General features: G+C 32.4%; 7 protein-coding genes, 1 long non-coding RNA gene and 1 pseudogene across 8 annotated transcripts; 6 read left to right on the forward strand and 3 right to left on the reverse strand.

Annotated features, from left to right (window-relative positions):
* The first annotated feature begins 570 nt into the window (after window positions 1-570).
* Window positions 571-12,567, forward strand: LOC145969878 (uncharacterized). The gene is made up of 5 exons (XM_083096176.1): window positions 571-717; window positions 1,422-1,587; window positions 3,747-3,939; window positions 4,837-5,025; window positions 12,311-12,567. Exons 1-5 carry the CDS (start codon window positions 584-586, stop codon window positions 12,565-12,567), a joined length of 939 nt encoding a protein of 312 aa, XP_082952302.1. The 5' UTR covers window positions 571-583.
* An 814-nt stretch (window positions 12,568-13,381) lies between these two features.
* LOC145969879 (uncharacterized) lies at window positions 13,382-15,754 on the forward strand. Its single transcript, XM_083096177.1, has 5 exons — window positions 13,382-13,511; window positions 14,219-14,613; window positions 14,897-14,933; window positions 15,017-15,658; window positions 15,738-15,754. The coding sequence occupies exons 1-5, from the start codon at window positions 13,382-13,384 to the stop codon at window positions 15,752-15,754; spliced, it is 1,221 nt and encodes a 406-aa protein (XP_082952303.1).
* A 640-nt stretch (window positions 15,755-16,394) lies between these two features.
* On the forward strand, window positions 16,395-17,348 carry LOC145970190 (uncharacterized). The gene is made up of 3 exons (XR_014438351.1): window positions 16,395-16,501; window positions 16,761-16,796; window positions 17,102-17,348. It is a non-coding gene; the product is annotated as an uncharacterized LOC145970190 (long non-coding RNA).
* A 629-nt stretch (window positions 17,349-17,977) lies between these two features.
* LOC145970121 (SNAPIN protein homolog) lies at window positions 17,978-19,713 on the reverse strand. Its single transcript, XM_083096603.1, has 3 exons — window positions 19,337-19,713; window positions 19,028-19,261; window positions 17,978-18,626 (listed from the first exon to the last, which is right to left on the reverse strand). Exons 2-3 carry the CDS (start codon window positions 19,177-19,179, stop codon window positions 18,584-18,586), a joined length of 195 nt encoding a protein of 64 aa, XP_082952729.1. The 5' UTR covers window positions 19,180-19,261; window positions 19,337-19,713; the 3' UTR covers window positions 17,978-18,583.
* Window positions 19,714-20,274: 561 nt separating this feature from the next.
* On the reverse strand, window positions 20,275-32,229 carry LOC145969881 (uncharacterized). Its single transcript, XM_083096179.1, has 5 exons — window positions 32,096-32,229; window positions 31,226-31,391; window positions 28,874-29,066; window positions 27,873-27,976; window positions 20,275-20,343 (listed from the first exon to the last, which is right to left on the reverse strand). Exons 1-5 carry the CDS (start codon window positions 32,227-32,229, stop codon window positions 20,275-20,277), a joined length of 666 nt encoding a protein of 221 aa, XP_082952305.1.
* Window positions 32,230-42,390: 10,161 nt separating this feature from the next.
* On the reverse strand, window positions 42,391-44,831 carry LOC145969882 (uncharacterized). Its single transcript, XM_083096180.1, has 3 exons — window positions 43,482-44,831; window positions 43,120-43,406; window positions 42,391-42,560 (listed from the first exon to the last, which is right to left on the reverse strand). Exons 1-3 carry the CDS (start codon window positions 43,544-43,546, stop codon window positions 42,391-42,393), a joined length of 522 nt encoding a protein of 173 aa, XP_082952306.1. The 5' UTR covers window positions 43,547-44,831.
* A 626-nt stretch (window positions 44,832-45,457) lies between these two features.
* LOC145969884 (uncharacterized) lies at window positions 45,458-47,868 on the forward strand. Its single transcript, XM_083096181.1, has 3 exons — window positions 45,458-45,620; window positions 45,693-46,650; window positions 47,839-47,868. Exons 1-3 carry the CDS (start codon window positions 45,466-45,468, stop codon window positions 47,866-47,868), a joined length of 1,143 nt encoding a protein of 380 aa, XP_082952307.1. The 5' UTR covers window positions 45,458-45,465.
* Window positions 47,869-110,287: 62,419 nt separating this feature from the next.
* On the forward strand, window positions 110,288-110,891 carry LOC145969890 (uncharacterized; annotated as a pseudogene).
* A 6,957-nt stretch (window positions 110,892-117,848) lies between these two features.
* On the forward strand, window positions 117,849-125,064 carry LOC145970848 (uncharacterized). Its single transcript, XM_083097853.1, has 9 exons — window positions 117,849-118,141; window positions 119,916-120,174; window positions 120,274-120,336; window positions 120,820-121,023; window positions 121,124-121,445; window positions 121,523-121,667; window positions 122,236-122,330; window positions 122,838-123,038; window positions 124,901-125,064. The coding sequence occupies exons 1-9, from the start codon at window positions 117,849-117,851 to the stop codon at window positions 125,062-125,064; spliced, it is 1,746 nt and encodes a 581-aa protein (XP_082953979.1).
* Window positions 125,065-144,179: the final 19,115 nt, after the last annotated feature.

Genomic DNA, 144,179 nt, shown 5'->3' on the forward strand with positions numbered 1-144,179 from the left:
GTATAGCGACCAGCTGATCGCAGCAGGCGCCCCGCGTAAGCACCCGCGTCTGACGGTGAATCGCGCCACCCTTGCCTGCCTCTTGTATTCGACCCGTCATACGTTAACTACTTTCTTTAATAATTCAAAGACTAAGCTTCGGACGAAATTTTGCCAAAGTAAAAATCGTCTTAGAATTCGGTCAAGATTATGTTTTTGCAAAAACATAAAGTTATTTAGAATCACCCTGTATATATATATATATATATATATATATATATATAGAAATAAGCAACTTATAAGAAATCTATTCAACTTGTATTCCTTTTTTATCTAAAATATGAGAATTACATTTGTTATGTGTGAATTTTAATGATATTGTTATAAATTTTTTTATTATAATTTTTATTTAAATTACATATTATTTATTCTTCATTAAATTGCATGCTATATATTATTTTTTTTCGTAATTATCATTTGTAACTTTTTCTCTTTCTGTTTTTTTTATTTTCATTAATTTGAGGTACAATATTTTTTAATGTTAATGTTTTCGAAATTTTATGAGTAGTATAATTTAGAAAAAGAAATCATTAGTAGAAGCGATATGTCGAATCAAAAGGAATCTGAAAGAATGGATGAAGAAGTAGATAGATTATCTGAATTTGAACAATTGGATGGAATGGAAGTTTTGTCTTCTAATGAAATGTTAGATGATATTCAAATTAATGATTCGACCGTGTAAGTACTTGAATTTTATATCGATTTTCCTAATTAAAATTTAAATTGTTACAAATTTTTTCCATTATTGATTTTATATTTCATTTTTATTATTAGTTCAACATATTTTATATTGTAAACTGTTCTATAATTAGGTGTAAAAAAAATCAATTTTTTCATAATTGTTATATTCTTCGTTTCTATGTTTTGTTATTTACTTTTTATTTATTTTATAAACGTTTATAAACTTTTTTAATTACTTTTTTAATAATAATTTGAAATAAAATTTAATTATATACGCTAAGTTGAAATATAATAACAAATGAATTATTAAAATAGAATTTATACACACAAACATGTGATTTTGTATTTTTTCTAATTGTATGTTTCTAATTTTTTTCATTTTTTATATACTATATTTATATACTATATTATAAAAATTTCTTTGTTGTATGAATTATTTTTGAAGTAATGAATTTTAAAAAATAATTTTATCTAATAGATTAATGTTAATTTTTGAATCGACGAATTGATTCATTGAAAAAATATTCATGTTTTTGAGATGTATTTTTTCTTATTTTTTTGCTAAAGTTTAGTATACACACACACACATATATATATACATTTTTATTTTTATTTATATGCAATTGTTGGAACATATGTAACTTGAAAATTATTTATAATTATGCATACAGCATTTTTTAATTTGCATATTATTGTTATAGCGAAATAATAGGATTTGTAGGTGGAATAGACACTCCACGAGATGTTGGCGATAAGCAATATAGAATATTCAAGTTTTATATAAATAATGGTCATGGAAAACGTGTACAAATTATCGTCTGGAATGACGATATTGATTATATATTACCTTATATAAAATTGAATTATGTAAGTTATTTTTTATTTTTATTTTCTTTTCACATAAGAAAAGTTGAATGCAACTGTACAGGAATGATTGAACATGTGAATTTATGTACATATTGGAATATATAAGCATTTTCCACATATTTATAGAAAATGTATGTGTGTGTGTGTGTGTGTATGTTTCTGCATAAATTCGGATGTTAAGATATTTTTCTCGTGTGTACATCATGCTTCTAAAATAACAGATAATTACATATATAATTAAATAGAATTTAAAAAAATTACAAAATTTAATCATTTGATAAAATATATTTGCAGTGTTTTATGTTTGAATTATAAGTGTGATTAAATTTTTTTAAATTAAATTTTTCAAAGTACGTTTATCAAACAAAAAAAGTTTAATAAATAGAAATTTTATAATTATAAATGAGACATGAAATGAGTAAAATAAAATTTTTCTAAGTTAAAGATATTTCGGAGATTTGAAAATTAACTCAAATTTACTTAAAAAATGTTTTTAAATGAAACTATTGTAACTGTTTTATATAAGTTTTTGTAATTCTGTATGAAAAGTTATGATAGGAAAGTTAAAAATTGAATAATTTATGAGATATTTTATTTCTTTAATCCAATATATTTTTATATAAAATTAAAAATATTTCTTAAAATATTTAATTTTTGTTAATCTTATAATAATACTTTTATAATAATGGTTTTGTGTTTAATGAGATGAATTAACTTGGTGCAAAGAAAATTTTACAGTTATTTTAAGGAAAAGTATATAATTTGCAATGTACTTTTTCAATGTAATTTATAATATACATTCTCAATTTGATTTACTTCATTGTTTTATACACAAGAATATTACTTTAATATTTCGGAAAACTAAATATTTAGTAAAATATTTAATTAAAATATTAAGATGTTAAATATCTCGTAAATTATTCAAATTATTAAATTATTTAATTTTTCATTATTTTGCTTCTATCATTTTTTTGTAGAATATTATAAAAAATTTATTTAGATAAAACAGTTGATATTTCTATTAAAAAAAATTCGAATTAATTTCCAAATCTTCGAAATGCTTTTTTTGTATTTATGAAAATCTATTTTGTTTCCACTGAAATTACGAAATATTTGTAAATAATGTTTTTTTATTACTTAAAGTAGCAAAGACATTTGAAGAGAAAATTAGTGAGATATTTGTGTATGTGAAATTTATTAAATAAATTTTTAATATTATACAGGGTGTCCCATTTTAATTGTTCCAGGCAAATATCTCGAAAAATATGGAAGACACGGAAAAATGTTTCAAACAAAAGTTGTTTGGCTCGAAGGGGGACAGATGATGAACATATGTACTTGACCTTGAGTGACCTATTGAAGGTCAGGTCAAGGTCATCGATGTTTTTTTAAATGGAACCTCCTATTTTTTATTGCATATTCTTACAGCTCATCTCGAGAGCTTTCCAAAACACTATAATAAAGTATTTTTTTCATTGAGTACTTTTCGAGTTATGAGGCTTAAAGTAATATTTTAATTTTACATAAACCATAAAATATTTAGTAAAATATTCATTTTTCGATCATCTTACCTTAATACTTTTCTGTACAAAATAATGAGAGGAATCAATTGGTGTTAAGAAAAAACATAGTTGTTTTTAAGAAAAAATATGTAATTGTTAATTGTAAATTACATATTTTTTCTTCGAAACAATTATGTGTTTTCTTTACACCAATTGATTCCTCTCATTATTTTGTACAGAAAAGTATTAAAGTAAGATAATCAAGAAATAAATATTTTACTAGATATTTTATGGTTTATGTAAAATTAAAATTATTTCAAGCCTCATAACTCGAAAAGTGCTCAATAAAGAAATACTTTATTATAGTGTTTTGGAAAGCTCTCGAGATAAACTGCAAGAACATGCAATAAAAAGTAGGGGGTTCCATTTAAGAAAACATCGATGACCTTGACCTGACCTTCAATAGGTCACTCAAGGTCAAGTACATATGTTCATCATCTGTCTCCCTTCGAGCCAAACAACTTTTGTTTGAAACATTTTTCCGTGTCTTCCATATTTTTCGAGATATTTGCCTGGAACAATTAAAATGGGACACCCTGTATATAAACTAATATGTGTATTTGTATATATTTCTAATTAAATTTTGTTATACGACAGATTATTCATTTAGACGGCGTGCAAGCTCGAATGCCTAAAATGGCTCGTTTTAACAATGGCAATGTGCCTTATGAATTACAAATACAATCTAATACTATTGTTTCAAATTTAGGTAAATATAATCCAATTTTATCTGACACGCAACTGGAATGTATTAAATTTTGTGATGCTATGAATACGTCGGAACGTGTCAGTAAGTTTTATGTTGTTTATATATACGTAGTTTCATATTATTTGTATATACGTATAACTATATAGGATGTCTCATTTTAATTTATCACTCTCAAAAACTTTTTTATTTGTGATTCTAGAAAATAATGTTTCAGATAAAAGTTGTTTGATTCGAAGGGGGATATAAGATGATGTCATTAGTTTGATCTTGGGTGGCATCTTCAGGACAAGGTTACCTTGAATTTTTTAAATGGAACACCGTATTTTTCATATTTTACATATCCTTATAGCTTATCTTGAGAGTTTTCCAAAATACTATAATAAAGTATTTTTTTATTAAGTACTTTCGTTATAAGACTTGAAATAATTTAATTTTGCATAAACTATAAAATATTTTGTAATTCATTTTTCGATTATCTTACCTCAATAGTTTTATGCTCAAAATAATGAGAGGAATTAATTGGTGTAAAAACAGTTGTTTTTTTTACACCGATTCCTTTTATTATTTTGATAAAAGTATTGAGGTAAGATAATCAAAAAATGAATATTTTACTAGATATTTTATAGTTTATGTAAAATTAGATCAGAAATTAGAGACAAGAAATTATATCAAGCTTCATAAAATTTGGAAAGTTCTTAATATAAAAATATTTTATTATAGTGTTTTGGAAAATTCTCGGGATAAGAATAAACAATGAAAAATATGGGGTTTCATTTAAAAAATTCAAGGTGACTTTGTCTTAACCTTGACGTCATCCAAGGTTAAATAAATGATATCATCTTATGTCCTCCCTTCGAATCAAACAACTTTTACTGAAACATTATTTTCTAGAATCAGAATTAAAAGTATTTCGAGGTGATAAATTAAAATGGGACATTCTGTGTATATATATATATATAATTTTTTTTTTTTTTATAGTATTAGAAGGCTATATAAAATCGAATTTTGAAGCAACATATAACTATAGCTTGAATAAAACAATTGGTTGTGGCTCATTGACCGATGGACGTTTTAAATTGGAAGTACATATAATAAATTTTGATGCAAATGAATATAATTTGATGAAAGGAAATAAAGTTAAAATAATTGGTGTAATGCAAAATACAGGTATATGTATATATTTATATTATTGAATTTCAACTTATTTTTAACATTGTTAACTAAATGTGATTTATACGTACACACACACACACACATATATAAATATATATACAAACACATATGTCACATGTACACATGTATGCATGCACGCATGCATGTATGCCCGTACATATTATTTACGTGCATGCATACACACACACACACACACACACACACACACACACACACACACATATATATATATAAATACAGCTTATTTGATTTAAATATTATTACGATTATTCTTTTAAATAAAGTAAGTTGAAGAAAAACTATTTGGATAAAAATTGTTTCACTTTAAAAGATATTTAATGATTTGATCCGACATTTTTTGAACTTTTGTCTCTGGAATATATTTAATATCAGTTTTATTTTGTTTGAGATAGTACACATCTATTTTAAAATGAATTTATAAAGAATTTTATGATAAATTCAATAATGTGCGATAAGACGATAGAATAATAATTATTCAGAGTAATCATTTATGAGTTATTGTAATTTTATATGTAATTTCTTTCTTAATCATAAATTTAATATTAATAAAGTAGTCCCAAAAAAAGTTTATATATAATTATATATATAAACAAATTACAATATATATTTATCTATTTTTTTCATTCACAATCTCATTCATAATCTCTTGTTTATATATATGAAAAAGAAAATAATAAAAAGGATGATTGAAAAATAATTAGAAGAATGATATTCATGTTGCTTTTTCTTATAAAAAGTTAGAAAAAAAATTGTTTATGTGTGATTAAGTAAAATGTATTAAATTATAAATTTAATTCATTATAAATTTAATTAATAAATACAAAGAGTAATTAATTATAATTTTGTTATTACTAAAAAAATGACAGCAAAAGACATTTTTTATTTTTTCATTATTCCTTTGTTTTTACTTAAAATGGAAGCATATAAGAAAGAAAGAACATTATATAAATATTTATATGTATTTATATACATGTATATATTTATATCTATTTACATGTTTATAATATTTTTTTCATGCTTACAATTAGATATACAGGGTGTTTCAGACCACCCGTCCACCACTTTTCTTTCAAAAACTAAGCATTTTTGAAAAAAACGTTTTAGACAAAAATTGTATGGTTTTGAGGGGAACATAAGATGGTGTCATTAGTTACACCCTCAATAGTCGTTTGAAGGTCCGTAAAAGTCACTTTCAATTTCTTAAATGGGACTCCTTACTTTTCATTACATATTCTTGTAGCTTATCTCAAGAGCTTTCCATATTTTGACGTCTTTTTCTTAGCATAATAATATATTTAATAGTGTTGTTGAATAAAGCACTCTCTAAAAGTGAATCAGTGTATTATCACTGAAAAACAGTAAATAGTCACAGATTACAGCAGTTATAAGTACAGCACTGTAAATCAGTAATATTTTATTGAAAGAATCAGTTAATAAATTTTGACTATTTCAATCAGTAATATCTCAGTAATATTTCTCAATATCAGTAATATTTCTTTCGTTATTGCCAGTAATATTAAACTACAATTCATCTCTCTATCTATTTCATAAATATAATATAAATATAATAAATATAAAAATAAATAAATATATATAAATATAAATAAATATATATATATAAAATTAAAAATTTTATTTATATTTACTAAATATTTATTATATTAAAAATTTTATTTTATTTATATTACATGTATATTGAACTTGTTATTTTAAATAGATAACGAACGAATAATTTTGATTAAGTAGTCAGACATTTATTTGTCCGACTTATAAGATCGATTTAATATCTGAAGCCTCTCTATTGAGATTGTATCAGAAATTAAATCGAAGTAATATTTCTAATTTTATCTGACACTCTTTGCAAACTTTATATAATTCTTATGACTAAAACTAAATATGAGAGAGACCGGGATCATACCGGTAAACGAACAAACTAGCGATTACTGGTTTTACAGTGAATTTTACTTTAACAATTGTTAAAGTCTGATCGCAAAAGTCATGTTATATAAAAAATTTAAAAAAATTTTTTTATGGGATCGATGTACTAACTAATGACATTAATAATAAAATAATCGTCACTTCATGACTAAAAAATGACGTCAAAATAACGTTATATCAAGACGTCAATATAAAGTCATGTAACAAATCAGTCATTTTGACGACATATGGCCAAAAATGACCAGTTTGGAACGCCAAATGACGTGTTTTTGCTACCTGGGAATCTCTCTTTATATATGTAACACATACATATATATATGTATATGTATATTCACTTATACATATACAAATTTGAAATGATTTATATTTAACTTAATTTTAGTACATCTATTCAAAGTTAAACCAACATCATCTCTAAATTTAATATTTTATATTTTAAAATTTTTATAGAGAACATTTTTTTAATATATTATTTTTCTTCTTTATATATTCAATCGATCTTTGTCTTTTTGTGTACCTACTAAATTAAAATAATTATGTACTATATCTTTAAAAATATATCAAAAAGAAAATTGTTTTAAATAAAAATTGTTTGTTTTATTTTTTTTTATAAATATGTTAATTGATCTCCTTCCTATTTAAATAAAACATTTTTATTACTTTATATGTATGATTCTATATATATACAAAGAATAAAAAAAGTTTAACATATTTTACATTAATACATATATTTACACACACAAACATATATTACATGAAAAATATACGTAAATGTAAATTATTGTATAATTAAATATTTCGGTTTTAAATTTTTAAATCCTCTTTAATAATAAAGTAAGATTTCAGTGATAAACGAGATTTTAAAGTAAAATGTTAATAATAAAATATTAATAATAAAATAAAAAAATAAATTAAAATATTTTAATTAAATTACAAAAGCAACTAATGAAAACTTTTTTGAGGAGGTTAGAAAATAGAATATTAAGATAAAAGTATTTCCAAAATATTTATTATGTAATTATTTAGAAATTATTTAGAAATATGTGTGTAAAAATCACTGATTGATTGAACCATTTTATATTTGTATATTGTTAGTTAAATTTGCGATAAGAATAATATATTTCTTATTAATTTTGTAATTTATTATTTTTATATTTTTATTATTTTAAATTATTATTTTAAATTAAATTTAGTTTCAATCTTTATAATTACGATGTTTAAAAATTTGAGTTTTTAATTATTTGTCAGTTTGTTTAAAGTATGAATTGTAATAAGCAATTAATCTGATATTCAATATTTAAAAAAAAATAAGATAACATATTTAATGTACCCAGCAAACATCAAATAACAGTTATATAACTGTTAGTTATAATTTCCCACTCAACAATATAACTGTTACATAACAGATATGTTGTGTAACTGTTATATTGTTGAATGGGAAATTACAACTAACAGTTATATAAATGTTACTTGGTGTTTGTTGGATAATTTGTTAAAGTATTTAAATTTATCAATTTATTATAAATTTAATTACTATAAATTTAATTATTATTTTAAAGAAATGGTTAAATTTTTTAATAAAGAAATATCTCAATGTTTAAAATAAGGTAAAAAAAAGGAACAACAGAATTGAGAAATTAATTAAATTATAAAATATTTTTAAAATATTTTTTGAAACAGGCATCTTAATTTATTTTATGGATAAGTTTAAAAATTAATTTATTAAATAGAGAATATCAATAAAATATTATAAAATATTATTAATAAATTTAAATTTTAATATTTTAAATAAAATTTTTAGTTACAAACAAAATACTTTTAAAAACACTTTATAATATCATAATTAAAATAGTTCAAAAGAAATACATTCTTATGGAACAATTATGTAATTTTATTTAAAGAAGGAAGAAAATTTTGCTGCATACTTTTAACGTGCAAAACAATAATAAAAATTTATCATAAAAATAAATGCGGAAATTGAAATATAGTTTTAAATAAAAAGTTAAAGTATTAAAATTGATTGAATTTTTAAATATGTATTTCTACCGCTTTAATGTATCGAATATGTATACATAGCGCTTTAATATTAATAATAATAAATATAATAATATACAGGGTGTCCCACAACTCGCAATTGAAATTTTAATAACATATTCCTGAGCAAAAACTGCAACAAAAATTCTAATAGAAAAATATTGAAGCTACAATAGTTTTTGAGTTATAAGCGATCAAAGTTTGACAATGATATCGTATAGAATTCGCGCATCCAGGTCCGTAATTACATTTACACGTGTACTGATATCATCTCTTATTGATTTTTTTCATGTCAGGTAATATTGATTTTTACTGCACATCTGATTTCATTTTTTTTATTTTGTTTTATAATGATAATAGATTAATTTCTACAAATATTTTTTTGATTAAAAAGAAATGTATCTTATTTTTCAAGTTGTTGAAACATTAAATTTTATAATTCTGTTTAAATGTAATAATTGAAGTATTATTTAAATTTTTATTTAAAAAAGAACGTTTTCTGTATATTATTTATAATTCGTTAATACTATATATAATACTAATTAATACTATATATAATACTAATTAATACTATATATAATACTAATTAATCACCATAATGTATAATGTACATAATAAACACATACATAAGAAACGATAAAATAAAATCAGCTATGCAATAGAAATCAATATAACCTGACATGAAAAAATAACAAATGACAGATCGGTATACGTGTAAATGTAGTTACGGACCTGAGCGCGCGAATTCTATGCGACATTATTGGCAAATTTTGACCGCTTATAACTCAAAAACTAATATTTCAACTATAGGTTCAACATTTTTATATTAGAATTTTCGTCTCAGTTTTTGCTGAAAAATATGTTATTCAAATTTCTTTAAATTTTGATGATAAATCTTCTTTGTAAAATACATCTTTAAGAAATTAATTTATGATAAATAATTATAACTAATTAAATTTTAAATATTCAATCTAAGAAATGAATATAATATTAATTGTTATACTGGATATTTTAAACTTTTTTTTTACTATCTTTAATTACTTGATTTTGTTAGATTTTTCTGTTTAATTTCAATAAGTAAATTGAAATCTTACATTAATACTAAAGAGGATTTAAATGGAATATTTTGTACACTCTAATAAAACCTTTATGATTTTAAAAACATTTAATATATACATGTACACATAAAAAAAATAATCGTCTATATATACATATAATATATATATATATATATATATATATATATATATATATACACATATATATTTGGTTTTTTTTTATTTTAATAATATATGCATTTATAATACATTATTCAAAAAAAAAAACGTTTTTTCGTACATTAAAAATTGAGTACTCAAACTAGGTGAAAAATCATTGTATAGAAAAATTTAAAGAAGTAAATTTTTTAAGCTTGAAATTTCTAATTCAATATACTATCAATTGTTTAAAAAATTTTTTTATTTTTAAGAAAAATAAAAAGAAAATGTAAATAAAATATTATAATTTATGGAACTTTACTTATGTTAGATTTTTCGGAAGAAATTTTTTATCGAATTACATAGTACTAAATACATATACTTTTAAAGAACAAAATAATGTTTTTTTTAAAGCATAGAATAAAGAAGATAAATAAATTTTCGAAAACTAGCGTGTTAAATTTGAGATTTTAAACTTCGAAATGTTTTTTTAATTCCTCATCTACAATGATTTTTTAGAGTTCCAGCGATTTAAAAATAACGCAAATTTTAGTGTATGAAAAAGGTTTTTTATTATTTTTTAATAGTATATAATAATAATTTTTATTAAATTAAAATATATTAACTTTTATAATTTTTTGTTTCAGGTACATGAAAAACAATTTTTAAAAAATAGAAGAACTTTGTGCATGTGTATATTTTTTAAGTTCTATATAAATTAAACATATTTTTAAGTTCTATAAAAATTAAGTTTAAGTGTATTCTTAACTTCTATATAAATTAAGTTTAAATTATATTGTATATGTTTATTTAATTTGATTTGTGTGTACATATATGTAAAAAATTAAATATGTAAGAAATATAATATATGTAAGAAATTATATTCAAATTATATAAAATTAAAATAAAGGATTAGATATTAACAGTATAATACTTATTATTAATAATATTAATAAAAATTATAATGATAATGATATGATGATGATGACAATTATAAGATTGATGATGATGATGATGATGATGATGATTATGATGATGATGATAACAATGATAATGATGATAATGATAACAATAATGATGATAATGATAATTATAATAATAATAAATGCTTATAATAGTAAAAATAACTATTAAAGATAATTATTAAATAATATTATTCAAAAAAATAAATTAATTTATAATAATTAATTTAAATAATTATTTTATAATTAATAATAAAAATTAATTTGATTAGTTTTATTAAATTATTAATTGTATTTAATTAAAATAATTATAATATATATAGTGCATATTTTTAAACATTTTAAAATTTACATATTTATATTTTAATAAAATGCCAAGGCGTAAAATAGAACGGAATTTAGAGGAAAAAGAAAAATTAAAACAACAACGTCGTGAAAAAAAAGCTGAAAATCAACGTCAACGTCGACAAGCTATGAGAATAACAAATGTTGATAATAGTTTACAAAACAAAATTAACCAAGGATATAATATTATTGATCTTGCAAGTGTTAGTGAAGTACATGATAATCACGTAACAACACATGTGACTTCATTACAAAAACGTGTAGAATATCAATCTCAATATCGATTACGGAAAAACAGACAACCTCAATTAAATATAAATAATATAACATCGATGGATAATATAGTAGAATATTATATTGGTCCTATGGATGTGAATTGTATTCATTGTAATGCAAAACATTTCGCTCCTGAAAAGACATCTAATAAAGGAAATTCATTTCATGATTGTTGTAATCATGGTTCAGTATATTTGCAACCAATGCCTGATTTTCCTGAATTTATTCGAACATTATTTGATGGCAGTCATATAAAATCAAACAATTTCTTTCAACATATTCGCAGTTATAATAGCTCATTTTCGTTTGCATCATTTAATGCTAACTTGATTAATTTTCAAAATTGGCGATCTGGTCCATATTGTTTTAAAATACAAGGACAGATTTATTATCAAATTAATACAGCATTGTATGCTACACAAAATGAGAGTCCAACTTATGGTCAGCTTTTTATTGTTGATTCAAATGAAGCAATAAATTATCGTCTTAATCAAAATTCAAATTTAGATTGTGAAATAGTTCAAAATCTTGAATATATAATGCGGGACTGTAATGTGTTTGCTCATTCTTATCAAATGATGGGTGAAGAATTAAAAAATCAACAATTAGAAATGGAATCTGGTGAAAAATTACCGGAATTACAATTATTATTTACTTTAAAACCAGGTATGGATCGACGTCGATATAATGCTCAAAGAACTAATGAAGTTGCTGCTGTTTTTATACGACTGCTGATGGAGAAATTCCAGATTCATATGTTATAATACGTAATAAAAATACTAAAACTTTGCAAAAAGTTAGTATTATGGATCCCAATGTTGAACCATGGATATATCCATTGTTTTATCCATTTGGTACTCAAGGATGGCATCGTCATTTAACAAAATTAAATAGTAATAGACGAATAACCAGGGGACAATATATTAAATATCGCATGGCCATTCGTGATGAATTTAATGTTTTTTTATTAGGTCGTCGTCTATTTCAACAGTGGCTCGTTGATAATTATGTAAAAATTGAAAAAGATAGAATTGATTATTGCAAAACTCATCAAAAAGAATTACGTGCTGAAACATATCAAGGTTTAAAAGATTACATACAAACTATGGCGAATAACTTAAGTGGACGTATTGGAAAAATGATTATACTTCCTTCTACGTTTATTGGGTCACCACGTAACATGTTACAACATTATCAAGATGCAATGGCAATTGTTAGTAAATTTGGTAAACCAGATCTTTTTATTACCATAACTTGTAATCCAAAATGGCGTGAAATTGAGGAAAATCTCTTGCCTGGTCAACAAGCTTGTGATAGGCCTGACATTTGTGCTCGTGTTTTTAACATTAAAAAAGATTATTTAATTGATTTGATTGTGAAACAAAAATTTTTTGGCGAAGTAGCAGCATTTGTATATGTTATTGAATTTCAAAAACGCGGATTACCACATATTCATATATTAATTACATTAAATATAATTTTAAAATAACAACACCACAAATTGTTGATAAATATATTTCTGCTGAAATTCCTGATCTCTATGAGAATCCAATTTTACATAATATATTCATGAGACATATGATTCATGGACCTTGTGGCGATTGGTGTTTGGTAGATGGGCAGTGTTCGAAACATTATCCAAAACCTTATCTCAAAGAAACTAGAATGGATGAAGATGCTTATCCTTATTATCGTCGACGAAATAATGGTAAATGTTTTGAACGTCCTGGTAAATATATAGTTGATAATCGTTATGTTGTTCCATATTGTCCTACTTTATCAGTTATATGTATTTAATTGTCATATTAATGTTGAAGTAGTTTCAAGTATTAAATCAGTTAAATATTTGTATAAATATATTTATAAAGGACATGATGCTGCTGCTATAACTATTGAACCAACAACACAAAACGTAATTATTGATCATGATGAGATACATAATTATATTGAAGCTCGTTATGTTGGACCTGTGGAAGCCACCTGGCGTATTTTTAGTAAAAAATTACAGGATAAAAGTCATGCTATAATACGTTTGCCAGTCCACCTTCCTAATGAACAAAATATTATAATTGAAAATGAATCTATTGAAGACGCAATGCTTACTGCTTTAAATCAAGTTACTATGTTAATAGACTATTTTTCATTGAACTCACGTGATGAAGAAGCAAGACAATATTTATATGTAGAAATTCCACGTTATTATACATTTAAAAAAGAAAAAATTAATGTTAAAAATGTATCATGTTGGGTCAAACGCAAAAGTCATTTTAATTGTGTAGGACGAATGTATTCTGTTAGTCCAACACAAACAGAATTATTTCATTTACGATTAATTATTATTACTTACAGTAAAGGGCGCTACAAGTTTTAATGATTTAAGAACTGTAAATGGACAATTTTATCAATCATTTTCAGAGACATGTTTAGCTTTAGGTCTAATTGAAGATGATGATGAATGGAAACAAGCTATGAATGAAGCTGTTGAATGGATGATGCCACGACAACTTCGTAGATTATTTGTTCGTATATTATTACACTGTCAGCCATTACAGCCAGAACAGTTATGGGAAAGTTTTAAAATAGCAATGTCAGAAGATTACATCCGACATTTTGGTATGTTACAAGGACAAAATAAAGCATATGAACAAATAAATAGTATACTTCGTGCTGAAGGTAAAAGTCTTGCCGATTTTCCACAAATGGAACAGTTAACAGAAAATAGTACAGAGGAAGATTACGTGACACTTGAAGAAGCTATGGAAATAGGTACCGAACAATACAAACAATTAAATGAGAAGCAAAAAGAAATAGTCGATCTTATATTAAATAGATTAGATAGTGATACTAATAATAATTATTGTTTTTATATCGATGGTCCGGGTGGACCAGGGAAAACATTTATATATACAACTATTTATTATTTAGCTAAAATTAAAAATAAACGCGTATGTACAATGGCTTTTACGGGCATTGCAGCGACGTTATTACCTGCTGGAAGAACGATTCATAAAACGTTTGGATTACCAGTTCCATTATTTGCTGATTCATCATCTGCTATTAAAATCCAATCAAAAGAAGCTCAATATTTAAAAGAAACGGATATTTATATTTGGGATGAAGCACCAATGGCCCCACGATATGCTTTAGAGATTATGGATCGTACCTTGCGTGATATTATGAATAATGATTTACTTTTTGATGGAAAAATTGTTATATTGGGTGGTGATTTTAGACAACTTCTCCCTATTAAAGTACGTGGCACTCGAAGTGAAATTGTGAATCTTTCTATCAAATTTAGTCCTATTTGGAAACATTTTGTAAATTATTCTTTGATACAAAATATGCGAGTTCTTCCAGAAGAAATTGAATTTGCAAAATTTTTATTAGATATGGGAGATGGTATATTAAATGATTCCAATGATAATATACAAATTCCTGAATGTTGCATAGCACCTATTAATGTTGATATTGTAGAAGATATATATGGTGATTTAATACGAAAAAAGGAATTTGATAAAATAACTAAATGTGCTATACTTTCTGCAAGAAATATTGATGTAGATGAAATCAATAAAAAAGTTGTAGAATTATTAGATATAACTGGTGAACGAATTTATACGAGTATAGATAGTACTGTAAATTGTGGTGACAATGGTGATATTGGAGAAGCTTTGTTACAAGAATATCTAAATAGTTTATCTCCATCATCTCTTCCTCCTCATGAATTACGATTAAGACCAAATTGTATTATTATGTTGATCAGAAATCTTAGTATTAATGAAGGTCTTTGTAATGGTACTAGATTAATGATTATGGAACTTACTGATCATTTATTGAAGTGTAAAATTTTAACAGGTGATAAAACAGGAGATATTGTTTTTCTAAATCGCCTAACATTATATTGTGAAAACGTTTATCCTTTTACTTTTTCAAGAAGACAATTTCCTGTAAAATTAGCTTTTGCTATGACAATTAATAAATCACAAGGACAGACGTTTGATAGAGTAGGTCTTGATCTTCGCAAAGATATTTTTAATCATGGGCAACTTTATGTTGCTTTCTCACGAGTTCGTTCTTGGCAAGCATTAAAAGTTTTTCTAGGTAATCAAAGAGATAATGCTTGTGTCAAAAATTATGTGTATAAAGAATTATATTTCTAAACTTTAAAATATTAATTTATATGTATAGACAATTTTAGATATTTTAGATATTTTCATTTTTTATTTGATTTGATGTTTTATAAAAATATGTAATAAAAATATTGAAATATATAATAGAAAGATGCAAAATTTCTCAATTTTAAATTAAATTAATAATAAAATTTCAAATAAAAAAAGATTCATAAAAGATATAAATTTATAAGCATTTTTTCTCATAAAAGTTTAAAGTTCTTAGTAACAATTTATAAATGTATGAAAAACGTAACTTTTTAAAAAGAATATTATTTTCAGTTAAATGATACAACGTAATTCTAATTGATATTTAACAAATAAAATTTTTATTATTTTAATTCGTTATTGTAATATGTATATGTTGTGCATGCAATACATATGTATTACAATAAAAGAATAAAATAAAGATAAATCAATACGTTTTCTATCATTTTTATACAAATATTTTATAACTTATATTATACATTTACAGTTCCAGAAACGAAAAAGAACCAGCAACAATTAATGATAATGAAACTCACAAAAGGTAAGCAATAATTATTAATAATATCTATAAAGATATTTTATAATATAATTTATTATTTTATATATTTTATTTCAATCTTTTATTATAATCTTCTATTATATATGTTTCACGCATGATACTGTTTAACTTTTATTTAAATGTCTTATTATAATTCATATATGTATTATACATACAAATACATATAATTACTCATCGCAATAACTTGTAATACAAAAATATTTTATATTGTACAATATATTTTATACATTTCTATTTTCAGATCTAACGAAAAGGAAAATGAAGAAAATCCTAAAAAGTAAGTGTAACACATTATATTATTATATTATTATATTATATTATATTATATTATATTATTAATACATATGCGTAAGAAATGATAGATAACAAGGGAATAAAAATTTATTTTACTATTTTTATTGTAATTCACTTATTGTAATTACTTATTTTTTATTGTAATTCATATTTGTGTTGCACACACAATACATATATGCATTACAATAAAAGATTAAAGTGAAGATTAATCATTTATTATCTATCATTTCTACTATCATTTCTAAACATATTTTATAATATATATTTTATATGTTTCCATTCTTTCAGAACCTACAATATGGAAGAAATGGAGCCAGAAATTGAATTGTCGTCCTTTTTACGCGTTGAGGCTGAAGCGGCTTTAAAAGAAAATATAATACTTAAAAAAAAATACAAAAATTAATGGAAACACAAAAATTAATGGAAACACAAAAAGAATCGCCGCCACCAACGATGGCATCACTACCACCGCCACTGCCGCCGTCAACGTCGTCACCGCTGCCACCGCCGCCGTCGTCACCGATAACGACAGCGGGGCAAGTAAGAGGTAAATAATTTTGAATTATATAATTGGCACGTTAATTATAAAGGAATCAGCTAAATGAATCAGCTATGTTAAAAGTTAATAAATCTATTACATTTTCAGATTTATGAATTTAACATTGCCCAAAGTATTTTTAGCCTTCTATAGAATTAAAATTTTTATTTTCATGAATTTTTGTGTCGTATAAATTATATTTTACAAAAGAAATTTTTAATTCACAAATAATTATTTTTATATTTTAAAAGGCTAAAAGTATTTTGCGTAATGTTAAATTCATGAATCTGAATGTACATATATTAAAATTAGATTTATTAACTTTCAATATAGTTAATCCGTGCAGTTCTTCTTTAAATATTATATTCAAATAAAATAACATTAAAATATTTCTTTTATTGTAGAACAACCGCGTGCACGATGGGCTAGAGCGGGACGATCGAGAGGACGAGCCCGAGGCCGAAGTTCCAATCCAAGAACCTCAGCCCGTTATAGAAATAAAATGTTTAATTTTTATTAATATTTAAATTTGTATGCGTGTGCGTGTGTGTGTGTGTATGCGTGTGCGTGTGTGCGTGTGCGCGTGTGCGTCTGTGCGTGTGTGTGTGTGTATCATTATAACATAGAATATTTTTTATAAATGTGTCTTTTTGTTTTTTCTTTCTATGCTTTGCATAAACTACTTTTTATTTTTCATTTCCTTTTGCAAAGCATAAGCTATTTTTAATTTTGAAAATTTAAATATTCTACGTTATGATGATATAAAAATATGTTTGTATATGTGTACATGCGTGTGCGTGTGTGTATGTAATATCATCATAGCATAGAGTATTTATTTTTTCTTTCTATGCTTTTGCATAAACTACTTTTCATTTTTAATTTTCTTTCGCAAAGCATAAATTATTTTTAATTTTGAAATTTTGAATTTCAATATTCTATGTTATAATGATTATATCAATTGCAATAAAATGAGCATTATATTTTTTCAATGCCATTGCTAGAGCTGTGATGACTATACCAGAACCACTACCTATTTCTAAACAAATCAAAGGTTTCATCGCATGCAGAATGTCTAAATCTTCTTCCAAAGCATCTACTAAAAGATACGAATCCTCAGAAGGATCATAAACTGTCTTGAGTTCTTCATCTGATAAATTAACTACTGGAGTTTCCATAATTTACAGTGAAAATTGTAAGAAATTTCTTTTATAAAACTTGCAAAGTAATCAATGTTAAGTAATAACAATCCGCTGCTTCAGCTCTATTTGACATATCCTATAACAAAGAGAATAGTTATGCATAAAAAATAATACTCTTCGCAACTTTTGTACGCAACTTGTAGTACATGATAGAAGCACAATTTTTTATAACATTCCAATAATTATATATGAAAATTTAAAATGATTTTCAAAATGCTCAAGAATTCTTGTAAAATAGGTAACAATAAGATATATATGTTGCTTGTGTAAGTAAATCGCAATTTTTTATCGTTACAATTCGATGAATAAACATATATTTTGCAATAAATAGTACGTACTGTGAAAGAAATATAAGAATAATAAATATACGTAAATTTGCAAGAAGAAACGCGAAAAATAAATGTTACTATTATTGCATGCGCGCTGAACAGAAAACTTGACGTCACCTTGTGGCGCGAATTCTCTCGTCCAGTTCACCTTGTGGCGCGAATTCTCTCGTCCAGTTGATCCACCGTAGGTTTCAAGAGACTCATAAGACCTTCCGTTAATGCATCCTGCGTCGGATTTTCGCAAAAGTCATCTATCTTGTCGTCGATAGATGTATTGTCACTCGCTGTGCCCACGTCCATGTTATAGCTGTAGTGAAGTAGACACTACCGTGTCTCTTGATATATATATATATATATATATATATATATATATATATATAATCTGAAATAATAATATAGATACAATCTAATCTAAATATATAAATGTTATATGTATATTATTATTTTATATAATTACCTGAAGTGACACACTTAACCTTTTACAACATATTTATAAGCACCGTTAACGCCACAGAGCGCTACTAATGCTGCGTCGCGTGAATCACTGCTAGCGCATTCTTGTGGCAGACGTTGGAAACGTATTTCTGTATTTTCTTTGTTACGTTAAGAGGAGTTGATGACGACCATGACGACGTTTCTTAATCGAAATTTTCACATTTCAGACTTTGCATCATGATATCTCCGTTTACAGAGCACGTAGCGCAAAAATAAAAACACTTTTATTATTTAATTTAAACCCAAGCTATCGATTAATTCTACTAAGAACTCGATCCGTTGAGCGGTTATATGAGAAATAAAAATATCGAGTTATACTCTCAATCCGACTCGCGTAATAATACACGGAGTGCATTTTTGCTTACGCTGGGACTTAGCAAAGACACTACCGTGTCTCTTGATCTGGTTTACCAAATTTACTAACAATTGCCATTGCATCTTGATAATGTTGCAACATGTTACGTGGTGACCCAATAAACGTAGAAGGAAGTATAATCATTTTTCCAACGTCCACTTAAGTTATTCGCCATAGTTTGTATGTAATCTTTTAAACCTTGATATGTTTCAGCACGTAATTCTTTTTGATGAGTTTTGCAATAATCAATTCTATCTTTTTCAATTTTTACATAATTATCAACGAGCCACTGTTGAAATAGACGACGACCTAATAAAAAAACATTAAATTCATCACGAATGGCCATGCGATATTTAATATATTGTCCCCTGGTTATTCGTCTATTACTATTTAATTTTGTTAAATGACGATGCCATCCTTGAGTACCAAATGGATAAAACAATGGATATATCCATGGTTCAACATTGGGATCCATAATACTAACTTTTTGCAAAGTTTTAGTATTTTTATTACGTATTATAACATATGAATCTGGAATTTCTCCATCAGCAGTCGTATAAAAACAGCAGCAACTTCATTAGTTCTTTGAGCATTATATCGACGTCGATCCATACCTGGTTTTAAAGTAAATAATAATTGTAATTCCGGTAATTTTTCACCAGATTCCATTTCTAATTGTTGATTTTTTAATTCTTCACCCATCATTTGATAAGAATGAGCAAACACATTACAGTCCCGCATTATATATTCAAGATTTTGAACTATTTCACAATCTAAATTTGAATTTTGATTAAGACGATAATTTATTGCTTCATTTGAATCAACAATAAAAAGCTGACCATAAGTTGGACTCTCATTTTGTGTAGCATACAATGCTGTATTAATTTGATAATAAATCTGTCCTTGTATTTTAAAACAATATGGACCAGATCGCCAATTTTGAAAATTAATCAAGTTAGCATTAAATGATGCAAACGAAAATGAGCTATTATAACTGCGAATATGTTGAAAGAAATTGTTTGATTTTATATGACTGCCATCAAATAATGTTCGAATAAATTCAGGAAAATCAGGCATTGGTTGCAAATATACTGAACCATGATTACAACAATCATGAAATGAATTTCCTTTATTAGATGTCTTTTCAGGAGCGAAATGTTTTGCATTACAATGAATACAATTCACATCCATAGGACCAATATAATATTCTACTATATTATCCATCGATGTTATATTATTTATATTTAATTGAGGTTGTCTGTTTTTCCGTAATCGATATTGAGATTGATATTCTACACGTTTTTGTAATGAAGTCACATGTGTTGTTACGTGATTATCATGTACTTCACTAACACTTGCAAGATCAATAATATTATATCCTTGGTTAATTTTGTTTTGTAAACTATTATCAACATTTGTTATTCTCATAGCTTGTCGACGTTGACGTTGATTTTCAGCTTTTTTTTCACGACGTTGTTGTTTTAATTTTTCTTTTTCCTCTAAATTCCGTTCTATTTTACGCCTTGGCATTTTATTAAAATATAAATATGTAAATTTTAAAATGTTTAAAAATATGCACTATATATATTATAATTATTTTAATTAAATACAATTAATAATTTAATAAAACTAATCAAATTAATTTTTATTATTAATTATAAAATAATTATTTAAATTAATTATTATAAATTAATTTATTTTTTTGAATAATATTATTTAATAATTATCTTTAATAGTTATTTTTACTATCATAAGCATTTATTATTATTATAATTATCATTATCATCATTATTGTTATCATTATCATCATTATCATTGTTATCATCATCATCATAATCATCATCATCATCATCATCATCATCAATCTTATAATTGTCATCATCATCATATCATTATCATTATAATTTTTATTAATATTATTAATAATAAGTATTATACTGTTAATATCTAATCCTTTATTTTAATTTTATATAATTTGAATATAATTTCTTACATATATTATATTTCTTACATATTTAATTTTTTACATATATGTACACACAAATCAAATTAAATAAACATATACAATATAATTTAAACTTAATTTATATAGAAGTTAAGAATACACTTAAACTTAATTTTTATAGAACTTAAAAATATGTTTAATTTATATAGAACTTAAAAAATATACACATGCACAAAGTTCTTCTATTTTTTAAAAATTGTTTTTCATGTACCTGAAACAAAAAATTATAAAAGTTAATATATTTTAATTTAATAAAAATTATTATTATATACTATTAAAAAATAATAAAAAACCTTTTTCATACACTAAAATTTGCGTTATTTTTAAATCGCTGGAACTCTAAAAAATCATTGTAGATGAGGAATTAAAAAAACATTTCGAAGTTTAAAATCTCAAATTTAACACGCTAGTTTTCGAAAATTTATTTATCTTCTTTATTCTATGCTTTAAAAAAAACATTATTTTGTTCTTTAAAAGTATATGTATTTAGTACTATGTAATTCGATAAAAAATTTCTTCCGAAAAATCTAACATAAGTAAAGTTCCATAAATTATAATATTTTATTTACATTTTCTTTTTATTTTTCTTAAAAATAAAAAAATTTTTTAAACAATTGATAGTATATTGAATTAGAAATTTCAAGCTTAAAAAATTTACTTCTTTAAATTTTTCTATACAATGATTTTTCACCTAGTTTGAGTACTCAATTTTTAATGTACGAAAAAACGTTTTTTTTTTTGAATAATGTATTATAAATGCATATATTATTAAAATAAAAAAAAACCAAATATATATGTGTATATATATATATATATATATATATATATATATATATATATATATTATATGTATATATAGACGATTATTTTTTTTATGTGTACATGTATATATTAAATGTTTTTAAAATCATAAAGGTTTTATTAGAGTGTACAAAATATTCCATTTAAATCCTCTTTAGTATTAATGTAAGATTTCAATTTACTTATTGAAATTAAACAGAAAAATCTAACAAAATCAAGTAATTAAAGATAGTAAAAAAAAAGTTTAAAATATCCAGTATAACAATTAATATTATATTCATTTCTTAGATTGAATATTTAAAATTTAATTAGTTATAATTATTTATCATAAATTAATTTCTTAAAGATGTATTTTACAAAGAAGATTTATCATCAAAATTTAAAGAAATTTGAATAACATATTTTTCAGCAAAAACTGAGACGAAAATTCTAATATAAAAATGTTGAACCTATAGTTGAAATATTAGTTTTTGAGTTATAAGCGGTCAAAATTTGCCAATAATGTCGCATAGAATTCGCGCGCTCAGGTCCGTAACTACATTTACACGTATACCGATCTGTCATTTGTTATTTTTTCATGTCAGGTTATATTGATTTCTATTGCATAGCTGATTTTATTTTATCGTTTCTTATGTATGTGTTTATTATGTACATTATACATTATGGTGATTAATTAGTATTATATATAGTATTAATTAGTATTATATATAGTATTAATTAGTATTATATATAGTATTAACGAATTATAAATAATATACAGAAAACGTTCTTTTTTAAATAAAAATTTAAATAATACTTCAATTATTACATTTAAACAGAATTATAAAATTTAATGTTTCAACAACTTGAAAAATAAGATACATTTCTTTTTAATCAAAAAAATATTTGTAGAAATTAATCTATTATCATTATAAAACAAAATAAAAAAAATGAAATCAGATGTGCAGTAAAAATCAATATTACCTGACATGAAAAAAATCAATAAGAGATGATATCAGTACACGTGTAAATGTAATTACGGACCTGGATGCGCGAATTCTATACGATATCATTGTCAAACTTTGATCGCTTATAACTCAAAAACTATTGTAGCTTCAATATTTTTCTATTAGAATTTTTGTTGCAGTTTTTGCTCAGGAATATGTTATTAAAATTTCAATTGCGAGTTGTGGGACACCCTGTATATTATTATATTTATTATTATTAATATTAAAGCGCTATGTATACATATTCGATACATTAAAGCGGTAGAAATACATATTTAAAAATTCAATCAATTTTAATACTTTAACTTTTTATTTAAAACTATATTTCAATTTCCGCATTTATTTTTATGATAAATTTTTATTATTGTTTTGCACGTTAAAAGTATGCAGCAAAATTTTCTTCCTTCTTTAAATAAAATTACATAATTGTTCCATAAGAATGTATTTCTTTTGAACTATTTTAATTATGATATTATAAAGTGTTTTTAAAAGTATTTTGTTTGTAACTAAAAATTTTATTTAAAATATTAAAATTTAAATTTATTAATAATATTTTATAATATTTTATTGATATTCTCTATTTAATAAATTAATTTTTAAACTTATCCATAAAATAAATTAAGATGCCTGTTTCAAAAAATATTTTAAAAATATTTTATAATTTAATTAATTTCTCAATTCTGTTGTTCCTTTTTTTTACCTTATTTTAAACATTGAGATATTTCTTTATTAAAAAATTTAACCATTTCTTTAAAATAATAATTAAATTTATAGTAATTAAATTTATAATAAATTGATAAATTTAAATACTTTAACAAATTATCCAACAAACACCAAGTAACATTTATATAACTGTTAGTTGTAATTTCCCATTCAACAATATAACAGTTACACAACATATCTGTTATGTAACAGTTATATTGTTGAGTGGGAAATTATAACTAACAGTTATATAACTGTTATTTGATGTTTGCTGGGTACATTAAATATGTTATCTTATTTTTTTTTAAATATTGAATATCAGATTAATTGCTTATTACAATTCATACTTTAAACAAACTGACAAATAATTAAAAACTCAAATTTTTAAACATCGTAATTATAAAGATTGAAACTAAATTTAATTTAAAATAATAATTTAAAATAATAAAAATATAAAAATAATAAATTACAAAATTAATAAGAAATATATTATTCTTATCGCAAATTTAACTAACAATATACAAATATAAAATGGTTCAATCAATCAGTGATTTTTACACACATATTTCTAAATAATTTCTAAATAATTACATAATAAATATTTTGGAAATACTTTTATCTTAATATTCTATTTTCTAACCTCCTCAAAAAAGTTTTCATTAGTTGCTTTTGTAATTTAATTAAAATATTTTAATTTATTTTTTTATTTTATTATTAATATTTTATTATTAACATTTTACTTTAAAATCTCGTTTATCACTGAAATCTTACTTTATTATTAAAGAGGATTTAAAAATTTAAAACCGAAATATTTAATTATACAATAATTTACATTTACGTATATTTTTCATGTAATATATGTTTGTGTGTGTAAATATATGTATTAATGTAAAATATGTTAAACTTTTTTTATTCTTTGTATATATATAGAATCATACATATAAAGTAATAAAAATGTTTTATTTAAATAGGAAGGAGATCAATTAACATATTTATAAAAAAAAATAAAACAAACAATTTTTATTTAAAACAATTTTCTTTTTGATATATTTTTAAAGATATAGTACATAATTATTTTAATTTAGTAGGTACACAAAAAGACAAAGATCGATTGAATATATAAAGAAGAAAAATAATATATTAAAAAAATGTTCTCTATAAAAATTTTAAAATATAAAATATTAAATTTAGAGATGATGTTGGTTTAACTTTGAATAGATGTACTAAAATTAAGTTAAATATAAATCATTTCAAATTTGTATATGTATAAGTGAATATACATATACATATATATATGTATGTGTTACATATATAAAGAGAGATTCCCAGGTAGCAAAAACACGTCATTTGGCGTTCCAAACTGGTCATTTTTGGCCATATGTCGTCAAAATGACTGATTTGTTACATGACTTTATATTGACGTCTTGATATAACGTTATTTTGACGTCATTTTTTAGTCATGAAGTGACGATTATTTTATTATTAATGTCATTAGTTAGTACATCGATCCCATAAAAAAATTTTTTTAAATTTTTTATATAACATGACTTTTGCGATCAGACTTTAACAATTGTTAAAGTAAAATTCACTGTAAAACCAGTAATCGCTAGTTTGTTCGTTTACCGGTATGATCCCGGTCTCTCTCATATTTAGTTTTAGTCATAAGAATTATATAAAGTTTGCAAAGAGTGTCAGATAAAATTAGAAATATTACTTCGATTTAATTTCTGATACAATCTCAATAGAGAGGCTTCAGATATTAAATCGATCTTATAAGTCGGACAAATAAATGTCTGACTACTTAATCAAAATTATTCGTTCGTTATCTATTTAAAATAACAAGTTCAATATACATGTAATATAAATAAAATAAAATTTTTAATATAATAAATATTTAGTAAATATAAATAAAATTTTTAATTTTATATATATATATTTATTTATATTTATATATATTTATTTATTTTTATATTTATTATATTTATATTATATTTATGAAATAGATAGAGAGATGAATTGTAGTTTAATATTACTGGCAATAACGAAAGAAATATTACTGATATTGAGAAATATTACTGAGATATTACTGATTGAAATAGTCAAAATTTATTAACTGATTCTTTCAATAAAATATTACTGATTTACAGTGCTGTACTTATAACTGCTGTAATCTGTGACTATTTACTGTTTTTCAGTGATAATACACTGATTCACTTTTAGAGAGTGCTTTATTCAACAACACTATTAAATATATTATTATGCTAAGAAAAAGACGTCAAAATATGGAAAGCTCTTGAGATAAGCTACAAGAATATGTAATGAAAAGTAAGGAGTCCCATTTAAGAAATTGAAAGTGACTTTTACGGACCTTCAAACGACTATTGAGGGTGTAACTAATGACACCATCTTATGTTCCCCTCAAAACCATACAATTTTTGTCTAAAACGTTTTTTTCAAAAATGCTTAGTTTTTGAAAGAAAAGTGGTGGACGGGTGGTCTGAAACACCCTGTATATCTAATTGTAAGCATGAAAAAAATATTATAAACATGTAAATAGATATAAATATATACATGTATATAAATACATATAAATATTTATATAATGTTCTTTCTTTCTTATATGCTTCCATTTTAAGTAAAAACAAAGGAATAATGAAAAAATAAAAAATGTCTTTTGCTGTCATTTTTTTAGTAATAACAAAATTATAATTAATTACTCTTTGTATTTATTAATTAAATTTATAATGAATTAAATTTATAATTTAATACATTTTACTTAATCACACATAAACAATTTTTTTTCTAACTTTTTATAAGAAAAAGCAACATGAATATCATTCTTCTAATTATTTTTCAATCATCCTTTTTATTATTTTCTTTTTCATATATATAAACAAGAGATTATGAATGAGATTGTGAATGAAAAAAATAGATAAATATATATTGTAATTTGTTTATATATATAATTATATATAAACTTTTTTTGGGACTACTTTATTAATATTAAATTTATGATTAAGAAAGAAATTACATATAAAATTACAATAACTCATAAATGATTACTCTGAATAATTATTATTCTATCGTCTTATCGCACATTATTGAATTTATCATAAAATTCTTTATAAATTCATTTTAAAATAGATGTGTACTATCTCAAACAAAATAAAACTGATATTAAATATATTCCAGAGACAAAAGTTCAAAAAATGTCGGATCAAATCATTAAATATCTTTTAAAGTGAAACAATTTTTATCCAAATAGTTTTTCTTCAACTTACTTTATTTAAAAGAATAATCGTAATAATATTTAAATCAAATAAGCTGTATTTATATATATATATGTGTGTGTGTGTGTGTGTGTGTGTGTGTGTGTGTGTATGCATGCACGTAAATAATATGTACGGGCATACATGCATGCGTGCATGCATACATGTGTACATGTGACATATGTGTTTGTATATATATTTATATATGTGTGTGTGTGTGTGTACGTATAAATCACATTTAGTTAACAATGTTAAAAATAAGTTGAAATTCAATAATATAAATATATACATATACCTGTATTTTGCATTACACCAATTATTTTAACTTTATTTCCTTTCATCAAATTATATTCATTTGCATCAAAATTTATTATATGTACTTCCAATTTAAAACGTCCATCGGTCAATGAGCCACAACCAATTGTTTTATTCAAGCTATAGTTATATGTTGCTTCAAAATTCGATTTTATATAGCCTTCTAATACTATAAAAAAAAAAAAAATTATATATATATATATACACAGAATGTCCCATTTTAATTTATCACCTCGAAATACTTTTAATTCTGATTCTAGAAAATAATGTTTCAGTAAAAGTTGTTTGATTCGAAGGGAGGACATAAGATGATATCATTTATTTAACCTTGGATGACGTCAAGGTTAAGACAAAGTCACCTTGAATTTTTTAAATGAAACCCCATATTTTTCATTGTTTATTCTTATCCCGAGAATTTTCCAAAACACTATAATAAAATATTTTTATATTAAGAACTTTCCAAATTTTATGAAGCTTGATATAATTTCTTGTCTCTAATTTCTGATCTAATTTTACATAAACTATAAAATATCTAGTAAAATATTCATTTTTTGATTATCTTACCTCAATACTTTTATCAAAATAATAAAAGGAATCGGTGTAAAAAAAACAACTGTTTTTACACCAATTAATTCCTCTCATTATTTTGAGCATAAAACTATTGAGGTAAGATAATCGAAAAATGAATTACAAAATATTTTATAGTTTATGCAAAATTAAATTATTTCAAGTCTTATAACGAAAGTACTTAATAAAAAAATACTTTATTATAGTATTTTGGAAAACTCTCAAGATAAGCTATAAGGATATGTAAAATATGAAAAATACGGTGTTCCATTTAAAAAATTCAAGGTAACCTTGTCCTGAAGATGCCACCCAAGATCAAACTAATGACATCATCTTATATCCCCCTTCGAATCAAACAACTTTTATCTGAAACATTATTTTCTAGAATCACAAATAAAAAAGTTTTTGAGAGTGATAAATTAAAATGAGACATCCTATATAGTTATACGTATATACAAATAATATGAAACTACGTATATATAAACAACATAAAACTTACTGACACGTTCCGACGTATTCATAGCATCACAAAATTTAATACATTCCAGTTGCGTGTCAGATAAAATTGGATTATATTTACCTAAATTTGAAACAATAGTATTAGATTGTATTTGTAATTCATAAGGCACATTGCCATTGTTAAAACGAGCCATTTTAGGCATTCGAGCTTGCACGCCGTCTAAATGAATAATCTGTCGTATAACAAAATTTAATTAGAAATATATACAAATACACATATTAGTTTATATACAGGGTGTCCCATTTTAATTGTTCCAGGCAAATATCTCGAAAAATATGGAAGACACGGAAAAATGTTTCAAACAAAAGTTGTTTGGCTCGAAGGGAGACAGATGATGAACATATGTACTTGACCTTGAGTGACCTATTGAAGGTCAGGTCAAGGTCATCGATGTTTTCTTAAATGGAACCCCCTACTTTTTATTGCATGTTCTTGCAGTTTATCTCGAGAGCTTTCCAAAACACTATAATAAAGTATTTCTTTATTGAGCACTTTTCGAGTTATGAGGCTTGAAATAATTTTAATTTTACATAAATCATAAAATATCTAGTAAAATATTTATTTCTTGATTATCTTACTTTAATACTTTTCTGTACAAAATAATGAGAGGAATCAATTGGTGTAAAGAAAACACATAATTGTTTCGAAGAAAAAATATGTAATTTACAATTAACAATTACATATTTTTTCTTAAAAACAACTATGTTTTTTCTTAACACCAATTGATTCCTCTCATTATTTTGTACAGAAAAGTATTAAGGTAAGATGATCGAAAAATGAATATTTTACTAAATATTTTATGGTTTATGTAAAATTAAAATATTACTTTAAGCCTCATAACTCGAAAAGTACTCAATGAAAAAAATACTTTATTATAGTGTTTTGGAAAGCTCTCGAGATGAGCTGTAAGAATATGCAATAAAAAATAGGAGGTTCCATTTAAAAAAACATCGATGACCTTGACCTGACCTTCAATAGGTCACTCAAGGTCAAGTACATATGTTCATCATCTGTCCCCCTTCGAGCCAAACAACTTTTGTTTGAAACATTTTTCCGTGTCTTCCATATTTTTCGAGATATTTGCCTGGAACAATTAAAATGGGACACCCTGTATAATATTAAAAATTTATTTAATAAATTTCACATACACAAATATCTCACTAATTTTCTCTTCAAATGTCTTTGCTACTTTAAGTAATAAAAAAACATTATTTACAAATATTTCGTAATTTCAGTGGAAACAAAATAGATTTTCATAAATACAAAAAAAGCATTTCGAAGATTTGGAAATTAATTCGAATTTTTTTTAATAGAAATATCAACTGTTTTATCTAAATAAATTTTTTATAATATTCTACAAAAAAATGATAGAAGCAAAATAATGAAAAATTAAATAATTTAATAATTTGAATAATTTACGAGATATTTAACATCTTAATATTTTAATTAAATATTTTACTAAATATTTAGTTTTCCGAAATATTAAAGTAATATTCTTGTGTATAAAACAATGAAGTAAATCAAATTGAGAATGTATATTATAAATTACATTGAAAAAGTACATTGCAAATTATATACTTTTCCTTAAAATAACTGTAAAATTTTCTTTGCACCAAGTTAATTCATCTCATTAAACACAAAACCATTATTATAAAAGTATTATTATAAGATTAACAAAAATTAAATATTTTAAGAAATATTTTTAATTTTATATAAAAATATATTGGATTAAAGAAATAAAATATCTCATAAATTATTCAATTTTTAACTTTCCTATCATAACTTTTCATACAGAATTACAAAAACTTATATAAAACAGTTACAATAGTTTCATTTAAAAACATTTTTTAAGTAAATTTGAGTTAATTTTCAAATCTCCGAAATATCTTTAACTTAGAAAAATTTTATTTTACTCATTTCATGTCTCATTTATAATTATAAAATTTCTATTTATTAAACTTTTTTTGTTTGATAAACGTACTTTGAAAAATTTAATTTAAAAAAATTTAATCACACTTATAATTCAAACATAAAACACTGCAAATATATTTTATCAAATGATTAAATTTTGTAATTTTTTTAAATTCTATTTAATTATATATGTAATTATCTGTTATTTTAGAAGCATGATGTACACACGAGAAAAATATCTTAACATCCGAATTTATGCAGAAACATACACACACACACACACACATACATTTTCTATAAATATGTGGAAAATGCTTATATATTCCAATATGTACATAAATTCACATGTTCAATCATTCCTGTACAGTTGCATTCAACTTTTCTTATGTGAAAAGAAAATAAAAATAAAAAATAACTTACATAATTCAATTTTATATAAGGTAATATATAATCAATATCGTCATTCCAGACGATAATTTGTACACGTTTTCCATGACCATTATTTATATAAAACTTGAATATTCTATATTGCTTATCGCCAACATCTCGTGGAGTGTCTATTCCACCTACAAATCCTATTATTTCGCTATAACAATAATATGCAAATTAAAAAATGCTGTATGCATAATTATAAATAATTTTCAAGTTACATATGTTCCAACAATTGCATATAAATAAAAATAAAAATGTATATATATATGTGTGTGTGTGTATACTAAACTTTAGCAAAAAAATAAGAAAAAATACATCTCAAAAACATGAATATTTTTTCAATGAATCAATTCGTCGATTCAAAAATTAACATTAATCTATTAGATAAAATTATTTTTTAAAATTCATTACTTCAAAAATAATTCATACAACAAAGAAATTTTTATAATATAGTATATAAATATAGTATATAAAAAATGAAAAAAATTAGAAACATACAATTAGAAAAAATACAAAATCACATGTTTGTGTGTATAAATTCTATTTTAATAATTCATTTGTTATTATATTTCAACTTAGCGTATATAATTAAATTTTATTTCAAATTATTATTAAAAAAGTAATTAAAAAAGTTTATAAACGTTTATAAAATAAATAAAAAGTAAATAACAAAACATAGAAACGAAGAATATAACAATTATGAAAAAATTGATTTTTTTTACACCTAATTATAGAACAGTTTACAATATAAAATATGTTGAACTAATAATAAAAATGAAATATAAAATCAATAATGGAAAAAATTTGTAACAATTTAAATTTTAATTAGGAAAATCGATATAAAATTCAAGTACTTACACGGTCGAATCATTAATTTGAATATCATCTAACATTTCATTAGAAGACAAAACTTCCATTCCATCCAATTGTTCAAATTCAGATAATCTATCTACTTCTTCATCCATTCTTTCAGATTCCTTTTGATTCGACATATCGCTTCTACTAATGATTTCTTTTTCTAAATTATACTACTCATAAAATTTCGAAAACATTAACATTAAAAAATATTGTACCTCAAATTAATGAAAATAAAAAAAACAGAAAGAGAAAAAGTTACAAATGATAATTACGAAAAAAAATAATATATAGCATGCAATTTAATGAAGAATAAATAATATGTAATTTAAATAAAAATTATAATAAAAAAATTTATAACAATATCATTAAAATTCACACATAACAAATGTAATTCTCATATTTTAGATAAAAAAGGAATACAAGTTGAATAGATTTCTTATAAGTTGCTTATTTCTATATATATATATATATATATATATATATATATATATATATATATACAGGGTGATTCTAAATAACTTTATGTTTTTGCAAAAACATAATCTTGACCGAATTCTAAGACGATTTTTACTTTGGCAAAATTTCGTCCGAAGCTTAGTCTTTGAATTATTAAAGAAAGTAGTTAACGTATGACGGGTCGAATACAAGAGGCAGGCAAGGGTGGCGCGATTCACCGTCAGACGCGGGTGCTTACGCGGGGCGCCTGCTGCGATCAGCTGGTCGCTATACACATACGGACACACATGCGAACACATACATTCTCTCTCTGTCTGTCTGTCTGTCTGTCTCTCTCTCTCTCTCTCATTCGCTCACTCACCTGTAATTTTTTTTTCTTTTTTACGAGAGGGGAAAATGCATTTTATGCATACCCACCGGTCGATCCAGTGAGTTATGTGGGACTCGAATACCAAGTCGAATTACCAACTCGGTACTCCCTATCCACTAAAAACCCCTCTCTTTTCACGAATTTCCTTTGACACACTGTCCCTCTGACTTCCCGAGATCTGTTTTCACATAACGTCAAAAAATAGTTATTATTACCTTGTTCGATGACTTTTGATGTATTGCTGTAATTGCTTGAAGGAGAAATGAATTTTCCGAAAGATCGTACGTTCTCAAATTTAACGTAGATATCACGTTGCAAAAGACAAGAAATCTACACTAAATTATTAACTGAAAGTTTTTCTTCTTTCATGAACTGTATTCTTTTATAAACTTTAACGTAATCACATTTATTTACTCACTCGATGAGACGAGAAACTTACTAATGACTCTATCACTAATCACTATTAATCACTGTCGAATAATAACTGTTGGCGATTAAAAATCACTCGATGAAAGAAACACGCGCGGACACGTTACTACACGACGCGACGACGCGACAATGCGACGATAATTACTCGGCAACTGCAAGCAGTTTTTTGTCATGGTAGGTTGCGGTAGGTTAAGGTACTACTGGCGTTATCGAACGCGATCATGTGTTCGATTGAAGAATGCGGTAAACATAATAAACATTTAACATATTAATATTATTATTATCATGAATGTGTGTGATATCCATACATCGTATGATATCTATTTAAAAATTAATTAGATTAAATAAGTGTTTCTAAAATATTTATTACTTTTACTATTATCATATAAAATATTAATATTAAATATTTATTTAAGATAATAGTAAAAGTAATAAATATTTTAAAAACACTTATTTAATCTGATTAATTTTTAAGTAGATATCATACGATGTATGGATATCACACACATTCATGATAATAATAATATTAATATGTTAAATGTTTATTATGTTTACCGCATTCTTCAATCGAACACATGATCGCGTTCGATAGCGCCAGTAGTACATTAACCTACCGCAACCTACCATGACAAAAAACTACTTGCAGTCGCTGAGTAATTATCGTCGCATCATCGCGTCATCGCGTCGTGTAGTAACGTGTCCGCGCGTGTTTCTTTCATCGAGTGATTTTTAATCGCCAACAGTTATTATTCGACAGTGATTAATAGTGATTAGTGATAGAGTCATTAGTAAGTTTCTCGTCTCATCGAGTGAGTAAATAAATGTGATTACGTTAAAGTTTATAAAAGAATACAGTTCATGAAAGAAGAAAAACTTTCAGTTAATAATTTAGTGTAGATTTCTTGTCTTTTGCAACGTGATATCTACGTTAAATTTGAGAACGTACGATCTTTCGGAAAATTCATTTCTCCTTCAAGCAATTACAGCAATACATCAAAAGTCATCGAACAAGGTAATAATAACTATTTTTTGACGTTATGTGAAAACCGATCTCGGGAAGTCAGAGGGACAGTGGAAATTCGTGAAAAGAGAGGGGTTTTTAGTGGGTAGGGAGTACCGAGTTGGTAATTCGACTTGGTATTCGAGTCCCACATAACTCACTGGATCGACCGGTGGGTATGCATAAAATGCATTTTCCCCTCTCGTAAAAAAGAAAAAAAAATTACAGGTGAGTGAGCGAATGAGAGAGAGAGAGAGAGAGAGAGAGACAGACAGACAGACAGACAGAGAGAATGTATGTGTTCGCATGTGTGTCTGTATGTGTATAGCGACCAGCTGATCGCAGCAGGCGCCCCGCGTAAGCACCCGCGTCTGACGGTGAATCGCGCCACCCTTGCCTGCCTCTTGTATTCGACCCGTCATACGTTAACTACTTCCTTTATTAATTCAAAAACTAAGCTTCGGACGAAATTTTGCCAAAAGAAAAATCGTCTTAGAATTCGGTCAAGATTATGTTTTTGCAAAAACATAAAGTTATTTAGAATCACCCTGTATATATGGGTAATTCTTTTTTAAATCAGCCACCCCCCCTGCCCATTTCAATTTTGGGGAAAAAAATTTTTTTAGCACACGAAAAAATTTGTCAGGAAGTCTAGTTTTTGATGCCGTTATGTATTTAAAAAAAAAAAATTTTTCTAACCTCAAAAAAACTGTCTAAAGTGAGACATCTCGCAAAAAAATGCCATTTTTTAGTCAAAAATGATCGAAAAAATTATAATTCGTCAATAATTTTGACCAAATTACTCATTAAAAGTATTTTGGGGGTCGCTGAACAAGAATCCGATGTCAGATTTCAAATTCAAGATGGCGGATCCAAGATGGCGGACAGTATTTTTCTTACTGTTGACCGATTTCTACTAAATTCTGTATGTAGGGGTTTTTGGGATCGCTGATTACGATTCCGAATTCGAATTTCAAATTCAAGATGTCTGATCCAAGATGGCGGACCTTAATTTCAAATTCCAGATTGCGGATCCAAAATGGTGGACAGATATTTTCTTATTATTGGCTGATTTCTACAAAATTTCGTAAACGGAAGTTTTTGAGGTCTCTGATAACGAATTTGAGCTTAGGTTTCAAATTCAAGATGGCGGATCCAAGATGGCGAATGAAAATTTTGAAAGTCATCCGATTTTCATCAAATATGGTACGCGGGGGGTTTTGAGGTCACTGATTACGAAGGTCTGATTTACAAAATTCAAGATGGCGGACCCAAGATGGTGGACATAAATGTCTGTTTTTAAAAAAGTAATGTCCGCCGTCTTGGATCCGCCATCTTGAATTTGGAACCTGAGCTCAAATTCGTTATCAGAGACCACAAAAACTTCCGTTTACAAAATTTTGTAGAAATCAGCCAATAATAAGAAAATATCTGTCCACCATTTTGGATCCGCAATCTGGAATTTGAAATTAAGGTCCGCCATCTTGAATCAGACATCTTGAATTTGAAATTCGAATTCGGAATCGTAATCAGCGATCCCAAAAACTCCTACATACAGAATTTAGTAGAAATCGGTCAACAGTAAGAAAAATACTGTCCGCCATCTTGGATCCGCCATCTTGAATTTGAAATCTGACATCGGATTCTTGTTCAGCGACCCCCAAAATACTTTTAATGAGTAATTTGGTCAAAATTATTGACGAATTATAATTTTTTCGATCATTTTTGGCTAAAAAATGGCATTTTTTTGCGAGATGCCTCACTTTAGACAGTTTTTTTGAGGTTAGAAAATTTTTTTTTTTTTAAACACATAAGGGCATCAAAAACTAGACTTCTTGACAAATTTTTTCGTGTGCTAAAAAAATTTTTTTCCCCAAAATTGAAATGGGCAGGGGGGGTGGCTGATTTAAACAAGAATTCCCCATATATATATATATATATATATGGAGGTAATTGTTATTGCTAGACACTTGTATATATATTTTTAATAAAAATAAATTATGAAATACATCTATGTTTCTATAATTTATTCTTGCAGATCGAAAACTTGTCCACAATGTCGCAGAAGAACAACTACGCATCAAATACATAGAATATATTTTAATTTTTCGCGTAACAATAATATGGGAAATTCCTCGCTCTCACAGCAAACAAAGAAAAATACCATTTTCCAGATAACAATAAAGGATAATAAAAAAAGAGATGTTAGAACCGAAAAGATGTTAAAAAAACTAAAGAAACGTTAGAAAAACAGATATATGGTTTAAATCATAATTAGACATGAATTAAAAATAAAATAAACAATAAAAATTTATTATCTATCAATTATTGTTTATATATTACAAAATTTTTTGTTTTTTGAAACTTTTTAAATGACGCACACAATGCCAATAAAAATAAAATTTCATTGGATTTATTGAATACCGCTATTAGTTCAAGAGGCCGTAGAATTTTACCACCATTATGTTATTGGGCAGGTAAGAATAAATTAATAATAATAATTAAATACATTTTTACAAGAAGAAAAAAAATATATATTTATGTATTCTTTCATAGGTGAACGAATATCTTTGAAGGATAATAATCCAGTTTATAACTTTAGTAATTTGTAGGAATCATCAATTATTTTCACGGAGAGTTTAAAAATAAATCCCACACAGTATATAAATAAAAGTGATTAAAAGATTTCTTCATCAGAAGATTCTAATATTTCTACATTTTAAATATTTCCATGAGCTGTTTTGGTTACTGCACAGCGTTTTCTTTTCTGCCTCTATAGCGATGTAATACAATTCAGCACTATTAAATTTAGTTCAGTGTGGTTCCAGTGCAGCACTACTTTAGCTAAAAAGAACAAATGATACAAATAAAGGGTGCGTTCCGTTTCTCGCATTCAGCTCATTTTGAATGCGCAGGAATGACGTCATTGTACATCGCATTAAAGTTGTTCCGTTTTGCAATGCGCGATATTAGCATTGCATGTAAAATGCCAGCGCATTAACTCTGCATTGACTGCTTCTACTCTGAGGTAGAGGCACACGATGTGAAGTTAATGCGGAAAAAATATGGCGAACTATGACGTCATATCACTTTTTGATGCGCGCATGGAAACCGTATTGAAGGAAACGGAACGTTAGTTAATGCGATAATGTGTTCAATGCGTGAAACGGAACGCACCCAAAATGAACTGTATTGTCATTTGTTACCTATCAAATTGTCAAATTTTATATTTTACAAGTGTACAACATTTTATTATATGTATTATTTTATATAATAATATATTTTATATGATATATACAATATAAAATGAATAAATTCTGGACATTACAAGATAATTTTAAAATTTGAATGATTATCTAGTATTAACAATACCAATTAACCAATGCCGAGATACAGAGCATATTCACCTAACCAAAAAAAAGAAAATATTTTCAGACGTGATAAGAAAACAATACCATTTAAGCAAAGAAAAAAAACGATGCGTGGAAAGTCGAACAAGATCTTTAGAAAATCAATTTCTAATAATAATAGGTAAAATGTATTAAAATAATATTATGTATATATTTTCATATTTTCATATTAATTATTAATTTTGGATATGTTCTTTATCATATTCCGTTAAATTCTATAAATATATAAAATTATATTATAAAATATGTTAGAAAGGTTTTTATTTTTAGCTATAGTTTAAAATAATAAATCCATACAGCATACAAAAATTGCTGAATAATTTTATTAAAAGATTGCAATATTGCCAATCTATTGTAAAACACTGCATCATTATGTAAAATTACAGAAACATTAAAATCTTCACATTCAATAATATTTACAATAATACAGTAGAAAAGCAAATGTCTTCTATTTAAACATTTATTATGATTCAATGTTTTGAATATTGAATTATTTTTAAAAACAGATATATCTTAATGTTGCTGCAATTTATACAATGATTCAGTAATGTTTCTACTAAAGTTACATTTGAAATCTTAAATATTAATATATTTAATATTGTTTAATATATAATATATATATTTATTTCTTTGTTTATTTATTTATTGAATAATATATATACATAATATTATATATATATATATATATATATATATATATATATATACAGGGTGACCCATTTTAACTTAGGCAGCCAAATAACTCGAGAAATAAGCAAGATAGAGAAAAATGTTTTAGACAAAAGTTGTATGGTTTCGAGGGGGCCATAAGATGATATCATTGGTTTGACCTTGAAGAGTCATTTGAAGGTCACGTGAAGGTCACTTCAATTTTTTTAAGTGGAATACCCTATATATTTTTGTACATTCTTGTAGCTTATTTCGAGAGCTTTCCAAAACACTATAATTAAGTACCTTTCCGTTAAGTACTTTTTGAGTTATGATGCTTGAAATAATTTCTTAATTTTACATAAACCGTAAAATATCTTGTAAAATATTCATTTTTCGATTATCTTACCTTAATACTTTTATGTACAAAATAATGAGAGGAATCAATTGGTGTAAAGAAAACACATAGTTGTTTTTAAGAAAAAATATGGAATTGTTAATTGCAAATTACATATTTTTTCTTCGAAACAACTATGTGTTTTCTTTACACCAATTGATTCCTCTCATTATTTTGTACATAAAACTATTAAGGTAAGGTAATCGAAAAATGAATATTTTACAAGATATTTTACGGTTTATGTAAAATTAAGAAATTATTTCAAGCCTCATAACTCAAAAAGTACTTAACGAAAATGTACTTAATTATAGTGTTTTGGAAAGCTCTCGAGATGAGCTACAAGAATGTACAAAAATATATAGGATGTTCCATTTAAAAAAATTGAAGTGACCTTCACGTGACCTTCAAATGACTCTTCAAGGTCAAACCAATGATACCATCTTATGGCCCCCTCGAAACCATACAACTTTTGTCTAAAACATTTTTCTCTATCTTGCTTATTTTTCGAGTTATTTGGCTGCCTAAGTTAAAATGGGTCACCCTGTATATATATGTATATATATATATATATATATATGTATATTTTATATATTATTTAATATTATTATATATTTTCATATTATTTTTATATTTAGCGGCGTTAGCGATTTTCTCTAAATAAGCACTTTTTAAACATTTCTGTGAAAATCTAGTTTAGAATCAATGATGTCAATGGAATCAATGATGTCATGTATTGTCAAATTGTGCCAAATATAGTCGAACGTTGACGGAATTAACCGAAGTTCATGCACTCCCCCCTTACTGCATTTATCAGTTACCCCTTTTAAAAGCTCCGTCTATCTATTCAGATGTCAATGATCAGGACCTATTATGTTTAGCACAAGATATTCAGAAAATCAAGGCATTCCGGAAAAAGTTAAGAACCTTGCAAAATTATTGAACGCTTCTGTGATTCAAACTTTTCCGCTAACTGAAGGCGTGGTCGATTGCATAGTGATGCCACATAGGCTGCATGGAAAGATGGAAGCTACTATATCAATATTCCTCAATCGCCCACGATCTCGCATTCAAAAAAAGTATACATAATTGCTACAATAGAAGCCAAATTGCGAATTGCAATTCAAGAATTGGAGGAGAACCTACAAAATCGTACTGCTGTTTCCATAGACTATATATCGACATATTTAATACAATGTTTAGAAAAAATGTAAGTTGAAATATACTTAAAATCAATAAACTAGATTTGGCTTCCGGGTTAGAGCTTATAGAGCGTATAATTAAATATAATATTATAATATACAGGGTGTATCTGAAATGATGCATTAAACTTTAGGAGCGTATTCTAGAGGTCAAAATGAAACTTTTTTTCCTATGAACGTGGGTCCGCAAATGAACCTCCCTCCGAGCTAAAGGCCCCTAAAGTTTTGGCGAACAAAAATTGAAAATTGGCTGTATTTCAGAAAAAAAATGGCAGAAGGTTGAAATTTGGTAAAGCACAGTAAATTATGAAGTAAAGTAAGCCACTAAAATGAAAAAATAAAAATGTATATCATGAAAACATTAATTTACCAAGCACACATTTTCGAATTTTAGCTCGGAAAGGGGTTCCTTTGCGGACCCATGTCTATAAGAATGTTCATAAGAAAAAAATGTCTTATTTTGGCCTCTAGAATACGCTCCTATAGTTTAGTGCATCAATTCATATACACCCTGTATAATATTATAATATTCTTTATGATTATAATATTTCGTGAACATTATTCACTTTATTTCGTCAGGAAGGAACAATTTATGTTAAATTATTTTTTGACATTATTTCTTTATGATTGAACAAGTAAGAAGAAAAGTGAAAAAAAATATGTATATCAAAGAACATTTCAGTATCAGATTGAGTCATTCTAGATAAAATAAATTGAAATATTTAATCAACCAAAATTGGAAATTATACTACATATAATTATATATATTCATATACATATATATCGCGAAGTTTCAGATAGTGAAAATAAAATGTTTATTGAACTTTAAATAAATTATTGCGATAATCGAGATAAATAAATTATTTTTTTTAAATGAAGAAAAATTGAAAAATTTTGATAAATATGATAGTAGTAAGACTATGAGGTTTCTAACGCAGGGGCTCCGAGGGGGGGTGAGGGGCGAGGGGGAACTGCGGGGGGTGACGTCACGGGGGGGGTGTGATGACGTCACGCGGGGGGTGACGTCACGGGGGGTGATGACGTCACGGGGGGGGGTGTGACGTCACGTGCGGGGGATGATGACGTCACGCGGGGATGATGACGTCACGTGCGGGGGATGATGACGTCACGCGGAGATGATGACGTCACGCGGGGATGATGACGTCACGCGATGGATGAGGGGGTCCGTGCGGGTAGGGGGGATCCGCGGCGCGAGCGATGGACGAGGGGGTCCGCGCGGGTAGGGGGGATCCGCGGAAAGAAGACGGTGGTGTGAGAAAAATAGCGCTACGTGTGGGAAAAGGATAGCGTAAAGTGTGTGAAGAGGACAGTGCGACAAGGATGACACGTGACATCATCAACGTGTGACAAGGATGGCGTCAACGTGGGACAAGGATGATGCATTATAAGATGCCACATAGGTGGGAGCAGGACGACGCAAAGGTAAGTGAGTGATAGGGACGAGCTTGTGAATGAGAGAGAACGATAATAGCGCGAAGAGAACGCATACGAAACAGAACTATAATATCGCGAGAACAACGTGTGCGAGAGAGAACGATAATAGCTAAGATAACGCGTGCGAGCGAGAACGAAGATATCGCGAGACTTACAACTAATGCGAGACTTATTGTTAGAACGATAGCGCGTACGAAAGAGAGAGAGAGAGAACGATATCGCTATACTTACAACTAGCGCAAGAGAGACGCAAAGGATGGGAACGCAAGGAGAGGCGCGTAAATAAATACATTTCTTTTCAATACTAAATATAACATTTATTTTAAAATGTGTGCGTGTATTATACAATTTGTGTGTGTGTGTGTGTGTGTGTGTGTGTCTAATAAAATAATAATAATATAAAATTTAAAAATTTAAAAAAAAAAATAATAATAATATAATAATAAAATAATAAGAATAATATATTTGGGGGGAGTGTGCCGGGCTAAGGAGGAGGCCGCTCCTAGAATGCTAAGGGGTCGATGTGCCGGGCTGAGTGGAGCCGCTCCTGGAACAGTAAAAGACATTTGAATAGTTTTTAATAATTTATTTTAGAACTTTTGATGTAACATAAATTGAAAGTTACTTACAATATTATCCATTTATTTTAATTTGTGCAAATGGGACACATATTGCATGATATTATTTGATGCAAATTTTTCCTGCACTCTTTGCAATAACTGCCTAATAATAGAGCACAATAATCCGTTTTGTGTTTCCTGACGGAGTATACGTTTCGAAACGATGATGCCAATCTCAGAAAACAGTCTGAACAATACTTAGTTCCTTCTTCCACATCATAATAATAATATTTGATGCGACACATTTTTATGGTAATATCCAAATTATTTATTTCCATCGCGTTTAAATGTTTATACTTTTTCAGTCTTAATTATTCATCATTATCACTGGCATAATCTGAATCCACTAAAGGTGGTATTTCTTCCTCGGATTCTTCCTCAGAGCCATCCTCGTCTGATTCGTCTAGATTATCAACATCCATTTGGTTGCCATCTTCAACGATAACAACCTCTTCAATATCCTCGTCGATGATAATAACATCTTCGTCATCGATGATAATAATCTCTTCTTCAGCCATTGCACTAACGTAACACAAGACTAACGAAACGCAAAGAACAACGAAAGAAATAATATTCTAATGTCGCAGGCTCCTCTTCATTATATATCTTTTAATATCTTTTGTCTCATTCCAACTAGAGCATCACGTCTCATCTACCTCAGCATTTCTCTACATCTTTAGCGGAGCGTGTTGAGAAAAGTATAACTATTCTTATTCGTATGGAAGGAAAGAATTAAAATCATAGATGGAATAAAAATAATTATTTATTGCACGCATCGTAAAGAATATCATTTACAGCACATGTTAATAATTCGCAATCGATTAATGATTCGCTGTTAAAGACGTCACTATCACGTATCGTTTTTACAGCATCGCATACAGTAGTAATATTGTTACGTCGTAAAACTGTTTCAAATTGTTTAAATTTTTCATTTACGAGATACGTATTCTCGCATAACCAATTATGCATATGATCGATACAATTTTCAAAATTAAATAAATGTAATAATGTCGGTGGTTTCATGTACAAAGAATTATCACATAATGTGAGTTTTACAATTTTCGATTGATACATTTCGATCGATAAATCTCCAATCCTTAATGCGAGAGCAGTCGATTGTAGAAATTGTTCAATGTCTGCTTGCTTCTGCATCAACAAATTCCACGTTGAAAAAGGTAACACTATTTGATTGCCTCGATTATCACCGAGAATCAGTTCCACATACGACACAGCTCCAACGCTTATTCCAATGTCCAAATACTTGTACGACGTTGGGGTTAGAGCGTATCTTCTTCCAAGTATGCGAGTCGCACGACGAGGCTGAATGCTATAAAAATATATAAATTAGATCAATATTTAAAAAAAAAATTAAATAATTAAATATTTAAAGATCGAAACTTACGTGTCACATTTTTGCTTCTTACACGGTGGAGTTTCACCGTTTCGAATCGGAACGTAAAAATTCATGTTGATTTCTTCAGTGAACCTTTCACACGCGCGATTGATGCAATACTGATCGTATTAGAATTAATATCAATTCAAATAGTATCGCAAATTGCGATGTAGAGGGGATTATTGCTGACACGACATTTTAATTTCCTCTAAAATTTTGTCGCGCCGATATACGGCGGCGATGACATCATCATCCCTAGAACAAAGATTTAGCTGAATTCGCTAAAATCGAGCGCCGGTGTACGGCTGCTCCCGACGCAACCACGTTAGATTTTTCAAATGTATGTGACAAAACGCGAAATTATCAAGGTTAAATTGCAAACGTTACTCCGGGAATTTTTTTAAGATGAAATCATTCTAGAATGTTCGATGATATGCATGAGACAGTATATAAATCATGCCGTTAAGGTTAAAACACACATCACCCCTAGACAAAGATTTAGCTGAATGTGCTAAAATCATGCGCCGATGTACGGCTGCTCCCGACGCAACCACGTCAGATTTTTTCAAATGTACGTGACAAAACGTAAAATTTTCAAGGTTAAATTGCGCATCAGAACAAAGATTTAGCTGAATGCGCTAAAATCGAGCGTCGATGTACGGCTGCTCCTGATGCAATCACGTCAGATTTTTCAAATGTACGTGACAAAACGCGAAATTTTCAAGGTTAAGATGTGCATCGGAACAAAGATTAACCGCCAAGGTTAAAACGCACATCACCCCTAGACAAAGATTTAGCTAAATGTGTTAAAATCAAGCGCCGTTTTACGGCTGCTCCCGATGCAACCACATCAGATTTTTCAAATGTACGTGACAAAACGCGAAATTATCAAGGTTAAATTGCAGACGCTACTCCGGGGAATTTTTTAAGATGAAATCATTCTAGAATGTTCGATGATATGCACGAGACAGTATATAAATCATGATCAAGAGGCACACCCCGCCAGTAATTTTGCTAAAGTACATCCGGAACTATCATTGGGAAGCGCATTTCGCAAGTGTGTTACAATATGGAGGAACAAAATTTGCGAGAGCAATCCACATTGATTGATTCGCTGGAAGATTACATTGTGTGGGAACAACGATGCGACCAATACATCGAGTCGTTGGAAGAGCAAAGTCGCATCAAGCGACCGCGATTATCGATCGGAAATCGACAATCGCTGATTGCTCGGATCGCGCGCCTCGAAGGGTTGAAAAATTCGGTACGTGGACGTTTCGTACACGCGGGTGCCGGATGTAGCGCGCGTCAAAATAGACTTGTGTGGCGCGAGATTGATACGGCGTTCGAGAGTCGCGTATCGACTGATGCGGTGATAAACTATAATCACATTGAACCTCGTCAATTTCTCGATGACGCCAAAGACATAGTGATAGAACATGTGCAGGACGTTATGAAAAAACACTGTAATGTGAAAGTGAACACTATATTTAACGGTGAATTCGTGGCTGGGGATAAACACGCCAACAAAAGTATCAATACGCGAAACTATGAACTCTTTCGCACATCCGATTTACGCGAGTGGTACGAACGACGTGTTATCGAACCCACCCTAGCGTCTCTGGAAGAGTTTCAGGAACGCGACAGCGGGTGGGCTTTGTCGCGAATACTAAATTTAACTGTAAATATAAATAAGTATAATCCTATGCGTGCGGGGTGTCACATCAAATTACCGCGGGAGATTATGTTGAAAAGAGCGGTGATTAATGTACAATCTAAAGACAATGCGTGTTTCGCGTGGGCAGTGGTCGCCGCCCTATACCCCGCCGAAAGAGACACGAATCGGGAATCATCGTACCCGCATTACACGACAGTGCTGAATCTCCAGAACATTGAGTTTCCAGTGACTGTGAACCAAATAAAAAATTTTGAACTTGCCAATAACATTTCTATAAATGTGTACAACATTGAAGACAAGAACAGCATTGTCCCGATGCGTCTTTCGCAGCAGAAGCAGGACAAGCATATCAACTTGCTTTACATTGAAGACGACAACAGCGTCGGACATTTTGCATGGATTAAGAATTTATCCCGGCTCGTGAGCTCACAATTGAGCAAACACAAGAATCCAAAATATATCTGCGATCGGTAAGTTTAATTTGAATAATTATAAGTTATGTAGCAAATTGTATATAAATCTAAAAAATTTTTCTTTTACAGATGCCTGCATTATTTTAATTCGGACACCAAGTTGCAGTCGCATACGGTCGACTGTGGAAAGATGAATGATTGTGCTGTCCGATTGCCGAGCGATAAGGACAAGTGGTTATCGTTCAACAACTTTAATCGGAAGGAGCGGCTTCCATTTGTGGTCTACGCCGACCTGGAATGCGTTCTGGCCAAGACGGAAGAAGAGAAAAACGCATATCAACATCACCAAGTATTTAGTTTAGCTTATTATGTACATTGTTCATACGACGAATCTTTATCGGCATATCATTCGCGTCGTAGCGCCGATTGTATAGCATGGTTCGCCGCAGACCTCAAAAATTTAGCGTTACGTGTAAAAAATATTTTAAAAACAAATGTCCCCATGGTAAATTTGACGTCCGAAGAGTGGGAGAAATTCCATAGCGCCACTCAATGTCATATATGCGAAAAACCGTTCGTGCAAGACGATACACGCGTTCGCGATCATTGCCATCTGACCGGGCGGTACAGAGGTCCAGCACACTCAAATTGCAATTTAAATTATAAAGAATCTTTTTGTATTCCCATAGTTTTTCACAATTTATCCGGTTATGATTCACATTTCATTATCGAGGAAATAGCCACATCGTTCGAAGGGAAAATCGAGTTACTTCCGATAACAAAAGAGAAATATATTTCGTTTACAAAAGATGTTTGTATGGATGAAGAATCAAAAAATCATGTAAAATTACGTTTCATCGATTCATTCAAATTTCTCGCATCGAGTCTCGACAAATTGGCATCGTTTTTGGACAAAGATAAACTCAAAATTTTAAAATCAGAATTTCAAAATTTATCAACAGAAAATTTCAATTTGTTAACGCGAAAAGGTGTATTTCCGTACGAATACATCGACTCTGTAGAGAGGTTGCAAGATACATGTTTACCACCGCGCGAATCGTTTTACAGTTCCTTGACCGGTGATACTGTATCCGAGAGCGATTACGCGCACGCCGAGAACATCTGGATGCGATTCTCCGTTCGAACGCTAGGCGAATATAGCGATTTATATCTTAAAATTGATGTCTTGTTATTAGCCGACATTTTCGAAAACTTTCGAGATAAATGTATCGAAAGTTACGGACTCGACCCCGCGTATTACTATACTCTCCCCGGATACACGTGGGACGCCATGTTGAAACATACCAAGATCACGTTCGAGCTGCTTACTGACATCGACATGCTTATGTTCATCGAACGTGGTATACGCGGCGGTCTGAGTCAATGTTCGGGTAGATACGCTCGCGCTAATAACAAGTACATGGAGTCGTACGATCCATCGAAACCATCATCGTACTTGATGTACTTTGATATAAATAATTTGTACGGATGGGCAATGTGTCAACCGTTGCCTTACGCCAATTTTCAATGGGTCGACGATGTGACCAATTTTGATGTATCATCCATCACGCTAGATTCGCCTACAGGCTATGTCCTCGAAGTGGACCTCGAGTACCCGCAACATCTTCACGATGCGCACACTGACCTGCCGTTTTGCCCGACACGCGACAAACCACCTGGCAAGCGGGAATTTAAACTGCTTGCAACGCTATACGATAAGAAGCGTTACGTGATACACTATCGCAACCTGCAGCAGTGTACGCGTCACGGTCTTCGCGTAACAAAAATACATCGAATTTTACAGTTTTCACAATCTCCGTGGCTTCGAAATTATATAGAATTAAATACACATTTTAGAACATTGGCTAAAAATGATTTCGAAAAAAATTTATATAAATTAATGAACAATGCAGTGTTTGGTGAAACGATGGAAAATGTGCGCAATCGTGTCGATGTTAAATTGTTAACAAAGTGGGATGGTCGGTATGGCGCAGAGGCAATGATCGCGAAACCAAATTTCCACAGCAGAAGCGTTTTTTTCAGAAAACTTAATCGCTGTGGAATTGCGCAAACTCGAGGTGAAATTCTACAAACCGATTTACGTGGGTATGTGCATACTCGACATATCCAAGACATGTTTGTACGAGTTTCATCACGAGTATATGACGCCAATGTATCGCGACAAATGCCAGGTAATGTACACCGATACGGATAGTCTCATATATCACATTGAGTGCGCGGATGTGTATGAGAATATGAAGCGCGATATCATCAGATTCGACACGAGCGATTATGCAGTGGATAACGTGTACGGTATACCGCTTGTAAATAAAAAGGTACCGGGCCTGATGAAGGACGAAAACAACGGTACCATAATGACCGAATTCGTCGGGCTCAAAGCAAAGATGTACGCGTTACGAGTGAATGGAAAAAAGGACACGAAGAAAGTTAAAGGTGTCAAGAGTAACGTTGTCGCGAGAACGATAACGTTTGACGACTACATGCGGTGTTTGAAAGAAGAAATTGAAATGACGCGTCAGCAGTCGTGTATACGATCTAAACTGCACCAAGTATACACGATCTGCGAGACGAAAATTGCTCTGAGTCCGTACGACGATAAGCGGTATATCGTACCCGAAACCACCGATACGTTACCGTGGGGACATTATAGAATACCATTGTAAATAAATGTATATTTTATTTATTATTAATTGTATATTTTGTACATAACCATGTATATATTTTTATATTTAATACACTTTATATATTTTTATATTATTAAATATTTATATATTAAATTATTTATATAGTTTATATGTATATTATTTTAATAAATATTTATAATACACTATTTTTATGTATCCAAGAGTTGTATGATTTATCCATTCCCAACCATTTCACATATACGTCATCACCCTTTTCCCGCAAAATTTTTTCCACGAGATATACGTCGGGATTAGCGACGCGTTGTAATTCGTATTCGTAGAATCCTCCAGCGACGGGATCTCCACGCGAATCTTGGAGTATGAATGTCGCGGGATTAGTTTTCTGCACCTCGACAATCTTAAAAACTTCGGTCGTCCAATTAGGTGTGAAACCTTTTTCAAAGATGGTCTTGTATTTGCTTACGCGTACCGAATCGCCTACTTTAAATTTTGTCAGAGCCGCAATTTTTACGTTGCTATACACCGTATTTAAAAGTTTTTCGGCGATCGCTGGAGTGACGTCGGCAGGTCTCATACCGATGGTGCGATGTTTTCGCGTATTGTACTCTGCAACGAGTCGAGATAACTCGTCGATCCATTTATAATTTCCGTTGAGCATAAACATTTTCCACATATTGTTTTTCAAAGTACGGTTGAATCGTTCCACGACCGAGGCTTTCATAATGGAATACGTCGAGTAATGATTAATGTTGTGTTTCTTCATGAGTTTCTGCACACTCGCGTTGTAAAATTCTTTTCCTCTGTCGGTTTGAAAATTTTTCGGACACCTTTTATCGTCTCCAATAATCTTTGCGATCGTTTCGGACATTTCGTTTCCGCTCTTGCTCTTGAGCGGTACGGCCCACGCATACTTGCTCAACACATCGATAACTGTGAGTATGTATTTATGACCCTTGTTGAGTCGAGAATACGAACGCATGTCGACCACGTCCGCCTGCCACAGATCGTCGTATCCGCGTACAATGACGCGTCTTCGTGGAAAATTTCTTCTCGCCGGAGCATGTAGTTCCTCGACAAGTTGTCGCTTTTCGGAGGTGTTTATCTTCTTTCGCACGTTTGATCGAGGCATAATTAATATTGCGATATTAGTATGTCTCGTTTACTGTGTCGAGTCAGATGTTGCATATCTCAGCACATTCTTTATCTCGCCCATCATTATTCGTAGCGCCTGCACGTGTGTTTCAAGCGTGATAATTTTTTGCTCAATTTCTCCCTGTCGATCTCTCAAAAGTTTATCCACATATCGTTTGTTGACAGCGTCAGTATCAGTTTCCGGTTGCGCTACACGTTGAATCTTGCGCGACCTTGCGTCAAAGCCGGTAGTAGTCTGGCAGAGAGCGTTATCGCGAACGTAATTTCTCAATAATCCATTCCATTGATAGTACAAATTATTCGACGTTCCGAGCGATAATCCAAATTTATTAATCGACATTTCGGTACCGAGAACTTTGACGGAATGACATGTATCGTTGACGCATAGTTTAATTTATAATAATGCCAGCCTCGCGAAGTTCTTCGATAATTGACAAGATTTCATTGTCGTGAGCATTGTTGCCGGCTCGACGCGAGGCGTCCAGCAATCGCAAACGATCTACCAATTCGTTGGGATCGTTCCAATGCACGTAATCGATCATGTTGTCGCTTAGCGTCATGGTGTGCGGCGCGTCTATACCTCTTCCCACCTTTCTATCGGGGAATAATGGTGCAATTATATATTTGTACTTGTATCCTTTGTTACTTTTAATAGGATTATTAACTTTGTTGTCACGTTTATGCGCATTTGTTGCTTTTAATATACTTTGATATTTATACAAATCGTCTTGAGTGTATTTTTTATGATTGGGAAATTTTCTAAAAATCAAATCGTAGATACCTTCGGATCCCGTATATTTTATTCCATCGATAATTATATTATCTTCCATGTCCACATCGAAACGTTTATCACCGAGCATCATTCCTTCGCTGGTAAATTTAACACCGTAGACGTAATCCATACTCTTATTTTTATCAACACTCATGATAGCTCCTATATATTTTTGCGCTAGTGGACCAAAATGATCTCGGAACGTTTTCTGACCTTCGGACGTTTCTAATTCATGTCGGACCGATGTTACAAACGAATCGGGCGTGGTCTCATAAATTTCTTCGACGGACGGGGATGGTATTGTTTGACGCGGTTGTACTTTTATCGGAGTAGAAACAGTAGCCATATTAGAAAATTGTTTCCTTCGTTTCGATCGATTCGGTGTCGAATATATCGGCGAATCGTTTATCGGCATATTTATCCGTGCTCGCTTTATTCCTTGCTTCGACTCTTTTATTTTTTCCTCGTGCTTCTCTCCAAACGTTAAACTCAATGGTTCAATTTTCGGCGCATCAGAATTTTACTTATCCGATTTAACGATTCGTATTGTGGATCAAAGAGGTCGATTGCTCGATTTTCGAGGAGAGGAAATTACCGTAAGATTGCATATACGGCGGCGACAAACATAGTATGCTCGTGCTGAACGAAACGGAGCACGCGAGAGACAATACTTTTACGAGGGACAATACTATTGCGGTATCGGGTGACAATAATAAGATAGCCATTAAGAAGAAGCTGAGCACGTTGAATCGTGAATTTTTAAAATCATTGGGATTCATCGTACGAAAAGAATGATTGATATTTTGAATATCGGAGGTGAACCAGTCTTTGACGATCGCATCGTCAAGATTGAGACTCATACATACAATCCGTACGCCAATACGACGCTTGGATACAGCGACGAGATACGAATACCTATACAACATCAGGATTTGTACACGTTACCGTGTGAAAGCTTTCTTTACATCGAGGGAAGGTTTAATGTGCGTAAAGCGAATGACGAAATGAAGGTTGTATTGGGAAACAATTGCGTCGCATTCATGTTTGATGAGCTTCGATACGAACTCGACGGAGTAGAGATTGATCGCAACAGAAATGTTGGAATAACTTCGACGCTCAAAAATTATGTCTCTCTATCGCACCAGAAAAGTATAAACTTGAAGAACGCTGCGTGGGATTTGACGTACAATGGTGACAAAAATTATTTCAACTATTGCGTACCGCTCAACATTCTGCTAGGATTTTGTGAAGATTATAAACGCGTTGTGATTAACGCTCGTCACGAATTGATTTTGATACGTTCGCGCAACGATAATAATTGTCTATTCGGACACCCATCGTCGGAGGCAGAGATTGAATTACTCAAGATACAGTGGCGTATGCCTCATGTAATATTGAACGAGATTAATAAATTGTCGATGTTGCGAATGTTGGAAAGCGGACGATACTTGAATATGAGTTTCAGATCTTGGGATCTATACGAATTTCCTCTGCTGCATAGCACGACTAAGCATTCATGGACCGTGAAAGCCGCCTCCCAGCTAGAGAAACCACGATACGTGATCTTTGCATTGCAAACTGGTAAAAAGAATTCAGTGTCATAAGATGTTACATTATTCGATGATTGCAAATTAACCAACGTTAAACTCTATTTAAACTCGGAATTTTATCCCTATGATGATTTAAATTTAGATTTTGAAAAAAATAGATTCGCCGTTCTATTCAACATGTACTCTCGTTTTCGCAAATCTTATTATGGATGCGATGATAATGCAACGCTATTAACCATTTCAAAGTTTCTACATTGCGGTCCTCTCGCGGTCATTGATTGCTCGCGACAAAACGAGTCTGTCAAAACTGCTACCGTGGACGTGAGAATAGAGTTTGAATGCAGGGAAAATATACCGGCGAATACTACCGCCTACTGTCTCATCTTGCACGATCGGGTTGTCGAATATAATCCATTGACCAATGTAGTCCGCAAAATTACATAAGTCAGCAAATATCCCCTCCATTGCATATGAAAAAATATAAAAGATTGAGATGTTTGACGATCGACACCAGTCTGCGATCGGATCTTGTCATCATGGCTGTGCCAACGTTTGTGGATCTACAAGGATTTATCGTTGGGAAAAATTTTGTCGTGAAGGAAGCTGCTGTTCTGAGAAAGGGATCCGTACTTTCTCATTATATTTTTACATGTCCCGAACCATGGCACATGCTCACAAAATCTGAGAGATGTCAGGTTTTATGGTTGATGAAAAATCACCATGGATTATCGTGGAATGATGGACACGTTTCATATTGGAAATCGAAACGTTTAATTACGACAGCGGTGATGGGTGCAACGGGGGAGGATGATGATGCGTCACCTCTCGTGTACGTTAAAGGGCATGAAAAACGGCAATGGCTAGCCGGTATACTGGACAATGATGCAAGAAACGATGTGATTATCGAAACTTTGGATGCAGATTATGAGGATGTAGCTTCTTTAAATAAGTTAGATGTTAAGAATACTGTACGTTGTGAAAATCATGTAAAAAATTGCGCTTTAGAAAATGTATTTAAGATTTATAATTGGTGGTTGAAACATCATGATTCATCGAATCCATATTTATAATAAATTGATGATGCAATATATTTTTATCGTCTTTCTTATTCTCTCCTTTCTTTCCTCATCTCTATCTATGTACGTATGCAGTATCGTGTTTCCGTACGCGACACAGCTGCCACAGATATTGTATTTCGATACTACATTGTGGTACATGATAAAACATTTAAATATTTGATAATTGAATATAGTTTTACGTTCGATGACCGTTCGACGAGCGTTTGTTTCCGTTCGACGGGCGTTCGTTTCCGTTCGATTACCGTTCAATTACCGTTCGACGAGCGTTTGTTTCCGTTCGATTACCGTTCAATTACCGTTCGATGACCGTTCAACGAGCGTTCGTTTCCGTTCGATTACCGTTCAACGGGCATTCGTTTCCGTTCGACGGGCGTTCAATTACCGTTCAATTCCGTTCGATTACCGTTCGTTTCCGTTCGATTACCGTTCGACGGGCGTTCGTTTCCGGTCGACGGGTGTTCAATTACCGTTCAATTCCGTTCGATTACCGTTCAATTCCGTTCGATGATCGTTCAATTACCGTTCGACGACCGTTCAACGAGCGTTCGTTTCCGTTCGACGGGCGTTCGATGACCGTTCAATTCCGTTCGACGAGCGTTCGTTTGCGTTCGATGACCGTTCAATTACCGTTCGACGACCGTTCATTTCCGTTCGATGACCGTTCGTTTGCGTTCGACAGTCGTTCGTTTCCGTTCGATGACCGTTCGACGAGCGTTCGTTTGCGTTCGATGACCGTTCGAGCAGGGTTGACACATTATAATGTTATATTATATCATGCATACTTTTGTCTTACGACGCGTTTTTGGTAAAGCGATAATGATATGTCCCTATTCTAAAGTTTCGTGTCGAGACCTCGTTGTCTCCTCACAAAGTAGCGATATGATAATATTAATATTATATTATATACCACGCTGAGAGTTGCATGGGACCGCATATACTTTTGTCTTACGACGCGTTTTTGATATGGTGATAATGCCGCATCTCTGCTATAAAATCTCGTGCCGAGACCTCGTTCTCTCATCAGAAAGAGTTTAGAAGTGCGCGAGTAAGAAGTGTGTAAAAGTTTAAAAAACAATGGATCATCTTGCATCATTGTACAAGGACTGGAAGACGAAATTGATGGACATATTATGTATCGTAGCACTCAACATGACTTTCACGTGGAACGTAAGTAGTGTTTTGTGATTATTTTGTGAAAAAGTGTAAAAAATTTTGTATTTATATTAATTATACTTTTTATGTAGTTCCAGGATGAAGTCCGCATACCGGGCTTCATGAACATAGAGCACCGCCAGTGGGTGCGGGCGGTGCGCCGGGCCGAGAGGGAGAATTTTAGAGACGTGTGGGGCGACACCCCGGAGGGCCTAGATGGAGATATATTTGATCTGCGGCGGCTCTTCGGGGAAGAGCCCTACGAAGAAATAGAAGAAGAGATATGGGTCCAAGAAGAGGAAGATTGGGAAGAAGAGGAGGAGTGGGAGGACTTAGTAGCCCCAGGGGGCTAAGGTATATCTATTTTTTTATAATTTTTATTATTAATTATTAAAATAAAGCTAATGACATGTCTCTTTTTCTGTTGCAGGAGCGGCCTCCCCATGTATTTTATATTTTTATATTTTTATTTTATTATTATATTACTATTCTTATTATTATTATATTTTTTAAATTTTAAATTTTATATTATTATATTACTATTCTTATTATTATTATATTTTTTAAATTTTTAAATTTTATATTATTATTATTTTATTAGACACACACACACACACACACACACACACACACACACAAATTGTATAATACACGCACACATTTTAAAATAAATGTTATATTTAGTATTGAAAAGAAATGTATTTATTTACGCGCCTCTCCTTGCGTTCCCATCCTTTGCGTCTCTCTTGCGCTAGTTGTAAGTATAGCGATATCGTTCTCTCTCTCTCTTTCGTACGCGCTATCGTTCTAACAATAAGTCTCGCATTAGTTGTAAGTCTCGCGATATCTTCGTTCTCGCTCGCACGCGTTATCTTAGCTATTATCGTTCTCTCTCGCACACGTTGTTCTCGCGATATTATAGTTCTCTTTCGTATGCGTTCTCTTCGCGCTATTATCGTTCTCTCTCATTCACAAGCTCGTCGCTATCACTCACTTACCTTTGTGTCGTCCTGCTCCCACCTATGTGGCATCTTATAATGCATCATCCTTGTCCCACGTTGACGCCATCCTTGTCACACGTTGATGATGTCACGTGTCATCCTTGTCGCACTGTCCTCTTCACACACTTTACGCTATCCTTTTCCCACACGTAGCGCTATTCTTCTCACACCACCGTCTTCTTTCCGCGGATCCCCCCTACCCGCGCGGACCCCCTCGTCCATCGCTCGCGCCGCGGATCCCCCCTACCCGCGCGGACCCCCTCATCCATCGCGTGACGTCATCATCCCCGCGTGACGTCATCATCCCCCGCGTGACGTCATCATCCCCGCGTGACGTCATCATCCCCCGCGTGACGTCATCATCTCCGCGTGACGTCATCATCCCCCGCACGTGACGTCATCATCCCCGCGTGACGTCATCATCCCCCGCACGTGACGTCACCCCCCCCCCGTGACGTCATCCCCCCGCATGACGTCATCACCCCCTCCGTGACGTCACCCCCCCCCCGCAGTTCCCCCTCGCCCCTCACCCCCCCTCGGAGCCCCTGCGTTAGAAACCTCATAGTCTTACTACTTATGATTAATTTTATTTATTGCAGAATTCATCAAGCAATTCAGATGGAAAGCAAAAATCACAATTCCTTTTAAATATATAATATTTTGTCATCTAGAAGTTTACGCCCCGATAGGAATACATTTATAAAATTATATGACAAAATCTTGCATGAAATTTTTGACTTGCAATTATATGGATATATTACATTTATTTTAAAAAATACATATAAAATTTTGATCCTTCACAGAGGCGTGCATTTCTGATCACACCTGCAAAAATATCAAATTTTTATATTACCTGTTCATTTCTTATAGCATTTTCGAGTGTAGCAGGTTTGACCGATCCGAAAGAATAATTAATATCTTTGACTAAAATCATAGCATTCTATTCTTTAGAGGAACGGCTATGATTGTTCAATGAGAGGTCATTAAATCGCTCCCGGATCGGTCAAACCTGCTATTCGAAAAAATACCATTAGTTAATAAAAAATATATCTTTGTCATTAGAAGTTTGTAATATTTTGTGATTTAAATATATCACTATTACAATTACTATTACAATCAATTACTATTACAATCAATTTTTGTTTACATATTTCATAAAATTAATATCCCAGCAAACATGATGACGTCTAAAGATGTTTTAATGTATTAAGACGTTTTTAGTCGTCATCATGTTTGCCGGGATGGTACAAATATTTACAAATGTATCTTCTAAAATGGGAAAAAATTTTAGCATTTGTACAGTGCTGCAACTTCATTTGAGACTTATTTGTCTCATTAAATATAAACACAAATGTTTAACATCTTGCCCTGTTCGCGTTAATTGTTTGATCTAGAATTCATCATCTGAATCTTCTGTTAAATAATTGCAAAATCATCATTTAAATGCTACATACAAGAGAAGTTTTATTTTGGAAAATGCATTAATATAAATATAAATCTTTTTAGTAATTTTTAATGCTTTAATGATTTATGTAAAAATAAATTAAGATAATTAAAAACAATATGTAAAAACAATATGTCTTATAAGACAAATTTTACATATTTTATTACAATACAAAACATGTATTACAATATAAAAAATAATGAAAATTAGCAAAAGAGACAGTAATTATAAACGATCGTCCTATTTTAAACATAAACAATGAGCTCATCTAACTCCAAATTAATAACATTTTTTCGTTGCAAAATCGTTTATTAAGAGCCGTTGTTACATCCCGCGCCATGATTTTTTTTTTTTTTTTTTTTAGCACACACTAGTATATATTTTTAAATTAATACACAAAATGTAATATATTTAAACTAGCACTTAGATTCGAGAATGAATTTATAATGAACTTGGAATTTGAGTTAAGATTATGATATGGAATTAGAGTTAGAGTCCAGCTTAGGACTTGTCGGTTCGGTGTCGCGAGTTAGACTGCTTGAGTCTGGGCCCGCTCCGAGGTCCCTCGATTTCGGCGGCTCGACTGCTGCGGCGGTCGAAAGTGGGGAGCTTGGAGAGAGAGGGGCCCTAGCTGAGCGCCATCTCTGGGCGCTTGGCGGAGGCTTAAATCTAACGCAGTGCCGCGCTCGGCCGCTAGTCGGAGTTCGGTGTCATAGCGCGCCTTGGCGCGCTTTTCAAATGCGCTGAAAGAAACTTAGAAGATTTACATGAATGTTCGTGGAAAAAAATCAGGCGCGGGATGTAACACCGTACGATTTATGTACATGATATAATAAAGATAATTGGAGCATCGACATTATTGGCGGGAAAATCTATATCTTATATACATCAGTATAGAATTTATTGTTCTTTCTCTGGATATTATGAGTTCATATTTGTTCTATAAATTTCTACTTATATCATTGGAGCACAATATATCCGTGTTCAGCGAAAACATCGATTCTTATTAAGTCTTGTATCCAAGATGCTAGACAATCCGAGAGTGATCACTTTTATGATCGCAAAGTGTTTAATAATGGTTAAAATGATTAATCATGGCATGATTGATTTCTAAAGAATTTGCCAAATATTAGTCTTGCTTAATAAAAATCAATAATGTTATTTTTCTTTGTCGCAAGAACGCTTTACCAGATATAGTGCTGCAAATGTTTATATATCTTTTTAAATCATCATACATTTCCCAATTTCCTGTTTTTCGATGGCAATAAGCGACATAGTGCCCGATTTTATTACTGCTGTATTCATCGATATCATCACTAAATTTATCGACATATTCAATGCATGAAACTAATTTATAATTAGAATTTAAGAAAATGATATTCAATGGAATTTCTGAAAGAAGGATCGTTTTAGACCTAACAGGATAATTGTTTTTGTAAGCAAAATTAGACCATTGTAACATTTCAATATCTATAAAGAGATGGGCGCCTGTTCTAAAAGTTGTGCATACATTTTCGTTATTACATTGACTACATTTTTGTATTGCAGGTATGACTGCTTCAGTGACAGCCTTTTGTAAATTTACTATACCGTATTTGAATAACAATCTGATATTAATTTCAAGTACAACAATTTCTCTTTGATCTTTCCAATCGCAAATTGAGCATTGTTGCAATATCTTATATGACACTGCATTGGGCAATAATTGTTTAATTAGTTGAGTGATGTTAGTGACACAGTTTATTATTTGTTACGTCCCGGGATGTCGCGGCTCTAAAAGAGAATTCGGACGTCGCGGGGCTCGATCGCTTTTTCGGGTCAAGCGAACCTATGCGGCTCTTCCCGGGGATACGTGCGATCTGAAGCGCTCGGAATTATTGTTCGGGCTCGGAGTCAGTGGACTCTTCGTCGGGGTACACGATAGGGATGACTATATTACGGTCTTGCGTTACTGGATGATTGGCAGGGTGTAGCCAATAGTCTAGAAGTCGCTCAGGGCACTCGGGGCATTCGTCGCTAATTCTGATGCTGCTTAATCTACTTCCACAGGAGTAACACCCGAATCCGATGGGTTCGCCAATTATAAGTCTATGTTTCGTCACGTAATTATACCGTAGACGCTCTTCAGCGGACAGGGAATAATAACAGAATGCGCACAGAGCGGCTCTAGTTTGATTATTCGCGAAACCGCAAGCTTTCTGGCAAAAGCTCAGGGAGAGATCGGGGGTATTAAGGGGGGCCTGAGTGATCCGATCACGAAACACGCGGGATCGCATCGGGGAAGAGCGATTTTATCGGGTGAAATCCGATTTTCCAGGGATTTTCTTGAAAGTAGGTCTCGGTTGGGACTAAGTCCCTTTAACGCAGCGTCGGTTTAAAGGGATTCGGGAAAGTAGGTCACGGGGTAATTGGGTCAATTTATATAGGTCACTGGGTCATCGCATTAAATCCCAAAATAAAATTAGGTCACTGGGTCAGTGGGTCATCGCGTTAAATCCCAAAGTTGAAAATAGGTTAGTAGGTCGTTGCGTTAAATCCCAATTCATAATTTCGTTAATTACAGCTTAAGGAGAGGACCGCGGTCATTTATCACTATGAATTCGAATTGTTATTATTATTATTATTAATATTTGGCTATAATTCGCGGGGTAGAGCCGGTATTCGCGGTAATTCGCGGAGATAAGGCCGGGGATTTAATACAGAGAGACTCGATTGACCACTGGAATGTACCGCGGCGCCGAAGGGTCGGGGTAAGATCGTAAAAGTGAAACCTTATACAAAAACACGATGGGCCTGGCAAAAAGTCGTGACTTGCACAAACAGGAATTTCAACCGTCACTTACCTCCAAGATGGCTTCGCTTCATTTCCTTTCAAAGATTAATTTCCACGTGGCCTGGCCGCGTTGATTAATCAGGCTGCACTGGTAGGCGGGGATCGCGGCGCTCCACGCGGGTCTCCGGGATGAACGGAAGCGGGTTGATGCGGCTGGTTATCAACGTCAATGGGGATGAGTCGTTCTGGCCACTTTATTAAGCACGTGGTTTTATTTGCACTCGCGAATAATTGTTCGTATTCTTTATCGTAGTGGTTTGTTTCTACGATATCGATATAATTGGTGGACGCGGCGTAGTAATGTCTCGCTATCATCCGACGGAGTTGATTTTTCCTACCGGCACGGCGTGTTTTAGGCATTGTAGAAAATTAAAGTCATATTCGGATTTTCTGTAGGCGTCGAGCGGCTTGTCCTCTCTGAGCCGTCACTTCAAATCAGAAATGATTGATTGTGCTTCGGATTTTCTGTAGACGTCGAGCGGCTTGTCCTCTCTGAGTCGTCACTTTGAATCAGAAGTAATCAATTATGCTTCGTATTTTCTGTAGGCGACGAGCGGCTTGTCCTCTCTGTCGTCACTTCAAATACGAAAGCTCGATTTAATTGTTATAATTTAGTAGCACGTGCCTGGTTAAGAATATCTGTATATTAACGTCGCGTCGCGTGGGATGTGGATTTATTGAATTAGGATTCTTTTGACTGATCACGAAGTTTAGCACACACTAGTATATATTTCTAAATTAATACACAAAATGTAATATATTTAAACTAGCACTTAGATTCGAGAATGAATTTATAATGAACTTGGAATTTGAGTTAAGATTATGATATGGAATTAGAGTTAGAGTCCAGCTTAGGACTTGTCGGTTCGGTGTCGCGAGTTAGACTGCTTGAGTCTGGGCCCGCTCCGAGGTCCCTCGATTTCGGCGGCTCGACTGCTGCGGCGGTCGAAAGTGGGGAGCTTGGAGAGAGAGGGGCCCTAGCTGAGCGCCATCTCTGGGCGCTTGGCGGAGGCTTAAATCTAACGCAGTGCCGCGCTCGGCCGCTAGTCGGAGTTCGGTGTCATAGCGCGCCTTGGCGCGCTTTTCAAATGCGCTGAAAGAAACTTAGAAGATTTACATGAATGTTCGTGGAAAAAATCAGGCGCGGGATGTAACACCTCCCCCCTTAGATGAAAATGTTGGACGATGTTCCAACATTTTCCATGTATAATCTAAAGTAATGTAAATTATTTCGCACGCTCTTATATTCTATGTATAATATGCTTAGAACTATTTTGTAAGCACTACACGTTTTCGTTCAAAAGTTTTCGAAGTTCTCGGTAGTCACGCACTTCACTTATTGGGGGCTCTATGGGGGTTGGTCGAGTGTCTTCGGTTATTGGGAGGGCTTTAGGGGGCTGATTTTCTGGCGTCGAAAGGGGTTTGGAGGATCGCTGATTCTCGTCGTCCATTCGTCGTCTTGGTGATCCTGTGTACAGGAGCAGGTTCGTCATTGAAGTCCATACCGCTCCTAGTAGATGTAGGCTCCATCCGTATATCGAATGCAATGCGTATCCGTGGATGATGGTGTCCACGATTAGCTTTATTAATCGGATTATTATGAAAATTCCGATCACACCTGCGCTGGCCGATCCGAATGTGATAAATCCCGTCCACAATTTTTGCCCTGCGTTCTCCGCGATCTGGTCCAAGGATTTTTCGTCTAGCAGGTTTAGCATGGATATACTTCCTGCCGGTATTTCTCGTCCCATGGCCCCTCTTGCTATTGTATTCAGCATCGAAGGTTTTTCCATAGGGAACATTATGTGGTCGCGGAGTCTGTCTAGATCTTCGCTGGTATAGATGCCGCTGGTGGCGAGAGAGGAGGGGCTCACGTATTTCCAGGTGGGTTTCGTGAGCGGTTGGATGATCGAAGGTGCCGCCGCCTCTTGTGGTCGTGGCATCAGGCGGTACCAGCTGCCGTGTATGTTGTACATAACTGGCAGGAATTCGTTGCAGTCCCTCGGCGTTCCTTTTTTGGTGAGTATCCTTGTCCTCGGTAGCATGAATAATGACTGATTTTTGTACGTTACCGGGATTTCGTTATAGCAGACGTCCGTCGGTCGTACTCGGCATTCTACAGCTAGACATTTGACCAGGTGTAGGGCTTCTCCCGCCATGACTGCGGTGTATCCAGGTGCCTTTATTATTCGATGCGCCATTTCGTCAGGGGCGAAACTGGCGAGCGATAGCGCGTTTTGTAATATTTCTTTTTCGAGCGCGCATTTTTGTTTCATTATGTCGCGGTAGAGTCGCGTCAGTTGTGTTTTAATATGTTTTTCTACGTATATAAATTTAGAATTTACATACGAGAAAATGTCTAAGTTACTGACGGATATTCTTGTGCGGATTTTGAATGTTCTTCCCTTTTCTGTTTCTAGTACGAATAATTTTGGGTGTTCCGTCAGCATGAGTTTGTAGCCACACAGTGTCATCTCAGTGGTTTTGGTGAGGGCGAAGGTCGTTTCCTTCGTTGTCACTGTGTAAACGGTTGGCGTCTCGGTGTTTGTCTGTGCCGTGAGTTTATCGGCTGGGCCCTCGTATAGCACGTCGTATTGGTCGAAGTGGCAGCTGTCCCTTGGCGTGATAGTCCAGTAGGTCTCCGAGCCGTCGTGGTCCATGCATTCTCCCGTGAGTGCTTTGCAGTGCACCCCGGATGGTAGGATCAACTCGTTAGTGTTTCTATCGATGACCGCGTCGAAGTTCCGAAGAGTTACTTTTACGACGGCCTGGACGACAGCACTTTCCCATGTTCCATAGGCATCTCCGTATTGAGTTTCGGTGCAACTTCCGTCCATGCTGGTGGTGCCGGCGAGGGTGACGCTTCGCACGTCCGTGCTGTTCCTCTTGAATGACTGGAGGATGCTTCGTTGACCTGTTCCTATGTCGATGGTTCCCGTGTCTTGCAGCTTTTTGCAGATGGATTCGGTGAGTTCTATTGTGTATTGGCGACGTCCTCCTCGCACTATCGAGACGTGCGAGTGCATTCCACAATAGTATATCGTGCGGTCGACTTCGACTTTGCACTGCATCACGTGTGTGTGGTCATGGGTTGACATTTGTAACAGCTGTACGTAGGTGGCTTCCCTCTTGGGTTCTATGTTGTCGACGGCGCATTTACCGATGTCTAGGAGCGATAATGACGTGATATTTAATCCTTGTCCCCCGCAGTCGTATCCGATTAGACAGTATGATGCGGCAGGTAACAACAGGATTAGGGCAATGGCATGCGCTAAGATTTCCATGGTGACGGTGGCGATGTTCATGGTGCTGCGCTTGATTGAGTTGTGGTCGGTCCTCCGTCCGACTTCCTTTGATATAGCAGCTCTGGAGTGGGGGAGGCCTCCGTAGTGGGGGCGCGATGCGGTGAGTGTTTGAGCTTGTCTGCGTGTACTACACGGGTCCTGGTAGCGCTTATTGCTAATCTTACATTGTGGCTCTTGAGAACCTCTAGTATTTTGTAGGGGCCTACGTACTGGTTCCCTAGCTTCCCTTTCGAGGGTTCCTTAAGGAGGTATACGTTATCGCCTATCTTAAAATTACGCGTCCTTATTCTACGATCATAGTATCTTTTGGATTTTTCCTTGGCGCGCATTAGGTTTTCGCGTGCGATAGTTTGTGCGTCTTTGATGCTGTTGAAGAGTGTTGTAAGATATTCCGCGTAACTCTCGTTGGTCGTATCCGCAGTAACGGGATCGCTCGCAGGGGTCCGCGCGGTTTTACCGAACACGAGTTCATGCGGGGTGTACTGAGTGCCTTCGTGGACGCTAGTGTTGTAAGAGAGGGACGCTAACTTTAGGCACTTATCCCATTCGTTATTTTTATCCACGAACTGCTTCAGGTATTCCCACAAGACTTGGTGCGATCTTTCGACCGAGCCATTGGCTTGTGGTCTATACGCTGTGGTTCTATAATGCTTAATTCTAAACTAACGTGCTATGTTTCGCATAAGGCTATTTAAGAAATGCGATCCTTGGTCGGTTAGGATTGCTTTGGGAGCACCGAATGTGCATATAAACTCGTTGGTGAGCGCGTCGGCTACCTCTATGGCTCCGGCGTGTTGGAGCGGTATCGCGAGCGAGTACTTAGTTAGGAGGTCCTGTATAGTAAGTATGTAACAGTTTTTCGACTGTGTCGTTGGTAATGGGCCCATGATGTCCATGGAGATTTTGTCGAAGGCGGAGTCAGGGGTGTCTGTAAGCACCATGGGTTGCCGAGTTTTTGTTCTTACTAACTTTTTTAGTTGACAAGCACGGCAGTTTTTTATGAATGATTGGACGTCGGCTTTCATTCCCGACCAAAAATACTTTTTCTTTACTCGTCTATATGTTTTCGTGACGCCCTTGTGTCCGCCGACGGCAGAACAGTGATTTTCCGACAGGATCTGTTGCCTACTCTCTTCTGGGGGTATCGTAATTTCATTCTTACAAATAAATATTCTAATACTAGTTTCGCTTAGGGTTCGGGTGAGTTGCATATACACCGTTTCCCAAGGTACATTGTCAACGTTACCTCTGGCGATAGAGATAGATTGTAGGCCGTGTTCGGTGACGACGTCTAGCAAGGAATGCATCGTTTCTTTCACGATTTCTTTTTCCGTGATTCCTGATACTCTATCTTTAATGATTAGTGATATAATGCGTCGCGAGCCATTCCGGTCGACTCGGGCTCTGCCTAGCGTCGCATTTTTAATTAGAGGGAGCGACTTAGTGTCTGCAAGCATGCGAGCCCCTTGGTCGATCGGAATGCCTTGTTGCGTGGTGAAAATAACTAAGTTGTCGCGTCGTGTCGTGAAGTTATCAGGTATCGTTATTACGTTAGGTCCCACTGGGTTTCGTATGATAGCGGGTTCATTTGGATTTTCAAACGGTCGTTCGTCGTCATCGGACTCTGTGCTACTTTCGGATTCCGCGTCGCTTTCGGCGTTAGGCTCACTTTCGCTGTTCGCGTACTCCTCAGCTTCGTTTAGCTGGTTGTAAATCCCAAAATAAAATTAGGTCACTGGGTCAGTGGGTCATCGCGTTAAATCCCAAAATAAAAATTAGGTCACTGGGTCAGTGGGTCATCGCGTTAAATCCCAAAATAAAAATTAGGTCACTGGGTCAGTGGGTCATCGCGTTAAATCCCAAAATAAAAATTAGGTCACTGGGTCAGTGGGTCATCGCGTTAAATCCCAAAGTTGAAAATAGGTTAGTAGGTCGTTGCGTTAAATCCCTGGCGTCGGATTAAATCCCAATTCATAATTTCGTTAATTACAGCTTAAGGAGAGGACCGCGGTCATTTATCACTATGAATTCGAATTGTTATTATTATTATTATTAATATTTGGCTATAATTCGCGGGATAGAGCCGGTATTCGCGGTAATTCGCGGAGATAAGGCCGGGGATTTAATACAGAGAGACTCGATTGACCACTGGAATGTACCGCGGCGCCGAAGGGTCGGGGTAAGATCGTAAAAGTGAAACCTTATACAAAAACACGATGGGCCTGGCAAAAAGTCGTGACTTGCACAAACAGGAATTTTCAACCGTCACTTACCTCCAAGATGGCTTCGCTTCATTTCCTTTCAAAGATTAATTTCCACGTGGCCTGGCCGCGTTGATTAATCAGGCTGCACTGGTAGGCGGGGATCGCGGCGCTCCACGCGGGTCTCCGGGATGAACGGAAGCGGGTTGATGCGGCTGGTTATCAACGTCGATGGGGATGAGTCGTTCTGGCCACTTTATTAAGCACGTGGTTTTATTTGCACTCGCGAATAATTGTTCGTATTCTTTATCGTAGTGGTTTGTTTCTACGATATCGATATAATTGGTGGACGCGGCGTAGTAATGTCTCGCTATCATCCGACGGAGTTGATTTTTCCTACCGGCACGGCGTGTTTTAGGCATTGTAGAAAATTAAAGTCATATTCGGATTTTCTGTAGGCATCGAGCGGCTTGTCCTCTCTGAGCCGTCACTTCAAATCAGAAATGATTGATTGTGCTTCGGATTTTCTGTAGACGTCGAGCGGCTTGTCCTCTCTGAGTCGTCACTTTGAATCAGAAGTAATCAATTATGCTTCGTATTTTCTGTAGGCGACGAGCGGCTTGTCCTCTCTGTCGTCACTTCAAATACGAAAGCTCGATTTAATTGTTATAATTTAGTAGCACGTGCCTGGTTAAGAATATCTGTATATTAACGTCGCGTCGCGTGGGATGTGGATTTATTGAATTAGGATTCTTTTGAATGATCACGAAGTTTAGCACACACTAGTATATATTTCTAAATTAATACACAAAATGTAATATATTTAAACTAGCACTTAGATTCGAGAATGAATTTATAATGAACTTGGAATTTGAGTTAAGATTATGATATGGAATTAGAGTTAGAGTCCAGCTTAGGACTTATCGGTTCGGTGTCGCGAGTTAGACTGCTTGAGTCTGGGCCCGCTCCGAGGTCCCTCGATTTCGGCGGCTCGACTGCTGCGGCGGTCGAAAGTGGGGAGCTTGGAGAGAGGGGCCCTAGCTGAGCGCCATCTCTGGGCGCTTGGCGGAGGCTTAAATCTAACGCAGTGCCGCGCTCGGCCGCTAGTCGGAGTTCGGTGTCATAGCGCGCCTTGGCGCGCTTTTCAAATGCGCTGAAAGAAACTTAGAAGATTTACATGAATGTTCGTGGAAAAAAATCAGGCGCGGGATGTAAGAGCGGCCATTTCCTTTCGATCCATTTCTTCTTGCATTTTTATCAGATGTTCGTTTTTGGCTTGCAAGGCCTCAGCCTGTTCTTTTAACTGTTTCTCCTTTTCGTTTATCTTTTGCATGAGGATTTCGGTTTCCTCTGCTGTATATTGTTTTCTTATAGCCCCTGTGGCTACAGAGCTCGTCGAGCTTGATCGAGTCTGCATAATGGATTTAGATACTTTATAAAAATTTATTCGTCAAACACTTAATTTCCTCCCAGAAGCTTAGATCCTTTTTGGCAAATCCCACCGCTGCCACCAAAATTTATTGTTTGTTACGTCCTATTCGATCGTTTATTCAACGATTCTGCAGGGCGCACCGTGCAGGGACGAACAATGTTATATCTCTCTATTTCTTTTTCAGGGCAACCTGCTAAGCCGGCTATACCCTGGGACGCCGAGAGATTAGGATCTATAGGACGCTTCTTTTCGGAGGTATTTTAGGGTTGACAAATAAATATGCAGATTTATTATGTTATAAATTTCTATTTTTTCCTTTTATTTATTTTATCCTTCCTCGTTCTTTTACATTAGTTTATAAGGTAATTTTAGCGAAATTAAACTATGAATGATATATGTCATCTACCGTTCCCAAGAACTCCTCACTATCTAAGTAATCTAAAATTTGGTTAGTTTCAAAATCCGCGAAGCTCTCTTCGGCTGGAGAGATGTCTATCGGTTCTGGGTCTATCTCCCCAAGAGCGACCGGAGAGTAATTCGGGGTAGAATAACCTGAAAATGAATCAGGGGTTTGTGGAGGGCTTGGCGATGGCACAGTCTGGACTTGTTGGTCTCGAGTTCTTCTTATTTCTCCGTTTCTCTCGAAAGCTAGGAGAAGTGCTGGGGGAATTCTGACCGTTGGGTTATCCAAATCGTACACGACTGTTGGGCAATCGCTAAGGTGATCAGAGTCCTCGTCTGTCAACGGAAGGTCCTCTTCTTCACTCGATTCTTCGCCTGCTGGTATCGCTGGGGGGTCGCCGTTGTTGGTTTCGGGGTTTAATTCAGGAGGCAAGGGAGCGAAGGACAAATCAAAGAAAGTATCTTCGCGATCGTTGGCGGCGCGTAAAATACGAGAAGGGATGTTATCCCTATCTACAAATAATTGCCGTGCAATAGAGGGGCGATCTCGTAATAACCGCTGTCTGAATAGTTCTCTGCGAGTTACGCCTGCATTTTGCAGAGGGAATTCGCGGCGAGTTATTGGGTCTGGTCGTCGGGCGCTAACCATCTATTATTGAAATAATTTAAGTTTTAAAATTTGTTTTATTGAAAGGATAATTTGAAATTATTTCGCGGCATCTAATACTTACGATGGAAATTTGGAGGGGTCACCTGTCAAAAAGGAATGTACCGCGTAAATCTAAAGTTTCGAAACCGGTTTAGAGAAAGAGACAGGACAGATTCTGAAATCGCGACTCCTCATTTATTATAAGAGAAAATTATTAGTTAATTGCTTCTCATGCAGTGACGTGGTAAAGAAGGGTGTGTAGGGATATTTGAATATAAGATGGATACCGTGCCTGCTGGTTTAGTTTTATTATTATAAAATAATTCCTCTAATATATTATACTAAACCAGAGTTATCATACTATGTGTCAGTCGGTCCTTAAAGAGCGCGTCCCGTGCTCTACGACAAGTTTCGATGTGCAAGACGTCACGTCACAGCGGCACAGAGTCCGTAAAGAAATTTCCCTGGAGAAAATTCTTCGCGGAAACGGCAGAGGGGTAGAGTAGACTACCCAATGCACATCGATTGACAAGTCGAAGGCGACGATTCACTCTTATGGATAAAACCAAAGACAGACTGAGCGTTTAACGTCAAAGGTAATCAAAGTACTCGTGTTATCAGAAGGAAGAGACGTTGGAAATGTATAGAAATAAATTGTTGACTCTGTTATGCGTAATAAAATTCTTCAATATGTCGTGGAAAAATAATAATAATATTCGGTTTCTAGTTGCAGATCACGAGAGATGAAAAAGGAAAATATTGAATAATTAAAGCGAGTACTTACCCAAAAGTACTGCGGTTAGAAGTGCTCGTCGAACCTCCGCTGTGGACTGTCGACCTCAGTGATGCCTTGGCAGGAGAGTCGAAGGAGCCGGTAGTAAATAAATGGCAGAAGACCGCGATGATGTTTAAATAAAACACTTTTATTGTTCAAGTATACTACTGTCTTACAGCTCTCGCGACTAAGTTTTTAAGTCGAATAATGTTTTGAGACTAAGTCTTTATTTCGAATTTAAATGGTTCGTGACTGCTACTGTTCTTATTCTTCAGAGAGCTCCTGGTCAAATGCGCGGAAGACTGAGGTGCGCTCCCTGAGGTACCCTCTGGTCCCTACTCCGTGCCGGCTATCCGCAGTGGTAGGAGAATGTGGCGCTCCCGGGCGTAGGCGGCTCGACCGCCGCTTGCCGCTATAGCTGTCCTTCTTCGAGCGTGCTATGACGTGGTGGCCGCGCTCTTGCGTGGGGATAGTGGGAACGACGAAGCTGTCAGTATTGTCCATGCATCGAGCTCGTTAATTCATTTTACAAAAGGTAAGGCTTTTACAATAGGTTTTTAGTCACCAGAATTTTAATAATTTGCATGCATATATTTTTTAATGTAAAATCTCAACCTCTTTCAATAGAAGTGTGAATGATCGTTCTAGCATGTTCCGTTTAGAATTGATTTTTAACTTTCTTTATATTAATTATATAGTTTTAGTTAACAATGTTATAAACAAATTCTGGTGTTATAAACCATTATAATTACATTTGCTATATAATAATTATACGATATATGTATGTATGTGCATATGGGTGCATGGTCTAGATAGTTGTTAATAATAATTGTGTTACATTATAATATAAAAGTGTATTAATTATTCTTTTTATTATTCAGCTCTTGGAACAAAGGATGTGGCAAGCTGTTTTATCACCGGATGCAGGTGTTCGCCGTGCCAGGCAGTCGCGCCAGGCAGTCGCGCCAGGCCTTATCTTATCGCTGAGTGAGCTCATGTGCAGCTGCACCGGATGAAGCTCGGAGGGTCGCTTATCTTTTGGTGAGTGAATTTATAACGCTTTATAAATCGATTTAATAATTTCATTCGTTATAATTTATTCATATATTCCTTACTTGTTAATTGTATAGAATATATATATATATACTTATATATATTGTTTGTAAAAGTTAATAAATGTAGTTGTTAAAAATTTTAACTTCATTATTGAATTTATTTTGTGATTATTTATTAATTAAATATGTATTATACATATTGTTATTTCTCTTTTGAAGGCTTGAAAGTTTGCCAAAAAATTGCATTACTGTTGGATCTTTGTTAGTTAATGATATGGATTAATTTAACATATAATATATATATATTCTTTTATAATTTATAATTTCGTAATAACTTATTACTCTTGCAATAAGAAGGCGCTCCTTATAATATTCATACATTATATATTCGCGAGTCCCTTTCGCATTAAGACTCGGCGCGGACGTCGAAAACATTAGGGGAGATAACAAAGTAATAGGGGAGATAACGCGGTACGCTGGACTTAGCCTTGTGCTCTTATAAGGAGACTTATTATTCGTCTCAATAATAAAATCATGCATAATGAATTTTATAAGACCATACATTCATTATTATTATTAATATGTATATTTATTACCTTGTATTATTATTATTTAAACTTTATATTTCATGTGTGTTATATATGTGTAAAGTTTTGTTATAACAAAATTTATTTAGTAGTTATATAGATTTATAATTCTGCACACAGTAAAGAGTTATGAGCTTTATTTTGCATTATTGGTTTTATTAAATCAGAATCTTTATTATTTATAATTATTAATAATTTTAATAATTTTAATATATTTGTCTTATATAGTTATTATATTTTTCAGATATTTTGTAAATCGACATTCTATACAGAAGATATTCGAGGGTGCATATCATTTATAGCTTGGCTGTATTTTGATCGACAATATAGAACGTTTATTAGACTATTGTCGGAGCGGATCAAAATACTCACATATGATCATCTGGCCATGACTTATTAACTCTATGCACCTCTAATTGCGGATAAGTTTTGGATATTTTGAAATATTTTAATGTTATTTTGAATGTGCTTGACTTGACAACTTCCGGTCATTTATTAAATATATATATACATTAATTAATGTTGAGCTTTTCACATAATGAAAATGGTTTATTATTTGGTTATCATTGCTTACTTATTATATTTTAATTGTATATAAAATTTTGCAATTAAGTAATCAAAATGAAAAATATATGTATTATTTGGCAATAATGGGTGGATAAGAAATTAGATTTTATATAATTTATTATTATATAGTGAAGTTTTATTTGAATAACTACGTATATGAAAAGAGATTTTTATAACGTGTTAATTATTATGTTCTTATGCTTAGAGTTTAAACGTGTTATTATTTGAATTTTTCTTATTTGTCTAGGTTGCATTTACATATATAATATATATATATGTTGGAAGGGATATGGACCAATGGATTATTCACGGACAACAGACAGGCTTAAACCATATAAGAATATGCAGTATTGAAAGGATTTTGAGGAATCTGTGTGAATTATTTCGGAAGTTTATTTGGTGAGTTTATTAATTAAAAAATTTTATTTAATTGAATCATATATATGTATATATATATATATATATATATATATATATATATACATATATATGTATATGTATATGTAATATACATATTTATGTATTTTTATTATTTCAATGTATTGTCTTTTAAGTTTTTATTAATAACTATATATGTATTTATACTAATAACAAGAGTGAAAAATCTATTCCAGCTTGTTTCGCGATTTAATTCTTATTAATTTTTATATATGGTATTACGTATAGCGCTGTCTCTCTCACTCACGCGAGTCACCCGATAGTGCGGTCTCTCTCACTTTCACGTACTACTACCTATTGAGGTCTCGTGTATAAATTTCGATAGATGTAGTCTGTTGATTATATATTTGAGGAGGCATATTCGTGATTTGTTATTGAAATATATTTCTAAGGAATTTTATTAATAAATATATTTTTATTTTTCCGTATAGCGTTTTCGTTAGGTGATGAAAATATTGGGACACCCGGTGGACAACCAAGTGGAGGCTATGTTTATAGGGTGACTTATTATTCTGCATGCAGCAAAGAGTTACGTATAAAATATTATTCATAATAATTTCTTGACATTTCTTTATTATTTAGTTATTATTTAGTAGTTATTATTTAGTAGTTATTATTTAATTTAATATATTTATTGTTGAAATTTAATATATTAATATTTGATTTATTATACTTCTTTTACTATTTGATTTCTTTTACTCCTATATAATTATATACATTTATAAAATATTAAACCTTTTTAATATAGTAATTTTGATCAATCAAACTTTTATAATGATAATAGATTTTTGTATAGATTGATTTTTTTAGTATATTTTTGTTAAGTTAATTTTCATACGGCCAAATATTATTTGATTATTATTTTCAGTTGCTGGGACTTGGAATTCTTGCTACTTATTTATAACAAGCTGTCTTACGTTATTAGGAAGATGATAAATATTATATATATAGGATCATAAAAAATGGGCAAGTATGTATTATATTTTAAATGGTTTGTTTAATAATTTTTATAGTAGATTTTCTCATACATTTATTATATTTTTCAGGTATCAAGACTCTGAGGAAAATTACTTCCTGATAGTTAACATATATATATATTTACGGGAACTCAACGAGGACCAAAAATTAAAATAATCTAGGATTTTTAAAGGAAATTCTTGCTTGATTAATTATATTTTGTTTATTAATTATATTTTATTCATTAATTATGTTATATATATATTTTATTAATTATATTTTATTAAGAAATGTTTAAATCATTAATTTCTAAATGAGGCTCGTTACTTTATAAAAGATTATTATTTAGTTATTATTAGCCATTCACATTTTGTAATTAAATAGTCAAAGTTAAATGTTGTTCAATAATAATTAGAATTTTATACAGACATATTTGGCCAATGGTATTAAAGATTTATTATCACGCTTGGAAAAATAGTTAGTCAAGGAAAATTAATTTTGTTTCTTTTGAATATATATAAAATATATATTGTTAATTATTTTATTACTGATTATTATTACTGATTTTTAGAGCGTATTGTTTTAGTAACAATTATTATTCATGGGTATTAGTTTTTGATTGACTTGGTACATTTATTCATTGTTTCATATTCTTATATGTACATAGAATATTAACTTTATAACTTTCCTTTTGTTATTGATGATTCTTTGTAAATTTTCGTATTAATATTTTGTGTGGCTCATTTTCGGAGCATTTGTTAGCATTTTTACTGTAGGTTATTTATTACAAAATATTAATTAATTATTTGATTTTCAGGTTTCAAAATTTATAATCGCTGCATCTCTTTTATGACAACCGAACATACTATTTATTAAAAAGATACGCATGGGCTCAAAATCATTTATTAATAGAATTTAAGTGAGTATCGTTTAATAAAATATTTTGATTTATGCCTTTTCTTTTGTAGTAAGCGCATATACACGCATAGGGATATCCTTTTTTGGTTATATGTGATAACTGAATAATATGAATATTGAGTGAATATCTATATATATTGGTTACATATAATATAAAGTGGATTTATAGTGATTATATATAATTACAAGTAAAGATTATATAAGATACGAAATTCTTGATACTATTCTTCGAAACAAATTATATTTTATTCGTTAAGAATTATTTAAATCATTTTCTTTTTAAAAGAAGCTTGTTATTTTACAAAGGATTATTATTTAGTCATTACTGGTCATCTGTTTTTACATTTTAATTTTATAATTAAATAATCAAAGTAAATATATTTATTATTTGATAATAATTAAACTTTTATATATATACAGGGTGACCCATTTTAACTTAGGCAGCCAAATAACTCGAAAAATAAGCACACTACGAAAAAATGTTTAGAATCAAAATTTTGTCATTTCGAGGGGGACGTACAATGACGTTAAAATGAGCCCCCCCACCCCTCCCCCTGGGCGGTGAGGGGGGGCAAGTTTGAAATCTTAAATGGGAACCCCTATTTTTTATTGCATATTCGGAATCTTTGGCTAAAAACACATACAATTTGTCTGAAACATTTTTCTCGATTCATGATAGATGGCGCTGTAATCGACGAAATTCAATTTCTTCGATTTCTCTTACTGAGAACCCATGCTTACGATTCTGCAATAAATTAACAATAAAAATACCACGTTTTCATTGTTAGTACTCGAAATTAGTCTTAAAACAAACTTCTCATTATTTTTTATTACTCATTAATTACTTCTCAAGAAACTGCTTTTAGCGTAACCCAGGAACAACGTCGTGGACGTAGCAGTTTTCTGTTCCCTTCGGGGTGCTTGATTAACGTGAGTCCCCTCGCCTCTCACAATTCGGGGTGCTTGAACGTGTGGTAACCCAGCCAGTGAAGGCAAGGTCGTGTGGTGATCCAGCCAGTGAAGGCAAGGTCGTGTGGTGACCCAACCAGTTAAGGCAAGGTCAAGTAGTGACCCAGCCAGTGAAGGCAAGGTCGTGTGGTGACCCAACCAGTTAAGGTAAGGTCAAGTAGTGACCCAGCCAGTGAAGGCAAGGTCGTGTGGTGATCCAGCCAGTGAAGGCAAGGTCGTGTGGTGACCCAACCAGTTAAGGCAAGGTCAAGTAGTGACCCAGCCAGTGAAGGCAAGGTCGTGTGGTGACCCAACCAGTTAAGGCAAGGTCAAGTAGTGACCCAGCCAGTGAAGGCAAGGTCGTGTGGTGACCCAACCAGTTAAGTTATAATAAATAATTAATAAATAAATAATTAATTTTTTAAGTATGTCATTATACGTTTCATGTTTTCTACCGCATTCGCAATGCGAAGGTTTTAGCCGATCGTTCGTCTTATCTCGCGTCAATCACGCGCCACGCGCAAGTCGTTTGTTAGATGTCGCGTGTCGCGTTTCTGGCAACATAACTCTTGTGGTCGCGCAGTCTCCGCGGTCCGTCGCTTCGCGTCGAGTCATGTGCTGTTTGCATTCGCGTTTCTTTGAAAGTAATTTTTGGTATCGATAAATTAATAGTGAGTGAATAAACAGTAAACTCGTTATCGTGTAATCTGTATTGTGTCAATCGAGTGTGAGACTAATAATCGAAAAAATTTCGATGTGTCGCGCATCTCTAGCAATCATAACCGTGCAGCAGATAACAACAATACATAGCATGAAGATTCGCTACGCTGCTACAAGGTGAGTGAGCAAGTGAGTAAGCAGGTGAGTGAGTGAGTGAGTGAGTGAGTGACCGAGAGAGTGTGAGTGAGAGACTGAATGAGAGAGTGTATGAGTGTTGCGTAAAAGAGAGAAAGAAAGCGAAAAAAAAGTGCGTGCGTGTGTATGAATGTCTGTCCCTCCTACCCTCCCTTTCTTTCTCTCTCTCTCTCTCTCTCTCTCTCTCTCTCTCTCTCTCTCTTACGCACACACTCCGCCATACACACATCGCGTGTAGCAATCAGCTGATTGCAATGTCGGACGGCCGGCGATCCGGAACAACTTTTCATTATTAAAATAACGTTATTTTAAGGAACACGTATTTCTGACGTAATTCTAAGACATTTTCTTCTTTACCAAAATTTTATTTAAAGCATAATTTTATGTTATAAGATAAAATAGTTAGCGACTCATGCGGTGATAATCACCCGTCGGGCGGTCAGCTGCGCCCGCGCTCGCGGCACGCCGCGCCGCTCCTGCCTGCCTTCTGTACCCGACGCGTGATTTACTAACTATTTTTGCTCATAATTCAAAAACTACGCTTCAAATCAAATTTTGGTAAAGGAAAAATTGTCTTAGAATGGTGTCAAGAATACGTCATTTTAAAGACATAACGTTTTTCAGGATCGCCCTGTATATACACGGTGAGTCATTTTAATCTATAATCCCAATTATCTCGTTGGCAAAGCATGACAGAGAAAAAATTTTCCCACAAAAGTTGTTTGTTTCTTTGGGGGCCATAAGATGGCACCATTGGTTTGACCTTGAAGAGTCATTTGACGGTCACGTGAAGGTCACCTTCAATTTCTTAAATGGAACCTACATTTTCTCATTACATATTCTTGTAGCTTATCTCGAGAGCTTTCCAAAACAGTATAATTAAGTTAATTTTCATAAAGTACTTTCCGAGTTATGAGGCTTGAAATCATTTCTTAATTTTGCATAAACCATAAAATATCTAGTAAAATATTCATTTTTCGATTATCTTACCTTAATACTTTTGTGCACAGAACAATGTGAGGAATCAATTAGTGTAAATAAAGGACATAGTTGTTTTTGAGAAAAAATATGTAATTGTTAATTGCTAACTATTATGTGTTTTCTTTACACCAATTGATTCCTCACATTGTTCTGTGCACAAAAGTATTAAGGTAAGATAATCGAAAAATGAATATCTTACTAGATATTTTATGGTTTATGCAAAATTAAGAAATGATTTCAAGCCTCATAACTCGGAAAGTACTTAATGAAAATTAACTTAATTATACTGTTTTGGAAAGCTCTCGAGATAAGCTACAAGAATATGTAATGAGAAAATGTAGGTTCCATTTAAGAAATTGAAGGTGACCTTCACGTAACCTTCAAATGACTCTTCAAGATCAAACCAATGGTGCCATCTTATGGCCCCCAAAGAAACAAACAACTTTTGTGGGAAAATTTTTTCTCTGTCATGCTTTGCCAACGAGATAATTGGGATTATAGATTAAAATGACTCACCGTGTATATACATATAATTAGAAAGGCACAAGCCTATGGGTTTTCCGTAGATAATGGGTGTACGAAGTGAGCCTCTTTTAATTATTCAATAGGGCTGCCATGCAAAACATCTATATGAATTTTTATATTCGTAATTGAGTAATGTATTTTGAAGATGAATTCACGTGTAGGTTATTGTTGAAATGTATTTCTAAGAAAATTTTACTAATAAATATATTTTATTTTTCTGTATAGCGTGTTCGTTAGGTGATGAAAATACTAAGACACCCGGTGGACAACCGAGTGAGGCTATGTTTATAGGGTGACTTATTATTCTGCATGCAGAAAGAGTTATGTATAAAAATTTTATTCGTACTGAATTTTCCCTTTTGTAGATATTATTTAATTTAATATATTTGTTGTTAAAATTGAGTGTATTAATATTTGATTTATCATACTTATTTTACTATTTGATTTTCTTCATTACTATATGATTATACACATCTGTAAAATATTATACCTTTTGTGTAGACTTGCTTTCAGGATATTTGTTGGCATTTTTGCCACAGGTTATGTCTCAATTCATCCAAATATTAATTTAATTATATTTCTTTCAGGTTTCAAAATTTGCAATAGCCGCATCCCACTTACGGCAGTCCAGTTACATCGTCCATCGAAGTGATCCGTATAGGGCGATAAGATCAATCGTTAAAAGATTTTAGGTAAGTATTATTTTATAATTAAAAGTGTTTTTACTTAGCCTTTAAATAAATTGTTTCTAATATTATTTTATAATTTTCAGGAGAAGGATTATGTTTTATGAGGTGCTTGATTGGTCCATAAATATTTCTGTATATTATTGTAAAGGGAATTTTATGGGATTTTACAGTGTAGTAAGTATAGGTACTTATGTGAACGTATTTTCCGTTACGATATTTTTTGCTCTAACAATATAAATTGCTTGAATTTAAAAATAGAATTTTAAATTTTCTTCTTTTTGACTAAAGGAATTAATTATTATAGTGTTTTATATAACAGTTTTGTTCACTTTTCTGCAATTAATTTAAAATGTATAATTATTTTGCATGCATGATTACTGCAGGTGTAATATAGTATATTTTCCTAGATTTTTGGTTACATATATATATTAATAGATATTTGGAATGATAAATTTTCTGCTAACTTCCATATAATGATTTATATGAATTTTGTCGCGAACTCTTTTAACACAGTTTGCATTATTCAAAATAATTTTAATAACACGATTTCGAATCTATTTCTTTCCTGAATAAAGTTGAAATATATTAATTTTATTTGCTTAACATATTTCTGTAAATCCAGCTATTCAGTTAGCACTGGTAGTTTACTAGTTTTTTAGTTATATAGGATAACTAGATAATATGAATATCGGCAAATTATATATAATATATATATAGTGATATGAATTTATAGTGAATATATGTAATATTTAAAAATTATATAAGATGATAAATTCTTGATGTTATACTACAAAGTAATATTTAAAATTTTTGTTGCGGGACGTAACACATACGAGAAAATGTCTAAGTTACTGACGGATATTCTTGTGCGGATTTTGAATGTTCTTTCCTTTTCTGTTTCTAGTACGAATAATTTTGGGTGTTCCGTCAGCATGAGGTTGTAGCCACACAGTGTCATCTCAGTGGTTTTGGTGAGGGCGAAGGTCGTTTCCTTCGTTGTCACTGTGTAAACGGTTGGCGTCTCGGTGTTTGTCTGTGCCGTGAGTTTATCGGCTGGGCCCTCGTATAGCACGTCGTATTGGTCGAAGTGGCAGCTGTCCCTTGGCGTGTTAGTCCAGTAGGTCTCCGAGCCGTCGTGGTCCATGCATTCTCCCGTGAGTGCTTTGCAGTGCACCCCGGATGGTAGGATCAACTCGTTAGTGTTTCTATCGATGACCGCGTCGAAGTTCCGAAGAGTTACTTTTACGACGGCCTGGACGACAGCACTTTCCCATGTTCCATAGGCATCTCCGTATTGAGTTCCGGTGCAACTTCCGTCCATGCTGGTGGTGCCGGCGAGGGTGACGCTTCGCACGTCCGTGCTGTTCCTCTTGAATGACTGGAGGATGCTTCGTTGACCTGTTCCTATGTCGATGGTTCCCGTGTCTTGCAGCTTTTTGCAGATGGATTCGGTGAGTTCTATTGTGTATTGGCGGCGTCCTCCTCGGACTATCGAGACGTGCGAGTGCATTCCACAATAGTATATCGTGCGGTCGACTTCGACTTTGCACTGCATCACGTGTGTGTGGTCATGGGTTGACATTTGTAACAGCTGTACGTAGGTGGCTTCCCTCTTAGCTTCTATGTTGTCGACGGCGCATTTACCGATGTCTAGGAGCGATAATGACGTTATATTTAATCCTTGTCCCCCGCAGTCGTATCCGATTAGACAGTATGATGGGGCAGGTAACAACAGGATTAGGGCAATGGCATGCGCTAAGATTTCCATGGTGACGGTGGCGATGTTCATGGTGCTGCGCTTGATTGAGTTGTGGTCGGTCCTCCGTCCGACTTCCTTTGATATAGCGGCTCTGGAGTGGGGGAGGCCTCCGTAGTGGGGGCACGATGCGGTGAGTGTTTGAGCTTGTCTGCGTGTACTACACGGGTGCTGGTAGCGCTTATTGCTAGTCTTACATTGTGGCTCTTGAGAACCTCTAATATTTTGTAGGGGCCTACGTACTGGTCCCCTAGCTTCCCTTTCGAGGGTTCTTTAAGGAGGTATACGTTATCGCCTATCTTAAAATTACGCGTCCTTATTCTACGATCATAGTATCTTTTGGATTTTTCCTTGGCGCGCATTAGGTTTTCGCGTGCGATAGTTTGTGCGTCTTTGATGCTGTTGAAGAGTGTTGTAAGATATTCCGCGTAACTCTCGTTGGTCGTATCCGCAGTAACGGGATCGCTCGCAGGGGTCCGCGCGGTTTTACCGAACACGAGTTCATGCGGTGTGTACTGAGTGCCTTCGTGGACGCTAGTGTTGTAAGAGAGGGACGCTAACTTTAGGCACTTATCCCATTCGTTATTTTTATCCACGAACTGCTTCAGGTATTCCCACAAGACTTGGTGCGATCTTTCGACCGAGCCATTGGCTTGTGGTCTATACGCTGTGGTTCTGTAATGCTTAATTCTAAACTTACGTGCTATGTTTCGCATAAGGCTATTTAAGAAATGCGATCCTTGGTCGGTTAGGATTGCTTTGTGAGCACCGAATGTGCATATAAACTCGTTGGTGAGCGCGTCGGCTACTTCTATGGCTCCGGCGTGTTGGAGCGGTATCGCGAGCGAGTACTTAGTTAGGAGGTCCTGTATAGTAAGTATGTAACAGTTTTTCGACTGTGTCGTTGGTAATGGGCCCATGATATCCATGGAGATTTTGTCGAAGGCGGAGTCAGGGGTGTCCGTAAGCACCATGGGTTGCCGAGTTTTTGTTCTTACTAACTTTTTTAGTTGACAAGCACGGCAGTTTTTTATGAATGATTGGACGTCGGCTTTCATTCCCGACCAAAAATACTTTTTCTTTACTCGTCTATATGTTTTCGTGACGCCCTTGTGTCCGCCGACGGCAGAACAGTGATTTTCCGACAGGATCTGTTGCCTACTCTCTTCTGGGGGTATCTTAATTTCATTCTTACAAATAAAGATTCTAATACTAGTTTCGCTTAGGGTTCGGGTGAGTTGCATATACACCGTTTCCCAAGGTACATTGTCAACGTTACCTCTGGCGATAGAGATAGATTGTAGGCCGAGTTCGGTGACGACGTCTAGCAAGGAATGCATCGATTCCTTCACGATTTCTTTTTCCGTGATTCCTGATACTCTATCTTTAATGATTAGTGATATAATGCGTCGCGAGCCATTCCGGTCGACTCGGGCTCTGCCTAGCGTCGCATTTTTAATTAGAGGGAGCGACTTAGTGTCTGCAAGCATGCGAGCCCCTTGGTCGATCGGAATGCCTTGTTGCGTGGTGAAAATAACTAAGTTGTCGCGTCGTGTCGTGAAGTTATCAGGTATCGTTTGTTACGTCCCGCAACAAAAATTTTAAATATTATTTTGTAGTATAACATCAAGAATTTATCATTTTATATAATTTTTAAATATTACATATATTCACTATAAATTCATATCACTATATATATATTATATATAATTTGCCGATATTCATATTATCTAGTTATCCTATATAACTAAAAAACTAGTAAACTACCAGTGCTAACTGAATAGCTGGATTTACAGAAATATGTTAAGCAAATAAAATTAATATATTTCAACTTTATTCAGGAAAGAAATAGATTCGAAATCGTGTTATTAAAATTATTTTGAATAATGCAAACTGTGTTAAAAGAGTTCGCGACAAAATTCATATAAATCATTATATGGAAGTTAGCAGAAAATTTATCATTCCAAATATCTATTAATATATATATGTAACCAAAAATCTAGGAAAATATACTATATTACACCTGCAGTAATCATGCATGCAAAATAATTATACATTTTAAATTAATTGCAGAAAAGTGAACAAAACTGTTATATAAAACACTATAATAATTAATTCCTTTAGTCAAAAAGAAGAAAATTTAAAATTCTATTTTTAAATTCAAGCAATTTATATTGTTAGAGCAAAAAATATCGTAACGGAAAATACGTTCACATAAGTACCTATACTTACTACACTGTAAAATCCCATAAAATTCCCTTTACAATAATATACAGAAATATTTATGGACCAATCAAGCACCTCATAAAACATAACCCTTCTCCTGGAAATTATAAAATAATATTAGAAACAATTTATTTAAAGACTAAGTAAAAACACTTTTAATTATAAAATAATACTTACCTAAAATCTTTTAACGATTGATCTTATCGCCCTATACGGATCACTTCGATGGACGATGTAACTGGACTGCCGTAAGTGGGATGCGGCTATTGCAAATTTTGAAACCTGAAAGAAATATAATTAAATTAATATTTGGATGAATTGAGACATAACCTGTGGCAAAAATGCCAACAAATATCCTGAAAGCAAGTCTACACAGAAGGAATATTAATATAAAAGATTAATAAAAAATTATCAATAATAAAAGAAAATTTATAAAATTAATTTTGTGCTCCAAAACAGTGTAAAAACATTTTGTAAGAATTACATTATTTAATTAGAACCAACATATCATAAGTATCGGCAAACGATGAAATTCATTTGTACAAGAGGAAAGTAACTCAAAGAATTTGTTGCTCGTTTTAAACTATTAAAAATCGACACTTTGTCGGCACAAAGCTTAAAATACTATATATATATATATTCACTATTAGGAAGTAATTTTTCTCAGAGTCTTGATATCTGAAAATTATAATAAAAGTATAAGAAGAGTTACTATAAGAATTATTGAGTAACCCATTTAAAATATAATTCATACTTACACACTTTTTTATAACCCTATATATATATATATATATACAGGGTGACCCATTTTAACATAGGCAGCCAAATAACTCGAAAAATAAGCAAGATAGAGAAAAATGTTTTAGACAAAAGTTGTATGGTTTCGAGGGGGCCATAAGATGATATCATTGGTTTGACCTTGAAGAGTTATTTGAAGGTCACGTGAAGGCCACTTCAATTTTTTTAAATGGAACATCCTATATATTTTTGTACATTCTTGTAGCTCATCTCGAGAGCTTTCCAAAACACTATAATTAAGTACATTTTCGTTAAGTACTTTTTGAGTTATGAGGCTTGAAATAATTTCTTAATTTTACATAAACCGTAAAATATCTTGTAAAATATTCATTTTTCGATTACCTTACCTTAATAGTTTTATGTACAAAATAATGAGAGGAATCAATTGGTGTAAAGAAAACACATAGTTGTTTCGAAGAAAAAATATGTAATTTGCAATTAACAATTCCATATTTTTTCTTAAAAACAACTATGTGTTTTCTTTACACCAATTGATTCCTCTCATTATTTTGTACATAAAAGTATTAAGGTAAGATAATCGAAAAATGAATATTTTACAAGATATTTTACGGTTTATGTAAAATTAAGAAATTATTTCAAGCATCATAACTCAAAAAGTACTTAACGGAAAGGTACTTAATTATAGTGTTTTGGAAAGCTCTCGAAATAAGCTACAAGAATGTACAAAAATATATAGGGTATTCCATTTAAAAAAATTGAAGTGACCTTCACGTGACCTTCAAATGACTCTTCAAGGTCAAACCAATGATACCACCTTATGGCCCCCTCGAAACCATACAACTTTTGTGTAAAACATTTTTCTCTATCTTGCTTATTTTTCGAGTTATTTAGCTGCCTAAGTTAAAATGGGTCACCCTGTATATATCCTCTTCCTAACGATATAAGACAGTTCGTCATAAATAAGTAGCAAGAATTCCAAGTCCTAGCAGCTGAAAATAACAATCCAATAATATTTGGCCATATGAAAAATTAACTTGACATAAAATACATAAAAACATCAATCTATACAAAAATCTATTATCATTATAAAAATTTTTAGTTAATCAAAACTAATGTATTAATGTAATTAAAAAGGTATAATATTTTACAGATGTGTATAATCATATAGAAATGAAGAAAATCAAATAGTAAAATAAGTATGATAAATCAAATATTAATACACTCAATTTTAACAACAAATATATTAAATTAAATAATAACTACAAAAGGAAAAATTTAGTAAGAATAAAATTTTTATACATAACTCTTTCTGCATGCAGAATAATAAGTCACCCTATAAACATAGCCTCACTCGGTTGTCCACCGGGTGTCTCAGTATTTTCATCACCTAACGAACACGCTATACAGAAAAATAAAATATATTTATTAGTAAAATTTCCTTAGAAATACATCTTAACAATAACCTACACGCGAATTCATATTCAAAATACATTACTCAATTACAAATATAAAAACTCATATATATATATACATATATAAACGAATATACTTACCGTATAGATGTTTTGCATGGCAGCCCTATTGAATTATTAAAAGAGGCTCACTTCGTACACCCATTATCTACGGAAAACCCATAGGCTTGTGCCTTTCCAATTATATGTATATATATATATACATATACAAAAACCTACATAAAGGAAAATCATATTTTAATAAATCAATTAATAGTAAATAATAACGCCAACAATACTTACTAAGCCTTCTCTAACATATAATAAAGCATAATCGAATGGTTAAACCGATCGAGACTTATACGCGAGACCTCAATAAGTAGTACGTGAAAGTGAGAGAGACCGCACTATCGGTCGGCCCGCGCGAGCGAGAGAGACAGCGCTATACGTAATCCCGTATGCAAGAATTAATGAGAATTAAATCGCGAAACAAGCTCAGACCAACTTATCACCCTTGTTATTAATATATATATATATATAATTATTAATAAAAATAACAAGGTGAGTTGGACACACAAAATTTGTAGTCATAAAAAACATGAAATATATTCTTATATACTTTAAGTATATATATATATATTATCCAAGGAATATCCGTTAGCTTAAGTGCTTTAATTATTCATACAAGCATATGTACTCTAGCTACCTAAATACAATAATTTTCTTTCTTTATTAACGACAAACCTAAAACTATAGGTAAATGCGAATAAAATATGATTTTATATGCGTGAATTAATAAGTCGGTCAGGCGGTCAAGGCTAAGGATGTGCGGTGCGTTATCTACTGACACGCGTCAATGTATCTTATCTCCCTTGATACTTACGGCGTTCATGCATTAGACTTCAGACCAAGGGGACTTAGAAATAATATTCTTTTAAAATCAAGGCGTGAAATAAATTTCGGACCGACCTTTTGCTTTGACCATTAACACGCATGGTTATTAATAAATATATATTGTAATATGTTTTACTAAGTTATTAAGTTGTAAATCGTAGGAGAACACGTTACACATATACATACGAAATTTAAAAGGCGAATTATAAGAACAATATAACTGACAATAAAACATAAATTTAACGACGTAAAAGATATGTCAAAATAAATTAAAAGGATTAGAACATAAAATTGAAATCCAACAAATGTACAATCTTATAAAATTTAGTAAAACATGGTTTAGTACGTACGAATAATCGAGCTAAATTATAAATCTTCTTATATGTGCCAAAGGCTAAGGCTAAGCCGAACGCAGTGCGTTATCGGTTGGCGCGTGCCAATAATCTTATCTTCCACTATGTCTCAACATACGCGCCCGAGTCTAGAGACAAAGAGGACTCGAGAATAATCGAATATTATAAGAAGCACTTTTTATTGCGAGCGCAATATTCATAAGATTATAAAATTGTTAAAAGAATATATATATATATATATATATATATATATATATATAATCATACGCCAAATGAGCCTGGATGTTTAATAAAAAATTAAGAAGTAATAAGGTTCAAATAAACTCTTATTTTTTTTGACATGAAAATATTAATACACACTAAATTATTATAAAATAAATTTGACAAGACAATAAAAACTATAACTATAAAATGTTACAACCAATATATATATATATATATATATGTATATATCCTACATAATAAGTAGCAGAGCTGCATGAATTGTTGCAAGCAAAATTATTAAATCGTCCTATAAAATAATATAAGAATAAAATTATTCACCAAGAGATAAGCGATCCTCCGAGCTTCATTCAGTACAGTTGTACATGGGCTCATTTAGCGATAAGATAATAGACCCGGCACGACCGCCTGGTATTACGGCCATCCGCTACAACAGAATTAATTCGATATATCGAACCGTAATAATTAGAACACTTCTATACCACCTAATTATTATTAACAATTATTTCTTCTATGTTAAGCGACTATATATATATATATATATATATCCACATATATATATATATATATATACCTATATGTGTATTATAAAATGATTGTAATTATAATAGTTTATGACACCAGGATTTACTAATTATAAAAAATTTATTATAAGCGGAATTTTAAGGCAGCTTTTGAACGGAGCATGCTAGAAGAACCGTTCACATTTCTTTCGCATTTCCTTAAGGAGATTTAAGATTCTACATTAGAAAATGTATACAAATAACGAGAATTCTGGTAGCTAAAAACTATTATAAAATTTTATAAATTAACAAACCAACGCACGGATAGCCCATTCCCCCCTCCACGCAAAAGCGCAACTCCTACGTCACAACATGCGCCAAAAGGAAGGGCAGCTAGAGCAGCAAATAGCAGCCAAGCAACCTACGCTTAGAGCTCCCGTTCCCCTACCACTGACTTCTGGAACAAAGTAGGGATCAGAGGGTACCTCAGGGAGCGCAGCTCAGTCTTCCGTGCATTTGACCCGACGCTCTTGAGACAACATCACCTAGCATCTGACCACCAGCTCTCTACAAGGAAGGAAGCATCTTAGAGCCGTCAAATATTGTACTCGAGTATACTTTAAAATAAAAGTGAATTTCAAATTCAACTTCGGTCTTCTGCCAGTTATTCTTCAACGGCTCCTGACCTCTCTTCAGGGACCTCGCCGAGGCAGTCGGTCTCCGACGGAGAGCAGTCATCCTTACACATCAAGAACTCCATCATCTGGTAAGTACATCTTAAACCAATTAAATTTTCTTTGCTTCCTCATACTTATTAATAATTAATAACCTACACAGTTGCATGCTACTTGACTGTCATTTTCTATATTTTTAATTCTTACCTTCAACCATTCATATTCCCACATCCATACACACCATTTATTTAAATCATACTTCGAATTGGAAGTCTTTCATGGGACCTATCTCTTTGATAAGACGACTCGATTGACAGTAATTAGTAAGAACCTGCTTCAGCAGGACAAACCTAATTTAAGCACAGTGAAAAGGCAATTATCTTGAGGAACATATTCCAATGATAGAGGTTTCCTTTTGACTTGGTGCTGGTGAGGCAAATAAAAAATTAGCGGCCTCCTGTCACATCGACGTTTGATTAGGCAAAGATACAACTTAAGCCCGGTTAATTGACAATTATCCTGAAGCTGCGTCACTGATGATGGAAGTTGTCCTTTAATTTTGGAGCTGTCTGACGTAAATCACGTCAGGTTGAATCTAGCCTTGATTTCAAGATACGAGATCCATCCCAGAGATTAGTAACGATACACTGGCTGAGGCTTATATGAAAATTTTATAATATACTGAGCCAGCTGCATTGATAAACTGTCATTTCAATGACATATCCTATAATCCTCTTCTTACTTTATGTCTATACACACAATTTGAAATATAAATGCATGATCAATAACTAAAATTTATTAATGATTTCAAATCATAATTTAGTATCCAGAGAAAGAAATAAAATAAACTTATATTTAATTATTTACTTTCTCTTCCACTGTGCATATGCGTGTGTGTGACATATTATTCACACGATACTTTCATTTTTGACAGGTGACCCCTTTTTTTTTCTTGCGACATCGTAAGTAATAATAATTTTCGGGAAAACTAATTGAGATATTATATCATATTCGTATCGGATTTCGAACCTTTTTCTTATTAATAGATGGTCAACACCCGACGTCCAGACCCCATAACTAGTCGCGAATTCCCTCTGCGAAACGCAGGCGTAGCTCGCAGAGAAATATATAGACAACGATTGCTCCGAGATCGTCCCTCCGTTGTACGACAATTATTTGTAGACAGGGATAATATCCCTCCTAATATTGTACACGCCGTCAACGATCGCGAAGATACCCTCTTCGATCTGTCCTTTGTTACGTCCCGCAACAAAATTTTTATTTTTATTTAAACACGCAAAAATTGCCTCTATAATATTTAAACTGTAATTCCACCGACGAACATATAAATCTTAATCCCACCGCGTAACATATTATTGTTAATATAATTAATGTTGTTAATTAAAATTCCATCACGCCATCTATTATCACCAATATTTCTTATTGTAAAATCTCACCGCGCAATGTAATATCACCAATACTTATAGTACATCAATATCATTCCGCCGCGCGATATAATATTGTCAATATCTCCGAAAATAATCTTTCTTTGTTAAGAAGCTAGCTATACATAACATAACCTCACTTAGGAATGATAGAAATAATTTTAAGTATTTACCCACATATAGTATCATCCGCATAAAAATTACATACTTTACCGACAATAGGCAAAATCACCCACACAAAAGTTACCGACAGTCGATAAAATAAATTCCTACTTTACCGACAGAGCAAAAGTTACCGACAGAAAAGTTACTGACGGAAGGTAAAGTAAATTCCTACTTTACCGACATAGTAAAAGTTACCGACAGAAAAGTTACCGACGGTCGATAAGGAAGTTTTCTACCTTACCGACCGAGCAAAAGTTACCGCCAGAAAAATTACCGACGGTCGATAAGGAAGTTTTCTACCTTACCGATCGAGCAAAAGTTGTCGACAGAAAAATTACCGACCCATGATAACACAGTTACCGACGTTACCGACTGAGGATAAAGTCATTTCCTACCTTACCGACAGTGAAGACTGTCCGTACCCACATTACCGACAGAGCGCAGCGCCATCTCTGGGGTAGCGATGATACTAACTTTACCGACATATAAGAGAATACCTCCTTTATTAATATATAATCCTGATACACAAGAAATTTTACAAATCAAAAACCAAAAGACTTTATATACATATATATATATATTTGAACACGTCTCAGCACCGACTACACGTATATCTAATTATTTTGGGGCCTAAATTATATCAAAATTCATTGATTCCAGATTAACTCGAAAAATACTATAAATAAAAATCTTATGACAATTTTCCCTTAAGGAGCATAAAAAGTCAGACCGACACATGTATACATAATTATGAAAACTCCAATACTACTAATTTTATAAACGAAGTTTTAAATATAATTTTCTGTATGCGATATTATGAGTCATCATCACATTCCAAACTTAGACTATGGAATATTCCGCTCGAATACTATTGCACAACATTACGCAACATGATGAAATAATTAATTATCATTAAGTAACAAATGAATTTATTATTATTAAGCGTATGCAATAATTTCCATTTATATATTAATCCACAAAAAATCCGTTCAAGAGAACATTGAGCAACATAACGAAATAATTAACTTATTGTTAAACATTAATATTAAGTACATGCAATAATTTTTATTCAAGAACCTAATAGATATAAATATTAAAAATAAAAGCAAAGAATAAAAATTGTTGCACCATTTACTGAAATAATTTATAGTCTTTATATACTTATATCCCAAATACTTATATGTTAAAATAATTGTAATTATAATAATTATGATGTCAGAATTTATTAACAATATTTAAAAGCATTTTTCCATAATAATACATAGAGACAAAAATTAACTTTCGAACGGAGCATGCTAGAAACTCCGTTGACATTTCTACAGCTAGAACTTAAAAAACTACATTAGAAAATATATGCATGTAAACTGCAAAGAAATTCTGATGGTCTAATAATTATTATAAAACTTATGTGTCAAAATACAATGTAACCAGTATAGCCGATTCTATACTGACCGCTCCGTCACCCCCACTCCAATTCTGAAGAGTCCCACCGAGAGGCCTCCATTTGGACACAGTACAATTGGACACGTTGCAAATGGACACGTTGCAATTGGACACAAAACATTGCACACGGTTCAATTGGACACAGTGCAATTGGACACAAGAATTTTGGGCACTGTAGCTTTTGGACACACGTTTCGTTCTTTTGGACACCGTTTAATTGCACACCGTTCAATTGCACACCGTTCGTTTGCACACCGTTCAATTGCACACCGTTCGTTTGCACACCGTTCGATTGGACACCGTTTAGTTGCACACTGTTCGATTGGACACCGTTCAGTTGCACACCGTTCGATTGGACACCGTTTAGTTGCACACTGTTCGATTCGACACCAAAAATGTATATTGTTCGATTGGACACCATCAATTGCACACCGTTCGATTGGACACCGTTTAGTTGCACACTGTTCGATTCGACACCGTCAATTGCACACCGTTCGATTGGACACCGTTTAGTTGCACATTGTTCGATTGGACACCGTCAATTGCACACCGTTCGATTGGACACCGTTTAGTTGCACACTGTTCGATTGGACACCGTCAATTGCACACCGTTCGATTGGACACCGTTTAGTTGCACATTGTTCGATTGGATACCGTCAATTGCACACCGTTCGATTGGACACCGTTTAGTTGCACATTGTTCGATTGGACACCGTCAATTGCACACCGTTCGATTGGACACCGTTTAGCTGCACACTGTTCGATCAGACACCAAAAATGCATACTGTTGGATTGGACACCGTTCTATTGCACAAAAGACGTGGACCATTTATTAGGACGTCTAAAATATGCGCATTCGGACGAAAAAAAATAAAAAATTTTGGAAAAATATGATCAATGTTTTTATTGCATTTTATATTGTTAAATAGTATATGCTATAAGCGTGAATCGCGAAAATATATAAAGGTTCTAATATCTGTCAAAATAAAATATATCGAAACTTAACATTTCTCTGGCCAAAAGGTACTGTTGTTATTAATTTTACATTGAATTAATATGTTTTGAAAACAATTTGGACATCATATTTTGTCATGGACAGATAAAGGATAGTATGATTTTGATAGGAATGGGATTAAAAATTATCGAGACATACAAAAGGAAGCGATAGTTTTATTAACTCAATAAAGAAGTGTTTCTCAACAATTTAAAAATTTTTAGTTTCTAATTGCGTTATGCTATAACTGTAGCACCTCTATAATCAATTTCTATAATCATATATCTTCCGAAAGGTACAACCAGATATTAGAATTAATAGATAAAACTTAAACATATAATTTATTAATCTGCCTAGCGAAATATTCGGACAAAACAAACGGTGCGCATCATTCTGTTTTACAATGTTTTACACATCAGCACTTTGTAAAAGTATAAAATGGAATCGTTTGTTATTATACGTAATGCTGTATTGCAAGAAAGCAAATTTGATACATCTTTGGCACAACATGCATTTGCACAAATAAAATCTCTATACATTATATAATTGCTACATTTTGACTTAGAGTAATAAGAATTTCTATAAACATATGTATCGTTTGAAAGATAGATACAGATATTCTAACATAAATAGATACAAGTTAAACATATAATGTTATTAATTTGCTTACTGTTAAATATTCGAAATATTCGTACAAAACAAACAGTGTGTATCGTTCTAACAACAACGTTGAGGTATATTTGGGTGATACCACGTTGTATACTCGTGTTCCGTGTTAATAAGAAAGCACCTTTGTTAAACGTTTATACGACACATGAACACTTTGCAAAAGTATAAAATGAAATCATAATGTTTATTATGATATGTAATGCCATATCGCAAGAAAGTTGAAACATCTTTGTCGCAAAATGTATTTAAAATAAAATAAAAATAAAATCTCTATATATTATACATTGACTTAAAGTAACTTTAAATGCTGCAATTTCTATAATTATTACGTTTTTTGAAGGATAACACAATTATTCTAAGGAAAACAAAATATATGTCAAATATAATGTTATTCGCATTCTTGTAACGAATTGTTAGAAACGATCGACAGAACAAAGTCTACGCATCATTTTGTTTTTCTGTAATGACATTATTCAGGCAAAACGGTACATTTATCTGGTTGATATCATGTGATTCGTTTATAATTATTTTTATTATTTAATGTCAAATTACGTAACCGATCAATTCCGAGTTCACATTGCAACATTTTGAACTTATTGACATATTTCTAATTCATTTTAATGTCATTTCCGCAACTTTTAACTAGTTATTAAAAGTAAATTATTTACTTCATCTGTGAAAAAAAAAACGTTTTCAACTGATGTAAAATTATGTTAAATTATCCTTCAAATGTAAGTAAAATTGCACGAATCATTTTCTCTGTTACAAAATAACCTTTTTCTCTTTTCTTTAAGTAATACAGGGCGTATATTATTGTACAAAACACACGAGCACGATAGTTACAAGAGCGGTATTACGACAGGAGCATTTCAGGTACGTAAAAACGATTTACTTAGAAATTCGATATTTAAAGTTTCCACAATGTGGAAAAACTACGTTAAATTTTCAAGTTTTAAAGTTTGAATGTGTTTTGATCGTAAATGTATTGCTTGAATCACGTAGTGTTTATGGTTTTCTAATTCTTATATGGTTTTCATATGTGACGTTACATATCGGACATCTATTGGCTTCCAAACGTTCGATGCATGAGGAGCAGCAAGCGAGATGACCGCAAGGTATGAAAGCATGTGTGCGCTCGTTAACAAGACACACCGTACAAGTGTCTTCGGAAGGTTTGTCTTCTGAAGGATTTTGATTGTTCTCCCAATCCACAGCATGGAACGTAAGTTTTTCTGAATGAGTATTATCGTTAATTAAATATAAATATTCATCTTCCGGCACTTCATATATCGTCTCATCATCTGGAAAAGAGAAAAATTATAATACTGAATATATCGGAATGCATTAAGACTCCCGAGTACTCGCCGAGACCAAATTGAATTGATGACGTCAAAAGCGAGAAATGACACAATGAAAATTCTTGCGTACAATTTTTAAATAAAAACATTTTTTAATAAAATGACATTACCGATTGCTTTAATACACTTGAAAAATTATATGGAAACTAACCTGTTCTCTTGACCGTTAAGGGGGTTCTACAATGGGTTGCGAATGAAACCTAATCAACAAGTTAGCTTGATGTTAATTGGATCGTACAACTCTTGCAACTGGCAACGGGACTTTGGCAACTCATTGTAAAAAATAACTGTATAATGAGTGCGAAACAAAGCGCCCAAAAATGTGGTAAAATACGCGATTTCGCAACTATTAAAAAGAGGAGAAATTCCTTTTACATAGTATATTCCTAACTTACGTATATTTTGACATATATTTTTACGGGTTTCATAAATACATTACACGTCATAACACTAATGTAAACCGAATAGTAATTACGAAATGGCACGCAAAAATTGTCAGCATGTCATTTTTCGCTTAGAGAAAAAGACATAAGTATATGACAGAAGTATTATAAGAGAGAAAGAGACAGAACTATATGTTGTCACCGTCGACTCAGAATTTCACGAGGAGTACTTGGGAACCTTAAGATTCATTTAAATTGGTTTTAGTTAAATTGGTTAAGTAGTTATCTCGTACTAAATAGTTACCTTCTATTTCAATAGAATCACTCTCCGTGTTAAAAATAGAATTTGTTTCAGATTGCTCATGTGTTATTATTTGTGCAGAATTTTCTCTATCACTATTTGCTTCTATATATAAAGAATTTTCTCTATCGTTATTTACTTGTATATCTGAAGTATATTCTCTATTATTTTCTGTTTGTGTATCTGAAGAATTTTCTCTATCGTTATGTATCTCTGTATCTGAAGAATTTCGTCTGTTGTTTTCTGTTTGTATATCTAAAGAATTTTCTCTATTGTTATGTGTCTGTATATCTGAATTTCTATCATTTTCTGTTTGTACATCTAAAAAATTGTCTTTGTCGTAAAATAAATTTTCACTTTCTTATTTAAAACTTAAAAAAAATGTTTCTTATAAAATGTGATATAATAGCTTTTATTACCTAAACTTATTTCAGATACATTTTGAACTTCTTCTTCACTGTGTAAATTTCTTCTACGTATACCTCGATATATGCGTCTATTATTTTGCCTTTCTAAAACAAGAAAATCAAATAATCTCTTAAGATAATTGTGTACTATGAAATTATTACGTAATTAAAATGTTTTATTAATTTGTTGTTAATATTTTTAATTGTGTTAGTGTACATATACAATATAATTTTAAATATTGTACAGTTAAATGTTTTTCGGCAAATTATTAAAGAAATCTTAATGGACTTGATAAACATTATAATTACAGGATTGTGAAGGAAACAGCCTTCGTGATAATTCTGAATAAATTTCTTATAAATAGATCAAAAAATGTTTCTTAAAAAAGCGACTAAAAACATCAGAAATCAAATTTTTTTGCAAATATCTAGAAAAAATATGTATTTTTTAACAAAACATACTTAAACAAGAGTAAAAAATTATCTTTCAAATAAAACCAAAATGAGCGTAATATGTTCCATAGGTTTTGAGATAATCAATTCTAAATATACGAAAAAATAGTTCATTCTATGATGACTTATTTCAATAATGCAGAAAAAGAAAATTTGTTTATTAGTGGAATATAACCAACAAAATATTACATAAAATAAACATTAAAAATTAATTAAGATCATAACAACATAAATGAATTGTATTTTTAAAAAGCTCTATTGTCGATAGCCGAAAGAACATTTCTCGTATATTTGAAATTGATTATCTCAAAATCTGTGGAACTTATTACACTCATTTTGGTTTTATTTGAAAGATAATTTAATTTTCTTTTTTTATGTAAGCATTTTTTTAAATTGAAAAATGTATATTTTCCCAGACATTTGTGTAAAAATGTATAAAAAGACGTAATTTAGAAGTTTTTGATTGCTAAGTTTTAAGGAAGCATTTTTCGATCTATGTTAATAGGAAATTTTTTTGTTCAGAATTAAATTTCCTATCAGAAGTGTTTCCTTCGCGGATTACCTCATATATATATATATATATATATATATATATATATACACATATGTACTTACATACATACACACATACATACGTACACACGCATACACGCTCACACACGCCCGCACGCGCATGCGCGGGCGCGCACACACACACATACGTATGTACGTATGTATATATGTATGTATGTATGTATGTATGTATGTATGTATGTATGTATGTATGCATGTATGTATGCATGTATGTATGTATGTATACCTGTCTGAAAGGTTTCATTTAAACTATCCGAGAACAACTCCATATCTACATGGTCATCACCCGTTAATTCAATGTCTGAAAAAAAGAAACAGAAAAATATGTTTGGAAGAACTGACTACTTTTGTGACTACTTTTTGCAAAATAATTTAATATATATTTTTTTAATCGTATAGTTACTTGGATATACATACAACACAAGCACAGTAGTTAAAACAAAAGCGACAAGATCATTTTAGACATCTAACATGAGCATAAATTAGATAAAAAGTTGTATGTGCTGTAAGAAAATTGCGAACAATATACACACGCATTTACTGCATATATATTAAATAATATAGTTTAAATTATAATATAATTTATATTTAAGATATGTAGAAGATAATTACAAGAAAATATTACAAGATTATATTTTCAAAATGGGTCTGTCGTAGTAATAAATTAATATATGAAATAGATTTTATTTTTTTTGAATGTCAAAAATTATATTATAATATATTTATAATATATTATAATATATTATTATACAGGGCGATCCTGAAAAACGTTATGTCTTTAAAATGACGTATTCCTGACACCATTCTAAGACAATTTTTCCTTTACCAAAATTTGATTTGAAGCGTAGTTTTTGAATTATGAGCAAAAATAGTTAGTAAATCACGCGTCGGGTACAGAAGGCAGGCAGGAGCGGCGCGGCGTGCCGCGAGCGCGGGCGCAGCTGACCGCCCGACGGGTGATTATCACCGCATGAGTCGCTAACTATTTTATCTTATAACATAAAATTATGCTTTAAATAAAATTTTGGTAAAGAAGAAAATGTCTTAGAATTACGTCAGAAATACGTGTTCCTTAAAATAACGTTATTTTAATAATGAAAAGTTGTTCCGGATCGCCGGCCGTCCGACATTGCAATCAGCTGATTGCTACACGCGATGTGTGTATGGCGGAGTGTGTGCGTAAGAGAGAGAGAGAGAGAGAGAGAGAGAGAGAGAGAGAGAGAAAGAAAGGGAGGGTAGGAGGGACAGACATTCATACACACGCACGCACTTTTTTTTTCGCTTTCTTTCTCTCTTTTACGCAACACTCATACACTCTCTCATTCAGTCTCTCACTCACACTCTCTCGGTCACTCACTCACTCACTCACTCACTCACCTGCTTACTCACTTGCTCACTCACCTTGTAGCAGCGTAGCGAATCTTCATGCTATGTATTGTTGTTATCTGCTGCACGGTTATGATTGCTAGAGATGCGCGACACATCGAAATTTTTTCGATTATTAGTCTCACACTCGATTGACACAATACAGATTACACGATAACGAGTTTACTGTTTATTCACTCACTATTAATTTATCGATACCAAAAATTACTTTCAAAGAAACGCGAATGCAAACAGCACATGACTCGACGCGAAGCGACGGACCGCGGAGACTGCGCGACCACAAGAGTTATGTTGCCAGAAACGCGACACGCGACATCTAACAAACGACTTGCGCGTGGCGCGTGATTGACGCGAGATAAGACGAACGATCGGCTAAAACCTTCGCATTGCGAATGCGGTAGAAAACATGAAACGTATAATGACATACTTAAAAAATTAATTATTTATTATAAATAATAACTATTTTTAATTATAATAAATAATTATTATTTTAAAAAGCATGTGTTGTACGTTATTACGTTTTCGAAATTATTGCATTCACGATGCGAAGATTTAAGTCAATCGCAAGAATAATGTAATTAAAATTACATTATTGTAATTAAAATTACATTATTCTTGCGATTGACTTAAATCTTCGCATCGTGAATGCAATAATTTCGAGAACGTAATAACGTACAACACATGCTTTTTAAAATAATAATTATTTATTATAATTAAAAATAGTTATTATTTATAATAAATAATTAATTTTTTAAGTATGTCATTATACGTTTCATGTTTTCTACCGCATTCGCAATGCGAAGGTTTTAGCCGATCGTTCGTCTTATCTCGCGTCAATCACGCGCCACGCGCAAGTCGTTTGTTAGATGTCGCGTGTCGCGTTTCTGGCAACATAACTCTTGTGGTCGCGCAGTCTCCGCGGTCCGTCGCTTCGCGTCGAGTCATGTGCTGTTTGCATTCGCGTTTCTTTGAAAGTAATTTTTGGTATCGATAAATTAATAGTGAGTGAATAAACAGTAAACTCGTTATCGTGTAATCTGTATTGTGTCAATCGAGTGTGAGACTAATAATCGAAAAAATTTCGATGTGTCGCGCATCTCTAGCAATCATAACCGTGCAGCAGATAACAACAATACATAGCATGAAGATTCGCTACGCTGCTACAAGGTGAGTGAGCAAGTGAGTAAGCAGGTGAGTGAGTGAGTGAGTGAGTGAGTGACCGAGAGAGTGTGAGTGAGAGACTGAATGAGAGAGTGTATGAGTGTTGCGTAAAAGAGAGAAAGAAAGCGAAAAAAAAGTGCGTGCGTGTGTATGAATGTCTGTCCCTCCTACCCTCCCTTTCTTTCTCTCTCTCTCTCTCTCTCTCTCTCTCTCTCTCTCTCTCTCTCTCTTACGCACACACTCCGCCATACACACATCGCGTGTAGCAATCAGCTGATTGCAATGTCGGACGGCCGGCGATCCGGAACAACTTTTCATTATTAAAATAACGTTATTTTAAGGAACACGTATTTCTGACGTAATTCTAAGACATTTTCTTCTTTACCAAAATTTTATTTAAAGCATAATTTTATGTTATAAGATAAAATAGTTAGCGACTCATGCGGTGATAATCACCCGTCGGGCGGTCAGCTGCGCCCGCGCTCGCGGCACGCCGCGCCGCTCCTGCCTGCCTTCTGTACCCGACGCGTGATTTACTAACTATTTTTGCTCATAATTCAAAAACTACGCTTCAAATCAAATTTTGGTAAAGGAAAAATTGTCTTAGAATGGTGTCAAGAATACGTCATTTTAAAGACATAACGTTTTTCAGGATCGCCCTGTATATATATATATATATATATATATATGGATGTTGTATGATATATTGTAAGCGTATTTACCTTCCAACGATGCTATTTGTTCCATTTGAATTATTAATATATTATTATTCTTGGTAAACATTAGTAGAAATTCTCTAAGTGACAACATAAAGAAAATTAATCATTTATTACATTTATTACTAATATTTATTACGATTTGACACGTATATTATTACAAAATAATAACCATGATACCTTTGATTGACTAAATCTTCTTGCGCATTTATAATTTTAGAATCAAGTTCTCTATTAGCTTTTGTGCGAAGTCGTCGAGGTCTAACACCATTGTTTAATCGACGTAAATCTAATTCTTGATCAGTAATTAAATGTGATAATTTATCTAGGAAAAAAAGATACAAGATACAAGAGTGTATAAAACGAATTAAAAGCATGGCTTCTTAACAACAATACAAAAAGAAAGAGTATTGTCGACATGAGTAAATCAGTATTAAGAAATCAGGGGGCAAGATTGATCAGGGCTCAAGAAACGAAAAATCCCGATTTCAATCTATTTTCTAATGACAAATGTACTTATTTATTTAATAATTCGATATTTAAAGTTTCTACAATGTCAAAAGTGCTACATTCAATTTTCAAACTAAAGCCACGTTTGTATTTAAGATGTAATGTATCACATACATATGACATCTATAATATGTAAAATATTTAATTTGTCCATCATGTTGCTTTCAATTTTTTGCAATATAATCTAACCTTGTTAATAGAAGCACTAATTGCATGCTGATAAAACATTTCATATGACAAAATACATGAAAATTAATCTTTTAATTTTTATTTAAAAAATGATATTATATTTGTGAACATATTAATACTCTAATTAAACATATTAACATGTAGTAAATATAAATTTTTGCGGACGGTTGTATTATTTACTTCAAGAACGAAACGCAGACAAAAATAAGTATATGAAAGATCATATAATTTTTTGCAAAGTATTTTTGTATTATAGCATAATTTCTTTTCATTATATTAACTATTAATATTTCAATATATTAATTTTATTAACTCTAATTTTCGTGATTTTTTATAATACACAATATTTTATCTAACCTATATTCATATTATTACATGCTTAATTGATAATGTCACTTTTCTTGTAACTACTTGTGTAGTAATTATATAATTACTGGGATACATATATAACACAAGTAGTTACAAGAAAAGTGACATTACGACAAGATCACTTCAAGTATGTAATAATATGAATATAGGTTAGATAAAATATTATGTATTATAAAAAATCACGAAAATTAAAGCTAATAAAATTAAAGCTGCATATGCATAATATAAGATCGATATTTAGCCACATACTTGATTTATACAATTGATTTATACAATTTTGTTGTGTACATATATGCAACTGATGCAATGTGAAAGTTTATATGCATACGCAAGCACTGATTTTATATTAGTTATAACACTATTATTCAGATATAACATGAGCACAATAGTTACAAGAAAAGCGATATTACAACAAGGGCATGTCATATGATTTACTTAAAAATTTTTCAGGCATGTCATATGATTTACTTAAAAATTTGATATTTAAAGTTTCCGCAGTGGGTAAAAATGCTACGTTTGATTTTCAAATGGAAGCAACGTTTTCAGTTAAAACACAAATCACAAATGATATGACAAGTACTTTATAATAAAAATGATTTAACTGCATTGTGTGTGTGTGTGTGCGTGCGTGCGTGCGTGCGTGCGTGCGTACATGCATGCGTGCGTACGTGTGTGTGACATTACGTAAAATACTTATTTTGTTTATATGTATAATAATATATTGTATATGTATTAAAAAAGTTTCTATACTTAATATAGAAAATATTTTGATATATATATATATATATATATATATAATTACCTAAGAATGTCCAAATATTAATATTTCTCGTTCCTAATTTCTGGACTGCAATATTATGAAAACTTTCTACTATGTTATTAGTACGCACGGGACAACGATAGGTACTAATTTTTGATGCCATATTTAACCAGGTAAGTCTCAGATATGACATAAATTGTAAAATATCTGCATGTTCATTAGAAAGTAGGTCAGCTTCTGTTTGTATTATGAATAAAGCTTGTTGAAACATATTTGGTGGTAACAAAGGTAATATCATAGTCATTGAAAGTATCGTTTTTGGAATATTTGAGAGACGTAATTTTCGCCATTTACGCAACACGGCCTGAAATAAATAAAAATGTAATTAGTTTAATGTAATTACATATATACACACACACACACATATATATACATAGGTATTAAAAATGAATGTGATAAAGTTAATTTTTTTAAAGTGAAATTATTAAGCTTTTGGACCCGGATCTGAGAATTCTGAGTCGATGGTGGCGACACATAGTTCTGTCTCTTTTTCTTTTATAATACATATACTTTTGTCTCTTTCTCTAAGCGAGAAATGACATGTTGAAAATTCTTGAGCGCCATTTTTAAATAAAAAGTTATTTTAATGAAACATTATAAATCGCTTCAATACACATATTCTACGGAAATTAAAGTTAATAAGGAATATATTATATGAAAGGAATATTTTCCACTCCTTTCGACATCTGTCAAATCGCGTGTTCCGTCGCATTTCTATGGACTTTATTTTACGGTTATTTATTAATTTAAGGGAAAAATTTACTTTACGGACAATTTTATGAATATGCTGAAGCGATTTGTAAAAATATCTTTCAATTTTTTTTAATAAACGTACTTTTTATATATAATTGTAATCTGTCTCGTGTAAAATAATCAAGGTCATATCATAAAATTACAATGAAAAAACAATATGAAATGGCAAGCTCTTTGATATCTTCTCCCAGCTCAAAGTGTGTTTGAAACAACACTTAAAAATCGGATATCAAACAATTATTGGAAAATTATAAAATGTTTATATCTCGTTCAGTTTCAAATATTAACCTATAATATTTATAATATTTCACTCTGTATAGTTATGAAAAATGTTATCTATACAAGAATAAACTAAAAATTATTTAGAAACAATTTTATATTTTAAGTTTCATGATTAGTGATAGCCAATAGCCACATGTATGTATTGTTTATTCAAGGTTTATATCTTTTGCACGCATCAAAATGTTTTGTTGACAAATTTACAAGAATAATACGAGAGCAGTGAAAGTTACTGTTTTTACGCGATTGATGTACGACTACTGTAATTATTGTATTGTGGCTGATCAAAAATCTTTTAAAGACGCTGGTTTATAAATTATCTATTTATTTATATTTCTATATTAAAAAAGAATTCATTAATGTATATATGTGTATGCTGTATATGTTCACGCGTGCTTAATCTACTATTATGAATGATTATGCATCTAAGAATGGTTATATACCTGATTGAAATGGAACCAACATCCAGTTAAATTAGCGCTAGGAAACTTCTTATGCAATGATTTAACTGCAGCTATTTCAAAATCACTCATAACGAACTTAACATTTTGTTCAAGTTGTGGTACCAATTGTGTAATTTTGTCCCATAAAGCATCATACAAAGTTGTTGTACGTGCATCACATAATATGAATAATGTTGCAATACCCTGAAAGTATTAAGTTAGTAATTTTGAATAGTAATTTTGGTATTCTGATTTAAGACTTACGAATACTCGCCGTGCAACTCTGAATCGACATATAGTTCTATTTCTTTCTCTCTTATAATACATATACTTCTGTTATATTCTCTTTCTCTAAGCGAGAAATGACAGCCCGAGATATTCTTGCGTAATTATTCGTTTTATGCTAGTGTTGTGATATGTAACATATTTATGAAATTCGTAAAATTGTTCGTAAAGTAAGCTGTATAAGACATACACTATGTAAAGGAACATTTTTCCTTCTTTCGATAGCTGTCAAACTACGTGCTTTTTTGCATTTTTGGACGCTTTGTTTCGCAGTTTTTTATTAAGTGTCAAGAGAGCAGTTTAGTTTCCGTAATAATCTTTCAAGTGTTAAAGTTAAAATCGGCAGTGTTATTTTATAAAAATATGTTTTTGTTAAAAGTTGGCAAGAATTTTCGGCGTGTGATTTCTCATCTTTGACGACATCAATAATAAATATATCTTACTGTATCCATGTATCGTATATGTACAGAGTAAAGTTGCGCAATATGAGGCTTACGTGGGAGGACCTTAAGAAAGATATGTAAAAATTATTAAATTATAAATAATCAGATTTAAATAATAGAATAATAGAATAAGATTAAATGCTTATACGATATGATGAATTAATTATAACGTTTATACGGATATTAAATATAAAATAGAATCACGTTTACTAAATATAACAATATTACAAAAAAGAATTGAAATCTCCTTAGTGTAATATATTAACATAAACAAACTCTATACATTATATAAATGATATATTTTAACTTAGAGTAGCTGTAGAAGTAGCAATTTCTCCAATCATACATTTTTTAAAAGAAACAATTTTAAGATAAATAGAAAAAATAAAACATAATGTTAATCTGCTTCTAATTAAATATTCGAAACAATCGAACAAAACAAACAGTATCATTAAAATAACAATATTCAAGTATAATTATAATTGAGTGACATTACATGTAATATAATTATATAGTTATTTCACATATAACATGAGTATGATAGTTACAAAAAGAGTGATATTATGACAAGATCATTTCAGGCACATAATGAATATATGTTAGATAAAAAATTATAGTGAGAAAATTGCGAGAAATATGCGCACGTCCTACATACACTGTATTTACATTACATATTTATATTGTTCAGATAAAACAAGCAAGATAGTTACAAGAAAAACGGTATTACGATAAGAGCATCAGATAAAAAGCATATGTACAGAATAAAATTGTGCAATATGAGGATTGTGTTGAAGAACCGTAAGAAAAATATGTACAATAATTAAAAATTTTTAAATTGTAAATAACTAGATTCAGCATTGTTTTATATACAATATCTTGATATACTGTTGATATTTTATGTAAAAAAAAGCTATATAAAAAATGTATACAAAATTTCTTAATCACAAAAGTTCTGTAAGTTCTACTTACAGAAAAAGTTCCATCTACATAAATTTCAGTAGCAGAAGATAATGCTTGTAGTAAATAATCGGTTGATAAAATTATTGCAGTTTTTCCATTAACTGTAATTATGTTTTCTTTAGAGATATTTGGTATTATGTCAGAATTTTTTAAAATATTATATAACGTTGCCAACGTATCAGGTACAGATGGTCGGGTTTTCATACGTTCACGATGCATGCTACATCTTATAGATGGAAAGCTCAAATATTGTGCCGCATCTGGATTGCTAGAAAGAAAAGATATCTTAAATCCAAATCAAAATATCATGAAATTATAAAGTCATTATTATAGAAGTATTGATAAAATATATATAGAAAAAATAAAATAAATTTTACCTTCTACAAACTGAATCAAAGATTTCTTTGAAACTAGTACAAGTTTCGCGTGAGAGTCTCAACATTTCCTCTTTCAATTTAAGCTGCTCTTGGATAAATGGTAACTTTTGATGATTATGTTCTTTTAAAATATGCATACCATTATTATCCTGAAAGATTACGCCTGGACATTTTGATGATCTGCGTATGTTACATCGATAGACATTGTTATAACGATTGTCCATAGTATATAAATAATCATCATATGTATAAACATGTGATCCCTTCCTTTTACCAGGTAAAACTTGCATCTACAATAAAACAAGATACACGCCAATTAAACATTTCATATAACAAAAAATATACTACTCAGTCCGCAATTAATATGTACTTTTAAATACAATTACTAATAAATATTATTTTACTTAAAAAATTTTTACCTAATAAACCTTTCCACTATATAAAATCATAAATAAATAATGATTCTTTAAATATTGAATAAAATGTAAAATATAATTAAGTCTGCAATAAATTCTTCGTAAATAAATGCAATTCATATTGCAATATACGATAACACTATATTATTATATTACATAGACTGCATTTCGTGTTTTGCATGACAGACATTTATCTGCAGTGTACGTTACGTATATTATAGATATCATAGGATAAATGGGTTTCATGAGCAAAATGAATTCCAAATAATGTTTTTTCGAAATTAGTCTATCCATGTTAACAAAACTATTACGTACAAACTGATCAAATATATATTTCATTATATAATAAAATAAATGTTGAAAATTAATTTCCTAAAAATAATACTTGTGAATATGTAAATGTGAAGTTAATATCAAATTAAACATGTTAGCATGTAGAAAATATAAAATTACCCAAACTAATGGTATTACTTTGACAAAAAAACGCAGACAACAGCCAAAAATAAGTATAGTGAAAAACGGTTTTACTTTTGGCAAAATACTTTAGTATATATTTTTTTAATTATATAGTTACTTGCAGATATTTTACCAGCACGATAGTTAAGTTACAACAATAACTATTAGAATATTGAAAATTGCGGGAGAAACGTGCCCCCACATATACTTAGAGCGGTATTCATTGCTATATACAGGGTGACCCATTTTAACTTAGGCAGCCAAATAACTCGAAAAATAAGCAAGATAGAGAAAAATGTTTTAGACAAAAGTTGTATGGTTTCGAGGGGGCCATAAGATGGTATCATTGGTTTGACCTTGAAGAGTCATTTGAAGGTCACGTGAAGGTCACTTCAATTTTTTTAAATGGAACATCCTATATATTTTTGTACATTCTTGTAGCTCATCTCGAGAGCTTTCCAAAACACTATAATTAAGTACATTTTCGTTAAGTACTTTTTGAGTTATGAGGCTTGAAATAATTTCTTAATTTTACATAAACCGTAAAATATCTTGTAAAATATTCATTTTTCGATTACCTTACCTTAATAGTTTTATGTACAAAATAATGAGAGGAATCAATTGGTGTAAAGAAAACACATAGTTGTTTCGAAGAAAAAATATGTAATTTGCAATTAACAATTCCATATTTTTTCTTAAAAACAACTATGTGTTTTCTTTACACCAATTGATTCCTCTCATTATTTTGTACATAAAAGTATTAAGGTAAGATAATCGAAAAATGAATATTTTACAAGATATTTTACGGTTTATGTAAAATTAAGAAATTATTTCAAGCATCATAACTCAAAAAGTACTTAACGGAAAGGTACTTAATTATAGTGTTTTGGAAAGCTCTCGAAATAAGCTACAAGAATGTACAAAAATATATAGGGTATTCCATTTAAAAAAATTGAAGTGACCTTCACGTGACCTTCAAATGACTCTTCAAGGTCAAACCAATGATACCATCTTATGGCCCCCTCGAAACCATACAACTTTTGTCTAAAACATTTTTCTCTATCTTGCTTATTTTTCGAGTTATTTGGCTGCCTAAGTTAAAATGGGTCACCCTGTATAAGATCAGCTTCAGCTCTTTATGTTGTATATGTTTAGAAAGTCAACAGAAATACAATTCAGTAATAAAATATTACATATAATGAAATGCGATGAAATTAATTTACAAGAGAAAAATAATGTTTTTTTCTGACGTTTATTTAAAATTCGAATTAAACACATTAATAGCAAATATAAAACTTCTCCCATTACTCCTACTTACGTTGATGACGAAATGTAGACAATATCAAACAAAATATGTGGTAAAAAAAGATACTGCTTGCAAATTGTTGTGTGATATATGTTCTTCCCAATTATGTATAGTACTCAGTACTCGCAGGTATTGCACAGCACATTACAATCAAAGCGGTATTACGACAAGAGCATTACTATGAGCACGTAACAACATGAGCAAAGATTAAACATAAATTTTTATACCAAGTTTTTTCCACGTATTTCTTCCATCTGGGAAATAATAAAAAAATATTAATATTAAAATTAGAATTTCAAAAAAAATAAAATATTTCTAAAAAATTTTACGGCAGAGTAATTAACAACGTCTATACATAAGAATGTCTTATAAATATTTATCTCTTTAACGTTATGCAATTCAATCACAACGTAAATATGTACTACGTATATATCTATTATCATTAATAAAGCATTATAATTTCCGCATATTACATTTAGCATCTATGTAAAAGGGCGTTTCATTCAAGCTCAATATGTAAATACACGGAACACAATCAATATAATATTTTCAAAATATAATTATGAAGCGTTGTAATCTATTTTTGCAATTTTTAATATCAAGATTTCCTATAATATTACAAGTAAATATTAGTTTTAAAAAATTGTACTATTTATATTGCAGCATATAGTATTGGATAATCACAGAATCATTTACAGTTAAATATTTGCAAATTATTTTGTCAATAATTCTATTACTGGAATTCATAGGTGAGCCTTACAGATAGACTCAATTAAGTTTCTAATATTCCAACCATCTCGATAGATGAACGTCTTAAGACGACCTAAAACTAGACTTAAAAAGAGATTGAATGTAAGACAAATCTTGGTCGGAGGAATTTTGGTCTATAAACATGTTTACAGAGCTACGTAAACAGAAATATTAACGACATAATGATTAAATATATATAATGAAATGCACGATAAAATTAATTTGTACGAGTAAAATAACGTGTCTTTCTTTACACGTTTATTTAAAACTTGAATTGAACACATTAACACGTAACAAATATAAAATTTCTACCATTACGTACTCTTATGTTGATAACGAAATGTAAACGATAGGCAAAAATATGTGGTGGAAAACGATACTACTTGCAATTTTGATATGTTATTTTCAATTATATAATTATTAATACTTGTAGATATTATGTCAGAACGGTAATTACAACAAAAGCGATATTACAATAAGAGAATTATATTATGAGCACGTAACGATAAGAAAGAAAGATTAAGCTATATACGGCGGGAAAATTGCTCTGAAAACGTTCCTCCACATATACTTCAAGCGGACAGCGATTCATTGCTATATATAAGATCAGCTTTAGCTCATCTTTATGTTGTACATATATGTTTAGAAAGTCAAGAGAAGTACTGGTACAGTAATAAAATATTACATATAATGAAATGCACGATGAAACAGTACTCGAAGATATTGCACAGTACGTTAAAACAAAAGCGGCATTACGACAAAAGCACGTGACGATATGAGCGTCGTTATGTATGTACCGTGTTAATTTTTACTTCATTTCTTTTCATTGAACACTTAATTATTTGTCTATGCTCACAGGTCAAATTCGTAATTAATTTAATTTGTGGCTTTATTGTATACAAATTAGTGAGGCTATTCGAAAAACTAGAAAAATTAAGCAAGTAAAAAATGGATGTCTAAGAAAAAATTTTTTAAGATGATATACGTGGTTTCTTTAACGTGACTATTTTAGATATACGCAAATTTGGTTAGGAACAACACAAAACAAATTACAAAACAGGGCTTACTTGTCGTTCGCACAAGTACAAAGAATTGAAGGAACCGATATGCATATCAACGAGATAATGGTCGAGAATGATCGGTTAATGATCCGGTACACGAGGATCCGACGAGAAGAATGTGATGAGAAGCTCAGATGAGCCGCCGTTATGCGGCGTCTACAATGAGATTTTAAGGAGACTTAAGGCGTAAGACTTAAGAAATGGACCAATCACAGTCGAGTATTCTCTTAATACTTGACTGTAATTGGTCAATTTTTTAAGTGTTACGTCTTAAGTCTCCTTAAAATCTCATTGTAGACGACGCTTAAGAAATGATCCAATCATATTTATTATTCTTCTCTAAACTTAATTGTGATTGGTTAATTTTTTACGATTTAAGACTTATTAAGGGCAGAGAGAAGAATGAGAGGTGTCACGGCCCGCTTTTAGGTGATCCCTGAAAGCGATACGCCCTCTGTGGACCTTGAAAACGTGCACCTAAACTACGAAGCCAAGGTGCACGAATGTTCTCAGAGGGTAACATATAAGGTGCACAATTTCTGGTTCTGTTCCGTGCTATGTGCACAAAATGTCGGTAGCACCACTGCTGTATAGCAAGGTGCTCACGTATATCAAATAAATTTTAATATAAATGAGAAATGACGAATTTGCGATCCTCTCTCTCTCTCTCCCTCTCTCTCTCTCTCTCCATATATATATGTATATATATATACAGGGTGACCCATTTTAACTTAGGCAGCCAAATAACTCGAAAAATAAGCAAGATAGAGAAAAATGTTTTAGACAAAAGTTGTATGGTTTCGAGGGGGCCATAAGATGGTATCATTGGTTTGACCTTGAAGAGTCATTTGAAGGTCACGTGAAGGTCACTTCAATTTTTTTAAATGGAACATCCTATATATTTTTGTACATTCTTGTAGCTCATCTCGAGAGCTTTCCAAAACACTATAATTAAGTACATTTTCGTTAAGTACTTTTTGAGTTATGAGGCTTGAAATAATTTCTTAATTTTACATAAACCGTAAAATATCTTGTAAAATATTCATTTTTCGATTACCTTACCTTAATAGTTTTATGTACAAAATAATGAGAGGAATCAATTGGTGTAAAGAAAACACATAGTTGTTTCGAAGAAAAAATATGTAATTTGCAATTAACAATTCCATATTTTTTCTTAAAAACAACTGTGTTTTCTTTACACCAATTGATTCCTCTCATTATTTTGTACATAAAAGTATTAAGGTAAGATAATCGAAAAATGAATATTTTACAAGATATTTTACGGTTTATGTAAAATTAAGAAATTATTTCAAGCATCATAACTCAAAAAGTACTTAACGGAAAGGTACTTAATTATAGTGTTTTGGAAAGCTCTCGAAATAAGCTACAAGAATGTACAAAAATATATAGGGTATTCCATTTAAAAAAATTGAAGTGACCTTCACGTGACCTTCAAATGACTCTTCAAGGTCAAACCAATGATACCATCTTATGGCCCCCTCGAAACCATACAACTTTTGTCTAAAACATTTTTCTCTATCTTGCTTATTTTTCGAGTTATTTGGCTGCCTATGTTAAAATGGGTCACCCTGTATATATTTTTTTTTTCTTTTTCTTTTTTTATTATATGAATGCAATGAGCAGCGACATATTGTTTAAGAACAATCATGTTTTCTTTACATTAACCGATTCCTCTTATTATTCTGTGCATAAAATTATTAAAGTAAAATAATTGAAAAATGAACATTTTATCAGATATTTTATAATTTATATAAATTTTGTCAACTTAAAGAATCAAATATCTCGTTAACTATTCAATGTGTGTGTGTGTGTGTGTGTGTGTGTGTGTGTGTGTGTGTGTAGCGTACACGGGAGTTATGTGAGCAAGCGAGAAGGTAATAAGAGAGAGCAAAATGGCAATAAGAGTGAGCGAGATAGCAATAGCACGAGCAACGAAAACTCGGAAATCGAGTGTTTCTTGCAGCCTGGCATACTATTTCTCTCTCGCTCGCTCCTATTACTATCTCGCTCGCTTCTGTTATTGTTTCACTCGCTCTTACGTACTCGTGTATTGTCATGCTCATCTCGTTATCAAATCTGCCGCTGGCAAGCGGCCGATGACAAATTGTGACAAATAAATAAATTAATTATTTTAAGATATATGTATTTATAAGGGTAAGGGAGTAATTTTAATGGAATAATTAAAATTTTGCGATTAAAATAACATCAAACACGGTATCAATCGGATAAACGTAGTTAAATATATAATCAAAATTTTTATTATCAGACCAATTAAAAATTATCCGATTTACGTCGTGTTTGATATTATTTTAATCGCAAAAATCTCAATAATTCATTAAAATTACTTTCAAATAAATAAAATAAAAAATAGGAGTTTCAGTTTTTATCTTATAAGATGTTTACATTCGCGAGGAAGCCGAGTCCGCTTATCTTTACGACCTGTCAAGTGCGAGAGCGACAGCGAAACCGCGAGTCGAGAGCGAGCGAGACGACCTATCATCAAAGAATTCCGAAGTCTCTGACAATCGGCTTCTTCACTTCCTCTATCCATTCGCATTTACGAGATTATAAAGTAAAAACTGAAACTTTTATTTTTTATTTTATTTATTTGAAAGTAATTTTAATGAATTATTGAGATTTTTGCGATTAAAATAATATCAAACACGACGTAAATCGGATAATTTTTAATTGGTCTGATAATAAAAATTTTGAATATATATTTAACTACATTTATCCGATTGATACCGTGTTTGATGTTATTTTAATCGCAAAATTTTCATTATCCCATTAAAATTACTCGCATACCCTTATAAATATATCTTAAAATGATTAACTTATTTATTTGTCACAATTTGTCATCGGCCGCTTGCCAGCGGCAGGCTTGATAACGAGATGAGCATGACAATACACGAGTACGTAAGAGCGAGTGAAACAATAACAGAAGCGAGCGAGATAGTAATAGGAGCGAGCGAGAGAGAAATAGTATGCCAGGCTGCAAGAAACACTCGATTTCCGAGTCTTCGTTGCTCGTGCTATTGCTATCTCGCTCACTCTTATTGCCATTTTGCTCTCTCTTATTACCTTCTCGCTTGCTCACATAACTCCCGTGTACGCTACACACACACACACACACACACACACACATACATTGAATAGTTAACGAGATATTTGATTCTTTAAGTTGACAAAATTTATATAAATTATAAAATATCTGATAAAATGTTCATTTTTCAATTATTTTACTTTAATAATTTTATGCACAGAATAATAAGAGGAATCGGTTAATGTAAAGAAAACATGATTGTTCTTAAACAATATGTCGCTGCTCATTGCATTCATATAATAAAAAAAGAAAAAGAAAAAAAAATATATATATATATATACATATATATATGGAGAGAGAGAGAGAGGGAGAGAGAGAGAGAGGATCGCAAATTCGTCATTTCTCATTTATATTAAAATTTATTTGATATACGTGAGCACCTTGCTATACAGCAGTGGTGCTACCGACATTTTGTGCACATAGCACGGAACAGAACCAGAAATTGTGCACCTTATATGTTACCCTCTGAGAACATTCGTGCACCTTGGCTTCGTAGTTTAGGTGCACGTTTTCAAGGTCCACAGAGGGCGTATCGCTTTCAGGGATCACCTAAAAGCGGGCCGTGACACCTCTCATTCTTCTCTCTGTTAAGAGCAGTCTGCAATGGCAGTAGCAGTAGGTCGTAGCAGCCGTAAGCGAAATGAACCAAATCCATTTCCTACGGCTATAATGTATGTTCTACGGCGGACGCGCAATCAGAATTAAGAACGCAGAATTCTTCCGTGACTGCGTATGCGCGACCGCCGTAGAACGCACGAAATCCGTAGGAAATGGATTTGATTCATTTCGCTTACGACTGCTACGACCTACTGCTACTGCCATTGTAGACTGCCCTTTACACCTATTGTAGACCTAACCTTATACTTGATTTAATAAATCTCGCTCGTGTCGTTAGCTGCTCATATGATTTTTTTGCTTGTGTTCTGTATTATTACAAATATTTGTTTCAATTTGAATAATGATTTGTCGTGATTTTATGATTCGTATTTGCCACAAAAATCCTTGCAGAATGCACCACAAAGTTAAAAATTGTACTATTCCATCTTGTAATAGAAACAAGTTGTGTAAATTTGTACATCTCACAGAATATGAAATCTTTGAAATTAATGAGAACGTACGACCTTTCCGACAAACTATATACAACGAACTGAAAAGATTAGCATTTGTTTTAAGAGAAACTTTCCCATTAGAATTAAGGAAACATACTTGTACGCTGTATATGTTGGGAGAATGTTTATGGCCTTGCCTAATGTGTGAAACAGCTGGTAAGAATAATTAAGTTCTTTTAACTATTTAAATATTTACAATGTTTTAATTGATAATTTAAATTGTTCAGATGAATTAAACGAAAGTACTTTTTGATTTCAGTAAATGAAAGTCTAGCGAGATGCAATAAATGTTACATTTTGTTGATGCAAGATATAGCAGCATTGATGTGTGGCCATGTGTATTGCAATTATTGCATAGATCGACTTCCATTTGACATAAATGGTGCCCTTCCTCTTAATTACTGCATAAAATGTAATACATGGTCGACGTTTTTTAAATTATGTAAGTTTTAAGAAAATCAGTAATATTTATGTCTATGCTTCTGAAACTATATCTGAAGCTATATTAATAGCTATTAATAAATTAGCTTATGCTTTGTTAAATGTATGTAAGGAAATGTATATTGCAATATACATATATAAATAGCATGCTTTAAACAAAAAGTTAAACCTATATATTTATTGTTCTGCGCATTGTATCCAAGAAAGTATTTCAATCTTTTAAATTTACATTCACTTTTTTCTTTGAAACATATTTAAACATAGTAACCATATTATTTTTCTAAAAAGATATTTTTCTAAAAAGATATTTTTCTAAAAAGATATTTTTCTAAAAAGATAATTTAGATATTTTCAATAAAAGATACATATTTTAATGAAAGATAAAACTTTTTTACAGTTTACGCAACAAATTGAAGACAATTGGAGCCAATTTACGCAATAAATTGAAGAAAATTGGGGATAATTAAGAAAATAAAAATAAGAAGAGAGAAGATGCAATGATTAATAAAATTTTATTATACGTTACATTTTCATTCATTTATTTTTCTTAACAAACGTTTAAATAAAACTTTGTAACTTATTTATTCAAATAAATATAAAGTATAATATTAGTATCAAAAATTTAGTATCAAATTTTGATTTATAATAGATATCTAGAGAATAAATAACGTATTTATTCGCAATTTGACATTTATTAAATTTGTCTTTTTTCCCATAGTCATTTATAGTAATTGGACACAAAATTTGAAAAAGATAATTGATAATGTATTACAATTCTCCTTTCTTAATTCTCTCTTCATATAAGTAAATATTGTTACAATTTGGTCAAATTTTTTGCGAAGTATTTCTTTTTTATCATATCGTTCTTTTTTATTACATCCAGTTTTATAAAAAGACAAATAGTATTGGATCTATCAAGCTACAGCAGTCTATAATTTTAAGAGATAAAAGTTACAGAATAATAAAGAAAAGTTTTAAATAAACTCATCAGAACAGATCTTATTAATCGATTTCCAACTTATTAAATAGTTTACTGTTTTATCACTATTATGAAACATAAAAGCTCTTATTGACTTTTTTTACTACTTAATAAAACAAAGGTATTATCACATATAAAAATATATAAAAATAATAAATAAAAATATATAAATATATAAAAATATGAATATTTAATGTTTATAATACTAATATGAATATTTAATGTTTAACACTAATATTTATTGAAATTAATGCTTTAATACAAATATTTATTAAAATAAAATTATAAGGAAATACATAAAAATGATTAAATTTGATACGCAGAAGAATGATACATATGCAAAAGCAAAATACAACATAAGCAAGCACATTCTTAAGATTAATATATTCTCATTGTGCAAATTTTTTAAATGTACCATATATAAAAATGCAATAAAATATAATTAATAACCATTTCTTATGCAAGCAAATAAAATATATATAGCATAAAAATTACATCAATCTTTTATACATGCTATTAGACTTACACAACGGACAATATAATTTTATCAATCCTGTTTCGTTATTATTTAAGCATCGTAGTGCACATTTGTAACAAAATATATGTCCGCAAAGCGCAGCACCTAGAGATTCGGACATAATCTCATCTCTACATATCGGACACTCTAAATCCTGCATACTATCATCTAACTTTATGTGTCGACGATTACACTTTGTTCGTTTACAAATATTTTTTTTGAAATCGCCACATATATCTGAGTTTTGTAAAGTTCGGCCGACTTCCCTCTTAAGATTTTCTGTTGCTTTCCCTGTCATTTCATACCGATACTGTTCCACAATAGGACAATGTAAGTATGGGCATTTCTTTACTCTGCATTTCGTGTTCTGGTAGTTGTAACAATATCTGTATGTGTGGACAGAACCGCAATCCAAATTCGTGCAACAGCATTTTTCAAAATTTGTGCATTTTTGCACGTTGTTTCCTAAAACATTTTTGGTACATTAATTTATGAAGATGTAAAAATCAAACAGAATCCTATATAACTTCAAAACATTAACTTCAAGGTTTAAACTTAATATTTTATACTTTTTTAATAAGAATATAGGTAATAGATTTATAATAACCTTGATAACCATAGAACGACATTTTCACAATAATATCACTTAAGCACGTATATTCTATAATTATTATTTAATATTTATATTTTTATATAATTTATAAAGTTAGATAGCATATATTTATATTCGAATTATACGTAAAAGCAAAATACGACATAAGGGCCTGAGCAGAATGGCTGCCTTATAATTTTAAGACTATGTTTTATGCCTTTGTCTTAGGTAACGCACAATACTGTGTGTTATGTCTCGAGTCTTATGTATAGGCGAACGTTTATTTCTTACAAACGTTCGCGTATACATAAGACTCGGGACATAACACACAGTATTGTGCGTTATCTAAGACAAAGACCTAAGGCATAAAACATAGTCTTAAAATCTTAAGGCAGCCATTCTGCTCAGGCCCTAAAGCGGCGTCTACAATGAGATTTTAAGGAGACTTAAGGCGTAAAACTTAAGAAATTGACCAATCACAGTCGAATATTCTCTTAATACTTGACTGTGATTGGTCAATTTCTTAAGTCTTACGCCTTAAGTCTCCTTAAAATCTCATTGTAGACGACGCTTAATGCGGCGTCTACAATGAGATTTTAGGCCGGTATTCATAGTCCGTTCTTATATTTAAGATCGTCTTAAGAACCCATTCAACCAATCAATGACCGCATTGCAGCTATTTGATTGGTTGAATGGGTTCTTAAGACGATCTTAAATATAAGAACGGACTATGAATACTGTTACATCCCGCGCCTGATTTTTCCACGAACTTTCATGTAAATCTTCTAAGTTTCTTTCAGCGCATTTGAAAAGCGCGCCAAGGCGCGCTATGACACCAAACTCCGACTAGCGGCCGAGCGCGGCACTGCGTTAGATTTAAGCCTCCGCCAAGCGCCCAGAGATGGCGCTCAGCTAGGGCCCCTCTCTCTCCAAGCTCCCCACTTTCGACCGCCGCAGCAGTCGAGCCGCCGAAATCGAGGGACCTCGGAGCGGGCCCAGACTCAAGCAGTCTAACTCGCGACACCGAACCGACAAGTCCTAAGCTGGACTCTAACTCTAATTCCATATCATAATCTTAACTCAAATTCCAAGTTCATTATAAATTCATTCTCGAATCTAAGTGCTAGTTTAAATATATTACATTTTGTGTATTAATTTAGAAATATATATTAGTGTGTGCTAAACTTCGTGATCATTCAAAAGAGTCCTAATTCAACAAATCCACATCCCACGCGACGCGACGTTAATATACAGATATTCTTAACCAGGCACGTGCTACTAAATTATAACAATTAAATCGAGTTTTCGTATTTGAAGTGACGACAGAGAGGACAAGCCGCTCGTCGCCTACAGAAAATACGAAGCATAATTGATTACTTCTGATTCAAAGTGACGACTCAGAGAGGACAAACCGCTCGACGTCTACAGAAAATCCGAAGCAGAATCAATCATTTCTGATTTGAAGTGACGGCTCAGAGAGGACAAGCCGCTCGACGCCTACAGAAAATCCGAATATGACTTTAATTTTCTACAATGCCTAAAACACGCCGTGCCGGTAGGAAAAATCAACTCCGTCGGATGATAGCGAGACATTACTACGCCGCATCCACCAATTATATCGATATCGTAGAAACAAACCACTACGATAAAGAATACGAACAATTATTCGCGAGTGCAAATAAAACCACGTGCTTAATAAAGTGGCCAGAACGACTCATCCCCATCGACGTTGATAACCAGCCGCATCAACCCGCTTCCGTTCATCCCGGAGACCCGCGTGGAGCGCCGCGATCCCCGCCTACCAGTGCAGCCTGATTAATTAACGCGGCCAGGCCACGTGGAAATTAATCTTTGAAAGGAAATGAAGCGAAGCCATCTTGGAGGTAAGCGACGGTTGAAAATTCCTGTTTGTGCAAGTCACGACTTTTTGCCAGGCCCATCGTGTTTTTGTATAAGGTTTCACTTTTACGATCTTAGCCCGACCCTTCGGCGCCGCGGTACATTCCAGTAGTCAATCGAGTCTCTCTGTATTAAATCCCCGGCCTTATCTCCGCGAATTACCGCGAATACCGGCTCTATCCCGCGAATTATAGCCAAATATTAATAATAATAATAACAACAATTCGAATTCGTAGTGATAAACGACCGCGGTCCTCTCCTTAAGCTGTAATTAACGAAATTATGAATTGGGATTTAATCCGACGCCAGGGATTTAACGCAACGACCTACTAACCTATTTTCAACTTTGGGATTTAACGCGATGACCCACTGACCCAGTGACCTAATTTTTATTTTGGGATTTAACGCGATGACCCACTGACCCAGTGACCTAATTTTTATTTTGGGATTTAACGCGATGACCCACTGACCCAGTGACCTAATTTTATTTTGGGATTTAATGCGATGACCCAGTGACCTATATAAATTGACCCAATTACCCCGTGACCTACTTTCCCGAATCCCTTTAAACCGACGCTGCGTTAAAGGGACTTAGTCCCAACCGAGACCTACTTTTAAGAAAATCCCTGGAAAATCGGATTTCACCCGATAAAATCGCTCTTCCCCGATGCGATCCCGCGTGTTTCGTGATCGGATCACTCAGGCCCCCCTTAATACCCCCGATCTCTCCCTGAGCTTTTGCCAGAAAGCTTGCGGTTTCGCGAATAATCAAACTAGAGCCGCTCTGTGCGCATTCTGTTATTATTCCCTGCCCGCTGAGGAGCATCTACGGTATAATTACGTGACGAAACATAGACTTATAATTGGCGAACCCATCGGATTCGGGTGTTACTCCTGTGGAAGTAGATTAAGCAGCATCAGAATTAGCGACGAATGCCCCGAGTGCCCTGAACGACTTCTAGACTATTGGCTACACCCTGCCAATCATCCAGTAACTCAAGACGGTAATATAGTCATCCCTATCGTGTACCCCGACGAAGAGTCCACTGACTCCGAGCCCGAATAATAATTCCGAGCGCTTCAGATCGCACGTATCCCCGGGAAGAGCCGCATAGGTTCGCTTGACCCGAAAAAGCGATCGAGCCCCGCGACGTCCGAATTCTCTTTTAGAGCCGCGACATCCCGGGACGTAACAATACCGGCCTTAAGGAGACTTAAGACGTAAGACTTAAAAAATTGACCAATTACAGTCAAGTATTAAGAGAATACTCGACTGTGATTGGTCCATTTCTTAAGTCTTACGCCTTAAGTCTCCTTAAAATCTCATTGTAGACGCCGCATAACGGCGGCTCATCTTGGCTGAGCTTCTCATCACATTCTTCTCGTCGGATCCTCGTGTACCGGATATTAACCGATCATTCTCGACCATTATCTCGTTGATATGCATATCGGTTCCTTCAATTCTTTGTACTTGTGCGAACGACAAGTAAGCCCTGTTTTGTAATTTGTTTTGTGTTGTTCCTAACCAAATTTGCGTATATCTAAAATAGTCACGTTAAAGAAACCACGTATATCATCTTAAAAAATTTTTTCTTAGACATCCATTTTTTACTTGCTTAATTTTTCTAGTTTTTCGAATAGCCTCACTAATTTGTATACAATAAAGCCACAAATTAAATTAATTACGAATTTGACCTGTGAGCATAGACAAATAATTAAGTGTTCAATGAAAAGAAATGAAGTAAAAATTAACACGGTACATACATAACGACGCTCATATCGTCACGTGCTTTTGTCGTAATGCCGCTTTTGTTTTAACGTACTGTGCAATATCTTCGAGTACTGTTTCATCGTGCATTTCATTATATGTAATATTTTATTACTGTACCAGTACTTCTCTTGACTTTCTAAACATATATGTACAACATAAAGATGAGCTAAAGCTGATCTTATATATAGCAATGAATCGCTGTCCGCTTGAAGTATGGAGGAGCGTTTTCAGAGCAATTTTCCCGCCGTATATAGCTTAATCTTTCTTTCTTATCGTTACGTGCTCATAATATAATTCTCTCATTGTAATATCGCTTTTGTTGTAATTACCGTTCTGACATAATATCTACAAGTATTAATAATTATATAATGTATAGACGTTGTTAATTACTCTGCCGTAAAATTTTTTAGAAATATTTTATTTTTTTTGAAATTCTAATTTTAACATTAATATTTTTTTATTATTTTCCAGATGGAAGAAATACGTGGAAAAGACTTGGTATAAAAATTTATGTTTAATCTTTGCTCATGTCGTTACGTGCTCATAGTAATGCTCTTGTCGTAATACCGCTTTGATTGTAATGTGCTGTGCAATACCTGCGAGTACTGAGTACTATACATAATTGGGAAGAACATATACCACACAACAATTTGCAAGCAGTATCTTTTTTTTACCACATATTTTGTTTGATATTGTCTACATTTCGTCATCAACGTAAGTAGGAGTAATGGGAGAAGTTTTATATTTGCTATTAATGTGTTTAATTCGAATTTTAAATAAACGTCAGAAAAAAACGTTATTTTTCTCTTGTAAATTAATTTCATCGCATTTCATTATATGTAATATTTTATTACTGACTAATACTTCTGTTGAAATTCATCTTGAGACCAACTCAACGAGAGGGCTGGAATATTAGAAACTTAATTGAATCAATCTTTAAATGTAAAGCTCATCTATGAATTCCAGTCATAGATTTATCTTCAAAATAATTTGCAAATATTTAATCCAAAATAATTCTGTGATTATCCAATACTATATGCTGCAAAATAAATAGTAGTATTTTTTAAAAATAATTACTTGCAATGCTATAGGAAATCTTTGTATAAGAAATTCCAAAAATAAGTTTCAACAATTTTTATTTAATTTTTTTTAAAATTATATTTTTAACATTAAATTATATTTTTAACATTAATTTCTTTATTATTTTCCAGATGGAAGAAATATGTGGAAAAAAACCTGGTACTAAAATTTATGTTTATGATAATTATACTTATAACAAGGATTCTCGTAATCCGAATATTCTACGATGTAATACTCGTCGATCTTCAAAATGTGCTGGCACTCTTAAAATTGATGAGGATGGCAAAATACATTTAATTCAAGATCATACTCATATTCCAATAAAATGGAAAGTAAAACAGTCCCTTATGAAACAAGAGATGCTAAAACTTTGTCGTGATACATCTTTACCACCAAAAGAAATATTCGATAGTGTCTGCAGAAAGTATGTATTTTTTAAGTTTTGGAATTACATTAAGTGCTTTTCAAATAATTCTTTTTATGTGAAAACTAAGCAGCAGAATGGAGTAACAGTGAAATAATAGCATATATATAAATCTTTTTTCAAATAATTAACATTTTAATGAGCATTTAGTTTAAATACAGAAGAGATTATATCTCCTTGTGTTTTTAAAAATTATTTTATATCTTAATGATATATATATATATATATATGTGTGTGTGTGTGTGTGTGTGTGTATTGTACACATACATACACACACGTATAAATAAGTATTAATAATTTAGTCACATTTTTAATGTAAAATTTTTGTTTCAAGAAGAACGTATTTAATATTAATATTTTAATACTCTAAAAAAGTTTATAACACTTCATTTTTTGTTTCTTTTGATTATTTGAAATGTACTGAAATGGATGCAGATCAAAATTTTTATTTATACATCAAAGCAGGAAACAACAAAATAATTTAAAAAAGATAGGTTGCTCTACAGATTACTTATATGTATTGAATGTTTTTATCTACAATGGAAACATGTTTGTTCTTTTTTTGGTAATTAACATTCCTCTAAATTATGATATTCTATCTCTTATATAAATTTATGTATTCTACAAGAAAATTAAAACGTTAAGAATCAAATATTTTGTATAATATCGAGTATTTTGTAGAAAAGATGCAGTTCACAAATAATTATAAATAAAATTTTCTTACACACAATACACATTAGCTAAGGAAAACCAATAATAAAATAATTAAAAATTATATATATTATGCATTCATTTTATGTATTTTATATTTTTTATATTGTATTTTATATTATTTACATATTTATTATGTATATTAGCAGTTATCCAAAAAAAAAGAAATAATTTATTTTATATTAGTAGTTTATTTTTTATTTAAGAATGTCATATTAGCTTAAAAAAATTAGGGTACATGTTTAACATATTATCATATATGATATCTGTGCTATCTTAGTTAATTTTTGTCTGAATTTCAATGCTTCGAAATATCTTTATTCTATCTTTATTTTCATGGAATGTAGAGAAAAGATAAAATGATATTTTGAAGCATTCGTAGCATAGTTTTCACCGCAGCTTAAGTTTATCGACGAGTTGGATGGATAGTGATCGACTATTAGATAGAAAATTCATAGAATCTTATTAGACACTCCAGAAATTCTCTATTTAATAATCTCTATTTAATCAATATCGCTACATCTGATAACGTCGATAAAATTAAGTGACATCGCAGTCTAAATCTCGTAATAAATATATAGTGCATGCGGATAAATATTTCTCGCGTAATTTTCCCGCAATATATAGCTTAACCTTTATTCATGTCACGTGCCTGAAATGCTCTTGTGATAATCACTTTTCTTAGAACTATTGTGCTTATGTTTAATCTAATAAGTACACTTGCATTTTCCATATATAACTTTATTCATGTCATTATGTGTTACGAAATGCTCTTGTCGTAATTGATTCTGTTGTAACGTGCTGAATATCTCCGAGTACTGATAACTATACAATTGAAAAGAGTATGTATTAAAATACTTTGTAAATAGTATTGTTCTATACCAAACATATTTTTGTTGTCTATATTTTGTTATCAACATAAATAATAAGCGAGGATTTTTTTTGCTATTTAAGTTTCAGATATGAATAGTAGACATCATTTGTCCAGATATTAATCTCAATTCTGCAATTAACGTAAAAATTTTATTCTTGCTTAAATTCATATTGGTTGCTTGTTATATAGATATCCTGAAACAGCCGCAACATTATCATACGTAACATTGAAAACTACATTGTACCGTGAAAGACTCAAGCTTCGCCCAAATTTACCAAAATGTATGGACACTCTTGCTGCGAATTTATCAACATATGGATCTCTTCAAAGATTTTACAAAGGAAATGTGACCAGCGTCGATGGAAAAAGAGCATTAATATTTACAAGTGATGAATTGTTGCAAGAATTACAAAAATCTACAGAACTTTATGTAGATGGCACATTTAATGTAAGTTGTATATTTTATAATACAGTTGTATATTTTATATTATTATTTTCATATATCAAAATAAAAGTAATATATTTGTAAATAATATACATTTTTTAGATTGTTCCACGTGTACCATTGATGAGTCAAATGTATACATTACATACTCGACATATGAATGTAGTAAGTACATAGTAACATAGCATGTATTATCAGCTGCAGTTTGCCAAAGTTCAATACATAAATATTATTCGATATAACATAAAAAGTTAGCAAGGAAATGTAATAAGGGATTTCTTCCATTTGTTTTTTACATCTGATTTTTTACAAAATACTATTTTGTTACCAAGTAATGATTTCATATTTTTAAAAAATAGACATAAAAGTTCAATTTAATTAAAAAAATGTGGTTTGATATATATTTTATACGTATACTATGAAATTAGAAAGTATGATAAAAGTATAATTCCTTTATTTTTTATATAATAAATTTATATGTATTTTTTAAATATTTGCTTTCTTTCTAAAAATAGTAATAAAATTATAAGATTTGAACAATAATTCAAACTGTTTACTTTTTACTCTTTTATATTTAAATTTATTTAATTTTAATATAGGAATACTATAATACATAATAGGAATACTATATTCAGTAATATTTTATAGGGTATTGCCATGATCTTTATTTTGTGTGAAAGTCGTTCTAGTAATATGTACAGAGCTATTTGGAATAAAATTATAGAATTAGTGCCAATGCTTCAACAAAATCTAAAGTTTATAATGAGCGACTATGAAATGGCAGCCATGAAAGTGATAAATGAACAATTTCCAGCAGCAGAAGCACATGGATGCTGGTTTCACTATAATCAAGTATATTATAATAGTATTATATTACATTATAATATATTGTTTTTTTATTCTATACGATTTATATACAGTAGTCATTATAAAGAATATATAAATATTATAGGCACTTTTGCGTCAATGGCGGCGATTAGGATTAATGGATGCACCACGAAACGTTTTATCAATGACTATGACTATGGCATTGATTCCTTCTGATTGTTTTGAGGAAGCACTTTCTTTTATACAACTCGAAGTTAATCAAATTTCTCATGAATATCCTGCTATTAATGATTTCTTAGCATATGTATGCAAGACTTGGTTACCATTAGCATCAAAAATCAGTGTTTATGATTGTCCTGCAAGAACAAATAATATAACAGAAAGTTTCCATAACGTAGTAAGCAGAAAGTTCGACAAAGCTCATGGAAATGTCTGGAATTTCTTAGGTAATGTTGCTTTATTAATATTTTTTTTAATTTTATATGTCAAATAAACAAGCTAATACAAAATATTCTATTTATAGATAACCTACGAAAATTGATAATTGATGAAGAATTAAAATTAAAACGTCTAAAAGCAATCGAAAAAAGTGGCCATCGTACAAGTATCAAAAACAAAAACCGAGATAATAAAATATTAGAAATTCAAAAATATTTTGCAGCAGGCAGGTTAGTTAATATACAAAATGTGTGTCTATCTGTGTGTGTGTGTGTGTGTGTGTGTGTGTGTATGTGTACTGTATTTACTTTATCTATTTTTTATCCAGAAAGAGACTTATTTTACATTTTGGTATTATTATACTCACTCATTTACACTTTAATTTTATTATTGTATACAATATGTATGTATATATATATTTTTCTCTGTTATTAAACAGGTTAACGTTACATATTTTACGTGATCTTATATATTTAGAAAAGAAATATAAGAACAATCAATTTGTCTCGAAAATATATTTACGTGCAATTTAATTTATAAAATTGTTCTTTGAGTGACTTTCTATAAAACATTTATAAAGTCAATATCAAAATTCTTCATTTATATTACATCAATAATTCAATTAAAATTTCCTTTATAACAATTTTGTTGAAAACGATGAATTTAATATGAAATAGCATATCATATGAAGATATTTGTATTAATTTCCATCTTCGGTATTTTGCATTTGTTGCAAATTTTAATATTGTTTTCCATATTTCTATATATGTAATATATTGTATTTTTTATTTTTTATAGATTAGATCTCAACAATTTCTTACATTTCTTCAGCGATAGATATGAAAATATTCTAAGAAACGAATTACTTTTTAAAGATATGTCTAATTCTGAAGGTATGGTATCTAACGTCAATAATGAATAAAATTTTGTATTTGAATCTTCCGCGAAAAGTAGATAAATATTTATTTTGCTTTCTAGTATAACTTTGCGTCCTAATAAATTATTCCCGTTTCATAAGCATTTTCATTTATTTGATCAGAGAGGAGAACAGTCTGATATTCTCTCCTAGTATCAGTTATACTACTTTAGTATAAAGTTATTATTGAAAGAAATTTTAGTAAATGTGCACATTATCAAAATCATCTTCAGTACATTTGACATTTTAACATATAAGGATTTCTAAAAAAAATAAAATAATATTTCAATATTTCTAATTTGTATTTAATAATAATAATTTTTTAAATTTTTATAATTGAATAATAATAATTCTCTAATAATTCTAATAATTTTTTTTAATAATTTAATATTTCTAATTTGCACTGAATATAGAAATTGCTTTTTATTTACAGGCAATTTATTTTTTATTAAATATTAATATATTAATTGAATTTTTGCAGAAGATAATATTGACATGCATAATTCAACATCTAACAAAGAATTTGATCATGTATATTCTCAAACAAAATCAAACACATTACACAATATTGAATGTAATATAAAAGTTAATTCAGAAGAGAAACAACCATTACAAGAAATAAAAGAAAATAATTTACGCGTAACATGCTACAAAAGAAGACACGAACTATTAAATACTGATAAGGGTAAGCATATAAATTATAAAATATTACATTTAAAAACATTACTTATTATGAAATAAAATGAAATAATAAAATAAAGTATTAATATCTTAAACAATTTATTTTTAAAATTAAATATTATTTATTGTGTACATTTATAATATTTCTGTTGTTTTTCTTTTGGATATTTGGATTCATTATTTGTTATTTACTTTACAAAATGCATATTCTTATACAAATTTCATCAAAATTTATGATGGATTTTAAAACTATATATATATATATACATTGATTATCTACACTGAATAGTTTATCTGCATTTTTACAAACACAAATAATTAAACAAACTTTTCTATACTATTTTATGTAAAATGTTTGTATTTTTTATAGTAGTTTAAATATAATTAACAAATCTCGCAGTTACTGTAATATATTGTAATGTACATAAATTTTCAATATTACACTTTTTTTACAGATATATATATATATATATATATATATATATATATGGAATGTCTTACTTAAAATAATGCATTTTGATGTCTTTTGTGTAATGTCATAATAGACAAAAATGTTTCAGATAAAAGTTGTATGATTTCGAGGAAGCCATAAGATGGATACCATTGATTTAACCTTGGAAAGTGTTACAGTATTTTGACATAAAATACAAAATATATTGTAAAATATTCATTTTTCAAAAATCTTACCCTAATAGTTTTATGCACAAAATAATAAAAGGAATCAACTGGTATAAAGAAAACACATAATTGTCTTAAAGAAAAAAATATATAACTGCAAATTCATATTTTTTATTTAAGACAACTATGTGTTTTCTTTACACCAATTGATTCCTCTCATTATTCTGTGTATAAAAATATTAGGGTAATATTATCGAAAAATGAATATTTTAAGAGATATTTTGTATTTTATGTCAAAATACTGCAAATTTGAAGCCTTATAGCTTGAAAATCTAACTGGAGAAATATCTTATTGTAGTTTTGAAAAGTTCTTAAAATAAGCTATAAGAATATGTAATAAAAAATAGAATTTAAGAAATTAAATGTGACCTTTACGTGACCTTCAAACGATTCTCCAAGGTTAAATCAATGGTACTACCATCTTATGGCCTCCTCGAAATCATAATCATTTGTTATAGACAAAAATGTTTCAGATAAAAGTTGTATAATTACAGAAAAGATCTCAAAAGGGGTACAGAGAAGATATCAAAATGCATTATTTTAAATAGGACACTCTGCATATACATGTATACATGTACACACACGCACGCACACAACACACACACACACACACACACACATATACATATATATATATATATATATAGGGTGTTTCAAAGTATGCGTCTCATACAACACATCTCATTGCTGGTATATTTACCTTTCATAGTTACACGAATTGCTCGAACTGACTACCATTCAATACCTATAAATAAAGTTCACACCGGCGAACCTGACATTGATTGTTAGACTCAAAAATTCAAGGAATAACACAAGCCGTGTAATAATTTAATAATTAATAATTAATAATTTAATTAACAGATAAATAACTTAATTAATACTTGATTTATAGGTCCATTCAAGCAATTCCTGTAACTACTATAGGTAAACAACTTATACTAGCAATGAGATATGTTGTGTGCGGCGCATTCTTGCTTGTCGCTTACAGGCATAAGGAAGCGACGCCAACTCTATGTTGCTTAACAAAAAATACTCGTTATACCCTCCTCTATTACTTCTTCAAATTATGCCGCGGGTTTTCGAAACACTCTGTACCTATATACATATAATGTATATAATGTATATATAATGTAACACTATTATGTAACTATAAAAAATGTTTCACAATTGCACTATATTTGTTGGCAGAAAATTTTAATGGAGAACACGAGAACACTACAAAACAAAATAACAATTTTCCAAAATTACCAGAATTATATGTGGTTCTGCAAAAGATAAAAAACGTATCAAAGGAAAAAACTCAAACGATTAAAACGAATAAATCATCAAAAAAACGTTGCAAAAGAATATAATTACAACATGGTAATTCTATTACAGCATTTATTGCTTATAGCCTTCTACCACTGCAACATTAAAACAAAATGAGAAATTTAATTAATTTTGATACTTATTGATACAATATTAATTTTTCTCTTTCTTTTGTAGACATTGAATTAATATGAAGTGCAGAAAAATAAATATTTAATTAACGACATATTCAGATAATCTTCCATACAACGAATTGAAAAGCAATCAAAATCCTTCAGAAGACAAACCTTCCGAAGACACTTGTACGGTGTGTCTTGTTAACGAGCGCACACATGCTTTCATACCTTGCGGTCATCTCGCTTGCTACTCCTCATGCATCGAACGTTTGGAAGCCAATAGATGTCCGATATGTAACGTCACATATGAAAACCATATAAGAATTAGAAAACCATAAACACTACGTGATTCAAGCAATACATTTACGATCAAAACACATTCAAACTTTAAAACTTGAAAATTTAACGTAGTTTTTCCACATTGTGGAAACTTTAAATATCGAATTTCTAAGTAAATCGTTTTTACGTACCTGAAATGCTCCTGTCGTAATACCGCTCTTGTAACTATCGTGCTCGTGTGTTTTGTACAATAATATACGCCCTGTATTACTTAAAGAAAAGAGAAAAAGGTTATTTTGTAACAGAGAAAATGATTCGTGCAATTTTACTTACATTTGAAGGATAATTTAACATAATTTTACATCAGTTGAAAACGTTTTTTTTTTCACAGATGAAGTAAATAATTTACTTTTAATAACTAGTTAAAAGTTGCGGAAATGACATTAAAATGAATTAGAAATATGTCAATAAGTTCAAAATGTTGCAATGTGAACTCGGAATTGATCGGTTACGTAATTTGACATTAAATAATAAAAATAATTATAAACGAATCACATGATATCAACCAGATAAATGTACCGTTTTGCCTGAATAATGTCATTACAGAAAAACAAAATGATGCGTAGACTTTGTTCTGTCGATCGTTTCTAACAATTCGTTACAAGAATGCGAATAACATTATATTTGACATATATTTTGTTTTCCTTAGAATAATTGTGTTATCCTTCAAAAAACGTAATAATTATAGAAATTGCAGCATTTAAAGTTACTTTAAGTCAATGTATAATATATAGAGATTTTATTTTTATTTTATTTTAAATACATTTTGCGACAAAGATGTTTCAACTTTCTTGCGATATGGCATTACATATCATAATAAACATTATGATTTCATTTTATACTTTTGCAAAGTGTTCATGTGTCGTATAAACGTTTAACAAAGGTGCTTTCTTATTAACACGGAACACGAGTATACAACGTGATATCACTCAAATATACCTCAACGTTGTTGTTAGAACGATACGCACTGTTTGTTTTGTACGAATATTTCGAATATTTAGCAGTAAGCAAATTAATAACATTATATGTTTAACTTGTATCTATTTATGTTAGAATATCTGTATCTATCTTTCAAACGATACATATGTTTATAGAAATTCTTATTACTCTAAGTCAAAATGTAGCAATTATATAATGTATAAAGATTTTATTTGTGCAAATGCATGTTGTGCCAAAGATGTTTCAAATTTGCTTTCTTGCAATACAGCATTACGTATAATAACAAACGATTCCATTTTATACTTTTACAAAGTGCTGATGTGTAAAACATTGTAAAACAGAATGATGCGCACCGTTTGTTTTGTCCGAATATTTCGCTAGGCAGATTAATAAATTATATGTTTAAGTTTTATCTATTAATTCTAATATCTGGTTGTACCTTTCGGAAGATATATGATTATAGAAATTGATTATAGAGGTGCTACAGTTATAGCATAACGCAATTAGAAACTAAAAATTTTTAAATTGTTGAGAAACACTTCTTTATTGAGTTAATAAAACTATCGCTTCCTTTTGTATGTCTCGATAATTTTTAATCCCATTCCTATCAAAACCATACTATCCTTTATCTGTCCATGACAAAATATGATGTTCAAATTGTTTTCAAAACATATTAATTCAATGTAAAATTAATAACAACAGTACCTTTTGGCCAGAGAAATGTTAAGTTTCGATATATTTTATTTTGACAGATATTAGAACCTTTATATATTTTCGCGATTCACGCTTATAGCATATACTATTTAACAATATAAAATGCAATAAAAACATTGATCATATTTTTCCAAAATTTTTTATTTTTTTTCGTCCGAATGCGCATATTTTAGACGTCCTAATAAATGGTCCACGTCTTTTGTGCAATAGAACGGTGTCCAATCCAACAGTATGCATTTTTGGTGTCTGATCGAACAGTGTGCAACTAAACGGTGTCCAATCGAACGGTGTTCCATTGACGGTGTCCAATCGAACAATGTGCAACTAAACGGTGTCCAATCGAACGGTGTGCAATTGACGGTGTCCAATCGAACAGTGTGCAACTAAACGGTGTCCAATCGAACGGTGTGCAATTGACGGTGTCCAATCGAACAATGTGCAACTAAACGGTGTCCAATCGAACGGTGTGCAATTGACGGTGTCGAATCGAACAGTGTGCAACTAAACGGTGTCCAATCGAACGGTGTGCAATTGACGGTGTTCAATCGAACAATATACATTTTTGGTGTCCAATCGAACAGTACATATTTTTGGTGTCCAATCGAACGGTGTGCAACTGAACGGTGTCCAATCGAACAGTATGTATTTTTGGTGTCCAATCGAACAGTGTGCAACTAAACGGTGTCCAATCGAACGGTGTGCAAACGAACGGTGTGCAATTGAACGGTGTGCAAACGAACGGTGTGCAATTGAACGGTGTGCAATTAAACGGTGTCCAAAAGAACGAAACGTGTGTCCAAAAGCTACAGTGCCCAAAATTCTTGTGTCCAATTGCACTGTGTCCAATTGAACCGTGTGCAATGTTTTGTGTCCAATTGCAACGTGTCCATTTGCAACGTGTCCATTTGCAACGTGTCCAATTGTACTGTGTCCAAATGCACCGCTCCCGTCCCACCATCTACAAATTAAACTACGCCCAAACTACGCCCAATTCCTGCGGCAACGCCCAGCAGCGCGCGCATCTTCCTCACGCTCGTGCCAGCGGCGCGCGCAACCAGCCCGGAGAAGGGAACCAATGAGCAACCGCGCCGCCCACGCCGAGGCGCGCGCATCTTCCGAGGCGCGCGCATCCGTCACGTCAGCGGGAGCCAATCCCAAATCATTGCGCAACAATCACGTCAGAGAAAACCAATCACCCGTTGACAACGCGGCACATCCCTCGAGGCGCACGCATCTTTCGAGGCGCGCGCAGCCAGAAGCAGAGGAGGGAACCAATCACTGCTCGACTCCCTCCACGGAGAAGCGCATCTCCTACTATTGGGACCGTGTGCAAAACTGGGACTGACGACTATATAAACCCGTGCAGAGCGGTCCTCCTCGCATTTTGCCCAACGATATTCAACATTCAACTACAGTGTTAACTTGGCATTTGGCCCAACGATATTCACAGTGTTAACTTGGCATTTGGCCCAACGTTTTCAACAGTTAACAACTACTGACACTTTGCGCAACGATCTTCACAGTTAATACTTATATCTCCGAGATTTTGTACGCGTATTCAGTTAATAAATTCAGTGACTATTGAACATTGAGTTTCTCAATCAAACTCCTGGACTGCAACCTCTATCCCGAACTGTCACTGAGGTAGACGGTATCCAGCGGAAGGAAGCAGCATCCACTCATCAGCCTAGTGAAGGGAAGCAGCCTTCACACACTAGGACATTTCAGACACTGGTAAATATCCGGCCACTTGTCATTAATCTAACCTTTAATTTCTACTAACAACTAAATTCAGTGAAGCAGTGCGCGACAATTCGGGAACCTTACCTTTGATTACCCGTATTCCTTAATCCAGTTATTCAACTTAGTAAATATCATTTCCAATTGGAAAATTTATCTGGGACTTATCTCTTTGATAAGACGACGCGATAGACAGTGAGCGAGTGCGAAACTGCAGCGGCAGGTCGAACCCAAGTCTGGCTCGGTGGAAAAATAATTATCTTGAGGAATTTATTCCCATGATAGAGGTTGTTTCTCAACCTAGAGCTGGTGAGGCAATAGAAAAAATAAGCGGCCTCCTGTCAATCGACGTTTGAGTAGGCGAAAATACAGTTTTCGATTAATAGGCAATTATCTTGAGGGATTTATCCCAATGATAGAAGTTGACCTTTTGATCTTGGATTGAATTTAGCCTTAACTTCAAAATACGAGATACATCCCAGGATTTAGAGACAATACACTGGCTTAGTTTTGAATCATTACCACTACTTGCAATTATAACCTAACCTTACGAGGTTAATACTAAGCCAGCCGTATGATAGGTGGATACCTTGTCAGCGTATCCAAACTCCTGATTTTTCCTCAAATCCTCTTTCGATTTTCAGAGAATCAAAATAAAATAAGAATCTTTTTGAAACCAAGATAACACATTAACATTTCAAACAAATAAATTCTCGATAATCCTAATTTACCATCAGTTGGTAATTTTTCCAATAGTCGTCAATCAAAACTTACCATCGGTCGATAACTTACCATCAGTCGATAACTTACCATCGGTCGATAACTTACCATCAGTCGATAACTTACCATCGGTCGGTAAAACAGAAAGTGACGCTAACCATCGGTCGGTAAAACAGAAATCTAACTTACCATCGGTCGGTAAAACAGAAAGTGCCGCTAACCATCGGTCGGTAAAACAGAAACCTAACTTGCCATCGGTCGGTAAAACAGAAATCTACATTACCGACGGTCGGTAATTTTCGGGAGTCAACGTTACCAACAATAAAATTTTTTATACTAATCTTTCTATTTCTGCCGGCCTATACTTCTATCAACTTTGGGGACATCTATCTGACTATACTCGGGATAACAATTATAAATTGAACATTCATATGGAATTCCCTTTTTCTTTTTTTTATTAACAGGTATCGGGTATTCTTAAATTCAACTTTACGCAAAAGTAAGTGACTTCAAAATCACCAAAGTCTTAAATATTAAATAGACAGGTTTATAATTGGTTAATTAAACGACAGATGGTCCGAGTGAGACAAGGTAACTTCAATACCCGTCGAAATATTCTACGCCGTGTGAGACGAAATAGGCAAACGCGACGTACCTTCTTCCCTATCATCACTCTTGAGAATGAAATCATTGCACCAGTTCCCGAGATCATCGACTTAGAACCTCAGTCACCTATCCCCATAATCACTATTGAGGAAGAAAGCCACGAAATTATCCCAGTCCCACATAATCAATATTCTCCCTCCAATCTAGTAGAAAGAATTACCGAAGATAGAAGCAACTGTTCAACCATCTCGTTAAACTCCGACCAGGCATCCATCCCTGGACCTTCAGTGGATTGGAGTCAGAGTCCAGAGACTGCTTCCATCTCGGGGACATTCCAACATCTTGACACCGTACCCCTATACAACTACTATCCCGAGGAAAACAGCCTATATAGTCCTCCTAGCTATTCCCCCGTGGCATATGAAGACCCAGACCCCTTTGAGCCCTTAGAGATTTCCTTAGCTTCCCCAGAAAGACCCATCTCAACGATAAACATCGAATATTCTTACTTTCTACCAGAATTGTACGGTTACCCGAGGGAGGAATAAAAGGATATTCAAATTTGTAAAATAAAAATATATATATACTTTGAACAAAACAAAATAAACTTATAAAATTTAGTATGAATGTTTATTCACTCTCCACCTAGAATCCTCTCTAAGCACAATAGACCTTCAATCTCTCGGCGTCCCAGGGTATAGCCGGCCTAGCAGGTTGCCCTAAAACAAATTGAGAGATTAATTGCGTCCAACTGGGAAAGTAAGACTTCCAGACCAGTCCTGAGGAACTGGGGACGTAACAGAAAACATTATTTTTGGTGGCAGCGGTGGGATCTGCCGAAGGATCTGTGCTTTTGAGAGATTCAGTGGATAAGAATAAACAATTTTCAACGTAATCATGCAAACTCGCTCAAGCTCTGCAAGCTCCGTAACCACAGGAGCTACGAAAAAACAATATAGCCCAGAAGAAATTGAAATCATAATGAAGAAGATGCACGAGAAGGAACAATTATTAAAAGAACAGTCAGAGGATCTACAAGTTAAACAAGAGCGTCTTAGAAGAGCTCAGGAAGAATTAGATCAAAGAGAATTTACCGAAGACTCCACAGGCATGGAACAATTAATATCATCGATGCATAAGATAGCTGATCAAATTGAAAGAATTAATTCAAGGATTACGAACTTGGAAAATTCCACTCAAGACACAAGGCATGATAGGCCTGAAACACAAACGACTCCGCAACTCTCTCCACATAAATTTGATGTGATGGATCAACCATCCCCCATACGACTTAAAGATGCTATCGACACGATTCCTAAATTCGATGGACATAAAATGTCCGTTTTCCATTTCAGTAAAATATGCGAACGCGCTCTTGAATTAATACCGCAGTATCATGAATATTTCTTAGTCCAACTAATAATGAATAAATTACAAGGACACGCTTACTCCGCAGTAGAAGGATCTGAATATCATACTGTTTTTGAATTAACACAAAGATTGAAGCTTATATTTGGACCGAATAAATCGGTAGACCAATATAGAGGAGAATTGGCAAATGTATACATGAAGCACAACGAAGATATTTTCGATTATATTGGAAGAGTACAAGAATTACGTGCTGCAATCGTCGATGGAGAAACAGACTATACTGGACATATAAATGAAAGATTAAAAGATGCAATCGAGATGACTACATTACACAGTTTCATTAACGGACTTCCATCTGATCTGCTAGTAAGAGTCAAGTTGGAACATCCGCATACTCTCAAAGATGGAATAAGCACTGCCATCCAATTATCAAAAACTATAGAAGCAGAGAACATACGGAAACGAACCGTGTTCCGTCCGAATTTCCAACCACGTGCAGATCGACCTAATAATTATAACAGCACTTCTCGCCAATTTCCTTTAGCTAACAACACTAATAATCAATCTAAACCGGGTAATGGGAATACAACTACATTACCACCAGCTCTTCCGACATTCTCAAGACCAGCAATACCCACTGGACAATCTCCGCAGAATTATCAAACAAAGATTTGCCGTTATTGTAAAACTCCAGGCCACCTGATACAAGAATGCCGAAAACTAGCCTGGAGACGAGCTCAAGAAAGAATACAGCAACCAGTAAATTCGGGAAACGCTCAAGGCGTTCCGATAAATCCCGGCGTCCGTCGGAACGATCAGCAACAAGGGCGCCCGACTTATATCGTACAAGGAAAACCAAGCGCCACAGTCCCCCCGGAAGCAACAGTGCAAGCCTCCGGATCTGCCAATTGAATAGCAATCAGCATCCTACGGATTTACCTACGATTACATTAGCTTCTCCAGACTTGGCAAAAGAATGCAGATTTATGATTGATTCAGGATCCGGTTTAAACCTTATTAAGGAAGGATGCCTGAAACCATACGTTAATCTTGATACAACCAATCCCCTCTGCTTGCAAGGGATTGCCTCTGAAACCGTCGTCACTTTAGGCGTCATTTTTATGACGATACTCGGCAGAACGTCCGAATTCTACGTAATCTCTGACTCAATCGCATTCCCACAGGATGGGATCTTAGGCAACAAGTTCCTGAGGGAACGAGCCGTTACTATAGATTACAAAAATAATTTTATTCAACACGAGGATGAAAGAATTCCTTTTCTAAACTCAAATTCTATACCTCTTAAAGGAAGGAGCGTTACCCCTTGCTCCTTTCCAATCTCAAATCAACAACAACAAGTCGGTTATGTGCCACGTCATACTCTAGCCGAAGGCATCTATTATGGGCAAGCAATCGTTACTAATAATAACGGGAAGGCATACATGCCTATCTTCAACACTTCCGAGGAAGAATTCATTTTCAATATCCCCGTTATTCAACTACAAGATTTTGACGTCTGTGAGCCAGACGTATCAGCTACTAACTCCGTTGGATTAGAAGAAACCCGAGGGAAATTCTCTAATGCCATCGACAATCCTATTTATTTTAATCAAGCATTGCCCCAATCTACTGAAAGAGCTACTGACGTTATAAACCTTCTTCGACTAGAACATCTGAACTCCGAGGAGTCAGCAAACATACAGTCTCTAGTATACAAGCACGCCGATAGATTTCATATTACTGGTGAACATCTTCAAGCTACCAATGCCGCGCAACACTATGTTCCTACTATTAATGAAGTACCAGTCCACACAAAACAATACAGGTTTCCCCCTGTACATAAAGAAGAGATCGATAAACAAGTAACCGAATTATTATCTTCAGACTTAATCGAAGCATCAACCTCACCTTATAACTCTCCACTCTGGATTGTTCCTAAAAAACCAGACTCTCTAGGAAACAAGCGATGGCGAATGGTCATCGACTACCGTAATCTTAATGAAAAAACCATAGGAGACGCTTATCCTTTGCCGAACATAACAGATATACTCGATCAACTCGGGTCCGCTAAATATTTCTCTGTATTAGACTTAGCGTCAGGATTTCATCAGATTCCTATGTCATCAAAAGATGCTCATAAGACTGCTTTTTCCACACCTTATGGACACTACCAGTTTAAAAGAATGCCGTTTGGATTAAAAAACGCACCCGCAACATTTCAAAGACTGATGGATAACGTGCTCTCTGGCTTACAAGGAAACGAATTATTCGTTTACATGGATGACATCGTTATATATGCAAGATCTCTAAAGGAACACGAAGTCAAATTCGAAAGATTAATGGAAAGATTGAGAACAGCAAACTTAAAGCTGCAACCTGATAAATGCGAATTCCTACGACAAGAAGTCATGTATTTAGGACATATAATCGGAGCTGACGGAGTCAGACCCGATCCTGCAAAAGTAAACGCCATTATGAAATTTCCTACGCCAAGAAATCCCAAAAACATTAAGCAGTTCTTAGGATTAGCTGGATATTATCGAAGATTCATACCGAATTTCTCCAAAACCGCCAAGCCATTAACAGATCTTTTGAAAAAGAATAAGAAATTTGAATGGAAAGAAAATCAAGCAGAAGCATTTAATAAATTACAGCATTCATTATGTTCCAAACCTATATTGCAATATCCGGATTTTAATCAACCTTTTATATTAACCACCGACGCTTCTGGATATGCCGTCGGGGGCGTACTTAGTCAAGGAGAAATTGGAAAAGATTTACCCATAGCTTATACTTCACGCGTTTTGAATACAGCAGAACAAAATTATTCTACGATTGAAAAAGAATGCCTTGCAATTATTTACTGTGTAAACCACTTTCGACCATATTTATATGGCAGAACTTTTACAATTATCACGGATCACAAGCCTTTAGTGTGGCTACATTCCATTAAGGACCCTTCTTCGCGATTATGGAAATGGCGGATGAAATTATCCGAATACCAATACGAAATAAAATATAAAAAAGGAACTTTAAATAATAACGCCGATGCTTTATCTAGAAATCCTGCTGTCAACATAGCCGTACCTTTATTCATTGTTGACGAATATTCTTCCGATGAATCTATTTTCTCGCCTCAACCTCCAGGCATCTCTAGAAAACAGAAATTAAATCAAAAGAATAAAAGAATCGTTCAAGCTACAAGAACCTCTACCCCCATACAACATCAAGAATTAGAAAACTCCAACATCAACTCTGAAGATCACGACGACAGTCAAGTTATCATCGAAGAAGTAACAGACTCCGACGAAAGTACTGAGTCCGATTATACTGAAATAATAGATTCGAATATTATACCTCATCAACCGAAACCTCCAGAGCCACCGCCATGGAGCCGAGCTCAAGTCCGAGAAGTACGAGAAGGCCTATTAAAACAAAAGGATAACCATGTAATATTTCTTTACCAAGATGGTACTCCTTACGATAATGGAGCTAAACAATATCAAGAAGCCAACTTGCTTCCTAATTACGAAGAATTAACATTCGAAAGAGCCAGAATTCGTACAGTAGAATCCAACACGCTTATCGTTCTCCCTATAAAATTAAACAATCGTATTTTAATAGAAGCTCAAAATCTTAAAAACTGTTTGAAATCTTTAGTAGACGTCATTACCGAACTCGATCTATCATCTTTCAGTCTTAGCAAAACCGACCGTTTCGACGATTTGCCATGGTCTTATATAATTAACCAGTTTAAAAAACATCTCCAAGAATTACCTGTCAAAATTACCATATGCCTAAATCTTATACAGACTCCTGAAATAGAGCAACGACTCTCCCTAATTTTAGAAAACCATGCCTCTGCGCATGGCGGACATAAAGGAGTGACAAAAACATATAACCGCCTCCGTTCTCGATATTGTTGGAAGACCATGAAGAAAGATATTCAAGATTTTATAAGGACTTGCCGTGAATGTCAATTAAAGAAATTAACTAGAGTTAAAACAAAGCAACCAATGGTTATTACTGATACGCCTGGAATGGCTTTCGACAAGGTTTCATTAGATATTATGGGACCTCTGCCCATCACGGATAACAATCATCAATACATATTAACTATGCAAGATTTACTAACGAAATATTCCGTGGCATCACCTCTACAAGAAGCCACATCTTTAACAATAGCTGACGCTTTTACCAAGGAATTTATTTGCATATACGGAGCCCCTCGTGCCATATTAACGGATCAGGGAACTAACTTTTTATCAGCTCTAATGAGACAATTAACGAAGAAGTTTGGCATACAACATTTTAAGACCACAGCTTATCACCCTCAGTCAAATGGATCACTAGAACGCTCACATCATGTACTAACAGAGTACCTAAAGACACAAATAAATAGAGAGGTAAATTGGGACGAATATATTAAACTCGCAATGTTTTCATACAACACTAGCGTACACGAAGGAACTAGATATTCACCCTACGAATTGGTTTTCGGGCGAATAGCTCGACTACCCTCTGCACATCCTATCATCGAAGAAAATACTGAACCTACTTACCATGAATATATCACGAACCTCTTTAATAAAATAAGAGATCTGCAAGCTCAAGCTCATTCAAATCTAGTACAAGCTAAAGAGAGAAGCAAGAGATATTATGATCGAAATATAAACCCTCGAGCTCTTGAACAAGGAACATTAGTTTATTTATTAAAAGAACCGCGTAAAGGAAAATTCGCCGACCAGTATACGGGTCCCCATGAGGTACTTGAATTATTACCTCCCAGCAACGTCAAACTCAAAATCGGAAATCAAACTCGAATTGTCCACGTCGACAAAGTGAAGCTCGCACATTCTAAACCCGGATGAAACATTAATGTTAATTTCTCTTTTTATTTCAGATGCTTTGGCACCGACAGCCGATTCGGCCGCAGCCAAATACCCAGCAGGTTCATCGAATCAGGGATTCATTCCTATTCGCTCACTGCACTCATGTCCACGGGGCAATCTGCCTCGAGGATGACACTAACTTTTGTGACCGCTGTTACGATCAAACTCACACCGCGATAATCCGGGCAAATTACCAGAAAATTCATAGACATTTTTTCGTAAATAGCCATCTAGTTAAAGAAGAATACTGCATAACTTGCGGTATAGGGGTAATAGAAACTCAAGATATAATTAATTGCATTCCCTGTGTCGCAACAGCTACTAAATTACTACAAACACTAGAAGAGACTTCGACTCATACCGATTATACATACCCCATAGTCGTAAATGTCTACGACAGAACCCCTGCGCTATAGGACATATCGAAAGAATGTCCGGTGTCTTTTGTTGCGCGATAACTCAAGGATACCGAGATCCATACTTCAATACATACTTCTGTGAGCCCTGCTATATCGAGATACAATTATCTCTACTAATTACTCAGCTTCCTCAATTCTTTGTTCACTATTTCTTCATTGGACCATTCCACGTGGAATACCGTTGCGCCAACTGCTTACGAAACCTAACCACTCTGAGCCCTATACATCAATGTTCTATTTGCATCAGAGATCTTACTGAAATACTATCTATATATTTCCTTTCCACTATTTGTGATGTCTCGACAAATACCTAATGCCGCATGTATAAAATTACACGGGTATCTCCACATCCATAACCATAACCATTATTGTTGTCCTTGCTACTGTTTACTCTATACTCCTATTACCCAACGATTCTACCTACCCATAAATTCCCACATAATATCCATTGCACCCCATGCAATACAGACACTCTGTGCTCATTGCTACAGACCTATATCTATCATAAGGCCTTTAGCCACTTGCCCCAATTGCATAAGAAATATAGCTAGAATATTTCGGGATACACAACCTCCAACCGTTTCCATAAGTGAAGAAAGAACACCCGAATCGTAAGAACATGCAATCCGAAATTAACACAGATACATTGGCTCATGTAGTACATGAGGAATGGAACGGATATCTCTGTCAAAAAGAAAATTTATATTTTTGCCGTACGTGCAAGGATCGCGACATCTGTACCCATCGTCTTGTTCAAATCAAATACCACAGTATATCTCAATTCTGCCCTTTGAACGATTTTCGCGAATTCGAATGTTGCATATGCACGACGAAAGTATGCCGTATAACTCCTATTACCACCTGCACTGAGCAGTGTTTTCTAAATTATATACAGGAGGAACGCGAACGCGAAAACAGTGACAAAGAAAATAGAGAACAAAATTAAAATCCAAGAACCAAAATTCTGTCATCACGATGGAAACTCCAAGCAGCACCACTTGTAATCATTTGATTCATGGCCTCCTAGTTCATTTTCCAAAAATCCATGAGGCAAAATGTAAAAAGATCATATTTTATAAAAGACTTGTAGAATCTCGTGTAATACGCATGTGCTGTTCTTGTCATAGGCTCAGCCGACTCAGAGGCCAAGCCTCCTTAACAGTCTGCCATTGGATTACCTCTGGCAATCTTAACTTCGCTGCATGCGAATTCTGCAATACTACTCTCGAAACTACTCGCTCTATCTTTAACTGTTCTGAATGCGTCTATACTTATTTCGAAAGAGCTATAATTGAAAGAAAACGTGGGAGGAACATAAATGACATAAATGCCTTCGCCTATTGCAGAACACATAATCAGGGTCAAATTTCCTGAATTCAAAGATGTGTCTACCAATTAAGGCCAAGACATCAGTCCACCCACTGCTCGACAATACTTTGTTCAATAGCCTAAACATAAAATGTACTATAACTTTAACACACGATGTCATGGGTTCCGAAGACCCTTACATAATTTGCGCCAAATGTTATAAGCCACGAATTTATAATAAGGTCTTAACGCAATATCTACATGCATTCCATTTTGGAAATGTGCCAAAAATCGCCTGTCAGATATGCGGAGGGAAATGCTATCAGAATAAACCACTTATAGAATGCTCAACTTGTACACGCGCATATTACCAATTCCTCCAACACGTATCTGGAGAGAAAGAAAATTGTAAACGATTAGTAGCTCTAATCGTAAATTCACAAACTCTGAGAATCGAATATAGCGTTCCTGAAGCAAATCTTGACTTAGAAACTAGAGACGATCTAGTAAATCGCATAGAATCACTATAAGAGTCTTAACATTAATATTAAAGCATGCATAATGCTTACCTCCATTTGAATAAGCCTTTATTATATACACTCATATATACCATATTTAGAGAAAAAAACGGATCAGTCGTATATAATTGTATAACAAATACATATTAATTACTTTGGTGGCAGCGTACATATTTAAAAATAATATAATTAACCATTTAGAGTATATACGTGTATGACTCGGGAAAAATAGAATAATAGTAATGAAAAATTAATATATATATATATATATATATTAATACAAATAAAATATTTTGGTGGCAGCTAATTTAAAGAAATAATCCCACCACGATTAAAAAAAAAAAAATAATATATATATATCCCACCGCAAATACATATATACATATAAAACTAAATAACTTTAGTGGGAAATCTAACGCTTAAGGAAAAATAATAAAATTTTAGTGGCAGCGGTGTATTATATTAAAACAATAATCTCACCGCAAATGAATACACATATATATTCCATATACTCTAGCAGTAATCATAAGTACTAGTTATTACTCATGTAATCATATAATTTTAAGAATACATATATACATATATCTTATGCCAGGGATCATTATTTCAGACATAATGACGTCCCTTATCCTAATAATCTTGCTAAGTGAAGCATCCGCTTTAATTGGATTCGACTGCGGAGGACAAAACCTCAACGTCACTACAGTTTCTCTTCTTGACGTTGGCGAATGTGACTTAAAAATTCGAAAGCCAAATACATCTAGTGTCCATATCCAATTGTTACAACTATCTGACTACAGTTATACTGAAGTTATTCAGTGCAAGATCGAAATTTCAAGAACTATTTTCCATTGCGGAATGCACTCACACATCTCAGCCGTTCACAACGGAAAAGCCGACTATGTCCATGAAACCGGACATTCCCAGTGCTTGCGTATGTTTCAAGACGGGAGTATAACACTCGCCGAATACGTTTTAATCCTTGGGATCAAGGTTAATCAAACGACGTACCGAAGTGTCACCCTTAGGGGACGATTGCAAGTCGATGGATATTGTAAAGGAGCGCAATATTCCGATCCATATGGAACCTGGGACAATGTAGTTGTCCAAGCCGCTGTAAAAATTACTTTGAAATCAGCCTACGTACCAGTGCAAATAAATACTGGAAAAATTAAATTAAGATCAGGAACGGTATGCAATCTTGCTGCCGGCTCTTGTCTAGACGCCGACGATGGATATACTTACTGGAAACCCGTACCTACGGATACATGTAATTTTCAACGATACGATGTCCTTTATGAAGGACCAGCAAACAAGATCTTCGAAGACAGCTCTCACTCCGATTCTCCAGTAATATACAGCCTAGTAACTCAAGAAATTACCTTTGCTCTTATGAAGACTAAGGAACTTCCCCTGTGTGGATACACACTGCTATGCACGGAACATCCGAAATTATTCATCCTAGAAGTAAAGCCAGGAAATACGTTCGCGAAACAAGGAACCATCGCCGTTAATAATTTAGACATCTTTACATATATGAATTCCAAATTCGTATACATCGAAAAACACGTCAAACAGCAAATGACATCCCTATATAATAACGTCATTTCTCAAAAATGCGAACTAGAAAGACAAGTAATAACAAATGCTTTATCTTTCGCCGCTCTCCAACCAGATGAATTCGCCTACCGGCTGATGAAAGGCCCTGGATACATGGCCGTCACTGCAGGAGAAGCCGTCCACATAGTTAAATGTATTCCTGTGGAAGCAATGGCAAGAAGAACTGAAAAATGCTATACCGAACTCCCTGTTACTATAAGAAATAATACTTTCTTCTTAACACCTAAATCCAGAATTATCACGGAGCTCGGAAATGAACGAGAGTGCAGCATGGAACTACCCACCTTATACCGTATAGAGGATACCTGGATACAGCTTACACCTACGATTCAAGTCCGACAAGTATCGCCTGAACAATTTAAGCCTATGGCCTCTTTAACATGGAAGTATCTCACTCCCGGACCACTAGCCGTGAGTGGAATCTACTCTGAAGTCGATCTAAAAAAATTAAGAGACCACATTATGTTTCCTGCCGAAAAACCAGCATTATTGAACACTGTAGCTCGAGGATTAACGGGCCACAGCGTCAATACTGACGGAATATCAGTGTATAATTTACTTAATGAAGATTCTTTAAACAAAATAGTCGAGAGCACCGCCTCTCGAATCTGGAGAGGATTCGTTAACTTCGGATCTGCGACCGCTGGACTCGTTGGAATATTCATGATCATTCGTATAATCAAATTATTAATCGATACTATAATCCATGGTTATGCCTTGCATACAGTGTATGGTTGCAGCCTACATCTATTAGGAGCCGTATGGAGCTCCCTCGCAAATCTGCTGCTCCATCTGGCGAAAGAACCCCCTTCCCGGAGATCAAAGGAAACTAACGGACACCAATCGGACAACGACGGAACTAATGTCACAATCAATCCAACCGCGGAAGCAAACGCACCTCCAGAAATAATCACACAGCAACCTCGACCAGTTAAACCGCCGAGGACATCAAAAGCTAGCAACGCAGAAAACGCCGAAGAGGTGAATATTCAAAATCCTTACACTAACCTAAAGAATCGCTTGAACACAATAGATGAGAATATCTAACTCCCTCAAACAAAATCCTCTGAAAACTATCGGATTTTGTCTTCATTAGGGGGGAGGTGTTACGTCCCGCAACAAAATTTTTATTTTTATTTAAACACGCAAAAATTGCCTCTATAATATTTAAACTGTAATTCTACCGACGAACATATAAATCTTAATCCCACCGAGTAACATATTATTGTTAATATAAATTAATATTGTTAACTAAAATTCCATCACGCTATCTATTGTCACCAATATTTCTTATTATAAAATCTCACCGCGCAATGTAATATCACCAATACTTATAGTACATCAATACCATTACGCCGCGCGATCTAATATTGTCAATATCTCCGAAAATAATCTTTCTTTGTTAAGAAGCTAGCTATACATAACATAACCTCACTTAGGAATGATAGAAATAATTTTAAGTATTTGCCCACATATAGTATCATCCGCATAAAAATTACCTACTTTACCGACAATAGGCAAAATCACCCACACAAAAGTTACCGACAGTCGATAAAATAAATTCTTACTTTACCGACAGAGTAAAAGTTACCGACAGAAAAATTACCGACGGTCGATAAGGAAGTTTTCTACCTTACCGACAGAGTAAAAGTTACCGACAGAAAAATTACCGACGGTTGATAAGGAAGTTTTCTACCTTACCGACCGAGCAAAAGTTACCGACAGAAAAATTACCGACCCATGATAACACAGTTACCGACGTTACCGACTGAGGATAAAGTCATTTCCTACCTTACCGACAGCGAATACTGTCCGTACCCACATTACCGACAGAGGGCAGCGCCATCTCTGGTGTAGCGATGATACTAACTTCACCGACATATAAGAGAATACCTCTTTCATTAATATGTAATCCTGATACACAAGAAATTTTACAAATCAAAAACCAAAAGACTATATACATATATATATATTTTTGAACACGTTTCGGCACCGACTACACGTATATCTAATTATTTCGGGGCCTAAATTATATCAAAAATCATTGATTCCAGATTAACTCGAAAAATACTATAAATAAAAATCTTATGACAATTTTCCCTTAAGGAGCATAAAAAGTCAGACCGACACATGTATACATAATTATGAAAACTCCAATACTACTAATTTTATAAACAAAGTTTTAAAATATAATTTTCCGTATGCGATATTATGAGTCATCATCACATTCCAAACTAAGACTATGGAATATTCCGCTCGAATATTATTGCACAACATTACGCAACATGATGAAATAATTAATTATCATTAAGTAACAAATGAATTTATTGTTATTAAGCGTATGCAATAACCTCCATTTATATATTAATCCACAAAAAATCCGTTCAAGAGAACATTGCGCAACATAACGAAATAATTAACTTATTGTTAAACATTAATATTAAGTACATGCAATAATTTTTATTCAAGAACCTAATAGATATAAATATTAAAAAATAAAAGCAAAGAATAAAAATTGTTGCACCATTTACTGAAATAATTTATAGTCTTTATATACTTATATCCCACCGCATAATCATAAATACTTATGTTAAAATAATTGTAATTATAATAATTATGATGTCAGAATTTATTAACAATATTTAAAAGCATTTTTCCATAATAATACATAGAGACAAAAATGAACTTTCGAACGGAGCATGCTAGAAACTCCGTTGACGTTTCTACAGCTAGAGCTTAAAAAACTACATTAGAAAATATATGCATGTAAACTGCAAAGAAATTCTGATGGTCTAATAATTATTATAAATCTTATGTGTCAAAATACAATGCAACCAGTATAGCCGATTCTATACTGACCGCTCCGTCACCCCCACTTCAATTCTGAAGAGTCCCATCATCTACAAATTAAACTACGCCCAAACTACGCCCAATTCCTGCGGCAACGCCCAGCAGCGCGCGCATCTTCCCCACGCTCGTGCCAGCAGCGCGCGCAACCAGCCCGGAGAAGGGAACCAATGAGCGACCGCGCCGCCCACGCCGAGGCGCGCGCATCTTCCGAGGCGCGCGCATCTTCCGAGGCGCGCGCATCCGTCACGTCAGCGGGAGCCAATCCCAAATCATTGCGCAACAATCACGTCAGAGAAAACCAATCACCCGTTGACAACGCGGCACATCCCTCGAGGCGCACGCATCTTTCGAGGCGCGCGCAGCCAGAAGCAGAGGAGGGAACCAATCACTGCTCGACTCCCTCCACGGAGAAGCGCATCTCCTACTATTGGGACCGTGTGCAAAACTGGGACTGACGACTATATAAACCCGTGCAGAGCGGTCCTCCTCGCATTTGGCCCAACGATATTTACAGTGATAACTTGGCATTTGGCCCAACGATATTCTCAGTGTTAACTGGCATTTTGCCCAACGTTTTCAACATTCAACTACCTCCGGCATTTGGCCCAACGATCTTCAACATTCAACTACCTCCGGCATTTTGCCCAACGATCTTCAAGTTAATACTTATATCTCCGAGATTTTGTACGTGTATTCAGTTAATAAATTCAGTGATTATTGAACATTGAGTTTCTCAATCGAACTCCTGGACTGCAACCTCCATCCCGAACTGTCACTGAGGTAGACGGTATCCAGCGGAAGGAAGCAGCATCCACTCATCAGCCTAGTGAAGGGAAGCAGCCTTCACACACTAGGACATTTCAGACACTGGTAAATATCCGGCCACTTGTCATTAATCTAACCTTTAATTTCTACTAACAACTAAATTCAGTGAAACAGTGCGCGACAATTCGGGAACCTTACCTTTGATTACCCGTATTCCTTAATCCAGTTATTCAACTTAGTAA

Source organism: Camponotus vicinus, unplaced genomic scaffold (genome assembly GCF_025532165.1).
Source record: "Camponotus vicinus isolate PSW18456_S1 unplaced genomic scaffold, iyCamVici1.0 SCAF_4, whole genome shotgun sequence".
Taxonomy (NCBI): Eukaryota; Metazoa; Arthropoda; class Insecta; order Hymenoptera; family Formicidae; genus Camponotus; species Camponotus vicinus.

Bases quoted from the DNA above. Each gene is read 5' to 3' on its own strand.
- LOC145969878 (XM_083096176.1), top strand. From the start codon at position 584: ATGTCGAATCAAAAGGAATCTGAAAGAATGGATGAAGAAGTAGATAGA. The intron at 3,940-4,836 runs GTAAGTTTTATG...TTTTTTTTATAG, and splicing joins GAATACGTCGGAACGTGTCA to TATTAGAAGGCTATATAAAA. The intron at 5,026-12,310 runs GTATATGTATAT...ATTCAAATTTAG, and splicing joins TGGTGTAATGCAAAATACAG to ATTGTGAAATAGTTCAAAAT.
- LOC145969879 (XM_083096177.1), top strand. From the start codon at position 13,382: ATGATTCATGGACCTTGTGGCGATTGGTGTTTGGTAGATGGGCAGTGT. The intron at 13,512-14,218 runs GTAAATGTTTTG...AATCATTTTCAG, and splicing joins TTATCGTCGACGAAATAATG to AGACATGTTTAGCTTTAGGT. The intron at 14,934-15,016 runs CCCACGATATGC...GAAAAATTGTTA, and splicing joins TGGGATGAAGCACCAATGGC to TATTGGGTGGTGATTTTAGA.
- LOC145970121 (XM_083096603.1), bottom strand. From the start codon at position 19,179: ATGGACGTGGGCACAGCGAGTGACAATACATCTATCGACGACAAGATA. The intron at 18,627-19,027 runs GTGAACTGGACG...TCTTTGTTATAG, and splicing joins GAGAGAATTCGCGCCACAAG to GATATGTCAAATAGAGCTGA.
- LOC145969881 (XM_083096179.1), bottom strand. From the start codon at position 32,229: ATGTCGAATCAAAAGGAATCTGAAAGAATGGATGAAGAAGTAGATAGA. The intron at 29,067-31,225 runs GTAAGTTATTTT...GTTATACGACAG, and splicing joins CTTATATAAAATTGAATTAT to ATTATTCATTTAGACGGCGT. The intron at 20,344-27,872 runs GTACATATAATA...CTTTAAAACCAG, and splicing joins ATGGACGTTTTAAATTGGAA to GTATGGATCGACGTCGATAT.
- LOC145969882 (XM_083096180.1), bottom strand. From the start codon at position 43,546: ATGAATTTTTACGTTCCGATTCGAAACGGTGAAACTCCACCGTGTAAG. The intron at 43,407-43,481 runs GTAAGTTTCGAT...ATATTTTTATAG, and splicing joins AAGAAGCAAAAATGTGACAC to CATTCAGCCTCGTCGTGCGA. The intron at 42,561-43,119 runs GTGATAATTCTT...TCGATGACGAAG, and splicing joins AATTGTAAAACTCACATTAT to ATGTTATTATCATCGACGAG.
- LOC145969884 (XM_083096181.1), top strand. From the start codon at position 45,466: ATGCGTCTTTCGCAGCAGAAGCAGGACAAGCATATCAACTTGCTTTAC. The intron at 45,621-45,692 runs GTAAGTTTAATT...TTTCTTTTACAG, and splicing joins CCAAAATATATCTGCGATCG to ATGCCTGCATTATTTTAATT. The intron at 46,651-47,838 runs GTATCCGAGAGC...CGATATCATCAG, and splicing joins GTTCCTTGACCGGTGATACT to ATTCGACACGAGCGATTATG.
- LOC145970848 (XM_083097853.1), top strand. From the start codon at position 117,849: ATGGAAGAAATATGTGGAAAAAAACCTGGTACTAAAATTTATGTTTAT. The intron at 120,175-120,273 runs GTAAGTTGTATA...TACATTTTTTAG, and splicing joins ATGTAGATGGCACATTTAAT to ATTGTTCCACGTGTACCATT. The intron at 121,024-121,123 runs GTATATTATAAT...TAAATATTATAG, and splicing joins GCTGGTTTCACTATAATCAA to GCACTTTTGCGTCAATGGCG.